The sequence below is a fragment of the Anarhichas minor genome, unplaced genomic scaffold (assembly GCF_050575085.1).
Source record: "Anarhichas minor isolate MPS153535 unplaced genomic scaffold, ASM5057508v1 ptg000014l, whole genome shotgun sequence".
Classification (NCBI taxonomy): Eukaryota; Metazoa; Chordata; class Actinopteri; order Perciformes; family Anarhichadidae; genus Anarhichas; species Anarhichas minor.
In genome coordinates this window covers 7,398,677-7,538,356 of record NW_027466460.1, presented here as the reverse complement: position 1 = coordinate 7,538,356, position 139,680 = coordinate 7,398,677, and the positions used below count along the sequence as shown (strand labels likewise).

Sequence of the window (139,680 nt, the reverse complement as noted above, 5' to 3'; positions counted from 1 at the left end):
TAGTGTTATTAACTATACATTAGGTGTTTATATACTGCTTGTAAATGTAAATAAAGGGGTTTAAATTAATGCTTAATGCAAAAATTGATACAAAAACACAGATAATGTTTATGATGAGTTTGCATTATAGTGGATGGTTTGCAGAGATTGTACTGATAAATTGATGTTTAGGTTTTTACTCAAAAAAAGATCATTGTGTGTGAGCCTGTGTTGGGAGGAGCATTGCTGCATCCCAAACTGCCATGACGATGGCGTAGTGAACATTTCCGTTGTCGACCAGTGAAAGCCTGTGCAGCAGCTGTACAAACCTGAGCTTAAGTCCTGAGTCGCAGCTTCACTCTGGGAGGGGGGGGGGGGGAGAGGAAGGTTGGGTGGTGGAGGGGGTGTTTAACTGATGGCCGTAGAGAGGGTCACAGCAGAGGGTGGTCATCCGGCCCGGTCACTTAGCTAGGGCCCAGCGTGCCCCGAGCAGCCGTCGCTCATTAACTGACAGGAGCTGCGGACATCGAGCAGCTTCGCCCCACACAGAAAGGTCACGGGGTCAATCAGCCCTCTCTCCAGCCATCAAATCAAGATGGACGCACAAGCAGCGACTTATCCCCCAATCAAAGGGTCAGTGATGCATTGTCAGGCACACTAACACAAGCACAACACACACCCATGCACACACACACACTGACACAGAAACACACATCAAAACAAATTGATTTATCAAAGGTGTAAAGGCTTTTTAGACTAATCTGTTTATAAGTTTTTCAGATAATCTTAAACCGTGTTTCAACAGAGACAGCAGAATCATAAAGACATTACATTTGGCTAAACGTGTGTGACGTTTAGATGGTCACGAAGCTGAGGAAGTAAATGTGAAGGATGGAATGGAATAGAAATGTATTGCTGAAGTTTCCACTCACCTTTGGTGAAGTAAAAATGATCTGAAAAACAAAACAACACTGGTTTAGTATTTTATCAGTGATGATTAAATCATACAAGCACATGTAAATGTTTTGTCTCTTTGTGAAAGATAATCTGCAGGTAAAACACATCATTTTTATTAGCAAGTAAAATAGTTTTTTTTGATTATTTAATTAATAGATTAATAAAATGTCCTTCACTTCTCTTCTTCCCACACAGAAAAAGAGACATCTTCAAATTATTTAAATAACAGTCCAAAACCCACAGAACAATAACAGAAAACAGAAAATAGCAGCGGATCCTCACATTTGAGAAGCTGAAACCAGAGAATGTTAGATGTTTGTGCTTGATAGTTGATGTAAAAAGAATCTAACTGATAGACGATTCATTTTGTGATTTCTTGTTGTGTTGTATAGCAGAGACAGGCCACTTCGCCTGAAGCCCCTTCACTAAAATAATAAATATTAACACACGTTTATGAAATAAAAACATTGTCCTTCAGGATAAAAAAAGAAGTGCTGTTTCAAACAGCAAACTCAACACATGTATTGTTCGTTTAAGTCGTTATTCACTAAACGGATCATATCAATCTGGGGGCCTCACTTATTACCTGCTAAACTATTTCTCGGGGGAACTCTGAATTTTCTGATGATCAACTGATCAATTAACCGACAGTAGTGATTCAACTGTTTATTAATTGTTAAGGCTATTTTAAATTATATTCAAAAGATTTGTGAAGTACCATTGCACCTTAATGACGTGAATGATGGAAACTACAACACAGAATTTACCATTTCTAGAGCCGTCCTGTGTATAATTGGGCGAAGTCATCGTCTTTCTTCTTGTTTGAAAGTGTTTTATTTTGAATATAAGATGAACATAAAATATGCTCCCTCCACAAGGAAGAACAACCTCTCTGCAACATAATGTGCCTGATAAAACCATACATTTACATACCAGCACTACTACACAATAGAGACACTACAGGTTAAACTCTTGACAAGCTGTGTGACAAAGTCTTCCTCATTACACACTTTAATTCAGGATGAGATTATTTCACAGCTAAAATGACCCCACTAATTTGGGACTCAGGGCCGTTAAGAGGGTTTGAAATCTGTTTTAAATGGACTTGAGGTTTGAAGAGGTTGTTGTCTTTCTGAGTAGAAGGAAGAATGGATGAATGAATTCACACACTTAGATGAGAGGGACCATCATCTTGAGGGTGCTACAAATATATTACTCCTCTGAATTGATTAGCATCTCTTGAGCGATTACCGGTCCAAGTGGAATTCTTTTATTGTGAGTGAGAGATGAGTGCTGCTATTTTAAATGTTCTACACTTTGGTGTAAATACTACAAGGTGGAGGAAGGTAAAGAGGACTAAAACGCCACGGCAAAGAAACGAGAGTTTTTTGTTCAGGTTTAACGTTGTGTTGCGGGGGTTGTTTCTATATTCCTAAGGCTGCATTTACGTTCATACACAAGATGTATTTTGTATTAACAGGCTGCTTTATTTGATTATTAACGGAGAAGGCCAACAATTAAACTAAAAAGAAATACAAATTACAATAAAAAATGTCTGCATTTATTTGATCACAGAAACACACAGTCTCTCTCTCATCTATTGGACTAATCCAATTTACATTCTCGTCTAACGGACTTTGCAAACACTGAAATGGACTGTGAGCAAAGTTTACTTAGTCTAATGTATCCAATTAAAGGAAGATAATCTGTAAAGTAGCTGTCTGCACTGCTGCTTCTCAGTCCCAACATCACAGATTAAGAATAAACAGTGTGACACTTCTGAACCCTGGAAACTCCTGAACCGTAACATCGAAAGCAACTGCAACACTTAGTGTTGTATGTTATATCACATTATTTTCATACACACATCTAAAGTGTCCTAAATCACATGTAATGATAATGTAATGTAATGACTGTGTATAAATAAAAAATGTACAAAGATTTAATATGGGAAATAAGTCTCTTTAAAGGAACAGTGTTTAGCATTGAGGGGGATGTATTGGCAGAAAGGGAATATACTATTAATTAGTATGTTTTCTTCAGCGTATAATCACTATAATCACAATACTCACAGTCAGTTTTTGTTACATTAGAATGAGCCGACTATATCTACATACGGAGCAGGTCCTCTACATGGAGCCGGCACCTTTAAGGTACAAAGAATATACAAAGTATATGTACACTGTATATCTACTGAGGTGTTGGGTATAGATATGATGCCTCAAACTGACTAAAGCTGATACTGTCAGGATCTGTACGGAAATAAAATTGCACCAAAGGTATTGTAAATAGGAATTATTACAGCAACAAAGTAACGCAAGGTTCCCAAATGTATAGCTGATTTACATAGTACAACATGGTCACTAATACAGTAAATGCTCAGACAGAGTTTAAAAGAGTGAAATAGATCAGTTGGAGCAACATAAAATTAACACATACTTAAGAATGTTGTATTAGCAACACATTAGCGAGTTGCTCCTTTGTTCACTACTCACTACAAAATAGACACAGTCTAATCTACAATATGCAACACATTGGATGATGAACTGTGAGCAGAACGTTTACATGCCATGGACACTACTGTTCCATTCCATTGTGTCATTTTTGAGAGCACTATATGGAGAATAAATCTCCATATAGAATAAAATGGAGGATAGTGAATATAGGGCACTATAGCAAATAAAGAATGATTGAAGAGACAGTTTCTGAATGTTAGTGTTGTGTAGTTTATGTGCACTACAACTAAGACGAGCAAATATTCCATGAAAACCCTTTTTGTTCTTTGTTGCTATATAGGAACTGTGAAAATACATAATATGTTATTATTCATATTGATGTTGTTGTTATTATCATTATATGAACATTTTTGATTTCAGATTTACCACTCATCCTGGGGACTTACTGGTGTTTTTGAAACTGCACTGTGCCATGCCTTGCCCGACCACACAAACTGTTACTAGATATTTTTAGATGATAACCATAACAGGACATCTGTTGATGAGTTTTAAAATGATCACAGCCAAACGGCAAGAGACCACGAGTACAGTTTTGTTTAACTCCCCCCAACCTCAGACTTCCTTCTCTTAACACTCATCTTTCTCTCACAATCGTTCCACCTCGGCACTAGATCTGCTCTCATATTCTCCATGTATTCATTTTCACCCCACCCCTCTTTCTCATGAACCTCGCTCCCTCAGCCTCTGTCTCTCTCAGCCTCCACCCCCACTCCCGCCATGTCCATCCCTTCGTCCCCCACTGACTGTGTGTCTCCAGGTTTTCCTGATTTGTCATGGGGATTTCTCTTCGTTCTCCACAGCAGTGTGTTTATGTGTGTGGTTTTCCACCTTGCCCTGCCATGGGCACTGCCCTGACTGCGGGTGAGAAATGTCAGCTGCATGACACTGTCTCTCTCTCTCTCTTCCCACGTGCGCTTTTCACTAATATTGTCAGCCTCTAAAACGTTTGTGAAAACAGGCCAACAGCCAAAATGCACGATAGAGAAGAGGGGAAACACTTAAATAATCTCCTTCCCCCTGAGTCCTGGAGAGCTCTGTCTCTAAGTCTGCTCAGGGAGACTCAGTGTGTTGGGTTTGAGGCAAGATGATTGTATTATCATTATGACTTTAACCAGGAGACTCATTGAGAGGGAATAAACAGCCAACATGATCTTCTTTTAGGAGGGAACTGAGCTTTTGTTGACACATAGCCCTATTCTCTGCTGGTTAATTCTGCTTGTATTATTGTATATATATATTTTTAAAAAACACAAGTATGTAGGTACACGGAGTTAACGTGTATGTATTAAAACATCATCTAAATTACAAAACTGGTGAGGTTGTGTTAATTATTTTAAAGGGGTAGGGCTGGCATTATTCTATATTTTGTTTGTCAACAAATATATACCATAAAAAGCACAAAAGTATTGTTTATGTTGTCTCTGTGCCATGGAGCGCCATTGTCGGATTAAAACAATTGAAAACACACCAATGAGCCACATGTTGCATTGAGTGACATGTTACTTCAATATGATGGGAAATTTAGCCTATTAGTTTTGTTGTCAGTTCCACATTCACCATCCTGCTGCCTTAAATACTCACTGGAGTACCAAATGCGTATCAATCCGCAGCAGAAAATAGTCCCGCACTATTTACTACTGTCTGAGTAACTTTGCTAAAAACTAAAGTGACCAGCTGTTTAGGGGAAATTAGCCAGACTATTTAAAAAGTGAGACTGTAGTGCCATATTTGTGGGCCATATTCAAACATTTATGTCTTCAGTAGGAATCAACGGGCTTGGTTAGACACACTAACACTTTGTTGTTTTAGGTCTTTACAAGGGATTTGTTGACAATAAGACAAATATTGAACGACATTAACCTTTGTGAGCAGCAAAAAGATATCCAAATAAACAAGCAAATGTTTTTAAATAACTATTATAGTGTTCACATGTCCTTAGGATTTAAAGATTAAACTTTTATATAATAGTAACTTTTATTGTAAGGAATTATACAAACCTGTGCTGCATCTATGCAAACTTATACTAAACTGAACTAATCTATGTGTTAACACTAATATCTTTCAAATGTCTTTTTTTTTTTTCAAATTCATATTTTGAATTAGTTTGGACAAGAATTAAATCCTAACCAGAAATTCAGTCTGAATCACACGCTGGAGTCAGAAGTAACCAGTGCTCCTATGCTGGTGAGTTTTTACCCTAATATCTGTGGTTTTAACCCTGTCTGACACTCATACTCTCCATTATCTTTGAGTCTCTACTGGTCTAAGATCTAAGGTCTAAGACGGTAGGGGACCAGAAGAATAAAGAGATTCTCGTCACAGTTACTTCTTAACAGATAAAATCAGTGACTGTATTGGTGTTGGAGCTGTGCGTAACGGCTTTGCTTATGTGCATGTTTATGTGTGTGGCGGGGGGGGTCCAACTGTCTGACACCTGCAGCTCTTCATACTCAAAATGCAAATCCAAGCCCACACCCCCTCCACAACCCCTCCTTCAATCTCCAAGATCCAAGGTTACTGAGCAACGACTTTCGCAAATCTAGATCAGATTTAAATAAAATTATAAAAAGAGTTTCAACAGCACTAAACAAGTTACATTTGTTTCTGGAAATAACACGAGAAGAGAATTTGCTGATGTGCCGGCCAACCTACTCTGGCAAGGCTCCTCCAACCATCCAAATGGTTACTAGATATATTTTAGACGATCACATATGCAGCCGTTGGTGAGTTTTACAAACAAATTAATTATTTTTGGAAATAATAGAAGAGGCAAATTTGCTGATATCAAACTCCCCAAGTTTAAAATCATACAAACTATGATGACAATCCAGAGAATTTGAGAAGTAGTTTAATATCACGTTCCCAAAATAAGATTGATAGTGGTATTAATAATAACTGTAAACTTAAACAACATCATGAAACCATGTTGAAACCAGGCAATCACAAACAGCTCAGAATAAAGATGCTTTAAATGAGAAAATTGTGAATTGGTCTATGTGCTCAGAAACTGCAAAAACGATGACTTCTGCCTGCCAAAAAGCAGGTGCAAGCCCCTGTGTTAGCAAGCATCTGCCTAACTGAAGTGTCCACGTGAACAAGATGCTGAATCCCTAACCAGCTCTGAGGTTGTATGCCTTGCAGCTGGTCCTGACCTCTGACCTGGCTGGTGGGGGCTACTTAAGAACATTTCTCTGAGGGGAACCAGTAAAGTGGTGCATTATTTGTATTGTTGTGAGTGGAGTGTGGAGTAAATTAGGAAAAGCACCTGTTTCACTGGGTACCACATTCGCACTCTGGGGATGTCAGTGATGCCCTGTAATGTAAACCAGCTCTCTAGTGCCACCCACTGACTAGACAGCACAACACAGCAGCATGGGGATGGGAAAGCAGAACCACAACCAAAGAAAACTTCAGATAAGCCATTATACCAGTTTACTCTGTAAGTTTAAATCTATGCACAACAACACTATAGATCAAGGTTTTATGAAGAGAAGTCTCAATGTTGTTTTACTCATCCTGTTAGCATGAGGGTCTACTACCCCACTTACATCTCCCTCACTTTAAAAAAATGATCTATAAAAACAAGCTAGAGCGATTTCGTAAGAATTAGTGATATGATAATATCATTTTTATTGAGGATTTATGAGTGGTGTTAGTAATTTAATATTGTCCTGTTAGGAAACATCTTACACTTTGTAAGTTTGACAATGAATCAACACAGTCAAGCAGCGCCACCAAGTGGTCGTAAGGTGGGGTGGCAGTTACAGTCCTATAAGGAGGGTGAAACCCTTTAAAACGTAACTTATTCTATTGTATTATCAGGTTATTTCAATTGAATAAGTATTTAGTTATTGATATTTCTTTCAAATTCTTTTCAGAAAAATCTCGTGTTTGACACTGAGGGTGTTTGTAATTATAAAACCGATCTTGCCACCAGGGCATTTGTTATTGCAATAGTTTATGTATTGAAAGCCACACTTTTTCTAATCATATGAATGAAGCAGTCTTGGACCGAACCACACTGCTGGACTATAAACTGTAGTACATTGTGGCCAACGTCCCTTCAGCCAAGTTAACTTCGTTTTGGATCATATTGCTTGTTCGTGTCACACTGCGGGCACGAGGCACTTGTGATGTCCCATTTGTCAAGTCAGCCAGTATTAGATTTTCGGTACGATACTTCACAACAAAATTTACTAAAACAATGTTGTTGCTTTTATATGGGTATTGGTGGCATTTATTTTGAAAGAAAAAATGACATTTTCCGTTGTATCTCCTCGTCCCCAGCTGACTTGATTCGGGTTTCGGACAGGTGGCAAAAATGTATGTGCAGCAAAACGGTCAGTGAGTGAGCTGACAGTGAGCTGTTAGTGAGCTGACAGTTTTTCTGTTTCCCTTTTTCCTTATTTCCCTTTTAGTTCCTCATCCATCCGACCTCTGACCCAGAATCAACATTTGAACCTGAAGTTTCATCCCTCATGGTGTAATGAAAATAGGCTTTAATTTGTCATGGTCTTTATAGCCTAAAAGCACGTTTATGTGTGAAAATAATGGAATAAAGAAAACCACTGTGCCTGAGTCTCTTTATTTCCAGGGCCATACCACACATATGCTGTGAAACGTTAAAAATGATTTATGACTGTACGAAGTTCACCACAGATGGCACCATTTAAGACACATTTCCTAAAACTCCTATCTTTATTTTAATAAGGCTGCTGGAAACTCAAGTGACCACCAAGTGTATGTTTGGATTATGGATGAAGAGGCTTGGATCAGCAGGAATTAAGGCAACTACTTTACTATGGTTATGATTATTAGATTACAAATATATCTATGTTTTAATAATAATCAAATTACACATATTGTGTCCTTTAAACGTCCCTGGCTTGGCCTAGTCCTGACTTCAGGAACATGGCGCACGTCTTAACCTTCAACCTCGGATATTTATTCAGCCTCGTTTATCTGTTCGACGAAACGCAAATCCATCACTGAAATGTCTCGCGATACATGGCGCAGATATATTAGGACAGATGGGAGGGCTTGCACACTTCGATGAGCGTTTGAGGACCTTGGTGAAGTTTGGATCAGTCAGGGGTCTCAAATCTGCACAAGAAAGATCCAACCATGTCGGACGCGGTGATTAGTTTCATGAAGGACTTTTTGGCCGGTGGCATTGCCGCTGCCATCTCCAAAACAGCTGTCGCTCCCATTGAGAGAGTAAAGTTGTTGCTGCAGGTAAAATAATGGAACGATCTGATGCCAAAAGCATGGCCGCATGGTCATTATTTTGTGCGTAAAGTGTGCGTAAATGTTGGGTTAGTGATAAACCAAACGTTAAAATGTAAATCTTGAATGGATGTTGATAGAAAAAAGGTATGCACTGTGTAAGTTCCTATAGGTGTATAAAATCAAGGGGCACGTGAGAGGACCTGGGTCGATGTGGAGATGGTTTTACGCATTGGACTTTGCAATGTTGCTGCAATGATGGCAATGGTGACAAGGACTCCAAATATAAATCAAAAAATTGCCATAATAGTAGTTTGTGAGCTATTTGTACGTTTAACAAGCTACTTATTCTATACTTCAATATAACAGACGACCGCAGTAATATCTAGTGCAATTCAATTGCTAAATTTAACTTGAACTGTAATCTAATATACAGCTGATTCTCAAGTGACAGGAGTGTGCATGTAGACTGAATAAGGCCTACAACTACACACAGTAATGCCTGGCCGGAAAATTATATGTAGAAGTTATTACAATTGCAATACAAAACAATATTCTGTTGCAAATAGAAACTTGTGCATGACAAAGTTCCATTGCGCAGCGTTTTACAAGATAATTAACCACAGTTTGAGGAAGTTATACGAGTATTTTTGAATGCCCTTTTATTGTCTTTACTTGTAGGTCCAGCATGCCAGCAAACAGATCACCGTAGATATGCAGTACAAGGGAATAATGGACTGTGTGGTAAGGATCCCAAAAGAACAGGGCTTTATTTCCTTTTGGAGAGGCAACCTGGCCAACGTGATCCGTTACTTTCCCACCCAAGCCCTCAACTTTGCCTTCAAAGACAAGTACAAGAAGGTCTTCCTCGGTGGTGTGGATCAAAAAACACAATTCTGGCGTTACTTCGCTGGTAATCTCGCATCTGGCGGTGCCGCTGGGGCGACTTCGCTCTGCTTCGTCTACCCTCTCGACTTCGCCAGAACAAGACTCGCTGCCGACATCGGCAAGGGCGCATCTGGGAGAGAGTTCAGCGGTCTTGGAAACTGCCTCTCAACGACCTACAAAGCCGCTGGCCTCAAGGGTCTTTACCTCGGATTTAACGTGTCAGTGCAGGGTATTATCATCTACAGAGCGGCCTACTTTGGATGCTTCGACACAGCTAAAGGTGCGCACATCTGGTCGATCGAAACATGTTCTTAAAGTAGTATGTTTATTTTGTATTTCGTGTCGAGCTTGTGACTTAATTCCTCCATCATGCAGGTATGCTGCCAGATCCCAAGAACACGCACATCGTCGTCACCTGGATGATCGCCCAGACTGTCACCGCTGCAGCTGGTATAATCTCATACCCCTTCGACACCGTCAGACGTCGTATGATGATGCAGTCTGGACGCAAAGGAGGTGAGCGTCACTCATGCTTGTGCAATCTAGTGATTCATTTGATTGTTTTTTGCCCAATTACGCATTTTACGCATGCATCCATGGGCATTATGGTTCACTATCCATGTCTCCGTGTCCACAGCTGACATCATGTACAAAGGCACAATTGACTGCTGGAAGAAGATCCTTAAGGACGAGGGAGGAAAAGCCTTCTTCAAGGGTGCCTGGTCTAACGTGATCAGAGGCATGGGTGGTGCCTTTGTGTTGGTGCTGTACGACGAGATCAAGAAGTACACATAAACTTTCTAATCTCCCAGTCCCCAAAGAAACCCTTCACTTTAATAAGTCTTAATTCTTGTGATAGAGTGATAACAGCTTGTGGTGAATTACAATGTGGGCATGTACTGTAAAGGTAGCTATACTTGACCTGGGTTAACAAAGCCTCCTCAGGAATCTGTATATATCCCATCTACGAGGTACAAACAGTTATTTCAACGTGACAAAGTCAAGCCGGTGTTTCATTGGAGATATTGTGATGATGCAAGATATGACGTAACTACTCCTCATATGTCAGTCAGTTGGTAAAGCAGTTGCTGAAGCTCATGTTTCGTTATGTTGTGACCAATCTGAGCCATGTATCCCACCTCACACATTATTTTATAAAGAATAAAGATTTATTAGTCCATTAATCCAGTGTTTTTGATGCATGCTCTGTTGTCGGGGCACCCTGTCATCTGCAGTTAAATGTACCTTTTTCACAGTAGACCTTCTGACTTATATTAACACAAACAAAATCTGTCACTTATGGCAATAAGGATGGCTCTGCATATTGAAGTGTTTCAGAGCCAGCATGCACAATACCAGGACCCTGAAACTAAAGCAGCTAAATGGAAGACAGCAATCATTGACTTTATTACTCACGTCTGTGCTGTTACATGTCAACAGCCTTCAGTGAAAAAGCTATAGAACACAATGCAGTTAAAACACAGTAATAAGGATTCTATTAACATTTTCCACAATCTTTACATTGGAAAGTGACATTCAGTAAGTGCACCTTGATTTTCATTTATGGTAGACGTCTTGGCAAAAAAATCTGTTCATATATGTGAATTTATCAATTTTGCAGTGACACCTGATGAACAATATCCACCATAAAGCTGAGAGGTTTTTGGTTTTGTATAGAACCTTTTCATAATGTTATGAGTACCACATACATATATTGAGTATGTACAACCACTCCCCTAACCAACAACCTATTATAACCAATTGTGGTATATGTGCTCCATTGGTTTAAGGAGAGAAGAGATTAGACAAAGACGTTCTGTTCAACATTATGCTATTGAGCTTGTTATAAAATAAAAAAAATAGCACACCACTACCTGCTGGAACAGGCAGCTTTATTTTATAAGGAACAGAAATACGTAACACCAAAATAATATTTCAAGTATCTTTTTTATTGTTTAAAGCGATGTATTTCTTTGTAGATTAGATATCTGAAAATGGCAATGTTCTCAGCACCAGGCTGCACTGGGCTGTTTCTTTGACCTGGGTAAGGGTGTTATGCTGAAGTTAGTAGTGTAAACTGCTCTGGAGCTGTGGTGGGTGGAAGTGGCTGGCCTGGGACCTGCTGGTGTGAACGACAAAGAGATATGTTCTGATTACAGATTAACCGTTTCATCATCAAATGAATGGAAACCTAATGTACCTTTTGAATTTCTAATCCAAATTTCTATTGAGAAGACAATATATCACTTACATTTAATATTTGACCATTTCAACCATAACAGGCCATAATAAACAGGTACAGTACAGGTAAACACACAACTACTATCAGAGTTTAAAAAACTACTATCTACTGTTGGCAAATTATTTAAAGTTTGATTTTTGAACCCAGCAACGACATAAGGTTTACACAATTTGACAAAATGTAACGAGATAATATTCAAAACTCTTCAACCATGTTAAATATATGGCAAGGGGAAAATCATTAAATCAGTCATAACTGATGTAATGGGGGATTCTTACCAGTATCAGTCATCCAAAGCAGCCTTTGAATGTCTGAAATTCTTCTTCTGTTAATTGAATCTCTGCAGCATCTGAAGGCAGCAGCTCAGACACGTGTGCTAAATCTGCAGCCTTCAATTTGAGAGGAGCAGCGCAGCGTAGTGCGACATGCTGATCTATTCTGTTTACTTTGATTTTGAAATAGATAAGTGTTTGGAGAGACGGTCTTAATATGACCAAGAAAGCACATCCTTGTTATTTAAACAGTCTGCTAATCTGTTTGTATGAGCAGGTACTCAATCACCATGTTGTTATGCTGTTTAGGTTATACAGCACATTTTGAACACAGCAAAAGCTGGCAGATCCAGACCCAAGGTACCTACCTGAGGGTGCCTTGCTGGTCGACCGCTGTGACTTTGTGGTGGACATACAGACGGGGTACAAAGCAGCTCCTAAGATTCTGGTGTTTCGCTGGTAGTCCTTCAGTTGTTCTGAACGAATTAGGCCGGGTGTTAGCTTGACGGACTCCAGCCTCTTCAAGAGAGTCTGAAAGAAAGAAACACAATGACATTATTTACAGAGTAAGTAATGATTCAAAACAATCTATGTTCTATAAATGCTAATTGTCTTGGCAAAAAATCAGGCATATGTAGGCATATATAAATATATGCCTACATATTTATATATATATATATTATATATGTATAAAAAATAATATATTGAGCCATAAAACCTCAAAATGCAGCAGGAGTTTTACGTGAACTATAAAGCTTCTTCTAGCATTTGATTCATTGAGCCATTTGTTGAATGTCGATCACATTTGTTCTGGCTTTTAAGCCACAACATACAAAACACCATATCACATTCATAAAGACTCTGTATATTTCACAAAATAAATAGTATTTCACTCAGAAACGCTGAACAAATAGTCCCCATTCTACAGGTCCCAATTACATTTTGTAAATAGAAAAATACCTGGTACTTCAAAGCAAACACAACCAAACTGCATGAGGCAAAACAGTGTAGGCAAGTGGTTGAATGTCATACATGCAGTCACACTCCCACATGCATGCTGTGCAGAAATCCCTCAGTGAGCAAAAACTCCACATGAAGCCATGCAGCTAACAAAAAGCTCAACAGTCAAGAGACTTTTTCTAAGTCCACCAGAGGTCATAAAAAGGCTCTGAAGACTGGACCTACTGCATTTCCGATGTATGAACAATTTCAGAATTTATCATTTTAGAGATAATTTGACATATAATGTGTAATTGACCAATCTTGAAATACATATAACTAGTTCTACTTGTGCATGACTGAGAGGGTGTCTTACATGTGTGATGTGTGGGGTGGATAAACTGACCACACGGCAGATTCAGTTACTTCCCTCTAAGAATAGAGAAGGGGAAAAGCACTCCTGACAACGCAGAGAGATGGTTGCAAGAGAGAGAACAGTCTGTCCTGAAAATGAGTGGAACACATTTCCTAATAAAAACCTCAATCAGCGTTAATGTAACATCTATAATCAGCAATAGTGACAAGTGAAAATATGAATGAAGAAAACAATACAAGTTTTGCCTTTTCACTTTTCAGAGGAGACAATAAAGCTCTGCTGGGCTACTAGTCTTAATTTTAAGAAACATTTTGAAACACTGCTTTTTGTTTGCTTCTATCACAAAGTGGTCAAGCAGAGTTGATCCATGGGGTGAGAGGCCAAAGCTACAGAGGCTGAACTGTCTTATAACGTCACTCTGTGGCGTTGCTAGTTTGCCACCTGCTGCCATCTGTTCAAGTCCATCCGTGTCTGCTTTCAGGGGAGGCACTCTTAACTCAACTTACTAGTATCCTTAAATGAATGTAAACTAAAGTACAGTAAAGTATAAAGTAATATTGCGCAGAAAACCACACAGGCTAAAGTTACAAAAACATGTTTATCTATTGTATCACTAATTACTTACTTAATTTGCAAATTGTCCGAGAAAATGTTTTTCTGTCTGCTTCTACAATTGCTGATTAAAACAAATTACAAGGACACTTAATCAAAAATCAAGTCAGCTAAAAGCATCCTGTCCAGTCCTTTCTGGAAAAGTTGATGAATACGTCTATTTTTTAAAGTAATATTTGAGAATGAAAGCAATGGATGAATATATATTTTATAAAAACATGTAAGGCTTTAATTAAGATGAAAGCATGGTGTGATGGAAATTAAACAACAGACATTATTTTATTTCTTTAACTGGCACACAGTATATTCTCAGTGACATAAAATGACCAAGAGATGAGGAAATATCAGCTACGCATTTCAGTAGCAGTATTGATTGACGTGATCACACAAATTAGAAATGTGAAATTATTTTCTAGAGACACAGCAGCACCAGTATAACCTACTACCTGAGGCTTAACTACTTTAGATGGTTTTTTTATGTTGCCGTTTTAAAATTAACCAACACAGATTTGTTCCAATGTTATTTGGCAATTTTCCTTTGCTAATAGGTCAATGTAGAGACAGACAGGAATAAATGCCGTGTGACAAAGGTCTCAGCTGAAGGATTGACTTGGACTCCATGGACAGATGGTACACTGTTTGGGAACAACAGTCACTTAGACACTCCGAAACACACTTTTCACTGTGGCCCCAGAATTGACACCAGTACTACAATGTATACAGCAAATAATAATCAACTTCCTAAGATCTTATGCAACTTAACTGTTACCTGTGAATCTAAGCCAATTTTGATGTAGATTTGAAGAGGCGCAGTTTGTGTGCATGAGCTAAATATCAATAACATTGAGCTGCAGCTAAAAAAATCTAAAACTTTCTGTAAAATCCAACTTTATTTTAAAGAGCACTGAACAAAGTGTCTTGAAAAGCCAAAAGAAAGGAAAAACCGAAGAACTAGAGTGACAGGAATGTCTATACCGGTACTACTGTTTAGAGTTTAGTTTTTATATTAAATTGAGTATCATTGCACACAGGAGGATAAACTCACCAAGTTTTCCTTCTCGATGCGTCGCTGTTCCCGCTGCCTGTTGAGTGCGCTGTGAGAGAACCGAATCTGAGGCAACTTGCTGGCCGTGTGGGTTTTCTTCCTCGCTGTACTTCCTGGTCTGGGCCCTGGAGAATGGCCTGGAATAAACACAAGCCCATGCTTACTCTCACATGCACACACTCAACACAATTACATTCTCTTTTTCTTTTGTTGTTTATGCCATGTTGAAATTATTTTGTTTTGTTTATGGTGTACTACTAAAACATGTGAAAAACTAAATTTTAAACATTTCTATACCTTGTAATTCCATCATTTACATTTTGCAAGGACATTCTGGTATAAGTGAAGTAGCATCGTCTGTTGATGTTTAGTGCAAATCTAAATTACGAATCTATTCAGGAACTACAGTATACAGCCTTATATGAATTCAACTAAAAGCTCAAAACCTCTGTGTGCCGTAGTTCAGTTAAATTATCATTTGCTTAGAAACAGGCAGGTTTAATGGTCTCCTGAAGAGAAGAGGCTTTGTTGTGCAATTTAGGTGACATTATAAAATAAAGTCCATTTCACGTTTTACTGCTTATTATATGATTATTTTAGGAGTTTTTCTGGACAGATGATGTAAAAAACAACTTGAGCTGCTTTAGCAAGATAACCTTTTTTGTGGGAGTTTATATTTGTTAAGTTTGGGACAGAGGACAAAGCTTGTTGTTTGCAATGTGTTGTTACATGTAAGAAGTTATGTTCTTGTCTAAGAGCTGAGTGGTCACAAACAGACATTGCTTAATTTTTCTAGGTAAGGGTGTTATGCTGAAGTTAGTAGTGTAAACTGCTCTGGAGCTGTAATGGGTGGAAGTGGCTGGCCTGGGACCTGCTGGTGTGAACGACAAAGAGATATGTTCTGATTACAGATTAACCGTTTCATCATCAAATCAGAAACCTAATGTACCTTTTGAATTTCTAATCCAAATTTCTACTGAGAAGACAATATATCACTTACATTTAATATTTGACCATTTCAACCATAACAGGCCATAATAAACAGGTACAGTACAGGTAAACACACACAAACTATCAGAGTTAAAAAATTATCTACTGTTGGCAAATTATTTAAAGTTTGATTTTTGAACCCAGCAACGACATAAGGTTTACACAATTTGACTAAATGTAACTAGAAAATATTCGAAACTCTTCAACCATGTTAAATATATGGCATGGGGAACATCAGTAAATCAGTCATAACTGATGTAATGGGAGATTCCAGTATCAGTCATCCATAGCAACGTTTTAAGTCTGAAATTCTTCTTCTGTTAATTGAATCTCTGCAGCATCTGAAGGCAGCAGCTCAGACACGTGTGCTGAATCTGCAGCCTTCAATTTGAGAGGAGCAGCGGAGCGTAGTGCGACATGCTGATCTATTCTGTTTACTTTGATGAAGTCAACACATGCAATCAACAGCAGGCTCCTACAAAATAACTAAATACGGCTGGTAGCTGCTCTTGTGGGATCTAAGCACTCAGGAGCACAGGTACTTTTATCGTGTGCAGCTACCTCACTAGTGGGTTTGTCTTAAAGTGATAACCCAAATCCCCTGGCCCCCATGGTTTAGTCAGACTTTTGAAATACGTAAATGGTTGGAGAGACGGTCTTAATATGACCAAGAAAGCACATCCTTGTTATTTAAACAGTCTGCTAATCTGTTTGTATGAGCAGGTACTCAATCACCATGTTGTTATGCTGTTTAGGTTATACAGCACATTTTGAACACAGCAAAAGCTGGCAGATCCAGACCCAAGGTCCCTACCTGAGGGTGCCTTGCTGGTAGACCTCTCTGACTTTGTGGTGGACATACAGACGGGGTACAAAGCAGCTCCTAAGATTCTGGTGTTTCGCTGGTAGTCCTTCAGTTGTTCTGAACACTTTAGGACAGGTGTTAGCTTTACGCACTCCAGCCTCTTCAAGAAAGCCTGAAAGAAACACAATGACATTTTTTACCTAGTAAGTAATGATTCAAAACAATCTATGATCTATAAATGCTAATTGTCTTGTCAAAAAAGAATTAGGGTTAAAATGAATTTTCCGGATATCTGTGCATGTGCTAAATATCAATAACATTGAGCTGCAGCTAAATGTAGAGACAGACACAGGAATAAATGCTGTGTGACAAAGGTCTCAGCTGAAGGATTGACTTGGACTCCATGGACAGATGGTACACTGTTTGGGAACAACAGTCACTTAGGGCAACTGTGGCTAAATGGAGAGCAGGGCCTTCAATCAGAGGATCGGCGGTTCGATCTCCGGCTCCGCTAGTTGCATGTCGATGTGTCCTTGAGTGAGACACTTAACCCCAAAATTGCTCCCGTAGCTGTGCCTATGGTGTGATAGAATCTGAATTGTAAGTCGCTTTGGATAAAAGCGTCTGCTATAATGTCACTTAGACACTCTGAAACACACTTTTCACTATGGCCCCAGAATTGACACCAGTACTACAATGTATACAGCAAATAATAATCAACTTCTTAAGATCTTAACCAACTTAACTGTTACCTGTGAATCTAAGCCAATTTTGATGTAGATTTGAAGAGGCGCAGTTTGTGTGCATGAGCTAAATATCAATAACATTGAGCTGCAGCTAAAAACTTTCTGTAAAATCCAACTTTATTTTAAAGAGCACTGAACAAAGTGTCTTGAAAAGCCAAAAGAAAGGAAAAAAAACAAAGAATTAGACCGACAGGATTGCCTATACCGGTACTAATGTTTAGAGTTTAGTTTTTATATTAAATTGAGTATCATTCCAGGAGGCAAAACTCACCAAGTTTTCCTTCTCGATGCGTTGCTGTTCCCAGGCAGCGGGCCTGTTGAGTGCGCTGTGAGAGAACCGAATCTGAGGCAACTTGCTGGCCATGTGGGTTTTCTTCCTCGCTGTACTTCCTGGTCTGGGCCCTGGAGAATGGCCCGGAATAAACACAAGCCATATCTTACGCATATTCATTTTATGTTCTCTGTGATATTGAAAAATTGTAATATTATAAATGTGGAGGCTTCAAATGGTGGCTTTTTGCCTCTTCCTGCACTGTGATATTTATTTATCTCTGTTATGTTTGTTTATTTTTATTTTATTGTTTAAATTGTGCAAAATAAATAAACTAAGATAAGAAGTTATGTTCTTGCCTAAGAGCTGAGTGGTCACAAACAGACATTGCTTAGTTTTAAGGGGCCAGAAACCAAAAAGAGCATCGAAAACATAACTGACAGACAAGGACGGCAGTTTTACTCACACTCATCTACATCCCGATCTGAGTCCTCATCCTGATGCATGTCGCTAAGGCCACTGGAGGGCACACTCTCCAACTGCTGCTGCTCTTTAGGGCTTCCCTCTTCAGCCTCCGTGTGGTTCAGGTCCAATGACTGGAGAGGGCTGATGTCAGGAGAGGAGAGGGGGCTCACATCTGTCACTGTATCCTCCGACTCCTCTGTACAGCTGATAAGCACGTCCCGGGATGCTGCTGAGCCCGCGCTTCTCACTCCAGGGGATAAAGAAGGCTTGTTGGGCCTGGGAAGGGTGGGGGAATATACACTGCTTCTCCCACTTCTGCTGCTAGAGGAGCTCTCTGAGTCTGCATCTACGCTGCTCTCAGTTGAAGTGGGGGATGGTCTCCAGGTGTGAGAATTTCTTATCTGTTCTTTAGGAGATTGTTCATTTCTCCCTTTTGAGCCTGAGTTTTTGGATGGCAATGCATCTTCTTCATACTCATTTGGTCTCTGGCTATCCACATCATCACAATCTACCTCCCTGGTCACATCCAATAACGCCATAAATGTTCCATTGTGCCTTTCAGACTGCAAATCAGAGTCTGCCTCACCATCACTGCTAATATGGATGGCTTTATCTGATGTGCAGGCAACAGATGATTCGCTGGACGCCCTGCTACTCTCTTCTTTCTTTGATTGACAGCTGCTTTCTTTCCTTTCTGCTCTGCTGCCACTGTTGTCGACTAGCTTCAGGTGTTTTTTAGTCTCATCTGTCCTCGGAGACAAACCACCTTCTGTTTTTTCCGTCTGTTTTGCATGTAGCCTCTCAGGTGCTGGTGGGCTCTCCTTTTCAGCCCTCAAGCCTTTCTCCATCTTTTCCACTCCATCTCTGCTGCTATCATCACAGTCACTGTCAAAAAACGAATGATCCACTTCTCCTTCTAGTTCACTGGGGTTGAACATGGCAGACTTCTCCCAACACACTGAACCTATAAAGTAGTGTATGATTGAGATGTTAAAGTTGAGTTAAAGTCAAAGAACTGTGACTATGGTTTGTCATGTTTAAAACCAAGCAGCTGTGTTTTTGCACTTGTTGCCATGCAGTGTCCAGAATGAATGAATAGGTCAATAGGTGACCTATTGAATGAATAGGTCAATGAATAAATCAATAGGTTTTACTGGTTGTCATCATTTGAAACAGTACAATGCTTCAGAACACTGAAGTGTGTATTATTGCCCTGGCAACAAGTGCAAACTGATGTCAGCCTATATTAGCGTAGTTTAATTGAAACAAGTTGCCATAATATTACAATTCAGCATTTGTTTACTAAACCAATTACCAACTACCAACAGTCATACTTTCAAGGACCTCAATGTATTGTCACATATTGTCAAATTATGAAAAAATAAAGGCTAAACTCGTCGTGGAAGCTGCCTCACACAGTGGTAACTGCCACATCTTGCCACACAAAGTGCCTCTGCTAGCTGCCACTGCCACAATTTGACCCAGCTATGAGATATGGACAAACAATATATGGTAAAGGTACTGTCACTAAAGACACTTTTCAACGGTTACATTCTTCTTCTTCTTCTTCTTCTTCTTCTTCTTCTGCGGTGTTTAACGGCAGCTTGCATCCTTTTTGTTGCATCACTGCCATCTTCCGGTTTCAGTCCCCATCAGTCCCGTTGCTTTGCAAGAAGTTTGTAAAGCACCTTCTTCCTAGATTACTAGATCCCCACTCCAGTATGTTATTCAGCTCTCTTCCTCTCATCCCTAGTCTTTGCATTTGTTCCAGCATGCCCCTCCTTTCTAAACTACGTATAATACAGGTGGTGATAACATGTTGTACAGTTTCTGGTGCCATAGCAGTGCTCATAGAGACTGGATGGATGCTTCCCTATCATGTGTAGTGTGCTGCGTAGATTGCTGTGCCCTATTCTTAATCTTGATATTGTAACCTCTTCTCTCCTGTTTCCTCCCCTTTATCTTACACTGCTCTCTTTACTCTGAATTGAATGTAGGTGTCTCCCCCTCGTCTCCTGGTCCCAATGTTGTTGCTATACTCTGTTGATATTTTTCCTGATGATGCCCTTTCCCTCTGCTTTGGATAACTTGATACAGATGTCTACTTTGTTTTTCTTTAGTGCTTGTTTGGCTAGTTTGTCCACTTTTTCACTTCCTCTGATACCTATATGGGCCGGTATCCATATAAATATAGCGAGTATTGGATATACCTGACTTCAGACTAACGAGTGCAGACATGGACTAGTAGACAATAAATGAATTCCTTCACCTTTCATATTCATATAGAGCAACGACTAAATATGTATTTAGTTACAAAAATTGTGTGTGTTTTTAAAAGTAAAATGTGCTCATATTTGAGGATTAGTAAGTGTAACAGTTACTGGCCTTCTTGACATATTTGAGGCTAGAGTAGCCTTGTTTAAAAGGAACAGTGTGTGAGATTTAGTGGTGAGAACATACCCCTGCATTCACCTCTCCCTTTCTAAGCGTGTCGGAGAACTAATATCTCTGTTATTATTGTGTAACGTTAACTTTATAATTGTAGCTCGTACTCCAAAATCTATATCCTCACCATTATATACACCTACAACTCTACAATAACACACCTAAATCTTATTAAGCTAATTATATAGGATATTTAATATTAATAATTAATTCCCCCCAGCCTGCAAAGAAATCCCATTTAGAAGCCGTTATCCCTCTAATTACACAACCTATTGTTATAACCAATTGTGGTATATGTGCTCCATTGGTTTAAGGAGAGAAGAGATTAGACAAAGACGTTCTGTTCACCATTATGCTATTGAGCTTGTTGTAAAATAGCACACCTGCTGGAACGAGCAGCTTTATTTTATAAGGAACAGAATATACGTAACACCAAAATAATATTTCAAGTATCTTTTTTATTTTTTTAAAAACATAACTCTTGGATCAACAAGAACATTATAAATATGAGAAAAGGGAGCAAACAATGCAGATGTAATGGAAACATCACTCTCTGAAACAGTTATCTCAACACAGCTAAGTATAGGACATTCTTCACTAAATTAAAGCTAGCTTACTGTCTTGAAGAGTAACTGCAGTACTCTGAAGCCACAGCTGAAGTATTCAAATGCGTTACAATATCTCTGAGCTCAGATCACCACTTGCTATATTTTAGCATCAAAGAGTGGAAAAACAGTCCATCTTCTTAATGATTGATAAGAATGACAACACAAACCACTGAATAGTTATTTGAGTCAACTAACAGTAAGATGAACACATGCATGTAAAAAAAGATGCTTTAAGCTCAGTACCTTGGCAATGTAAACGTTTGTGATGAGCGTACACCAGCGATGTATTTCTTTGTAGATTAGATATCTGAAAATGGCAATGTTCTCAGCACCAGGCTGCACTGGGCTGTTTCTTTGACCTGGGTAAGGGTGTTTTGCTGAAGTTAGTAGTGGAAACTGCTCTGGAGCTGTGGTGGGTGGAACTGGCTGGCCTGGGACCTGCTGGTGTGAACAACAAAGAGATATGTTCTGATTACAGATTAACTGTTTCATCATCAAATCAGAAACCTAATGTACCTTTTGAATTTCTAATCCAAATTTCTATTGAGAAGACAATATATCACTTACATTTAATATTTGACCATTTCAACCATAACAGGCCATAATAAACAGGTACAGTACAGGTAAACACACACAAACTATCAGAGTTTAAAAAACTACTATCTACTGTTGGCAAAATATTTAAAGTTTGACTCTTGAACCCAGCAATGACATTAATTTTACACAATTCGACATAATGTAACTAGAAACTCTTCAATCATGTTAAATATATGGCATGGGGAACATCAGTAAGTCTACTAATCTGTTTGGCTTGTATGAGCAGGTACTCAATCACCATGTTGTTATGCTGTTTAGGTTATACAGCACATTTTAAACACAGCAAAAGCTGGCAGATCCAGACCCAAGGTACCTACCTGAGGGCGTCTTGCTGGTCGACCGCTCTGACATTGTGGTGGACATACAGACGGGGTATGAAGCAGCTCCCACGATTCTGGTGTTTCTCTGGTAGTCCTTCAGTTGTTCTGAACACTTTAGGCCGGGTGTTGGCTTGACGGACTCCAGCCTCTTCAAAAAAGCCTGAAAGAAACACAATGACATTTTTTACAGAGTAAGTAATGATTCAAAACAATCTATGTTCTATGAATGCTAATTGGCTTGGCAAAAGGAAATCAGGGTTGAAGTACATTTTCAGGATATCGGTCAGGTTCAACTTGAAAAGATGTAGGCATGTATAAATATACAGTGTATAGATAAATATATAGAATTAATATATTGAGCAATAAAACCTCAAAATGCAGCAGGAGTTCTACGTGAACTATAAAGCTTCTTCTAGCATTTGATTCATTGAGCCATTTACTGAATGTCGATCACATTTGTTCTGGCTTTTAAGCCACAACATACAAAACACCATATCACATTCATAAAGACTCTGTATATTTCACAAAATGAATAGTATTTCACTCAGAAACGCTGAACAAATAGTCCCCATTCTATAGGTCCCAATTACATTTTGTAAATCGGAAATTATCTGGGACTTCAAAGCAAACACAACCAAACTGCATGAGGCAAAACAGTGTAGGCAAGTGGTTGAATGTCATACATGCAGTCACACTCCCACATGCATGCTGTGCAGAAAGACACCATAGCACGACAGGACACTTACAAGCTACGCTGCTTTTGAAAACTGTTTGCTTCCATCACAAAGTGGTCAAGCAGAGTTGATCCATGGGGTGAGAGGCCAAAGCTACAGAGGCTGAACTGTCTTATAATGTCACTCTGTGACGTTGCTAGTTTGCCACCTGCTGCCATCTGTTCAAGTCCATCCATGTCTGCTTTCAGGGGAGGCACTCTTAACTCAACTTACTAGCATCCTTAAATAAATGTAAAATAAAGTACAGTTAAGTTACAAAAACATGTTTATCTATTGTATCACTAATTACTTAAACTACTACGACTTAAATTGCAAGGACACTTAATCAAAAATCAAGTCAGCTTAAGGCATTGTTTCCAGTCCTTCCTGGAAAAGTTGATGAATAAATCTATTTTTTTAAAGTAATAATTGAGAATGAGCACAATGGATAAATATATAGCATGGTGCTATGGAAATTAAAAAATGTTAAATGGCACACAGTATATTCACAGTGACGAACAATGACCAAGAGATGAGGAAATATCAGCTACGCATTTCAGTAGCAGTATTGATTGACATGATCACACAAATTAGAAATGTGAAATTATGTTCTAGAGACACAGCAGCACCAGTATAACCTACTACCTGAGGCTTAACTACTTTAGATGGTTTTTTTATGTTGCTGTCCTATTATAAAAATCACAAACTTTCTGTAAAATGATCTCTTTCTGTATAAGTTTGTGTCTCATTAATGCACATTACTAACTTTGCTTCTTCACCGGAGTCTTTGTGCTTTCTCGCCTCGCAGGTTTCCATGGATCCTGGTTTTATCTGGACCCTGGTCCAGCCTCCTGCCGTGGCCCCGCTGACACCCACTGCTACTTTCTTTGTTATTATTAGTCACATTGTTGCTATTGCCGATTCCATTACTTATTTTATTATCATTGTTATTCTACTGTATCCACTTCTGCGGTTATTACTAGTAGTCGTAATGTTTCCATCATTATTATACTTACTACTCTCATTATATGAATCATTTCTGTCACATGCATTGAATGTGTTGTAACTCTGTTATGTTGTTCATTCTGTACACATGACATCTGTCACACTTCTGTCCATCCTGTTAGAGGGATCCCTCCTCTGTTGCTCTCTCTAAGGTTTCTTCTTTTTCTCCCCATTAAAAGAGTTTTCTTTGGGGAGTTTTTCCTGTTCTGATGCGAGGGTCCCGGGACAGAGGATGTCGCACGTGTACAGATTGTAAAGCCCTCTGAGGCAAATTTGTGATTTTGGGCTGTACAAAATAAATTGAATGGAATGTAGAGACTACTAATGTTTAGAGTTTAGTTTTTATATTAAATTGAGTATCATTCCACACAGGAGGATAAACTCACCAAGTTTTCCTTCTCGATGCGTTGCTGTTCCCGCTGCCTGTTGAGTGCGCTGTGAGAGAACCGAATCTGAGGCAACTTGCTGGCCGTGTGGGTTTTCTTCCTCGCTGTACTTCCTGGTCTGGGCCCTGGAGATTGGTGCGAAAGCTCACGAAGAAGACGCTGGTTCTCGCGATCTATGCGTCGGACCTCATCGTTGGTGAACGAGTAGTTCTTCCTGTTTCTTGGCCCAGTACAGCAGAAAACCAGTTTACCTCCAAGCTGACTCTCTGACCTGAGGGAGCCTGATTGGTGAAAAGGACGTTTATTACAATGTCTTCATCTGCATTTTAAAAAAGGAGTTATTGTGTTTTATGCCATGTTGAAATTATTTTGTTTTGTTTATGGTGTACTACTAAAACATGTGGAAAACTAAATTTTAAACATTTCTATACCTTGTAATTCCATCATTTACATTTTGCAAGGACATTCTGGTATAAGTGAGGTAGCATCTTAATTTAATGTTATCCATTTCAGTATAATATTCAACATGCTCAGCGGGAATTGTTCCTGATGTACGGTGTAGGGAAAGATCGTCTGTTGATGTTTAGTACAAATCTAAATTACGAATATATTCAGGAACTACAGTATACAGCCTTATATGAATTCAACTAAAAGCTCAAAACCTCTGTGTGCTGTAGTTCAGTTAAATTATCATTTGCTTAGAAACAGGCAGGTTTAATGGTCTCCTGAAGAGAAGAGGCTTTGTTGTGCAATTTAGGTGACATTATAAAATAAAGTCCATTTCACATTTTACTGCCTATTATATGATTATTTTAGGAGTTTTTCTGGATGGATGATGTAAAAAAACAACTTGAGCTGCTTTAGCAAGATAATCCTTTTTTTGTGGGAGTTTATATTTGTTAAGTTTGGGACAGAGGACAAAGCTTGTTGTTTGCAATGTGTTGTTACATGTAAGAAGTTATGTTCTTGCCTAAGAGCTGAGTGGTCACAAACAGACATTGCTTAGTTTTAAGGGGCCAGAAACCAAAAAGAGCATCGAAAACATAACTGACAGACAAGGACGGCAGTTTTACTCACACTCATCTACATCCCGATCTGAGTCCTCATCCTGATGCATGTCGCTAAGGCCACTGGAGGGCACACTCTCCAACTGCTGCTGCTCTTTAGGGCTTCCCTCTTCAGCCTCCGTGTGGTTCAGGTCCAATGACTGGAGAGGGCTGATGTCAGGAGAGGAGAGGGGGCTCACATCTGTCACTGTATCCTCCGACTCCTCTGTACAGCTGATAAGCACGTCCCGGGATGCTGCTGAGCCCGCGCTTCTCACTCCAGGGGATAAAGAAGGCTTGTTGGGCCTGGGAAGGGTGGGGGAATATACACTGCTTCTCCCACTTCTGCTGCTAGAGGAGCTCTCTGAGTCTGCATCTACACTGCTCTCAGTTGAAGTGGGGGATGGACTCCGGGTGCGGCAATTTATTATCTGTTCTTTAGGAGATTGTTCATTTCTCCCTTTTGAGCCTGAGTTTTTGGATGGCAATGCATCTTCTTCATACTCATTTGGTCTCTGGCTATCCACATCCTCACAATCTACCTCCCTGGTCACATCCAATACCGCCATAAATGTTCCATTGTGCCTTTCAGACTGCAAATCAGAGTCTGCCTCACCATCACTGCTAATATGGATGGCTTTATCTGATGTGCAGGCAACAGATGATTCGCTGGACGCCCTGCTACTCTCTTCTTTCTTTGATTGACAGCTGCTTTCTTTCCTTTCTGCTCTGCTGCCACTGTTGTCGACTAGCTTCAGGTGTTTTTTAGTCTCATCTGTCCTCGGAGACAAACCACCTTCTGTTTTTTCCGTCTGTTTTGCATGTAGCCTCTCAGGTGCTGGTGGGCTCTCCTTTTCAGCCCTCAAGCCTTTCTCCATCTTTTCCACTCCATCTCTGCTGCTATCATCACAGTCACTGTCAAAAAACGAATGATCCACTTCACCTTCTAGTTCACTGGGGTTGAACATGGCAGACTTCTCCCAACACACTGAACCTATAAAGTAGTGTAAGATTGAGATGTTAGAGTCGAGTTAAAGTCAAAGAACTGTGACTATGGTTTGTCATGTTTAAACCAAATTAACTAAAAATGAATTTAGAAGATATTCAATACAAACCAAATGTATATATAGCGTTACAATAAAATGTAGAATGAGATATGGACAAACAATATATGGTAAAGGTCTCTAAAGACACTTTTCACCGTGTAGTATGGTAATACGTCATGGAGGCTAAGCATGATTTAAACATACTACTTTCATCTTGATAACGGTTAACTAGAGTATGTTGGCTAACTTAGTCCAACTATGTTATAGTTGCTTAGGTTAGCTAACTTTAGCTGAAAGACAACGAAATCTTACCTGGCTACAAGCTACAGCTAGCTGCCGACAGCGTGAAGGTGCCTGGTAACTACGCAACGTCACATCCTGGCAACGGTTACGTTTGTGTTGCGAGCATAGGGGCAGAGCCGTATAAAGAGAGAGTCGCGTTAACGGAAGTTCAACAATTCTGGTCGTCACGTGATTCACATAGACTAAAGTGAGTTTCAGGAAATACTTGGCGGGTGATTCGAATGCGTAGATAGACAGAACTGCGATTTGCGCTAATTAGTAGATAATAAATTAATTCCTTCACCTTTAATATTCATATCGATCAACGACTAAATATGTATTTAGTCACATCAATTGTGTGTGTTTTTAAAAGTAATATATCAATATTATCAAAATAATATTTCAGGAAGTAACAGTTAGAGTTACTGGCCTTTTTGACATATTTGAGGATAAAGTAGCCTTGTTTAAAAGGAACAGTGTGTGAGATTTAGTGGCGAGGTTGTAGATTGCAAGCAACAACATACCCCTGCATTCACCCCTCCCTTTCTAAGCGTGTCGGAGAACTAATATCTCTGTTATTATTGTGTAACGTTAACTTTATAATTGTAGCTCGTACTCCAAAATCTATATCCTCACCATTATATACACCTACAACTCTACAATAACACACCTAAATCTTATTAAGCTAATTATATAGGATATTTAATATTAATAATTAATTCCCCCCAGCCTGCAAAAAAAAATCCTGTTTAGAAGCCGTTATCCCTCTAATTACACAATGTTTGATAAAATGAGAACTGAATTTACATTTTATTGGCTGTTCGTGCTGTGGTTCAATTATGTGTTGCTAACTTTATCCATTAAAAACTGTTACTGAGCAGCTTGTCAGAAGCACCATATACACAGTACATGATCTTACAGAGAAAGCAAATGAAAAAAAATCACATTGTAGTGATTTGTCTTTTTCAGCTAAAGGTTTAAACACTTCAATAGTCAGAATTGATAGAGGAATAGACAAGAGTCCATTTAGTTTTTCTTTTGGGATCTATTATGCCAAAGTAACTGCTCCCCCTAGTGCATACCCATTAACAAGAAAGGGGATTATCTGAAGGCGCGTCCCTTGACATTATAATTTGTCACGGGTTTTCTGGTAATAACATTGTTAGACCTAGAAGTGACACACACTAACGAAATGCCAATGTCCTAGGACAATAGGTCTTGGGTGAATCTATCGTATAAACCTGTGTCTGGTCACTGTCATAGAATTTACATGCCTATGCAGGATGGGTAGAGATGGGGATTGAGTGGGGGTTATTTCTGTGGCAGTCCCATAGCTACACAATCGGCCCATGGAGACACAAAGAGTGACAATAAGTTTCTGGAAAATGAACTGGCCCGTCTAAACTCTACAGACTTTTAAGAAAATTATATGTTTTTATTATGCCTAGTAAGAAGAGAAAAGCATCCATTTGACTCTGACAACTGACTGGTTGTCAAAACTCAATTACAAGGAGTGATTGTTTACCATTAATCTGCTGACAGACAGGCTGCATTCAGGCACAAACACAAATAGTTCTTAGAGTAGGACAAGCCCCTGGGGGTCCTTTAAATGTGTCCAGGGGCTACACAGCTAAATGAGGATTTAATTACAATGTATTCACCAGCAAATCTCTCTCTCTCTCTCATATATATATATATATATATTTTAAAAAAATGTATATATATATATATATATATATATATATATATACCCAAAGACATTCCATTTACTGTCATGTATGACAAAGTATCAAATCCTTATACTTTGAGAAGCTAGAATCAGGGAATATTTGGCATTTTTGCTTGAAAAAAAAAGGCCAAAACCAAATATTTTTATTTGATCGGCTGATAATTCCAGTTCTAGTCTGTAACTTAAAAGAAAGTTTAATTATTTGTAAGATCAGCAATTTGTCTACTGGTAACAAAGCAATAATAAAACATATTTCTGAATTAAATGAGCCTTTTTATACATATTTCACCAGCCATTTGTATTATTCAATAATGGTAATAAAGTACAGTACAGGATAAGATCAATTTCTATTTTTAATAACAAATTACATCCATCTCTTGTTGTGCCTTTGTTGCTAAGCCAATGATTTATGTAGCACATGACCAAATTTTACATCATTATAGAAATTACTCAAATTTGAAATGACACTCCTACATTTTGTGAATGTTTTACCAATGTCAGAGGATGTCTGTCTGAAAGGTTGTGAGAGCTCAGATGATCTTCGGCCTCTGAGGAAGACACAGATTATAATACGCAGTTTGATCCCAAAAGTCTGCTCCTTTCCAGCCACACCAGCCCTGGGAAAGATAACATTCATGTCACATTCAACACGACGCAGTACGAGAAAATGTGTACTTTACAGAGAGAAATGCAGCCAGTGTAGATGATTGTAACAGTTACCTTGTCTGTGATAACCTGCGAGTCCTCTGCTCCTGTGTAATGTGGATCGAGGATGAGATAGCGGATCTGCCCGCTGGTCTCACTCCATGCCACACCTAGAATAGTGTGAGCTAAAACTCCCCCTCCTGCAACACAGGGAAAGAGTAACATGAAAAGATAGTTTGTATTCATCTTAGGAAAAACATTTACCAAGGTTTTACCCAGGCTGTGTTAGTGCTAGGGAATTAAGATGTGTATGTCTTTGTATGATTTAGATACAATTACTACTTTTTTTCTTAACCAGATACTAATTAGATGTTGCTATAGTTTATGTATTATTATTGTTTGTCTTAAGATTATGTACTATAGGAAAATATGTACACACATTTTTGGTTTTAAAGTTTGTTAGAGCTGTTACAGTAGAATTAAATGCTTGTAGCATAATTTAGGAACCGTATCGAAACTCTTCAGACATCAACCATACCAATCATGATGGGAGTCCCTTCAGTAAGGAAGTGGTTGGTCAGTTCTCTGCCTTTGGATGCCAGCTCAGAACCTTGACTAAAGAGAAGCATTCAACGTCAGATGAATCCAAATAATATGTACATCGTCACACAAGTTGCTATTCATAGGCGTCTTACAACACACCTCACAAACATGATCTTGGAAGTGACCCCAAGCAGCTGGTTCAGAACAGCCTGAACCTCAATGGATCCGATCCACTGGCGTGATCCAACAAAGGATCCCGGTTTGTCTCCAACATCCGCTAAAGCCTGGAAAGGTGAGAGCCCATTGAAAGGAGCCATTTGGACATTTCCATGGTATTGTGATAGTCATGTTTACAGGACCACTACTGTACCTGTTGGATCTCTTTGTGTGTGGGCACGGCCCGCTCTACGTAGCCTTGCTGCTGGAACCAGGAGCAGATAGTCTGTAGGGAGCGATAAGCACAGCCCCAGCCATTGTCATCCATATGGTCCTGCATGTAGTGGTGATAGCTGTAGATCCCCTGGACCAAGTACACCTTGAGAAAATACACACATCAGAGAAGCCAAGATTACGATTCCATGCAGAGTACATCTCAGTATCCATCTATAAAAGAGGAGATAGAGCGTGACAGACTTTAATCTGGTGATAAGATGCACCTTTCCATTGTCCAGCGTGGGATGTGTGAGGACCAGATGAGGGTTTCGGAGGTAACCATCTTTGTAGGGCTCATTGGGAAAGTGGTAAGCATTGGCTCTTCTAAAATAGGGCCAGTCATCTGGTAGCTCAAGCTGTTGATGCAGTTCCTACTTAGACAGATTTTGTGTACAATAAGATGAAAAAAAGATGTTAAAAAAGAACATAAATCAGGAGTTAAAGAATGACTATTCCATGCTTTAATTACGGCAGTGTTTCATGCAAGTACAATGAGTTAGATCCACTGCCCGAACCTGAGGATTCATCTCTATGGTATCTCTATTGGGAATTTAAAGACTCTCAGTAAGTGAGTCTTACCTTACGTTGTGTCTCCAGTTGGCTGTCAGGCACTCCTGCAGGGTAAACCACGGTCACTAGCCCTTTTGGCTCTGGAAGGAGGAAGTGGAGCGGTTCAGGTACCAGCAGCGTGGTACCCTTCATGTGTTGCAAGGTCACTTTCTCCATCTCACACAGCTGATGAGTTAGCGCCTCCAACAGGCGCTCAAAGGCACTGCAAGGCCAGAAGAAACATATTTCACAGTGAGCAGAACTATTCACGCTAGCGGCTGGTGATGGTGAGTCCATGTTTACTCACACTGATGCAGTGAGGTTTCAGAGCTTGGCTAGTAATATAACATATTTTTAAGGTAAGACAAACTCTTTGATTGTTTCATTGACGGTGGTATGGACGACGCAGTCCACAGGCAGAGTTGTAGACAGGAAGTGGGATTTCTGGACTGTTCTGCTGAGGATCGGGGCTGAAAGGGGCCCTGTCTTTGTCGTCTCCATCATCAGGCGAAGGTTAATGACACTCTGAATGACAAGGGTACACAGGCACACAGACACATTGTATTATTATTATTAATTAATTGTATTATCAAAAAAAAAGCTAAAATAATAACTGGTTCTAGCATCTCATATATGAGTATTTGCTGTTTTTCCTTTGTCTTCTGTGATAGTAATCTGAATATATTGGGGTTTGGGACTGTTGGTCGGACAAAACAAGACATCACCTTGAACTTTTGAGAAACTGCACCCTGATCGAGGCTACAAGTGGGAATATTGTATAAACTATACAATTCATCTGCAGTGTAGGCTAACAACATCAGGCAGGTGCTGAACATGATTCCTTGATTGTACTTTACTAAAAGACTGCTATCCCTGTCCACAGAAAATTAAACCTAGAAAGAATAATAGTGTCAGTGTTAATAACACAAAAGAGCAGTGGCTACCCGGCAGTAGTAGCAGCTCCAGTGGCCTAATGGAAGAGACACTGGCGTCCTGAGACAGGAATTGTGGGTTTATGTCCCATCTGGGAGGGAATAGCAAAACCACGCTGGGCTCATAACCCAGAGTTTGATGCACACAAACCATCCTCTGCCGTGTTACATTATCGCAAACAAAACTGAATATCTTTGGGTTTTGGACTATTGGTTGAATAAAAGAAGACATGTGAAGGCCTCAACTTTGGCTCTGGTGTTTTTCACTTTTTCCGACACTTTACAAGCCAAGCGATTAGTCAATTAACTGAAAAAAGAACCAGAAGATTATTTAATTATGAAAATAAATGCTGCAGCCCAACTAAGGTTACATCTATAATACACAGCACTGCTAAGCTGTTGCGGCAGATACCTATTGGTTCATATGGGGACTACTTTTGGTACAAAAAACATCTCAATAAACTTAACGTGTACATACTGCTGCTGAACTTTTTTTGCTTTTCTTTTTTGCAGATCTCTTGCCAGCAGCCTCTTGTTTATCTGACCTGAAATAAATAAAAACGTAATTAGAATTCAGACAAAGAAACAAAAAGTTGAGGACAAAAAAAGAAAGTGAACTTACTGAATCCATTGATGTATATCTTCACATAGTGTGTTTGGAGTTATTTCTTCAGGTGTTGCGTAAACACCTCTGTTTGGCCAAACAATAACAGGACTGTCACAGACTGTTAGAACACATGATTCAGATTTCACCTGAGATTGAAGCATCTCGAATGTTCTTGAGATGACTTTGTGCATGAGCCGTGCTGAAAGAAGACAGGGAATATCAGTCCATCACCAATTACTACATTGTATTATACTTTTTTTGTATTCTTTATGCATTTTATCTTTTAGTCAATGTTAAAATAACTGACACTGTACTTTATGAACGTTTATTAATCTTTATCTAATTAGCACAACTTGAATATTACCATTAGCATTTTACTTTGGTTTACTGTTTTCTTTTACCCGCTTCTTATAATACATATATGATACAGCATGTAAGGAGGACACAGCAGGAAGGCACTATAGGCACTGAAATCATGCTAGTACGACTTAAACTGCTCCATATTAAACCGTATAGTATGAAACTATACAATATCTAGTAGCATGACAATGTGTACGAACATACCATCTGTGCTGTCCAGGTGACATTTGAACTCCAGCGGCCCTCTGACACGAAGGATGGTACCTGTGTCGGAGGAATGCGAGTCCGCAACAACCTGAGATAACACAAGACAAGTAAATAACCTGAGAGAGAACCTAGCAGTGTTTATATAACGTTAATGTAGACTGCCAACAAGGAAGCGAGGAGCCGCTGTCAAGGGACATGAACGTCCCGTTAAGCAAATATATCGGTAAACTTACCATAGTTGAGTCCAGTAATATAGGATCACTAAACTAGCAGCTGTTCTCTACGCAGTGGAGGCTGACATGTCTGTTCAACGTGTCTCTGGCTGCTGCATTCTATTGGTCCATACTGGCCCCGCCCATTTATGTTGCATTCATGGTGACTCGTGATTTGTAGTTTTACTGGATTACACCGTGGTGCCATCCTTTTCCTAGGAGAGATGCGTCGTTTTTTTCCCCAACATTCTGTTTTTGCAACTAAATCGTGTGTCATGGTAGTTTTCAGTTTAATTGAACTAAGAAAAAATGATTTTCAACATTCAATGGTCTAATGAGAAAGATATACAGATAATTATAACAAAGTGTTTGTGTTAAAATACTGTGTTTACATAGAATGCACAGACTGAATACACATAAGGCCTGTGGAGCATCATAAATTATGTGAGCAAACAAGAGGCAATTCTTTATTGGGATGGCACAATGCAGAGCACTTGAAAGTGGGAATAGGTTAAACCTACATTTGGGGCACATATATAATAAAATGTAATAATAATAATACTTATACTACTTCTAATAATCATAATAATACAAATGTTCTATTGGCGCTGTAGCTTCAACAAATTCTATAGACAATCATGCTCACTGCGGATGAGTGCATTATAAAATGTCCTGTAGTGATGCTGTTTTTGCATGTGTATCACAATGCAGGTTCTGCTCTCCTAGGCTTGAGTGAGGCATCTGATTATTCCAGCATCAATGCCTGTGTCACCCGACTCAAAAACATGCATCAACATTCTTATATTTTTATCCTATGGTTAGGCTATTTATATGGATTTTAAATTTACTTTGTTTAATACAAGGATAAATAATGCAAGGAGAGTGCAAAGAGTAACAAGTAACATAACAGAACCCTGTTTCTTAGTGCATTGTCTGTTTGCCTCAGGCTATTAGATGGCAGCCATGCGTGCTAGGCCAGGCAGTGTGAGCAGACACTGGGTTAGAGATGCTGTAGCTCTTGCGCATGTCGAAGTGGGAGCTTTCAAACTATTATGCTTGCAGCAAACCTCACCACCAAAACTCATTGACCTTAACAACTGAAAAATAAAATCATCATGAGACGCCACACTTGTAGATAAATCAGATAACAGTACATAATGTACTGCTTTTTACCAAACGTTGAGAATTTGAATTATGGGTCAACTTTATGGATATCTGAAGATGAAAGGACCTGCTGAAACATATTCACATTACAGCCCTGTTATACTTGTTCAATATGTTCAAACGTATTAACTATTCTTCTTCTTCATTACAAAGTCAAATAAAGCACATGCCCAGAAGCAGAGTTGAAAATGAGGTCAGTTTTAGGTCAGTCGTGTTCTGTTCTGATATTGTTTCTGTAGCTTCTGTATAAAATCATTAGTAGTTTGTTAGGGGAACTGGGAACTCAAATGGCCCATCTCACACAAGCATTTAAAATCAATCTTCTGAATGTAAATTGTCAGTATTTGAATAAACACACTTAACAGGTTCAGTGCACATGGCTTGTTTGTAGTATTAGCAGGTATGAGTACAGACGAAAGTGCCTCATTGTGTAGTATTCACTTTATTTTGAAAATGTGGAGAAGAAAACACGAGTTTGTCTTTTGTGCTCATTAGTTTGGTGGACCAGTTTTGACCCATAGCGCTCAAAAAAGGTCCACTGTTAAATCTGCCGGAGTGCATAAATGCAACATTACCAAAGGTTTACTGTAAGTATCTATTAAAGTGCTTTATGTGTCTGTCTGAATACAGTATTTACTAAGTGCAGCTCAAGTATATACATTGTAACTGTCTGAGTTCATGGCTGTTGAGTTCCTGTGGATTTAGTGTGCTTGGCTTGATTTGTGATGAGATTAGCTATCTCTCTCTTCTTACCATAAACAGAGTATTAGGATCTTTGGACGAGTATGTGTAGTGACTGAATATATGGCAAGCACCATGGAAACTCACATTACAAATGTACATTCATCACTGATTCTGTGAACGCGTTCAGAAAATCAGCTCAAAACTCACCTCTTTAGACTGGCGTTTGGGTAAAACCCATGTCCTAGACCTGCTTTTAAATTTTAATTTCTTCTAATTTTGTATTTTATAATTATTGGCCTTATGGTCACATTGTGTTTTTTATGTTTGTAATTCTGCCCTGTTAAGCACTTTGTGACTTATGTCTGTAAAAAGCGCTTTATAAATAAATGTTACTTACTTACTTACATATGGAAATAAGCAAAGTTAATATTTGGATTAATTTTCTTATAGATTCAAACAGGGAAGGTGACATTATTATATTGCTTTCAGTCTTTTTCCATCTCATGACCTCAACATTGGTGGTTGTTGTTCCATTAATAACTAAATAAAAAAGTCAGCATGTAGGGGAAGAGAGAGAGCAAAAAAAGGAATTGAAAAATAGTGTTCATTATTAACAATAATAACAGTTACTTCATACAATATGACTACTGTTGGTGTTTGGTTACTTAAAAAAAAAAAAATATATATATATATATATATAAATTATAAAAAGTGGAACAGAGCTTCTGATGGAAATATACACATCTTTTGCTTTTGGAAAGTGCTTTAGCCTCACATCATTGGTCTCGTACTGATCATCACTAACAGGTTCAATCTATGACAACCTCTGAGAGACAAATAGATGAAGGAATGACTGAAGAGAAAAGCAATTCAATACTGTGCCCGATTCCACTGCCATAATTAACCTGAGTATCATTTACTCAAGTACTGTGCTTAAGACTTAAGTACAGTTTTGAGGTTGAGTATTTCCACTTTATGCTACTATATACTTGCTCTCCATTACATTTCAGATTGAAATATTGTTCTTCTACATTTACCTAAGTTACTAGTTACATAAAAGAGTACATTTTTACTTACAATATAATCACTTTATAAAATATTCTTATAGAATAAACTTCCAAATAGTAGCGTATATAAAGCAGCAAATAGCTTCAGTAATCCACACTTAGGTGCAATTATGTTGAATGTGTTTTTACTTTTGATACTTTTATATTTTGCTGATATTTGTGTACTTTAACTTGTAAGATATTGTTTGAATGCATTCGTTTAGTTGTAGCTGAGTATTTTTAGATTGTGGTACAGCTACTTTTTCTCTTCTTTTTCATTTAATCCAGCAGCTCTTTGTGCTCCCTTATAGCCCCGAATGAGAGCTTGACATTCAGACCTCAGCAGCACAGTCAAGCAAAAGCAACCTCTGATGGGATTGACTTCAGCGCAATTATGTGTTCAGTAAGGCGATGTAGATGTTGTGTCGTCACATTGTGTCACAATAGTTGGATTATTATGGTTAAAATATTGTTGTTGTTGCCCTGGAAAAATAAATATATGCATAACTTCTGATCGGCTGCCACCTGTTTGCTCAGGTAAAACATTTAAAACAATGGAGTCAAAACTGTGTTTGAAGTTCAGGAGATATTTTGAATATATGTTGTTATAGATTTAATTTCAGCACCTTACGTTGCACTGTTCAAACGCTAATGCTAATGCAGAATGTACTGTCGCACAGAAGCCTCAGTGGGCATGCCTCTCTTTATGTAGGGCATTCATTATTATTATTAGATGTAACAGTGTCATATTTACATAAGCTTGTATTCACACAACAACACATAAAACAGATACATGAAAAATCATGTACAAAAAAAATAGGAATGGAAAACTTCATTCAGCCAAATTTTGTTTGAGGGACAGATTTGGCTGTTTGCCTACCACAGACCTAAAGCTTCCCTATTCAGACTTTGATGACCACACACCCATCATTTAACATAAAGAACCATTAGTGTCTGTGATGAAATAACTTGCACATCTCAAAATGGGCAGTTTAATGAATTGCATTGAGGGTGGCCACTCTGGAGCAGAATGAAAGGATTCCCCCTTTAATCTCTGACCTATAAACCTTTTGTTGTGGTAGAAACATCCTGCATGGGCCTTGCTGTAAGACTGCCAATGTAAGCAGCATGCTCATCCAGAGTTATCCTGCGAGAAATGAGAAAACTCCCAAAGGACAAAGCTGTTCATTATTTAAGCATTAAAATGGATTTATTATGTTAGATTACGAAAATGCTCTTTTCAGACCAAACAAGGCCAACAACCAGTGCTCTAGCCTCATCTCGGCCAATGAAATCTATTTTTGATATGAGTTTTATAAATGATCACGAAACATGTAGTCCATCACTGACTAATTTCCTTAACGGTCTTAAATAAAACAAATCGACTCCACTTCACGTCAGACTTAAACTCATACAATGTTTTCTGTGACATGTAATAACCCAACAGACATATTAGTGAGGATAATGGCCTGTAAACAGATTTTGATGGGTGAAATTGGTGAAATTCCCCTTTAAGTCTTAAAGGAAAAATGACCTCTATAATTAGCTGGTTCTGGCTTTATGGTTTTATGCAATTGTAAACGTAATATCTTTGAGTTTAACAAGTAGGCTAATTTGAAGACGTTCCTGCAGGCTCTGGGATAAAGTATTCAGTAAATTAATTGACAGTGAAATGGTTAGTTGCAGCCCTGCAAAATAACAATAATGTTATTAATGATGATGAATAGCAAATGTTTTGTGGATTAGGAGTGTTCACGTGGCTGACTTTTAATTAAGAAGCACTCACGAAGCCATGCCTTGTGATACCTCATTTAAGAGGCTAACAGAAGCTACAGGCTGAAGGAGCTGCTCCTGTAGGGGATTGTACAATATACAGTCCCCTTGTGGACCGGTTATTTGAGCTTTAATAAAAGCACCAAGCGGCGGGGGAACCTTGCTATTTATAATCTTAAACATCGGACAGTTCAGTTGTCAATTTACAGATATTTCACGAAATACAGCAGGGAAGTTGTAATGCAGGGATACGTGTTGTGATAAGTGTGTGTGTGCGCGTGTGTGTGTGCGTGTGTGTCTGAGAGAGAAGGGCAGACATAAAGTAACCCATTTACAATATTATTTAAATGATCAGATAAAATCCTGTCAAATACAGATTTTAAACTTTTAGTAAACAGTTCTGCAGAAATGTGGGGGAAACAATATCACCAAAAATCTACAAACAAACCATTGAGCAGCACAGGCACACGCACTATAAAACCCATGTGAATACAACATGATTGTTCGTTAGGGGGAGCAGTCTGGTATGATGGGTACCAGAATATACTCATCTAAAAAAAGTCCACTGCATGCGAGCAGTCGCCTGGAAATAAGTTCTTATTGCTGATAGGTTGTTCAGCTAAACCAGCCCCATGTGCGCATGGATTGGCCTACTGCTCTTTTTTCTTCAGTTTCTCATTGGCTTTTGGCAATCCCCTGCCATCATTTGCCCGTGCAGATTTCAATGAATATTGTATGTGGTAGCTGGCTTTGGTGCTGATCATTTGAATCAGCGAGTCGCGAGGAGGAAGGTATCTTGGATGAGCACACCAGATGATGGAATTTCTCCCAGACACCGCAGCTGCTCGACCAGGACTGTCTCCCTCCGAAATTAGATAAGAAGAGCCGAGCCAGGAGATTATACAGCGGGGGAGATGTTCTGCGCGAAGCTGAAAGAGCTGAAGATATCTGGAGACTGTCCATTCTCCAGCAGCACCAAAAATAATGAGCTCGGAGACTTTCAGGAGCGCTCAACTGACGCCGCGGATTTATTGCCTATTTCTAAGGACGTGCACGGAAAAATAGGCGAGGATCTACCTCAACAGAAGACAAGCAGAGCCAAAGTTAACCTGCATACACTTGGGGAGAGCATCCGAAAATTGGCATGTCCCGAGGTGAGTTTGATTTAGTGATATTCAAACCATGCGAGAACTACAGTATGACTTATATGTATTTATGATGAAAAACCCCAGCTCGACTGCAGTTGTGTGTTTGTCGCATATCTGCCTCAACGTATAGACATCATTACTGATATAAAGATAGTCCTGCTTTTAAAAACAATATTATTTGCGGGCGTTTTTTGCATTTCAAGCTGCTGTTCAGTCTTTGTCAAACGATGACCTTTAACTCGCTGAACACTTTGTCATACAGTTTCAAAGCCTGCACACTGCCCTCCAACGAATGATGACACTCTCAGATCAAACCAGGGACTCGGAAAGGTAACACCTCTATTTTAAATACAGCTGCCACCGTAATAACTACACTACTCCTCTTAGATTGCTTTCATTACTGCTGCTGCGGATATCTTGCATCCATAATAACAAAAAAGATGAGACTGCATTATTTGGCCCTCTGTTTACATCAATATCCCTTACAAATTTATTTTGACTGACAATAATGTGTAATGCATGCTGCTATGGATACCCGGAGGTAGAGAGTCCCTTACAAATCTGCTGAAAAACACAGTATTATCAAAAATGCCAAGAAGATAATTAAATGATCCAAAAATGTCCAAAATGTCAAACATCAAGCTGATTGCAGATTCTCAAATGAGAGAAATTGCAGCTCTGTCTTTGTTCATAGTAAACATAATATCTTTGTGTTTTGGGCTGTTGGTCAGACAAATAAAACATTGAAAGTCTTAAGATTTGGAAATTATAACAATTTTTTCAAGGCAAAACAAAGCATGAATTAATTGAAATTAATTAAGTGTTTGACGGATTATCTGATAATGCAAATTATAGGTAGATGGGACTTTAGTCAGATATTTTGAAAATAAATATTGTCCACTGAGTGATATAAGTGTCTGACTTTGATATTTGTGTCTCGCAGTCCAATCATTTGTTGTAAAGACTATCACAGTTGCACTGATGAGCCGGAACATTTAGTGGAAATGATGAACATTTACTCAACCAAGACAGGTAATGTCACATCTGTCATCACATCTGTCAAATCGTGCAAAATAATAAAATATGTTATTTTTAATTTCAGAATTCTGAATATAAAATTTAGTTTTGTGGGCTTCACATCTTTACCCGTTTCCTTTCATTTGTCTGTCAGCAATCCATATGGAAGCTTTGAAAGTTGCTCTTGGCGAGGAGCTCTTCAACATGTGTTATGAGGAGGACGGACACATTTTGAGGGTGGTGGGGGGAGCTCTCCACGACTTCCTCAACAGCTTCAATGTCTTATTGAAACAGAGCAGCACGCCGCCCAACCCGGACAGAAAGGATTGTGTAAACCAACCTTCGGTGCTGTGCTTAGACAAGGATGCAGGTCTGCTTACTGTCTATTTCTTCAACCCCGGCCCGACCACTGAGCTCTTCTTCCCTGGAGTCATCAAAGCAGCTGCCCGCCTGCTGTATCACACCACTGTGGATGTGTTGATGGACCATGCCGGTGCTAAAGACAGCATCTTGCAGTCCAGCCCGCAGCCCAGTCTTCTGTACACAGTTGTAGTTAAGGATGCTAAAAATCGGAGCCCCAGTCCGCTGCGGGCTACCTCAGCTGGAACCCTTCCTACCTCTCTGTTCTCCACCATTTTCCCTTTCCATCTGATCCTGGACCAGGACTTGGTTCTGTTACAAATAGGACACGGGCTCAGGAAGAGACTGCTCAGGAAGGATGGACTGAGGAGGTCCTCTACCTTCCAAGAACAATTCTCTATTGTCTCTCCCCAGATCAAATGTACCTTTCAAGGTATTCTGACCATGCTAAACACACAGTTTATCATTCGGATCAAGCATGGAGTCTCCATTGCAGATAACACAGGGAAGGTATGTCAACATGTCTGCGAGATATAACTTGAAAAGTGACGTCACTGACTAATGAGGCGGAAAATGTCCTCCGGTCATTGTCTTGATAGTAAAATAGAGAGAAAAAATGATGCTATTTATAAGCAGCAGAGCTTATTAGTGTTGTACTCGGGTGCACTTGGCCTGAGGTAGAGATAAACATTATACCCCCAACGGAGATCAGAAGCAAATGTCAAACCATTTCATCCATCAAAGGCACAGCCATGCTCCTGCTATTTATGTGAGGTTGCACAGCAATTGGTCGTCATGATGAGATAAATTATACATCAGTGAGTAAACATGGCAGTGGTATAATAACATTCAGCCAGTGATGCTTCCACTTACTATAACACTAGTCTTCCAGCGGTAGATTTACTGTACAGAGTGCAATTAAAACAGGTAAATATCAGTAAGGGTCTCAGTCTCTTGCATCATGGGGTTCGTGATGCATTACTCAGCTGACACGTTCAGCACTCACAAACATAATGTTCAACATTAATTATGTGACATATTTCAAAATACTCCGGCATGAATGTGGCTCTGTGAGGCTGTAATAAGAAAACAACGTGATAAAAGTTAAGGTCCAAAAATATCGCTCATCTTTTGCAGTCGTGCTAAAGTAAATGTAATAACTGGCACAAGGGTGGTGTCAGAATAATAATAATAAAAAGATGAAAGGTAGGAAGTATTTGCTTCAAAATAGATTCTTTGGTTTCATTACTGAATCATTAAATACTTCCAGTTAATACATGAGGAATTATTAGGTTTGTAATTGCTCATGTATTGTTTATCATTAAAGTCAGTACTAAACACTGATGATGATGTTTGCCATGTTAACCTTCTTAGTATAAGGTATTGGCATGCCAATGTTAAAATTAGCTGTAGACAGTTGATGTTGATGGGAATGTAATTCATTTCGAGCCAAAGTACTGCAGAAATTAAAATTTGGCCTCATGATGGCGCTAGATGAAAGGTCAGGAGATCTCCAAGGTTCACAAAGAAATGTCTGCACCAAATTCCCAAAAAGTTGTCAAGACATTTCCCTTTGAACCACAAATGTCACCTAATGGTGGCCCTAAAGGAAAAGTCAGAGGATCCCCTAAGTCAGTAGGTTTCATTCTCTGGGAATCATGAATGTCTGTACAAAATTGAATGGCAATCCTTCCAATAGTTGTCCAATATTTCAACCGTGGCTAGTAAAAGATTTACTTAGGTTAGATGGGATTTATTTTGATCCACTGGAACATAAATAAACCTTTTGACATTGTTTATTGTTGTGGCTGACAGCTGGTGGAAAAATGAACATTACTCATCATCTGATCTTTCGTTTCAGCTCATGGACCTCAAAGGTCAGATGATCTATGCTTCAGAGTCCAACGCCGTCTTGTTCTTGGGCTCACCATGTGTGGACAAGCTGGAGGAGCTAACAGGCCGCGGCCTCTACCTGTCAGACATCCCTATTCATAACGCATTGCGTGACGTAGTGCTGGTGGGTGAACAGGCCAAAGCCCAGGACGGTCTGAAGAAGCGTCTGGGGAAGGCCAAGGCAGCCTTGGAGCACGCTCACCAGGCACTGGAGGAGGAGAAGAAGAAGACAGTTGACCTCCTCTTCTCCATCTTCCCTGGCACTGTAGCACAGCAGCTGTGGCAGGGCCAAACAGTGCAGGCCAAGAAGTTTGACCGAGTCACAATGCTCTTCTCTGACATAGTAGGCTTCACTGCTGTTTGCTCAAGCTGTACCCCGATGCAAGTGATAACCATGCTCAGTGAGTTGTACACCAGGTTTGATCACGAGTGTGGGGAGCTTGATATTTATAAGGTAGGTTAATGGAATAAAGGAGTATACTGCTGAGCATTATTTTGATTTGCAAGAGCTGATGACAATGTTAACCCTTTAACCTATGCTTTTTTTATCTATTGCAACTGCTGTGTTGAGAATATATGAGACATTTCAGAAGTAGCTGACATTAGACAGATACGTTTATACAGTTTTGTCACAAAATGTTAAAATGTAATTGAGGTTTTAGTATCAAAAGGTTCAAGAAATAAGCACCATCAGCCAGTGAACATTCTTGGCTATATGTCAAACTATTATGCTTCTTTTGGCAAAGTGTGAATGACATGGTACAATACTAAGTCACATTTAACATCCAAGTATATTTGTTTAATACAATCTAAGATGCGACAATACTTATAGGCAATTTACCACATTGAATTTGAACATACACCCTTACAAATATTATTTTCTGCTAAATGTTTTACCAAATAACAGTTTTTATCTAATTCTGTAGGTACCCTGTAGCCAGTGTATTTAAATAAATCACATTTCAGATTTTACTCATTAATTAACAGTTGACGGTCAATTATATTCTTTGTAAATGTAACCTCCCTAAATATTTTTCTAATGACGTCCCTGCACTGCCAGGTACAGTATGTAATTGTGGTGAAGGATACAAATATAATAACTTCTGATATTGTGATATTTCTGTTCTCATAGATTTTGATATTTGGCTTAAATATGATCAGAATCAGCTTCAAACCTTAAATTCCCAGACACATCATAAAGGACACAACCTCAGTGTCCATAATGGTACAGTAGCTATGGCCCTGCCTACAGCTCGCTAAAAATACATAAACTGTCTTTTAATGCTCGTTTTTCTAAGGTAACTGTATAGCTGTGACAAAAACCTATATCAAAATGTTAAGAATTAAAAAACTACAGTAGCTCACAGATTTAAAAAAACAGATTAACGTTTCTGTCTTTTGACAAAAAAATGATTTACTACATCAGGTACTATTATAGGGTGTATGAAGTTAAATAATTTGCCTACACAATTTTTTTTTAAACAAAATAATACACTATTCCACAACAGGTTGAAAAAACAGAGACTAAAGCTCAACCAACTCCTCTGGTGTCTACCAAAGGCTGCTAATCTACAGGGAGGTTGGATAATGTAATCAAGGTGTCACGGAAGCATAACAGAGAGAGCAGCATGTTTGACAAATATCTCGTAAAACGCAAGGAAGTCAGAGGTTCCTTCAGGACCCTGTTTCCACTCCACATGTATTAGCCTAAAAATAGTCTCACTTTGTATCTGTCACATAGCTGTTGAGTGCTCTCCGGTCCAGATTTAGAGGTACAAAGTAGAGGAAGAAGAAGACGAAAACCCTTTTGGACTTTTTAATATGACCAGGGATAAAGTACTGTTAGAATTTAAGTTTTATTTCCCCTCAGTTTTTAGCCCTTTGTCTTCTGCTGCACGATGTAGAGCGAGTCAGATTGTAAAGAGATTTTGATGAATGTCTTCTTCACACTTGTGATTTCTTTCACAGGTTTATTGTATTCATGGAAAAGTAGATTTTTGATCAAGTTTATACTTCCAGGACTAGAGCATTGTGTAGATTCCCTGATAAGGAAGGAGGGGGGCACACGCAGCATCTGAAATCTTCTGTCTCAGTTGCTAGGTTAGAAATCATGTTTAATGACCATCTTCTGTATTCAGGTGGAGACTATTGGTGATGCATACTGTGTAGCTGGTGGCCTACACAAGGAGAGCGAGACTCACGCTGTCCAAATTGCACTCATGGCCTTAAAGATGATGGAGCTTTCAGACGAAGTTATGACACCGAATGGAGAACCAATACAGGTATGGGTCAAGAATTGATTAGCATAATACTCATTTATCCATTTTATGTAACTTCTAACAACACCAGAGAGTTTTCATATAGTCTAAGTCTAAAAAGAAAAGCCTTCCATTTTAAAAGTAATTAACCCTTCTCCAGCAGAGTAGTTACTGTCAGTGAACATGTTTTCATGTCTTGGAATTATCTTCTATGTCTGTAGAGAATTTAACACAACATGCCATGAAGTAAATCAGGAAATCAACTCTCTACATTATGCTTCAGTATGTTACTGTACTGTTACAAATTCTTTATGTAAAGCTACTAAATGAAAGAACTAAAAGTAACAAATGTAAACTAAAAAGATCTGTTGACTAAATCAATCGAGGTAAACAAAAAAATGGCAAATTACATGAAATTGTTTTTAAAAAAAGTTGCCAAAAACATCATTACAGTTTGGAAATCAGTTTCCCATTCGATGCAAGCGCAGCCATCAATAAGTATGGTGTCTTGAGTTTAGATGTTTTGTTCTAAAAAAATGCATGTATGGTAGATAATATGTTTGTAGCATTTTATGTTGTTCGCCTAAAAACAGTTACATTTTAAAATGTTTTTTTTTCTAAAAATATCAATCTCATCTTTATGTCATGAAACCTCTATGGTACTTGGCACCAAAATTGCCCTTTTAATTAATGATTATTCTGTGGTAACTGTAACCTCTTACACCACTGGAAACAATTAACATATATCAAAACAGTTGATTTTCAAAAACATGCATCTGCAGTATCTGATGGATTCAGAAAGTTGTTTACACTAAGCATATTTTCTGTATCCTAACAAATGTTTCGAGTGCATTTCCTTCCTTATAAAACATTGACAAATGTTTATTAAAAGTAGTCCATCCATGTTTACCTTCTGGTTCATTGCCTTTGTTGGTGCTTTGCTACATTTGTTTGCCCATTTCTCCCACCAACTGTTGATGAGCATAATAGCGTGAAAGTGAAGGCAGGATGTGCGTCATGTGCATGCATGATCTAAACAAAACTGGGACCCACTCATAAAAAGCATAACTCCGTAGCTCTACTGGTGGTCAAAAACTCTGCAGGGTACCTTTTAAAAAGGAGTACATTTGCAGGGGAATATTTTTTCTGTCAGAATTTGTGCTCTAGTGAGTATTTACAGCAGCAGGGCGGTGATTTTTAGGAGCCTGAATTATGTTGAATTATGCATTTTCCCTCAGATACGTATTGGCCTCCACACTGGTTCTGTACTGGCTGGTGTAGTTGGGGTGAGGATGCCTCGCTACTGCCTTTTCGGGAACAATGTCTCACTGGCCAACAAGTTTGAATCCTGCAGCCTGCCAAGTAAAATCAACATCAGCCCTTCAACCCACAGGTGAAGTAACACAGCCAATCCAGGTTACAAATAATTCCTGCATAACTCTCCTCTAAAACATTTTCTTTGACTGAAAGATGCAAAAAACAAGTAAATGTCAGATTAGAACCAATACTGTATGATAGCGTATGCTTCCAGAAGTGGTTGCTGCAGCGATACAAAAATAAAAAATGCTTTAGACAGGAATTTTAACTTTTAGAACAGTACTGTGTTTCTTCTTGTGTCAAATAACTTGCCACATTGTTTTTAGAGTCATGTTTTATTTGTGTGCTCTTTGTCCCAGATTGCTAAAGGATCGGCCAGAGTTTGTCTTTGTCCCCAGGTGCAGACAAGAGCTTCCGGCCAACTTCCCAGAAGACATCCCTGGTGTTTGTTACTTTTTGGAGGCCACCTTCAAAACTGACTCTGAAAGGAAGTCAAGCTGCTGCGCAGCCCACAAACCTTAGATATGTCAAAATGTAAATGTATCCAGTGAACACAGTGCGAACACCTTGTATATTTTGGTTGAGGTTGTTTAGATATTGATATTTTCAAGCCTATAAGTCAAACTCTTGCAGCTGCTTAGTTACAGACATGTCCGTTTGCTGTCAAACATGAGTCTCGTCTCTGTACAATTATCCATTTGTACAGTTGTAGCGCAGAAAAATACTCACTTCCTTAATTTTTCTTCCAGAATGAGTCATCTCTGCAAGTAGATATGATGTAAAAAGTGGCTTTCTTCGACTGTTTTGTCAATTTTAACATTTAAGAAGTACAACATACATAAAACATGTGCAAAATGTGGCCAAAAAGGGCATACCATTTTTCATGAAATGTCAATAGATGCTTCTGGTTTGCTGTAAATAATTAAATATGTTGTCTTGTTTATTATGATATAGAAATACATTTTGTATGTTGATCCTCAAAGTGATGTTGCTAAACAAACTGGTTTATTTTATCAAGATTGTTTTCTGTAAATATCTTACTGGTCCATTCACACCTGTCCAGACCTGCTGAAAGCCCCTTGGACTGTTTGTACGGCAGAAGAAATCAAGATTGAAACTCAGATGGCTTTGTGTTTCAGTGGAACACTTCATGACAAATTATTTGGAAAAGCTGAAGCAAATGATAAAGTTAATCAAAGATTAAGGAGACGTCCAGTCGTCTTAAACTGAGATTCATTCCTCTCATCAAATGATGTGATGCAGAACAGATTTAGGTGCCTTATGGGAAGTATACAGGTGGGATCACATATGTTTCATGTTAGTTCTACGTGCTTTGTTTTCTCTACTAAATTTATTCCACAAGATCGGGGCTCAAACTCCATATATATTTGTAATAACATGTAACTGAGACTTCCATTTATTAGACCTATTTATTCAAAGATCGCGTTTTCCTAATACAAGTAAAATACATGTATTTTTTACTTTTCCCCCCCATTGTACACATGTTTATACATTGGGTTTATTGCACTCCTTTCCTATTCAGCGAGAACACTACACAACAAGAATACAATGTATGTTCTACTATCCCTCATAATGATGTGCTTTACTAATTATTGTAATGTAATCAAAGCGCAATAAATATTGACATGAACATACTTAAGCGACTCTTTAAAATATTGTAATATGTAACTAAAGATTTGCAATGTTAATTTATGTTATTGACAAAAAACATCTGACACAATATGCAATGATGGAAACTAGTACATTTACTCAAGTCAGGTACTTGTATCGTTAATTACAATTTTCAGGTATTTTCACATTACTTTAGCACTTTTACACTATGCAAAACAACTGTATGTAGTTAGCAGTATATTTTGAGATTCAGTTTTTACCTAAAATAACAACATGATCAGCTCATTAGACTGTTGTTAGCGATTTAACATATAAAGTTGTTTGAATTAGCTCCCCTTTGACCTGCAACATTACATTATTTAGATGTCAAATCATCAAAAATAGTAATACAATTATGAAATAGGCCTCTATGTGTATATATATATATATATATATATATATTAGAATTTTCTTCTGAAACCAGTCATTGTGCATTATGTGTTCTTTTACTTTTGAAGTAAATTCAGCTGATAATACACATTTACTTTTACCCAATAGATTTTTTTTTACCCTTTTCTCCTTTATCTACATTTTGAATGCATGACTCTTATTTGTAAAAACAAAATACATTGTGGTATTGCTCCTGTTACTAAAGCAAGACACAAAAGTAGGCTACTCCTTCCAAAGGATAAGATATTTTTGAAGAATGTTTGCCATACGACTTTTTAGAAAAATATCAAATACATGTATGTGTTACAGTACGCCGTTAACATTACTTGTAAAGTTCATAGCGTAAAACATGTTAAATATTAGACACTATGTTGCTGCTTGTAGAGATTCCAGGTTCAACAGCATCAGTTGGACAACGCAGCTGTGTTCTCATTGGTCAAGGACATCTTACGTAAGACCCTTTCTGATCTGCTATTGGACAGACTCCCTGTCAGTTACCGGCTGAGGGAACGAAGGCGGAATGGACGCAGAGACACTCAGCATCTGTACCAAGCTGTGAAGGTTGAGTCAGATTCAACGGATTTTGGTTAAAAATAAGGATAAAGAACAGCGGCTGTCATCATGGTATGTTTATTAGTATTTTGTATGATGTTTTATTGCTGGTAAAATAGTTGTTTGTCGCGCGACGGGGGTGCGCTTGCGTTTGACATTTCCTGTAAGGAGACCGCGATGCAGCTAATATAATTTCCCTGATTATAGTGAACTGTGCATATTAACATGTATTTTAAGCGTTGCCTATATTTTAAAAACATTCATACATATGTATGTTTCATGAAAACTGTGTTCCCATGACATAATATTGACGTTGCTCCTGTTTTGTTTTTTTTTATTCTAAATTTACAGTATGGTTTTGTGAATCACGCCTTGGAGCTCCTCGTTTTAAGGAATTACGGTCCGGAAGTGTGGGAAGATATCAAGTGAGTTTGTGTATCTAGTGTTTACTATTCGGCCCTGGTGGTATCATAGGTTACACTGTGGCCAACCAGACATCAACAGGGACACAACACAGGGCTATTGTACAGTCAGCTCACCGACAGACATTTGCCTTTCCTGTAATGATTAACCTTCATCCTCTGCAGCCTAACACTGAAACTCAGTTATAGTTGGTAAATATTACATTTTAAATTGTGTCCAACAGAAACCTCACTTTTACACAATTTGGTTATTGCAGGCTGAAATGTAGGCCAGAAAACATTTGTTGGATGAAAAGTAGTATTACAACAATGTTCTCCTATACATTCAACATATTACGAAGTAAAAATATGCAAGTACGATCAACAAACTGAAAAGTATCCAAAGTCAAATATTATTATTTTTTCTCATTGATAGAAATGCTCCCTGTAAGTGATATATTATTTGATTATTATTATTAAAGCATTAATGTGGAGTATCAATTGTATTGTTGTAGCTGGCCGAGGTGGAATCTCTATGGCTTTATATCATTTTGGGTAGTTTAATTGAAAACAATGTATCATCTGCAAATCAAACTAATTATAGATGTCAATTAAATGCAGTAAGGTAAAAAAGTACAATTATTCCCTCTGAAATGTGCAGTAGAAAGTACAAAGCAAATTAGAAGCACTCAAGTATAGTACAAGTACAAGCCAGGGTTTTATAAATACTGAGGTCATGAGTCAAGGAACCTTAAAATTAAATCAAACATTCAAAATGATCAATCGCTAAGAAAAAAAAAGTTTTTCTTTTTTAAATTGGTGTATTAGAAGTAGAGTTTCCTCAACCCATAAAAGGTAATCCTTAAATGAATCTGAAGAAAATAAAAATCACCAAATTAGGAGGAGATACGTGGTTTTCACTGGACAGTGACTCTGCAGACTACCAATAATACAACTCTGGTGGGAGAATACATGTAAATATATAAATAAAGTAAACCCCCTGCCATCCAATGTAGCTTTTGGGAGAATGTGGTGCACCCCATTCCAACACATATCCGTAGGATCAATGTCTTCCACTATAATGTTAACATCATTTTTTCAGCATGTTAAAATGTTTGGCTCAAACTGCCCTGGACATGACCCTCTCTAAAAGAAATGTAGAAAAAACAACCAAACAGAAGAAAAAAAAGACGCAGCTGCTGCGTTGCGTAAATGTTTTCAGAGTGGTCATTCTTCAGCCACCACAAAAAGAACTAAAGCTCTCTACAGCGTCTTTTGTTATCTTTGCAAATGTAACACATTGTTATTTAATGCTCAATTGATCATATTTGGTCTGTTTTCAGATATTTGGTGAGCTGAATCATTTAAAAATAAATTCTTATTTTCTTTACAAAAGCTTTCAAGGCTTGGTATGTTTTTTCAGCTGTTACACATTCTGATAAAATGGCGGCTGCTGCTCGGGGTTGTACATCTTCACTGTTTTCTCAGCTAAACAGGACTAATCAGAACCTCATTAAGTCTTCTGACAATTTAAAAAGAAAAAAAAAAAAAGGTTGTCAAATGTATAAATAGAGCTCGGAGCTGTGCTTTTTGCAAATGACATACAGTAGATCAAAACCTGTTTTGTACTTGTTCAACAGTAGTTTTAAAACCCCTTCAAAGCAATATGGAAACCTTTTCTAATCAGAAATTAAGACAGCTCACACTGTCTGGCCACAAATAAGACAAAAACGTTTTATTATTCCTGTTTATAGACGTCCTTCTGTGATATAAACATCAATAGAAAACCAATTAAAAACAGGCAAAGCCATTGGTTGCCTATAATTACTTTTTATTCCTGCTGTGACATTTGCTCATAATTGGTGGCTTCACTTTGTTTTCAGGAAGGAGGCTCAGCTTGATATCGAGGGTCAGTTCCTCGTTCGAATCATATATGAAGATGGAAAAACATACGACCTCGTTGCTGCTGCAAGTAAAGTTCTCAGTAAGTGACAGCAGGCTTTTTCCAGTTGTTGGGAGAAAGATTTCTCTACATGTGATGTATTATAAACATAATAATTTGTATCAAATTACTGATGAGATCCTGTCTGTATTTCAGAGATCGATGCAGGAGACATCTTGCAGATGTTTGGGAAGATGTTTTTTGAATTTTGCCAGGAATCGGGATATGACACCATCTTGCGAGTGTTGGGATCAAATGTTCGTGAATTCCTGCAGGTAGGCTCACTCCTCTTTGGATGTTGATATTAACCAACATGTTTGAAGGGGATCTCTACACATGAATGTCAGTTTACTCATTACAAGGTGTCCTGCTCAGCCAGTGAAAACACAGAATCACAGAAAGCATGCTTTAATAACTGGGGCTATGGAGTTTGAAAGACGTGGACATTTACTGGGCAGGGAGGGTCTAATTAAAGATGCTATTGTTTTGCATTATGGGAATTGTAGGAGTCTACCCTTTTGACTTATACTTGGGACTAAAAGTCAGTCAAATCTCAGCCTCCACCGATCCAGTTTTGAATGTTAATTTTGTAATGTCTCTCACAAGTCCCGTACTTCTTTAATGATTGTTTAAACAGCATCATTGTACCTCTATACGAACCTCTTATACAAACCTATTATACCGTAGCCTTGTTTTAATTACTGGTGGTGTGTTTGGATGTTGCATATTTCATCTTTTATCTATATTTCCAGAATTTGGATGCTCTACATGACCACTTGGGTACCATTTATCCTGGGATGAGGGCTCCCTCGTTCCGCTGCACTGATGCAGAGAAGGGGAACAATCTGATTCTTCACTACTACTCGGAGAGAGAAGGCCTGCAAGACATCGTGATTGGCATCATCAAAACGGTCGCTCAACAAATCCATGGGACCGAGATAGAGATGAAGGTCTACTTTGCTGTTTTTGTTCCTTATTTGGTGCTCTATTGGCTCACTTTGCTTCTGATGATGCTTTTACGTTTTTCTGTGTTCCTCTCCTAATTTATTTTTCAATATTCAATGAAGCCTTTTAGTCCCTGAAATGTTTTGTTTCAGAATATAATTCAAGACGTAATAATGTGAAGATTAGATAAGTAGTTCCAAAACACCCAAACGGGAACAGTGCTGCGCTGTGACAACTGCAGTTCAGCAGAGAGTTTTTGGCTAATGTCTGTGAGTCAGAGGATATTTTTAGATCCAAGTTATAGAGTGTCTTGGGAGTCTTTCAGTGAGTTGTTTTCTTCCGCAGTTTTATTTTAACTTTGTCAAACTGTGGATGAATTGGCCGTTGACTGCATGTTTATTAGATAATTCATCCAAAGGAGATATCCATATTTTTGATCTTGGCTTATTTGCTCAACAACACAAATATGATTTTGTCTAAACTAGTATGACAAAACTCTATATCATAAACTGTCATTGATATTTGTATTTGTTTGTTAATGTGCACCCACATTTCACAGCCTGTACTCTGCACCAATACCTGCAGCCTGTTACTCTCATGACGTCCTCTGTACTTTGGCTGGAGTTCATTGTTCCTTTTAAAAAGGAGCGACATCTTTTCTGAAACCTACTGATATTGTACAGACGGGATCATATTTTTCAGCCATTGTGTCTATAATGCAAAAAAGGAAAATGGCAGACGCTCCAAATGTGACACCCAATTTCTGGAAATATTAGCCACTGTTGCTGTGGCAACAGGGTGCAGAGACAGTAGCTTGACGTCAGCAGGCCTTATGCCCATAAACCCACTGAATAATGTCATTTTACACCATCTTGGTTCTATAATAGACCCAATATCTTCATTAATGGAATAATATTAATGGAACTGATATTTCGTGGGTGAAATTAAAAACAGTATATTGCTGTAAACATGTGCAACAATAATATAGTCAAGTTTAATTCAATTTTATCAACCTCAATTTTTGATCTGTTATTCAACTTCACCCGATTCAGATGATCCAACCGAAAGGCAAGGATTGCGACCACATCAAGTTTCTGATTGAGGAGAAGGAATCAGAGGAAGAGGCTTTCTACGAGGACCTGGACGGCTTTGAGGAGAACGGTACACAGGAGACCCGGATCAGTCCGTACACGTTTTGCAAGGCCTTCCCGTTCCACCTGATGTTTGACAAAGACCTGATGCTCACACAGTGTGGGAACGCCATTTATCGAGTCCTGCCTCAGGTGTGGATTATGTAAAAAGTCTGTTTTACATGCAGCAAACACTTTCATAAAGTCAGCTCTTGATTATGTTTTAGTTTGACTTGTACTTGTCTCAGAGTCTGACTTAGTTTTGGATGCCCCGAATGCAGCAGTAATTAATTATATAGATAAAGCAAGAACATTCTAATCTCATTTGAAATATGTACATATTTTATTCCCCAGCTCCAGCCTGGCACCTGTATCCTCCCTTCAGTGTTTTCTTTGGTCCGCCCTCACATTGACTTCAGCTTTAACGGCATCCTTTCCCACATCAACACCGTGTTTGTTCTGCGCAGCAAGGTAGACATGCCATTTCAACTAAAAAGTTGATATTTTGTCTTTACACACATACAATCTGAAATTCTACTCTCAAATGGGGGATGATGCATGTGACACTTTAGGCAAAAAAACATACCGATTTAAAAATAAAGAGTGCGCTAAACAGGTGCCCATTTTTTAAGCAGATTTAGAGAAGAACATATAATGCAATATTCATAAGTGTGATGTAATCCTGACAGGAGGGCTTGCTGAATGTGGAGACTGTAGAGAACGAGGACGAGCTGACGGGGGTGGAGATCAGCTGTCTGAGATTGAAAGGACAGATGATTTACTTGCCAGAGGCGGAGAACATCCTTTTTCTTTGCTCACCCAGGTAAACTCACAGTCTGTCCTGACAGAAGCACAGAGTGAATATATACACATCAAAAACACAGATTATCTTTGACCCACTGAAGAAGAACGCACCAATTTCTGGCAAAGATTACCGTTCTGAAATTCTAAATTTCAATGTGTTTATTCATTTCGATGAAAGCCATTGCTGTTCTATGCAAATAGAAATAAAACCCTCTATTTACATAAACTAGAATTTAAGTTACAATTGAGAAGTTATTACAATTTGTAGGTAACTTCTCAATACTATTTATTCCTTACTGCTAATTAAAAACAAATGGCTATTGCTGAATACTTAAATGTTAAAAAAGGGGTCTCAAACCTAAAACATCTGGGCACTTTAGCTTTTAGTAAATCTTACTCGAACAGGAGTAAACAGTTGGGGACTATTTTCAGATGCAGATCAATATGTAACAGCAAGTATATTATGGCAGCAAGTTAGTAATAGTGAGATTGACCTAAAGTAAACTATCGTGCTCATGCTCACCTTAATAAAGGGATGTGTCACCCAGTGCAATGGTGTGCCTCATTTATGCATTTTTTAAAAAGGGTATTCCAGCAATTTAGGCGTCGATGAAGTTGGACGTTCAATAAGTATGGGTCAAGCTCCAACAACACTGGATCCTACATTTCCCATAATGCAACTTCTGTGACATCCAAGCCAATCAAACTACAGATTTACATGTTGTGCAATCTTTGTTTTACTTTCATTATAAGACATTATAAAACTGTCTGCACAGGATAAGTAGTACTAAACATGCTCATGTTGAAGGGAGACGCCACTGCAGTAATGCTATTAATTCCAATATAATCTCAGTAAGGGCAATACGATTATGTATTTCATGCAGTTAAACAAGCAAACAATTTATTTCAAGAGATCTTGTCCTCACAGATCAAAGATACTTTGCAGAGGACAAGATCCGTGTTTTCATAAAAGGTTACTGCCTGACAGGATATAACAGGGCAAGAAACATAAGAACATGCTTATTCACCTGACCAGATAACACTCATACAACATAGTGTCTGACCTCACACTTAACAGGAACCTTTATCTGGAGACAGTAGTCTTGGCCCTGAAAGGTCGACAGTGATCTCACAGAAAAAAAGGCTGCAGTTTTCCTTTTACCCACAGACACAAATCAAACAGTTTCTGCCATTTCCTTGTGAAAATAACTAAGATAAAGAATACCAAATGAGTATCTGTTTTCTCCTTTCTGTGTTTGTCTAGTGTCATGAACCTGGATGATCTCACACGAAGGGGGCTTTACCTGAGCGACATCCCGCTACATGACGCCACGCGTGACCTGGTGCTGCTTGGGGAGCAGTTTCGTGAGGAGTACAAGCTGACCCAGGAGCTGGAAATCCTGACAGATCGTCTGCAGCACACACTCAGGGCCCTGGAGGACGAAAAGAAAAAGACAGACAGGTTAGACTATTTATTACTCAGGTGTAAACTGCAGCTTTTAGTTTAAGAAAGGATCCTCAAACCTGCTAGATATTTTTTGATCCAACCTCAGCAATGCAAGAATCGCTCATACAGTATGTGTGGTATTTCAAAAGTGAGTCCTTTGCGCCAGTAGTTTCTAACCTTTGTTTGGCAAGTTGACCTGTGAACCCTCATCAAAGAGTTCAAGCAAATAATTATTTCTTACATTCTCAAATTGTAGAATATTCCCCAATCAGGACTGTAATAGTGGTAAGCGGATTACCAGGTACTGTGATTAACACTATGGATGTGCAGTCAGGCACAAGGAAGAGACCATTATTTATTGCAGACAATGGTAGGGCAGGTGAGGCTGACACAATCAATTCTGGTTTTATCTTAACAGACATTTTTTTTAACATGCATTATCATCATACACTTTAACACATAGGAAGCAAGTATCTGCTATAATTGACAAGAATTACACAATGTACAATCATTGTAACTTATCATACATAACTAAAGCATCAAGGTACAGCAAACATAAATGCACTAAGAGCATAGGAACTAACATTTTCACTCAAACAACTGTTGCCAGTAGAGAGCCCAGGTAAAGCAAAGAGCTCGCACCCTGAACTCAATCCCATATACTGTATATACATGTAGGCTCAAATCAAGCCAGGCTCCTCCCACTTCCTGCTCCTCCTCAGACAGCTCCGCCTCCAGACCTGCACAAATAGTTTAATTTAAATATTTTTTGACGCACGATGGAGGTAAAACGACATAATGTACCTAGTAAAAAGCAAAGACAAGACAAATCTCATAAAGTTATTTACCAGAAAAATATGTGTTCTCATTTGTCCTAATTTGTTAATTATGTAATAATCCCTTGAATTTATATTGTGATCCCCTTTAGTGTAGTTGCATATTAAAGTCATAATCATGTGTAATTTTACAGTATACGTAAGCCCTGTCATTATCTGTAGGTTGTGAGTCAACCTCAAACCCAAAACAAGAACAGTTTCCTCTGTTGGAGAAATAGGTGGCAAAGGGAGGTAAAAGAGTCGTGTCTTCAAGTATTCCCTTTTATGGACGGACTTGAGACAAGAAACACAAGATACAGATACAGCAGGACTCCAACAGGTGTCACTCCCGTACAGTTATGTTGAGGCTACGTAGGACAGTAGGACCACCTAGAGTCAGAATCTATTGTTATACTTAAAGTTGATGCTTGCCTTAGCTACTCTTCAGTCCCTGTTATGGTGAAGACAGTTGGGTTGGAGACAGAAAAGGGCCTGTCATAGTAATTTGGCACAGCAGTGTGTGACAGCTGGAGAGCAGCACAGAGGTGGAGCGTGGTCTTTATTAAGACTGCTCCCTGTCTTCTTATAGGAAAGGACTTTCCCTCTGCCTCTTGGATCTCTACATTATTATTCTCACCATTCTCCGTTCTCAATGTGCCTTGGGACTCGAACATGGATTGGAATTCATGGCTCCTCTCTAAATATTTAAAAGGAACGCTTTAAAACACAGTGTTTCATGATAATGAACATACATTTATTCTGTTTTTGCTGCTGTTCAGGTGTGTACCATACCAAGAGAAAAACATGCCCTTGTGTGTGTGGATTGTTAAAGATAATACAGATGAATATAGTCTGGTCTCCTGAGTAAATATACTTCCATGTGTAGATTTTGAGCGGTGACCGCTATCTGTTCTGTATGTATCATGTGTCTTCAAATTATGACGCATCATGGAAGGTATTTCACTTTAAACAGGCTGCCATGATCTAAGCAGTTACCATAGAAACACCACCCTCCCATCTGAGAGCAGCTTGTATAGCGAAATGACCAAAAGGTGGTGGGTGAGCAAATAAAATGCTGATCCAAAGGATGGACTTTAGTCTGGCAGCCCAAGCCCATCAATCTGCTGCTCGAGTACACCATAACTACGCTTTTACTTCAAATGTTCATTTCTCTTCCTCCCTTTTTAGATTGCTCTATTCCGTCCTGCCGCCGTCTGTTGCCAACGAGCTGCGACACAAGCGGCCTGTCCCAGCAAAACGCTACGACAACTTGACTATCCTCTTCAGTGGCATTGTGGGATTCAATGCCTTCTGCAGCAAGCACGCCTCGGCAGAGGGAGCCATCAAGATAGTCAATCTGCTCAATGATGTTTACACACGCTTCGACATCCTGACAGACTCTCGGAACAACCCTTATGTATACAAGGTTGGAAGCAAGAATTTTACCATGACAGTATATCATACATTTGTGTACATTTCTCTCAGTAAATAGAAGAGATGGACCTATGCAGCAAATGACACTAAAATTGAGAATATTAGGGCTTTTAACTGCTGTGTTCTGAGCTGGTTCTTCAGCTTAAATGCACCAGTGAAGCACACAGACCATATTGGTGAAGATTGTTACGCATTTATGCACATACAAGTCAGCAAGAGTTATTTAGTTGACGTATTTAGTCCCCATAAGAATAGTATTAACTTCTAAACACAGTGTAGTTTTACAGTGGGACTGGGCCATTTTATGGGCCTCATGCAGCAGATTTACACTCCCAGGCTTTCAGACAAGAATGCACTTTAAGAAGTCAAACAGACCTCGGCACTTCCAGGGGATCGGCTTCAGGCACTGGGTCACCAAAAGAAGTAATATTTACTCTACAAGCTGAATGGCTAGGTGGTCCTAGGGTTTTAGCAGGGCTCAAAGAGGCCCCCGAATGTCTTAAAGCTGATGTAAGTGTTTAAGTGTTTATTTCAGGGTGTTTCAGTTTATTTCTAGCTGCACTGTGCATACAATAAACCCTTTGTAGCACAGTGGGAACAGATGATTTCACACAAATTGAAAGTAATTACAAAAGATAAAATTGGTTATGATGAAATTCACATGAAGAATTACAAAATGTTTGTGTTCATACAGGTGGAAACGGTTGGTGATAAGTACATGACAGTGAGCGGCCTACCAGAGCCGTGCACACACCACGCCAAGTCCATCTGCCATCTCGCTCTTGATATGTTGGAGATTGCTGGACAAGTCAAAGTCGATGATCAACCAGTACAGGTGTGAAATGGTTCAGAAATGTTTTTTGGTATTATATTGGTTATGTACTTCTGTATGATAAACTGCCAAAACTGCCAAACTCTAAGTACTGTCGTTTGTATGTTTATACATCAGCTATACTGAGCAAACACCAAATTCGTTTTATAGTGTTTTATATTTTCAACGTCATATTTCTCTAATTCTTTTAAATTATCCAAATAACATGCTCGACTGCCATACTTTTGGCTACAAAAATCTCATAATGAATTTTTAGATTGGCAGATGGTTTGTGTGTGTGTGCACATTAGCAATATTTATTTATTTATTTATTGAATACTGTATGACTGTTTTACTTCACACGCAGCAGTTTGTTTTTAGCAATGCGTCTGTTATTTTGGCAGATATCATTTAGGCATTTTGGAGCGTAGTTTCTTAATATTGCTCAGAAAATTCATACATTAAAATACAGTGTCAGACCCGACGAATACTGCTGGCATTCAACCTAATATGACCAACACTTTACCCGCAAGGATTTTGAGATTGATTTTAGCACAATTGTTTCTGTGCAGGTGGAAATATTTCCATGCTGACGTAACGCACAGACAAAAGTTTGGATAAAAAACAGCAGACTTTTGTTTAACTGACTGTTGGAGATTGTTATTGTATCAATGACTGTTGAGACTTGACTCTGGAAAATGATGTCTTGTTAACAAAAGGCTGTTTATTTTGGGACATGGCACTGGCAGAAGTGAAGTCCGGTTTAGCAGCAGAAACGGACTCAAATCATCTCACAATCCTGTGTCTAAAAATAGATCATCATCCGTCTCAGACACTCTCAGCGTGTTCATGCTCTGAAGACAACAAGCACTCAAGTGCCTACAGGTTCAAGTGTAAATATTAGTCTGTAGATCGGCTGGGGCTACTTTTGGAATTGCCAGCTTTTTGCAACCTAAAATAGGTTTTGCAAAACATAAATATATATATATATATATAAAATGTTGTTCATGGAGTGATTCCTGGCAAAGTTAACCTTACATATCCACCCACCAAATGTTGCAGCTTTTCAGTCACTAGCTTTAATAATTTGTGCCAACAAACTAAGAGAAGCATTCAGCTGGACAGTTGCTTGCATTTGTTTTCTCTCTTTCTGTGGAGCACAACTCATTTACCTCCTTGATTTGACATTTACACAGGATTATTTGAATGCTTTTCTAATATTTCATTACCACCGTTTTGAAGATAAATCTGGTCTGTCATGTGCTGCTTTAAGTAATGAATTGACCGCAGATAACCACTGATCAGTGCTCTGTTTATGCTAGAATAAATATTTAAGCTTGTTGCAAGTATATCTTTGGCATATTTATTTACTTTGGTTATATTATAAACGGACAGACGGTGGAAGTCTCCTTTTTCATTCCCCTTTCTTTTCCAGATCACTATTGGGATCCACACCGGAGAAGTGGTGACTGGCGTGATTGGCCAGAGGATGCCCAGGTACTGCCTCTTTGGAAATGCCGTCAACCTCACAAGTCGTACAGAAACTACCGGCGAGAAGGGAAAAATAAACGTCTCAGAATATACGTACCGGTAAGTAGAAGTACAATTGCATATTGTCATCAGTTTTTTTCATTCATGTCAAGTGTTGTTTAGATTTTATCATTGTCTGTAGACTTGGTTAAACAGTAGTATAAGTCATTTCTCAAGCAAATATCAGTGTTAGACATGAAGGACAGGTTTTAATCAATTTCAAATATAAACCAGTATGTCTGTTTTAGTGAATTTGATGTTCTTTGTCGACTCAAAAGTGTTATCATGGCATTCATGAAAATAAGATACAGAATCCCCCCCGGACCATACAGTGATTTATGACGGTGTTGACGTTGTATTCCAGGTGTTTGCAGTCCGCGGAGAACGCTGACCCTCAGTTTAATTTGGAGTATCGTGGCCCCGTCACCATGAAAGGAATGAAGGAACCGATGAAGGTGTGGTTTCTGTCGAGGAAGCCCACAGACACACAGTCCACCACAGTTAGTTAGAGCTCAACACCACGATTTTCATCTAACAGAAGCTTCAGTAAATGTCACACATTCTGAGGCAGGGATGAACTGGATCAGGTAAAATAAAACAATGATAATCTATCCGTAGACATATAGATATTTATGATATGAGGAGCCTGTACCATTGCTCTTCCATGCTTGTTTCCGCTTGACCATGATCTGTTGTGACCTCACTATTTTTTTAGCGTAGACACAGTAGTGAAGTGTTTTATAAATTGTAGAGGTTAGTGATATTCAAGTTTAATACATTTTTGGACTAGGTACGCTCACATTGTTATTGTACATAAATTAACTAAAGGTTTTGATAAGCAAAACATTTTCAATCAATCTTAAATAATTTTAGTTTCTTATTTTGTCATATACTGTATTTGTTCTATATTGGGAATTTATAGTCTTCACTCTATCAGCCCAAATACATAATGAGTGTAATAAAAGAATATACTTTAGCTTGATATCATGTATGTGCCAAAACATTAATGTCACTATTCGAGGCACCCATTTTTTGTTCATTGGCTTGGAGAGTTTTACGCTGGCATCAAAACCAAAACCCAAAATTTTGAAATTATAGCTGTTGTATGTATACAGATTCATACTAGCAAGTTCTAACAGTTCTTTGGAACAAAAGCTACTGTGCCAAGTAGAGTTTATTCTGTATTTCTTTATTCTTTAAAAGTCCCAAATGATACATGTTGAGCCGTTACCGAATAATCAGATTATCTCGGTGATAATTGAAAATATACAAACTACTTTATTTGATATACTGATTGCACCTCTTTACTCACTTTTTGTCTACTTTCATGAAATAAGTAGCATTTTCAGTTTAACTAAACGTTGTTGAGATATTGTTAATGATCTACATATTCATGGTTAACATTGTGTTATTTGGTATTTATTATCATAAGAACTAGTAACTATGTACACTTTATTATGGGTGAAACTACTGTTTGTGCCTCTATAAGTTCAACTATGTGCTGTATGTGTTGGATACATTTTGCATTAGAAACTTTAACACCCTCTTTTTCACCTTATTTTTCCAAAGTCATTATTTAACGTCACATACTGTCCTTGTGATGAATCCTCTCCACCATGTAGCTTCCTGTGAAAGAACCAAACAGGTGCCTCTTGTACTGTACGAGTGCATGTCTGTGCTTGTAAGACATGGTTGTTTCTGCTGGGAGGTAACTAATAAAACAGTCTTAAGAAGGGTTGGTTACTTGATATTTCCTTTGTACAACACATGCTTTGCTGTCAACCTACTCATTGTGGCTCTTATCAAGACACAATTTTACAGATTAACAGAGAAAGTAATGCATTGTCGTTACTTTCACTGAAGGCAGTGTTTTAATACATAGAGACATCAGTGCAAGTTGATAACAATAATATAAAGCAGATTCTTTGGAAAGAGCTCTCTCTGGTGGCTAGTCAGGGGATTATAATCCTGAGGACAAAACAGCCATAAATGTGAAGTCTTCACCATGTCACTGTGCATTTCTGACACACCTGCTGCTGTTATTGCCACAGCAAGCTTTTCACTTTTATGCATAGCATATTTCTTAAATTAAAAGTAAATTTGTATTAGTTCGTTTTGCAAGGTGACGGTAGTTTAATTAAGCTTTGATCATTGGTGCTTTTTTCAAAATATTTACAAATTGAGATTTTAGATGAATAATAATAAGTGATGTGGGTATAAAGACCAAGTGGGTAAAAGCAAATAATAGAACAGTAAGTGTAGAAAATGACATCACTTTACTGCAACACATCCCAAATTAAGTTATCATGATCTAAGACAATAATTAGTCTCATATCACAATATTACAGTATATTGTTTATTAACTACTGTTCATCCCTAATAAGTCTTATTTAAAGCGTTATCATTGAGCACACCAGTTTATATACATTGACTCATTGGACTGAAATATGAAAAGGATCACTCAGTGAGGATGATCATCCAACTATTCTGCTTCCTTCAGCTTTTTATCTTTATCTTTTCATTTTCATTTACCTTTTTAAGCCTCTTTTAGCTCCTAATTATGGTTTTACAGACAAACATTTACTCTGTAGCTCAGAAGTTAGCGAGACAACCAGAAGTAAAAGAAGAGCTGGCCTTACCTTCATCAGGATGAATTCATGTTGTTTTGTGTAAGCTGGGTGGGTAAATTAGATGATTGTTTGCTAACCAGTTAGCTAGAACTACTTAGGCCTTTGTCACAGCAGGCAGGTTGACTGTGGTACTGGGAAAACTGCAGGTGTTACTGATGGCTGCAGCCCATTGTCATGTCATTAATTACACATGTGTGTTTTCAGCCATGATGTGTGAAAATGTAAGCTGTGAAAAATCGTTTAATGTGTATTTTTTGGTCTGTTTTGACGTTTTCCTCCTTCTTGAAGCCCACAAACCAATGCTGCAAAAGCTTGTAATACTGCAGAGCGACGGACTATACACTGTATTAGTTAGCAGTTTTTTTGCCTGATGACCGGGCACAGGTCGGAAAGATAAAAAATGAACTCTAAAAACTTAACTTGGAGCCTAGCCAAGAAAAGCTGTAAAAGTAGTCAATAAAATGTTCAGTTCAACCACAATCTGATCTAATGTCCACAGAGCTCAAGGGTTCCTCAGCGCTGGTAATGAACAAGCATCCAGATTTATCTTCTCACCTTCGTGCCCAAAAACCTTAATGCTTGGATCAATGCTATAGAGAAACCTTCACAGTTTATAAAATGCTGTAACAACTTTTACACACACACACACAGCTTTGACTAAAACAGGTTTGAGTCACTGCAGTGACATACTGTCCTCTACCGCTCCTTTTTTAGGCCATGCTATTATGTTGCAGTGTTACATTTGATACTACAGCTAGGATAAAGTATTGTGGGGTGTGTTAAAGATAAGCTTTAACTTGGCTCAAGTAAGCTCATCAATTTCCTCACTGTAGTTATAGTAGAAAGGCCTTTTGTGTGATAAGAGGCGGATTAATTTAGGTGGAGGTGAAGGTCAGGCAAAGGTCTCATAGTAAGATGAGAAGAAGCTGAGATAAGAAAAGAAATTGACATGCTGTGCATGTTTTATTCATCTCTTTGTGAAACTTGCCGGGGATTTATATGAATTACTTTGCATTTTTGCTGCTTTACCTCTCTGCCCATTTAAGATAAATACTTTGTTAATGTAATTTTTTGACATTGCAGTTAGTTTGTAGTCGGTAAATTGTGTTTGCATCATTCTGTTGTTACATCTTACATACATTATTCAGAATATCCCCAAACTCAAAAACATAGACGCCCTATAGTCATTTTCTCATCTGCATAAGCTTCATGTTTTCCCAGAATAACTATAAAAAACATAATGTTTAGTTTAGTGTATCTCAATGACACGCATGAGTTTATTAACTTCAAATATCAAAGGTCACGTTTATGGTCACAATGGCCAGATTAAGGTCAAAGGTATCATTGGGAACACATTAACAACCACACCGTTTTGTACCAGGCAATTACATCAGAAATATATTGGTTTAAAGATAAGAGGTTTGGCAAAATGACATCAGAGACAGTCACATTTAAAGTAGTGGAATCATTGCATTCACATATGCTTCAACAGGTTTGTTTAGTTATTTTTTTTTTTGGTCAGCTGTACGTACAAGGGCCAAAAACTAGATATTCGAATCGTGATTGAGTTGCAAGTTAAATAAAAACATATATTTTAGTTGTATTTGCTGCATGCTTAGTCACTTCGTTTCCTCACTGAATTCATGGTGACCAACACCCTTTGCAAACAGAGATAGAGGTGAAACAGGATGTGTCAACCATTCTAATATTCAAAAAGTACACCATATGGTAAGATTGATTGGCTATGGTGCAGCTCTGTTAAGGACATTGGCATTGCCCAATCAACTGCAGCTGTGGATATTGCCTTGAGAAAATATGAGCTTTAAACGGCCACATCAGCACTGAGATTAGATGGCCAGATAAGAGGGAGTGTGGTTTAAAAGGAGTGGCAGACTCTGAGTGAGACACTCCTCACTGCAGAGTTGTCCAGCTCACCCTCACAGCCACCATGACCTACAACGGCAACTGGAAAATTGATCGCAATGATAACTACGAGAAATTCATGGAAAAGATGGGTGAGTGATATCAAACTGAGCTGATACAATGCTGAGGACGGAATGGCATGTTTCATATATGGAATATGGTTGAAAAATCACAGTGTGTCCCATTAACATGTTTACTCTTTGTGTAATAAGATGACAACAATATAACCAAGATCTGATAGCAGCTGTTGAAGCATTAATAAAGTTTTAATTTCATGAAAATAATTGTTTCTAAGACAAAATGTCAGTTAGGAAGCAAACTGAGAATCCTAAAAAAAATTATTCGATCAAATTCATTCATTCAGTTTTATTTTTATGTATGCAGTCAAGATATTAGTTAAAATCTTCGGTCTTTAAATGCTTAAGTCTCACATGAAAACACCTGGTGGAACAATGACCGACTGAACATGTTTGTGATTTGGCTTTTGTACCTACTAACCTCTACAAATACACAAACGAAGGAGCTATATGCGCATGGAAAGTGATTACATCCTGACAAACATCCTCTGATTGTTCAAAGCCTATACTGAACATATTCCAATGAATCTGTTGATAGGAATTAACATGGTGAAGAGGAAGCTGGCTGCTCACGACAACCTCAAGATGAGCATCGAACAGACCGGAGACAATTTTCATGTCAAGGAGAGCAGCAATTTCCGCAACCTGGAATTAGACTTCACCCTGGGGGTTACCTTTGAGTACAGCCTTGCAGATGGAACAGAACTATCAGTAAGTAAAAGTGCCATCTAGTGGATGTGCTTTTTTTCATCATTACACTTTCTAATAACTCAAAAACTGACTTTTACAAGAAAAGACTTGCGCTTGACTCAAATGATCTACATTTTTGTGATTTTGTGCAATTGTTTAGTTCTACATACTTTAAGATGAGCTGGGTATTTCAGCCACTTTAGACTTTGGACCCTTGAGTGGCAAGGAAAAAGTTAATCTGTTAGCTAAAGACTTTTATTGTGGTAACCATTGTGTCCAGTTGATTTTAACTCACTACCACAAACAGTCAAAGTTTTAAAACTTTACCCACCTAATATTCATGTTATGAATAAGTTTCATGTTTCACCCTGCAGGGCTCGTGGGCCATGGAGGGAGACATGATGAAGGGGATCTTCAATAGGAAGGACAACGGGAAGCAACTGACAACAACCAGAATTGTCCAAGGAGATGAACTTATACAGGTAGGGTGAATTTATATCCATGCAAATTGGGGCACGAAAAATCCACATTTTGTACCTCACACTTGGGAAGCCGTTAAAGAAGGTGCTGAGATACAGGTTATTTTATATTGTTAAGAGATACTGTGACATGTTTTGAATACACATATACACCAGTCAAAATCGGATACCTTATACCAAGTTACATATGTTAATACGTTATGGATAAGGAGCTCAAATACAGAATTTCATTTATAAGTCAAGTTATATATAATAACCATATCTGACATGATCTTTTATCAACAGACCTACAACTATGAAGGTGTGGACGCAAAGAGGATTTTCAAGAAGGATTAGACCAAACTGATCAGCAAAACTTTAAAAGGAAATTTTTGACTTGAAGATTACCAGCAACTTATACCAACATCACCTGTAAAATGTGCACTAGCCTACACCCATAAAGTATATGAAACAGATTTGAATTGCACAGGATTTTGATACCTTCAGTAATAAAAACACACTGTTACTGCCTGTTTTCTGTGTTTTGCTGTTTTATTCTTATCGAAATGATCATTTTCAGTGAGAACCTGTGGAGGTTTGTTGGAGGTCTTGAAAGCCATCAATCCCTGGTACTGGGGGCATTTGTTAACAATGAACATGCAATAACAACTCATTCTACATACTCATCAAACGGAAAGAAGCTCGGCTAAAAGCTCACAATAACCATTTTTACTGAGACAAAACACAATTCCAACACCAAGCAACTAAATAAGTACACAGCAAAAAACATGATAAAGGTGCATGGACGTTAGGGCTGCAAGTGATTTTGCCAACTTCATGCTACTTGCATAAACAATAAGGCACTAAGAAAGCCGAGACTCCACAGATTCCAACGGTACATGTTTGATCACTCTACGACCAAACCCCCCTGAACCAGCGGCAGAATAGAGGAGGACAAATAGACTGTTATATATTTATATATACTTTGTTGTTTTGTAAAATAAAAAATTGTGTTCGAGGGAATATCAACGCTACTTATGGCTACTACATTGTCTCTGGATGATTTTTGAGTCAATTCCAGCCGTGTCTATTCATTTGCATGAAGGAGAATTTGCACTCTACCTTCCTCCAGCAAGGAGCAGCCTATCCTCAGCCTTGCATGTGAAAACACAGTCTATGTCTCCTCCTGGTGGAAGAATTGTAGTACTGCACTCATTCTAGACCAATGGGTTATGGTTTTCTTTGAATGAGAACATGTATAGAGGTCTGGTTGATTGAGTTTTAAAAAAAGAGGAAAATAATAGCTATAGTGACATATTAATATAACTAAATGAGTTTTACAATTATCTGAGAACATTTCAAATTGCACAGATGGAAACTAAATGTACCCAAATGACCAATTTGGAGATTTCACCTTTACATGCCTCGACTAAAACCCCTCCAACGTTGCTCTGCCTCTGTTCAGCTGTTGTGATATGGTTTGCTATGGGCTGCACCTGCACCATCCAAACGGGGTATTCACTCTGTACAGTGTACAGTTTTGTTAGTTGCAAATGAAATCTTTCATTTATGCTGTGTTCCATCTTTATTTACGCTGACTCTGTTACATATACTGTAAATACTGATGCTTGCACCTCTGCAGAAATCCAACAAGTGTTACCTTTATGATGATACCAAATAGACTTTGCCGTTTCAGAGATACACTATTCATTTTGGGCATCTCATTTTCAAGCAGGGGCCGGAGCCAGAGGCCTCTAGGGTTTGAAAAAACATATGCAGTGAAAGGACTAATTTGAGAGTGATACAATAATTTAAACTTTATTCAACAATAAATAAAAATAAATATATATTATCTACAAAAATATAATGTGTAGACAGATTTTATATGTTTCTTTAAATTGATCTGTACTTACACAAGTCATGAAGCATTCACTGAAGCACCAAGAACTCAATTCAACAGTAATGTCAGGCCAAATCCTAACCACACACAGAGGTATGACAGTAGGATTCAGGGAGGCATACAGTTCCAACACATCAGGCCATATCAGCCAGTAACTTATCAGATAGAATCAGTGACATAACAGGGAAAGTTCTCCTTTGTTCTTGAGTGTTGATGCAATAAAGTGTAATTACGTTCTGTCCCCGCACAAGATAAATGATATGGATTGATGAAATGCCAACTGTGACGTTATGTGACGCAGGACATAAAGACCTTTTGTCAAATAGGCCCCTCTAGTATATAAAGCCTTACTGTGACTGAAGACTATGGATCTTGGATGCAATAGGAAACCCAATTATCAGCTCCCTTTCCCAGAGCTCGCACCTAAACAGACACACGGGCATGCATGCACATTTAATAACCCAACTCAATCTTTCAGTTATTGTAAATTAAGGCTCTTTCAAACTGGGAAGGTGAGAAGCACTTGCCACTTACTGTACAAGCACAGGTTTTCTCATTTTTCTGCCTCTGACATTTAAAGTATGGAAGTCAAACTTTTGCCAAGTGCAGCTGGATGCAGAGTGAAGAGAGACTCTGCTGCTGTTGTTGTAACTTCCAAGTGTCAAAGGGCTTTTATTAATATCGTACCTGGCACAAACCCATCCCCCATAACTCCAACACACCCATAGTACAATGGTGCGAGTCAGAGGAGTGTTATCAGATATGTCACGATTAGCATTGCATATTTAAAAAGTTTTGCATGACTTCCTCCATCCCTTTCATTCATCTCCTTCATTCCCCAAATGTGGTTTCACTCACAAATAACATGTCCCACTAAAAAATGTCAAGGCACTCTTGATACAACCAAAGACACAAAGTTCAGAATATAAATGACAACTTGTGTGAAAACAATTCATATTTTACAGATGAAGACAAAAGGTAAATAACATGATAATTATTGGAAATAAATGATATAAGCATTAGTCACATAAGAAAGCACAAAAAACAGTGAGACAACATTTAGTTCAATCTGGTTAATACACTCCAACTGAACGTCATCTAATCCAGTAGTTTAGAGAATTCTTTATCCTTTGAATATATTACATATCTTAAAATAACAGTAAAATGAATGATTTTAATTACAACAGCACAATCGTGTGTAAACGCATCCTTATATGATGTTATTTGAACGATTAGACTGCTTGAGCAAAGTGAATTTAAACAGTGTCAATAAATAAACAATGACAAACGCAAGTGGATGCTCAACATACAAGTTTAGGTGTGGTTGCGCACACAAACACACGCACACACACACACACACACATAAATCTCTAAACACCATCCTTTAGTGTCAGACGACACAAACACAACACACACACATAGGAGATTAGGTGACTGTGTGCGGTTGAACTAGTTGAGAAATACCTGGATGAAGGTTATTGTGGGTATACAGAAATACTAAGTGAAAAAATATGCATTAATGGCTGTATGTTTAGGAAAAGATTTAAATCCCACAAAAGAAAATTTATATCAATATTCTAAAATAGAACAACACTGATTTCCATGTGTTTTCGGGAATGTCGGCTGTACAGAATACAACATACGACAACATTCATACCAATGTTAAAAAAGCTTCCAAATTAACTGTAAATTTTCTATTTAATAAATTGGTTTTGTTCCAATTAAGTAAAATCTAATATAAGTTATGTTTGTTGGACTCAAAGTCCAGTACTATCATGCTCATGCGTATGCTGTACACACAGCTAGTAAGATTTTGTAAAGGCCACATGCAGGTTTGAGAACATTAGTCTTACAAACTAAAATAATTGTTGTGTTGTATGGTCAATATCAAATAGGCATATTAATTATATTGGCATCATTATGAAAATACCTGCAAATACAGACCTGTTAAAGCCAGTCTACTTCAAAAGGAAGACTGATAAAATACGATTTGACATCACTGTGAATTACAAAAAAAGATCACAAGACCCAACACAATCAAAGGTAGAATACAAATGGTGACATGGTGGTACAGTATATAATGACCTACTGAATAACATGAGGGCTACCCCAACTACAGAACATCATAGTCACCAAATTGAAGGATTTTTAGACTGCCAGAAACTGAACACAGTCATGCTCAATCACACTTTGAGAAAGATCTTTCCATATCAATGAATAATGGCAGAATAATCTTTGTCGACAGATTTTCTTTTACAGCCAAACAAGTTGACAAGTACAGGGCAGCCCCCAGTCATTCATGAACACAGACATGTTGTAAAATAACTGATAAATGATAACAGTCTGAAGAAAACAGTAACTGGAGTGTTGCAATGTCTGTTCCCTGGTGTCATAAAGCCCTCAAAGTGCATACAGTTTGAAGTTGCCCAGATATTACTCCTTTGACTAGTGCAAATAAGTAAGCCATTTTTATAACCTGCTGCTTTTAATTTGTTCTGTAGAATGACATCATATTCTTTTATAGTATCTGAAATATATATTTTCACGAGCAGTGATTTGCCTTCACACTTCCTTCTTTTATCTTTGTCTAATTACGGTACAGCTAGTCTCTCATGCCTTACTTGAAATATATTGGTATATCTTCAATTCTGCTGCACTTCTGTAGGACTACTGCACAAGTAACAAAAATACACATTTAAACTGGACATAAGGTGATTCAAAAGAATAATAAAGATTCAAGAACCCTTTGTGCAAACTAAAATCAGTCCAGATTCTGGTTAAAACTAAATCTTATCGCAGCAATACTGCGGGATGATGGAAGACAGTACAGTATGCGTGATGGTTGACTATCCGTCAAAATATACGCACAGCATTCAGAAATAGCTTTTACTTATGTGACAAGCTTGCATAAACAAATTCCACTCGATTTGGAGATTCTTCAACACGTGTTTCCATTCTTTAACTCTTTGGCATCCAGTTTGTACTCTACTGACCACTGTCCTTCCATGTAAACAAACCTTTCCAAGTAACACTCATAAAAAACCACGGCCATCCAGTCCTTTGGCTGTCACTGGGTTCCATTTTGCAGTGGGTTTATTGCTATTATGGCCTGTAAAGAAAAAGAGCCTTGTTTAAATGATATTTTATGATTTATGTGTACATTTACACCACTACAAAGAAAGAAACTGAATACTGTCATTTTGTCTTTTCCAATAACTGTCAGGTATGAGTGGGCATAAAACCTCCCGTGTATCATTTTATATTGTGGTTTATATATCGTGAAATAGTAAATTGTCTTAATAATTAATTGAGCAACTGTTAATGTATTCAAAATAACCAGACAGGAATTAACGCAAGGTACTTCATTACATTGATGCAGAAATTATCAAAAAATACAATAGATCTGCTGACTGATTTACCACATTGTCCTCAATGGCCTGAAACACCAGAAATGAAAGGAATATCTGCTAGAGCTGAATATATATATATATATATTTCTCAGTTCATACAGAATGTTTTCCGAATGGTCAGCCCTACATTCAGGTTTGCATATTAGAGAGGCTTACTTGTTTCAGGTCTGGCTTTTGGCACATCTTGTGAGTATGTGTCAGTGGGGAGTGTGTGGCTGGTATCTCTGCGCTCAGTCACAACCACTGTCCGCGGCACCGTGGCTGAGAGGACAAGAGGCCTCTGGTTGTGGTACTTGAGGCGGTACGTTTCCGTCATGCAGTTATCCACAGTGAAGTATGTTGTTAGAGAAACCTCTTGAGCTGGCGCTGCTTGTTCCACTCTGCATCCAGTCAGTCTTTCCTCACTTTCACATGATGATGGGGTACTCCTCTCTGGGTCAGAGCCCGACTTGGAACTTGCATCTGAGAAGGTTCTGAGGCCTGAAATGTCAGGCCTCCTGTGAGGACTAACATAGGACGTGGACGAAAGTCGAGGACTAGATGGAAAGGGTTCTTGAAGCATCCTCTGACGAAAGACCGCGTGGCTCGTTTCCCCCTGGTGAGGAGAGATCCGCTGGGGCGGTCGAAGGTGAGGCGACCCTGTCGTTCCGAGCTGACGCTGATTGTTCTGTTGGAGCAGTTCTGCAGTCACATTGCTGGGAGGGTGGTATGGCAGGGTTATATGAGGACACTGGGATTCAGAGGTGCCAGTGTTTTCTCTGTCCTCGGGCTCAGAGAGAGCGAGATCATCGGAGCTGTTCCATTCAGAGCTGCTGGTTTTTGTAATGTGCCTCAGAGCTGTACTTTCTCCTGTGTGCCCTCTGCAGTTGGTCTGCTCACTCGGCCTGTTGTCTGAACCAGTGGACTCCCTCTCTGAGGATACTGCTTTTCTGGAGGTATTACAAGTGTACTTTGATTTCCGTCTACAAGAAAGAATGATGGAAATTATAATTTAATATGAATGGAAATCCAATTTATGAGTCCTTATAGTGTCATACTAGAACAAGTTATATATAGTTTTTAATAAAGGGCACTACCTCGCACTTGGACTGCACTTTAGATGTGAATGTGAAACTTGGTCATTGTTCTTTCCCTGAGGTTTGGGTTGATGTTTACCTATGACAGATAAAAACAAAGGTGATCAAAATATAGTGAGCGAGGAAGAAAAATGAATTATATTTAAAAATGAAATATAAAGTTGTATTGCTCGCCTCCTTTTAAAGTAATTACAGTATTACATACTGTAATTAATATTTACATACTGTAATTAGTGCAAGAGGTAATATATTTGTATCTTCTGACCTTTCCTCTTCTTTAGAGTTCAATTGAACAAATTAAGAACAGAGAAAATCTTCTAAACTATGTCAGAAAATAAAAATCTTAAGAATACAACAAATGAGAAGGCGTTTGAGGAAGAAGATTAGAGACAAGTGGAACAAAAAGAGATTTAAGTGCAATGAGTGAGATTCATGACTTGCTTTCTCAGAATTTAGAGATCGAATGCAGAATCCTGAGAATTAAGTCATAATCTGCTAAATCGCAGATTTTAGACTTTAATCACATAATTCAGATTTATTTTTCTCCTAATCTTCTTTCCTAAATATTAACAAGGCATATCTGCACGCACTTACAATAAAACAAAATGAATCAAAAGTAGAGACCAAGTGGAGACAAAATTATCGACACATTCTACGATGAAACCGATGCTCTCTCTGGACACCAGGTGGCAGCAGAAGAGTATTAATCACACTCGACTTTCTCACAGCTGGATGAAGCAGCCAGCACGCTCACTCAGCATGGTGCTGAATTCCTTCCCTTTAAAAATAGATGTGTCATTTTTTTCTTTGCTGTTGCCCCGGAGAGGCCCATGCAAGGATAAAAGCGTTAGCTGTCTGCTGGTAACACTGGCTATAGATGCACATATAGCCTCGATAATGTATCATGTGCAGCACACTCAAAGTACTGCATGAAACAGAAAGATATTTACGACAATGCCGGCAGCCACGTCCAGCTGTGCTATCTGAATAAGCTTTGTGGGATTATCATCAGATTAATGCCTGTGCGGGGCTGAAGAGGTGAAGAAGCCAGTCCGAGCTCAGAAATCAATCTTCAATTACTCTCACATTACCAGCTCACACTTCATCTGTTAGACTAACAGAAACATAGAGAAAGAAAGACATGAATAACCTTTCTTCCTCTCTTTGAAATGAAGTTATGTAAGGTGTGCATAAATACCAAACGTATTTTGCAATGACAGAAAACTTGTAGATCTTGTATTTACAAATCTGATGCCGTAAGACTCATAGTTCTCAATTTCCCTGTAAATCTTTCTCTGGAAGTATAGCAGATTAGATGTAAAACATAACTTACCCTGACATGTTCTTCTATTCTCTTATCATGTTATGATTTTCACCTCATGCTATTTTCATTGTTGGTGTCTCATCCTGTCCTTATTTTTCCTCCTCTGCTTTTTAAAACACTGCCATTATATATTTTTAAAGATGACTTGATGTGGATTTGTTGCCACGGGTTGATTATTAATTTCACTCGTTGTGAAGTGACTATCAAAACCGTTTATTTAATTAACTTATTACAGTCTAAAGACTCAAAAAGGAAGCCTTTAACATCTTGGAACTTACCATTGTTTGAAGGAGAGGACATTATACTTGATTTGGCATCGCCTCCCTTTTGGTGCAGCTGACTGAAAATAAAACACTAAAATTATTTTCACAAGTTTTCAATCAATCCCGTTTTCATGATAAGTCAATTCGTTTTTTGAAAAAGCAGTAAGCACAGCAAGCAACAAACAAACCAACTTTCATGGTCATGGGCATCACATATTGCAAAGCACCAAGGGAAAAACACTGGCAGAGTCTGCTCATGTCCAACTTGATTTTAATGTCCAAATAAGTTTTATTACAAATAAGATTTATCTGATTCTATTTGTACTATAGTTGCTTAAAATGTCTTATATAACGCATTATGTATTGTTTGATACTGATTCAGTTTGTATTTGGTGACAGTAAGCCTTTAAAAGTTTGATCATTTCAAACCCTAATATATAAACAGTAGTTCCTGGTACCACTCACTCTTACAGTCACATTAAGTGCATTTTCTCCTTATAAATGCAGAGCTGTGAAGCACATTAACAAGAATATACAGCTGCAACACTAACCAACAACATCTTAACATTTATCATCAATTTATTATCACGATATCCTTCATTTAAAGAAAATCATGCCGTGGATACTTTTATACATATACAGTATATATCCCCAGTAATGTTCAGAACATTTCAGGAAAACATTTCTGTTTAGATGTTGCAATTTACATGAAGCATTCAATCCAATTCTCTGCCTACAGATGTTTATTGTCCACTAAAGTAAAACAACAGCAAGGTGTGATGTTTTCTGGAGAAGGATTGAACAGTCTGTGTAGATTATATGAACTTCACTCAGCTTTACTTCAATCGAGAAGTTTCAGCTTTCTTCCTGCTACATTCAGATTATATATAGCACAAGGTATTTGAAAGGCGATGTCATGTGCAGTTCAGTTTTAGTTTCCAAGGAAATCCAAAGTATTTCTGACTGATGAAGCAGACACTGTAGTGTTATCACCCATCACGACTCTCAGAATAACAAACTAGTGAAAGAATGTACTGAAGGAAGTGTACCGAGAAATGGTTGAAAAGCATGTGGTCCGTCAATATTCATCGCTAATTACATAATAATGTCACTATTTCCATGGTGGAGCCTAATTACTGAATGACAAAGATATTTATATAAACTAATATATAATATATAATATAAACCAACACGATTTTCTTCCATGAATTAAAGGGTTTCTAATTTCCATGTAAATATCCTGTTAAAGGATAGGTTTCCCATTTTTTAAAGTCATTCTTAAAACAAGTCAGGTGCCCATATGAACACTGAAACAGGTTGCGCGTCCTTTAATCATTCCTCCTGTTCATACTGGCCATTAAAACATTCCTTCCTAATCTACTTTCTATGCAAGTGATGGGGGACAGAATGTCCAGTCTTTGTTGGATGCAGAAATGTATTGCATGTGTATAATTAGGGCTGGCAATAATTGAATATAAGTTATCGTCTTTCAATGAAATCATATCGTGCTGAAAACTTAAATTGAGATATCGTGATACACAATAACGTCTTAAATTGATAATCACATGCGTATAAACTAACTCAAATTTATCAGATTTTGAAGTTCTTGAGAAAAAGTATTTTCATTATTTAATTTATTAACAGTATTTAATTTACAAAACCATGGAGTTATTTCATATATTTAGTTATTGAATTACCTTGAATAAGCTTCGTCGAATTTTGCTTTGATCAATACACCAAACTTTCCACCTTGGCCAAGCATAAAAACTTTTGTATGCGATGTTTCGAGGTTTTTGGAAGTTTGGAAGATATCCAGTTGATTTGTTTAACTCAGATTGCTGAAGGCCTATTATTATCTTCCAGTGGTGGGCCGTCAGGGCCAGCTAAGCCTTCTCTGCTGGCCTAAACAGAATCACAAAGTTATAGCTATTTTATGATTTAATAATTTTTCACAAATACACTACATGCATTTAATTTTTTTCCCATTAGCTTATTTTTTTCATTGTACAGCTCCTGTCTTCCTCTGTTGCTCTGCTTCCAGCCTGCAGCGCTGCTTCCAGCACAGCTTGTTTTAAGGAGAGCTTTTATCCAATCAGATTCAGCCCCTATTTCTCTATGTAAGGAGAGAGGCCGATGCCCGCTAGAGAGCCTTTGCAGTTTAAGTAAATGGGGACGATATTGTTGATTGTCATAGTCTTCAACCAATCAGATCTTCAGTTTGACATGTTGGGCGTATTCTTTGACGTGCCGATGCTACCCAGGTAGCCTGCTAAGTACGTCTGCATTAACGTGCGCCGTGATTGGTCAGTGGGCCAGCGTGACTTTTGTCAAACAGAAAGCTAGCTGGCAGATCTTAGTGTTCAGTAAGAGTTCAGGTTGAAACATATGTAAGAGAAGTTATGACATTTTTAGCATTTTGCTTGGTGTAGATTCTTTTTTTGTTTTACCTAGCTTTGTGTTTTTAACACTCAATGGCTGAAGGAGGAGGAGAAACGGATTTAGGAGTTACTGACTTTGTTAATAAAGAAAGGAGGATGGACTTTGTCTTTAAGTGAAGGCAGCTTTGGAAAGTCAACTGCTTTTGTTTTTCTTACATCTGCAGTAGCGTTACTACTGTGTTCATTTGTCTATCGTGTCGTTTTTATGAATAATATGAATGGCTCGTGCTCTAGCACTGCAGCATTGCTGGATTGATTTGTTCCTTTGTTGTCATATAAATATATGTGACTGGTTCTTGTCAATGTGTTAATTACATTGATTTAGACTATATGCATTGTCCGTGAATTACGAAGCATCCCGTCATGCGCGGGGTTATTGTCCGGACAATTGAATCCGTTCGGGCTGTTGTTTTCTTTTTACAAAGCAAGCATGATGGTCTGGAGAAATGGGGATTATGTGGCGATTGCTTTAGCCCTGTCTGAATCAGTGGGGAACAGCTAAACGCTGTGGGGAGAGTTCGTAGATTGTGTGCCGCTGTTGTTCCCCCGCTAAGCTAGTTTAGCTCAGCCTCCCTGAAGACACGTGCGGGGCCTCAGCTGTTTTTTGTTATTGTTCCGGGTTCAAAAGGTCACACAGCCCGTTGTCTGTTACGTGAGCGCAGTCCACCGAAAACATTATATTTCCCACAATTTGAGCTTCTGCATATTCCAAATGCACTAGTATTATTCAAACGTATTGCTCGGTTCGTAAGCCTCGTACCGAACGGTTTAATACGAATACGTGTATTATTACACCCCTAGAAACAAATAACCATAGCTGTGGCGTCATAATGAGCTTATTAGGAGATGGCTCAAGTGTAGTAGGACAGCACAGAAGGCCCAGATATAAAATGGACGGCCCGCCACTGTTATCTTCAGATAAACTTTAGAATGCACTCATACATAAAACATGTTTTCCCCATCACTTCCATTGAAAGCGCATTAGGAAGTAATCTTTTAATGGTCAACTTGAACTGGAAGAGGAATGATTACAACACCAAAAAAACAAGTTTCAACCTTAATATGGGCACCTGGCTATTATTTGAAGACAGACTTGAAACATTTTTAGCCTATCCTTTCAACTCACATACCACACTTGTAGTTCTTCAATAATCCAGTACTTATTTATTTACTTCCTTACTTACAGCTGTAACAACTAAGTGATTAATTGACCTTGTAATGTTCCCACTTCTTGAATGTGTAACCTCCATGTGTCCTTGTAAAAACTGTCCATTGAACAATGTTTCTTACCTTTGCAGCTGTGCCTCTGGTGTTGATCTCTGGTCTTTAACAACAAAGCCATCGACGCCAGGGGAGTCAGGATTGGTGGAGCCACTGCTGAGTCTATCGCTGCTCTCATAGCCGGACTCTGTCCTTTGGATGGTCCAGGTATCACTTCGCAGCAATGTCTTTGGCCCCCCCTTAAGTCTGCTGCCCCTCTGCTGGTTGGCCCTGCTCTCTGACTCTACAGAGCTGTGGCTCTCAGTCTCATGCCGCTGCTCGTCCTCATAAATTGTCATTAAACACTTCTGCTTCCTATCTTCTCTGGTTCGTACGTATTCCCGCTCGCGGTCTCGGCTTTGTTCAGTGTGCACTCTTTCCTGTGATGAAGGCTTACTGTGCCGGGGGCTGTCGTGTTGCTGTTGACGACGCTGCTCCAGTTCGTTCAGAACAGTGTCTACATTCAACACCTCCCGAATGGGTCTCCAAGTGGACTTCGATTTATTGCGGCTTCCTTCACCTCCACTTTTTTCCCATTGCTCCTGGCAGCTATCCTGATCAGGGCGACTTGGTGAGGTGTTGTTCCTCCGGCTGTGCCCACCACCAGGCGTACTGAAGGACTGCCCACGTGGCTCCTGAGATCCTCTGCTTGAATGGTTTGATGACTTCTCAGTGCGTGGATAGGTTTTTAATTTTTGGTCCACAGGAGTCCTCGGTCCATTCTCTGGAGGAGATGAAGATCTTGCATGTGCCATTTCTAGAGAGAGTGGACACGTATTATCGATCCACATGCTCTGACGTACGTTATTTTTCCACACTGGCTTGCCCCTGTATGCCTTTTGCCTCTCTATTATCAGTGTTTCCTATTATGCAGATACAATGCTCTACCTTTGTGTTGTGATTGGTCTGTTTTCCGATGTCCTCGATCCTTTTTTGATGTTTCACTTGGCCTCTGCAAATTCTCCATGAAAGGTTCCTGGAATTTGCTTGGACTGCCAAGGGGAAGTTTCACTGAGAAAAAGAAATATTGAAATGGCAGATGAATGGTTGCTCACGGATGTTTTTTAACTTTTGATATATTTTGGGCTCTTTTGGGTAACCTTTTCTGATTCTGACTGAAGACATCAGTGAAGCAAATAGAACATAATTGCTATTTGGCCCTAAATTCCCTTTACCTGCATAAAACATCATGGGGTATGAACAACCAATTAGGGTGTGACGCAACCATTTATGTAAGTACATTTTAACGGGTACAACATGATATATGAGGCTTACCATAGGTGTTAGAGCATAATGTGATAGCCGTTAGGTGCAACGGTCAGACAAATTCACACTGGAGGTATTTAGTTTGAGGTAACAAGGGCTACCCAGCCAGCTCATTCATTACATATTTCAATGTAGCTATAATTTCTGCACTGTGGCACTCTCACCTTGAATCTTTTCTACAAACGAGGCAAGAGACAAAACCACCCAAACAATCTCACTAAAAAACGGATGCGAGTACATCATTAGCAATGTTAAAATACATTAATGCTGCCACATTTGCCAACCCTGTGGTGTGTTTCTTTGGCTCTGTGGCAAGTCCCCGTGAGAAACAAGAGAGGCTGTGAACTGCTTCTAAGTCAGCACATTCACCCAATAGCAGTCTTTCACGTTTACATCTTAACTTCATCTTTCTGCATGTTTGCATTGTTTCCTTCTTAATCGTTGGGTTTTTATTCATCTAACACTTGGAGAAGATGCTCCATATTATTGTGAGGATCCACAGTAAAACACAATATTAAGAGTATAATAAATCCTCTCTGAAACATGAGGTAAAATAAGGAGAGCGTAATGCTGTGTGCATGTGCATGGCTGCTGGATGTTACAGCAGCGGTGAGTAACAGCAGTGAGTAAGCTTTAGTATTATGGAGGTCCAGATTTGTTCATGAAGCCTAATGCTGACATTTGGGTAGTTCCACTGAAAATATACTAGATACTAGATTCAGATGGAGTACTCCTTCCACAACTGCCAAGTAATTAACCAGTTCACACTCCATCATGTTGCCTGAAGTTATACAGGGACTCTCAAGCTTAGTAATGCAAGTAAAGTGTAACACTGCCGGGCAGTTGTCTTTGTTAGTTGTAGTTGAAAGAGTGGATGAGATGTACAGCAGGGCAAATTAACAGCAAAGTATCAGTTAACCTCAATACAAACCGATTAAATAAAAGACAAAACAGCAAGAAATGCATTCAATACATGTAATAGATATTTTTTAATTGAGCCATTTCTCACTCTAAAACAAAAAAAACAATCACTTACGCTTATTTTCATAAAAACAAGAATCCAGTCCCATGCCAGTCAAAGTGTCTGGGCTCCACACTAAAGCAAAACAATCCATCCAAATGGGCAAGGCGCCATTGCCAGAAAAACCAAGCAGATAAATTAATGGAGGCAAACATCGGAAATGTCTAGGGGAGGAGTGAGAACCGTGGAGCAGGAACAGGAGTGCGCTTGGCCACAGGAGCAGGGATTAGGGAGGGAGGCGTGGGTGGTAATCTGCGTGCAACAGAGGCATCATCCTCATGTCAAGTTCAAGCCAGCACACTGGGTCGGACAATCTTTCTGCCTACGGTTTAACAGCATTCTCTCAATCCTGATGCAAACCACAACTGTAATTTGCAGAGTGAAATGATTATTCCCATGGGTGCTGTCGATTTGATGTTGAATTTGGCTCAGTGATACATTCATAAAAATTGTTCAGACGCTCTAATAGACTGGGATTTATGGAAATTCAATTATCAGACAAATTTTAATTTACAGTTATTAATCGTCAATATTAAATACACTATAAATACACTGCTGTCTGGCAGCAACTACCCTCTTTTTCCAAATTATTTAGAAAATAAATTATTGTATTAATGTCAGTGGAAAGTTTAGTTAGATAACCTATATCACCTATGTATACAGCAATAATAAACATAGTAACTTCAGAATTTTTATATGAATATAATATGTGCACCTTTGCGAAAAACATTTGGGAAAATATGTACAGTTACATTCATTTTATTGGGCACATAAACTGAAGACTGACTGACTAGTATATTAGCTGCCTAATGTTACCTCACCATCATGTGTGTTAGGGTGAGACTCTCAAACATACTTTACTGCATGCATGCTTCACTTTTTGGATAATTCCATGGTACTTTACAAAGTTTCATCTTGATCATCTTGGGGTAATCTGGACCGAGTCATTATTAAAATCTGTTATGGTAGTGGTTTGTGATACCATGGTCTGGGTCTACACTTCTTGTAGAGTGCATTGATTGGCGTATATAAACTATACGATGCTGATGTAAAGGCCTTAAGTAATATGAAGTAATATGTATTCCAAGGTGGTCAAAGTAGACAAGGTTTTAATTGTCTTACCTGTCACGTCACCATTCATTTGGGCTTTGTACCGAGGACACATGGTGGTTTGTCTCGGTGCATCTTCATTAGACACTGGAGATCCCTCAGGATTGGTGTAAAATAAAAGAAGCGGCTGGTAATGTCCCCTGACACATTTAGAGGCAACATCTTTCCATTTGGATCCAATCTTGGTAAAAAAAAAAAAAAAGGAGAGTGCGATATAACAGCATGTAACACACAGTAACAGGGATAAAGCAGATTAATAGCACAGAGAGCCTAACCTCCTTTACAGTAGCATCATCGAAAAACATCCATTTTGAAGATTTGGTGTGATAAGCAAAGGCTGAGTAGTGTTTACTCGAAAAACAGATCATCCCCACCAGATGAAGCTCACTCCGTTTGGCATTTTCATCCGTGACACGGTTGAAAAGCTGAAATAGAGCAAATTGAGACAAGTTTGATCTCTACATGTTTCTCTTTGGCAGATGCTAAATCCTATGAAAATAAAATTGTTATGACTTCGAGCATCATAATGTATATATATATATCAGAAATGCTGTGTGCCTCCCTGCCTTAGGGTGGTGCTGTACATTGTGTCTGTGTTTTTCTTGTATCTGCTGAATTGCAGGTGATTGGACGGAGACTGATGAGGCCTGGTATAAGAGGGAACCTGTGGAGGCCAACTACCAACCGGACCGTGCTGCACAGCAAAGGGAATCGCTGTGATACGGATCGGGGCGACCACTTATCGTATATGTTAACAACAGTCCAAGTAGTGGTAGGGGTGAGCCGCTCTTTTGTTTACATTTGTTTTCTCCTGTTTTTGGTTAGGGAGTTAGGTAAGCTGCCTGTCTTTTCTTTTGTTCAGTTTGGAGTAGGTAAGGTAGTTGATTAATAAAGATTGTTTTGTTTATTGTTTTGGGCCAGGCTCACCCCGACGCAAATTGCTACAAACGGTGTAAAATAATAAATATTATGGACTATATCACAGCAGCAATGGTCGTTCTTGGGAGTGGGAGAAAGGGGGGGGGAGACCTTATATTATGCTGCGTCCAGGTTCCCCTAGTAACAAACATGTATGTATCTGTTTTTGATACTCTGTTGAGGTGTTGTTGTTTATTAGACATTACAGTACACGGACCTTCATCATTACTAGTTTATGGAAGAAAAAAAATCATACAATATCTGACAGCTGTGATTATTGTAATTTAGTACGAGTAAATGACAATTTTAGCGCAAAAAAAGACAAAAATTGAAATAAATAAAATATCTGTCTATAGCTAACTGATTTGTCATTTCATGAAGTTTGCGTCAGCTCTTACCCCACACAGGTTCAAACGTGGGCCAAGTGACCGAATGACATCGTCCGTGAGGTCAGACTGCTCAGCATCCCATACAAATCCAATCGTGACAATCTCTGGACAGTTCATGAGCACACGGCGGATCTTGATACTTTGACCACAGTTGCTCTGCAAAATATGAAGAAATACAAATGAAGGTTCATAATATTATCAACTGATAAACAAGAAAAACATTAAGTCCTAATACTACTTTGCAATTTAATAGTGCAAGAACTTTCTCCAAGCAGTTTCTTTAAAGAGACTGAATATGTGAAATTAAGATGCACAGTAATAGAAAATGAGACAAGGAGCAGCTGGTTTAAAGGTGCTTTATACGAGTTTGGAAGCATTTCTATTGCCGGTCAACGGCTCTCGACATTGCGACGTCTGAGCCGGCGGCTCGTAGCCAACGGTGCTAACTAACACTGCAAACTAAAGCAAAAGTGCTGGCAGAGCTAACCGTGTTTACCTGAAGGGGGAACCGGAAGATTGGTGCTACGCTTCCGCAATGACGCCGTTGGTCAGGACGGTGTTATCAGTTGTAACCGCTGTACGAAAGCAGTGCATGAGCTAATCAGTGGGGCACGCTCACATGCACGAACATGAAATAAAAGCACGCACGGCCGGCCCGACTGTGTCAACAAAGCAAGGAGAAGCTCGGATAACAACTCACACAGAGGGAGAACAACTTCATTCTCGGCTCAAGTAGACATTACTCCACCATATCTTTACATAACAAATAGTTGTTTACTGATATATTAATGCTCTGTTATGTATTGCACATTAAAGCATTTTTATTTCTGTTTCTTGACAAACAGCTTGGCCCAATGAAGTCAAAATTGCCAGGTTTTGTAATTCTGAACAAAATCGTGCAGACTCTTGGATGTGTTGATAAGTTTGTTAGCTAACACGATACAAAAATCTTATTTCAATAATGTTTACACACAGCAAACAATAAAAACAAAGATACGGGAATAAAATCAAAAGGCAAACCAGTAAGAACCAATGTAACAAGGAGCATTACTCAAAATGAGCAATACATCAAACATACAGGAATAAAACTAACAAGACAGAAACCAGTCAACCAGACACAAGATCTAAAATGTGCAGCGAGTGAAATTGATCTTTGTTTTTCAAATCTCAGAAATAAATAAATGAGCAAATTTCCCCAGATGTCAAAGTAATAGGTTGTGGCTTTGTCTCTGTATCTCTCTCTGTCACACACTGAAATAAAACTTGTAACTTATCACTTCAAAATGTCATAATAAGGACTATTGCGAGATGGGAAAAGTGCCAGACAGCCCGTATTATCTGCATGTCAGTATCACTAAGTCAGTACTGGGGCTCGGATTTTCTGTAAGAATCACGGGTTAAGGGAACAGAGCACTCGGCTTCACCCAACTGATGCACACTGAAGAGGAAGACAGCGGTAGCAAATACAGATGAGAGAACAGTGGATATATACCCCCTTACTGCTATTTATATCCTAACACTAGTCTGGCACCGTCTCCTTCCGGCCGCTTCAAGTGCAGAGTCGTAGCAGAAAGCACGGAATGTACTCTACTTAGCTGCAAGAATAATCTTTGTGTCCATGTTACAGAAACATATTCTAACTGTTCAGCAGAAAGGCTAAATTATTCATTAATGGCTGACAAATCAGCATTCACTTTAATTATGGTTTGATTCAGCCAGACGAACAGGGAAATGTATTTAGCCACGACTTAAAGATGTCTGATTTGTTAAAGAAAAACATCACAATGAAAATGAACAAGGACAATAATTCACATACCGGACAGCTTTGTTGGTCACCTGTGTTGTTTGCTGCCTGCAGCAATTCTCCAAACATGTCTGACCTGAGCCGTTCGTTCTTCCCCAACATGCGATCAACCTGTTGGCTGAGCATAAAAACAGAGACTGTATCAATATTTAGTTCCAAATATTATCTTTTTAAATGTATTTTCTAATTATTATTTATTTTTTAACTATCATAGTTAGCACTCAGTGGATATATTCCTGTGTATATGTGACAAACAGTAACTGTTTTCTTGTAATCCATGTGAAATGTTTTAAATTGGGACTTTATTAGGAACATAAGGAAGATTATAATGTTTAGTTTTTGTCGACATTGTCAGAGAGGTTAATGTCATAATGTATGAACTGGACTGCATTATATAAAAATGAATTTCTAATATTATTCCCCCCTCATGTTTGGAAATACAGGAAAACATTACAAACCCATCTGAATATCATGCAATCCAGTTGGACACCACTGCAAACTCCGACCTCAATAATAAGCAATAATATAAAATACAGTTATAATAATACCACCCTGGCAGTGTCAATCAAAACTGAACATTTGTATCATTGTGAATGTAGAATTTATGGTGGACACATACAATTTACAATATCTATAACATACAGTTATTTTGTGCAGTGTGCAGATTTGCCTTGTTTATCTAATCCTTGCTTTGACAGGACTCAAGTGAAAATGCATGCAGAAAGTGAGTTGAGGAGGAATTGTGCACTTTTTGCAAAAAATAGAAAAGATCTCATAAAACCACAAGACCAAACAATCCTTAGATTCGTTGATAATAATCAACACTTGCTTTTAAGGTGTGACTGCTGGAGGACAGGAAGGAAATTGATCTAAGATGCTTAAAATTGCAATAAAATAATTTTTTTTGTAATCTTATTTAATACTTTGACATTTAAATCAGGATTAGCACTCTGGCCTGAATTTTGTATCCCATTTTTTAAAGCCATGGCAGTAAATCAAGCACTCACCATAAAGCTGTGGTTGAGACATAATGTACGAATTCTGTGAATGGGTGTGGGTCTGAAGATGCACCACAGCTGCGACACACAAACTGCAAAAGAAAAAATTGTGCGTTATTTTACAGATTGCATTTTAGTAAAAGACCTGTGTATATTCCTGTGACCGGTCATTAACATTTACACGCAGTTAGAGCAGCTGTTGGAGTCTTACTTTATTGTTATTAGTATACTTAGTTTTTGTCCCTATGTACTTCACATGAATATACATCTAATTATTATGGGTTTTCTTAGCAGATAAAATGACAGTTACCTGCTCATACAGCATCATTGCAAACTTCTGATGGGTGATGCAGGATTTGGATGAACATGCGTCCGTCGCAGTGTCTGAAACGATGTGTAAGTGAATTCGCTCTAGGATGTTCTCCTATAAGAAATGAAAGCAGATATAGTGCAAATATTGAATACATGCAATTGCAGTGTTTCCTTACAAACTATGAACTGATCAGAACATGTTTGTGAAACACTTAAAACATCTATTGTATTGTAGATTATGAAATTGTATAGCTTCTGATGTGAAGTCAGACTGAACTATAGAAATAAGTGGATTTTAGATGATATAGGCACTATACAGACAAAGATCAAACACACAAATGTCATCCAGAAGGGAAACTTGATCAACTAAATCCAACACACTCTACTTCTTTCTACCTTCAGTGTTACAGAGAAGAAAGCACCATAACATAATACACAGTTACAGTGGAAAGGTCTTCCACTGGATGCTACTTTGAATAAAAGCCAAAGGCACAGCATCAACGTACAAAGCACTCAGCAGCATCATCCATCAGGCCAAGTTGGAAGCGTTGCTCATCCTTAAAGGTTTCAGCGAGGGCGTTACGCAGGCTGTCGGAGGGGAGCACGCGCTCTCTGCTCTGCTGAAACTGGCTGAAGATGCTCTGTGAAAGAAAAACTATAATTAGTTGCTGTCATGAAAATGAACAGCGATTGCAAATTTCTTTTTTCTTCACCGCTATCATAAAGTAATGACGGATGAAATTTGAAATATTCAACCATACTCCAAATAATGCCCGGTTTAGCCCAGAGTGCAGAAACAAACCTTCAAAGCACAGAAGATGCAGGCATCACCGAGACAGAAGTGACCTGAGAGCTGCCTCAGACTTCTTCTGAAGATGTCCAGCTGCCAAAGCACCTGTGACGGTTTAACGACAGCAAAAAAAAAACATTAAAATACAGACATGCACAGAAACCCATTTCAAGGATTTCAGAAGCTCAAATTGAAGAGAAGGATCTTAAAAACAAGATTTTTGATATTTGAATGAAATGATGCGGCCAAACACTGAAACAGTTTTGTCATTATTTCAGTGGAGTGAAGCAATTTAATTGAAGTATTTTTTCAGTATTTTCGAGCTGGTAGAAAATGATTCTTCACCTGAACAGCGCTGTTTAGGAAGCAGCTATTTTGCCCGGGTTCATTCAGCAGGCCTTTGGTGAGCGCGAGAGACAGCATGCTCCCAGGCTGGTAGGATTTCTTCAGGCCTCCTCCAGGTTTTTTGAACATCTTTACCCATGCCATGGAGTTAGAGCCTGCAGCTGATCAAAATAAATCCTCTGATTGACATGTATCTTCTACATGTCACGCTCTTGTTTCCCTAAAAGAGTGTGTGTCTGTGTCTTTATGTATTTAGTAAAGAGGTAAAAATGAATCATGAAAGTAAGGTTTACATTTTGTACTACCTTGTCATTTCTAAGTGCCATCATCATTTCAAGTGTTGATAGTAAAAAGCTAATTACACCTCATGGGTAACCTTAAAATCATCATGTGAAATTATATCATATATTGTGGATGTTAACCCACTCAAAACATACAAACATGTTAAATTCATCTTCAATGCATTTTCATTCAATATCTACACTAGTATACTAATGATTCAAAATGTGATTATTATTGCATGGCACTATGGAGGCATAATAGGCAACCCTGGATGACAAATGTGGTGCATCTTGGACACAGCTTTCATAACATCACTATTCCAAATGCCTGACGGTTGGTTGCCAGATGAATCATGTCTTACCTTCTCCAGAGTTGGGTGGAGACTTGCTGCGGCTGGACATGCTGGGAGGTGGGAGCTGGTGCACTGGTCTGGCCATGGGCTCCATCCATTTCATCCCCACACCCCTCCGGAGCGGTTAGTCGAAAGCATTGTCAGGATCAGCCACAGAGCAGCCTCAGCCATGTGCTACTGGACATTGAATGGTAACTGGACAATATCTGAGGACAGGTGGGAAAGGAGAGGGAAACCATTAAATGCTAATACAAGTCCACAGTGCAGAATAGCCAACGTATGCTCAACATGCAGTGCAGAAGTCGTTTCCTGCATTTCTTTACTTGTTCGGAAACACTAAGATCTGAGCTTTGAGATGTGTGCCACCTCTACAATCTGCAGACTTCACGACCTGCATTGTGACCACACCGGCTGATGCAAGGACATAGCAATATTTCAATACATTTACACATGCGTAAAGAGAAAAGACAATATAAATCTCATAACTTATAGACATTCAGATACCTTTAGGTCTGCTTTTTTTGTACTTGACCATCCCATTGCTTCATCACTGACAGACTGTTCCAGTAAACCCATTTATTTCTTCTTCTTAATTTACCTCTCTATTAGAGAGGTAAATTAAGAAGAAGAAATAGAATAACAGAACAATAATACAAGGGACAAAAAAACTATTAATTTAAATGCAATTTATTTTCATATAATTGTATTATAACTATATCAAAATAAAGCCTAAAATGGTGCTTTGCTCGGGAACACTTTATTTTCTTATGGATAATGTGCTATTACAATAATCAGCTGCTATAGGAAATTAATAATCAACAAAAATAGCCCATGTTACAGTTTAAACTGAATTACATGAAGCTTCAAGCTACAATCTTTAACATACATTTAAATAGGAGGTTCACTCCACCACCAAAACATCAAAACGACTGAAGCCTGTTACTGTCTGCCACAAGGTCCCACATGAGACAGCGACTAAATTATGATTTGTTTTCATCTTAATCTGGTGCTGCTCTGGTTTGTTTACATTTGTAATGTTTACACTGTAGGGGGGGGGGGGGGGGGGTAGATTTGTATTTATTCATGATTAGATGAGAAAGTCACGCAAATTTCTGTTAGTCTCATTTGTAAATGTACCTAAAATCTATATGCTAAATAAATTACTGATTGCAGGCATTTAATTCATTTTGGGGTAAAATAAACAACAACAAAAAAACATTTTTCATAAACATTCCAACGTTTTCACCATGTAAATTCCTGTTTAAAGCCAACATTTGGTCTCAGTGCACACATGTGTTTCTGCACCAGCCTCACTAACAACATGTGATGCCTGTATAAGGCCTATCTACGGTCTGACATAATGCACGTTTTTGCAATATTGTTCACAAAGAGTCCGCAAACCCTTCACCGAACGGTACTTTGGCCATCCTGAGCTTTCCCGGGTTCAAAAAAACAAAACCTAAAGCTGCGACGAGTGCGCGTTCCCACAGTAGGAAACGTGCTGCCAGCGTTGCAACAGACTCACGGTCAACTGTATGTGGGAACAGCGCGCTCGGTCAGCGACAGCAGCATAAATATGTCGCAACTCGCATTCATGCATTAACAAAACAAGACCAAGTGCCGACTCACCTTAAAGGAAAGCGGATACTTGCCTCCAGGGCGGTCCAGCTGTCAACACTCAAATCCCAACACTTCCCCCCGAATCCTCTAAACAAAACTGGCTAGAAAACACTGCAGATATGTCCCAGACGCATGTAACGCACTATCTGTCATACTGCAGCATTCCCAAGCCCTCCGACACGAACACAAGCGGCAGCTCGAGCCGCTGTTTGCAGCCACACAGACCCGGGCAGGACAGTGTTATTTCGGTAAAAAAAAAAACGTCCCTTCTTTCTGTACAAACGGGGCCAGTGATGGCCTGTGCATGTGCCAGAATGTCCGACGCGGATTAGTGATGTTTTGAGACTTGAGAGGTCAAACTCCGCCCCTAGTGTAGCTTCAAGTGCACTGCTGCTGTATTGCAATTTCCAATCCCTGCATGGCAAACTGTGTGCTGGCGGAAGGTCAGACTTCCAACTTGTCATGATGATGATGAGAGAAGACATCACATGACTGCACTGGTTTCATAATCATGCAGCACTGTGGGGACTAAACCCTGCCTGTATTTATTTATTTATTTTGAAAATGCACTCACTTAAATGTCAAACAACAGAACAGAATACAGTTTTATATTATGATTTAAAGTGAAATACTAAAAGTGTTAATATGCCATAATTACCATAACAAGCCACAGTGGACACAGACGTTGCCCTGCTTTAATTCTCTTGTGCATCATTTGTCCCACTGGTGCATATCACACATTATATTAAGCATTCATTTCCCTCAAATGGTAATATGAATATTCTAACTCTAACATTTCTGTCTCTGCTATTGCCATGCTGCAGTAAACAGGACATGGATCATAAAGATCGGAGCAGTGTTTTTCCACATACGTTTTAGTGGGTCTGTCCACAATGGTGTTTGGCTAAATAGTTTCATTATACAGTACACCAATACACTAAGAATATATATATATATATAAAGTCAAGTGTGTCAAGTTTACCCTCCTCATGCCTAATGCCAAGTGTTCATCATCTGCTGCTTCTCTCACTTCAAATACAATATGCACAGTGGCAGTGGATCATTCACACTACGTGTGTGTGTGTGTGTGTGTGTGTGTGTGTGTGTGTGTGTGTGTGTGTGTGTGTGTGTGTGTGTGTGTGTGTGTGTGTGTGTGTGTGTGTGGGCCCGGCTGTGAAAAATAATGTAATTCAATCTTTTTGAGTTGTTACACTGAGAAGATTTTGAGTCCAAGAATGAAATCTGTTTGAGAATATTAAACAGCATCTTCTGCAAGACACTGTGACTGCAACACGTTCACAGTTTACTAATATTTTCATACAGGTCCTAATATATATTAAATGCTATATACTGAACTAACTTATGGGAAAAGTGTGGACAATGTGCAGTATTTGGGGAGATAGTCTGACTGTATATAGCTTTTCTCTGATCCTATCTTGGCTCCAGCAATAGCACTGAAACCTCCCTTGAGACACATGAAGTGTTTTTAGTGTTATTTATTTTAGGCTTCATATTTCACCCTCTGAATGTTGCACAGCTGAGCTCTGTTCAGATAAGCTGTCAAACTCTACTGTTCTTTAGTTTATTTTTGGAGTCAGTTTTTTTTGTATCTGTTTTGTTCTTTCTTTTTTTCAGTTTACAGAGTGTAATAGTTCAGCCAAAAGTGACTTAAATAGACTCCCAGCAACTCAGTGGCTAAAAGGACAATTCGAGTTCATACAGCAGTTTTAATTCCGTTAATTCTATTATTATCAGGTTTTTAGACTTTCATCACAGAAAAACTGGCCCCAATCTAAATCTTCTATGTAAAACAGGATTTGCATGTTGAGGTCTGTGTCAGATCCTGTACCCGATAACACATACTCTACCATTAACATGAACCTGTATTGCTGTGATACCAGGTATAATACATGATAAAACTCAGTGACCTTTATCAACCTTGTCAACTTTCTCAGAGTTAAGTCTCAAAACAACATCTTTTTTGGGAGTGAGAAAAATTCAAAAAATGCAAAGCTCCTGTATTAATTCATTTAAAGTGATACAAATGGACACTTCTTATGACAGTAATGAATTGACCCACAAAACATTCTGTGTAAATGGAAATGCAAATTATTCGGACTGTTGAGGTTTTGGAGAAATGATAGTCATACATGAAGTTTGCTCATGAGCTCCTATACTTTGGCCTTGAATTTAATTTTGCCAGAGTTTTTTCTCCTGTATCTCCCCCGCTCTAAGTTTGTAAATTGTATGTCCAGTTACATTCAGAAGAATAAAAACGATGCATTTAAGTTAGTTATACAATGTAGAGTATGTACGAGAAAACAATACACTTAAACTGTAGAAGTAAAATCATGCACCTTGACTGTTTTCAGCTCAGTTCTTTAGAAAACACCAAACTATCACTCACAGACATTCAGTGTATTTTACACACTCATACACAGTATTGCTTCTAGGTTGAGATGCTGTAAAGTTACATGTTTTTAGTACATCTGTGACAAGACACAATACAGAACAAACATTTACATTTTCTCTCACTCCAAACAAGGCAGGCCAGACTATATCCATGTTGTACAATTATTAAATATAATTGCGTATAAAGTCACTGTTTTTGAGTCCATGCATTTGCTGTGTTTTTAAATAATCAGTTCCATCGTCCAAGTCCAGATTTCTCAGTCTTCCTAGATTGATGTGACATCTGTTATTTCCTCAAGATAAAATATTTCTTAGCTTTCTTTTTTTTCTTTTTCAGCAGCAGTCAACAATAAATCAGAGCTATAAAACAGACCTTTCACTATTGTTTTATTTCTACACATCCCTAATTGATTTTTTTTGTGTTGAATTTTAGATTAATTTAAATTATAGGCTAATTAATTTATATTTATGTATTCAGCATTTGCTTGCATGATGTTAATAGTTATTTATAATAGATATCTATATGATAAATAAATATAAATGAACACCTTATTTGTGTATTTGTCTGTAATATAATTCTTTACAATAGATATAAATGAAATACTGCTTACTCATCACAATAGCTAAATATAACTCACTGCATGTTCCAATTGTGTGCCATCAATAAATAAGTTGCATTCTTTATTTACATTACATATTAATCAATTCAACTGAACATTTATAAAATGTACAGTTTTGCTGTCTGTATCATTGGAAACCCTTCTTGAGTTATGCTATTTACATGATTTTCTTTGAATACAGTTTAAGTGTACACCAAACACACTAGTCAACAAAAGCATGAAACATTTTCTGTCCACTAAATGTAATTGTGAGTGTGTTATGGGGTGTTTTGCCTTAATCAGAGGTGGGCCAAAATACTACAGCTGACATCATGTGGCCAGACTACATACAGTTAGACCACCTACAGGTCATCAGACTCTGGGATTTGAATGGGCTCCAGGGTTACAGTGGGTATGATCAGATGGGTGCCCTCAGATATCCACCCTTGGGCCGACCTATTAAAGGTGGGTCGCTTCATTCCTGGCTCCTCCAGCTCTAGGTACCTGGGCGGGTTCAGGTCCACCTCTGGGAGCTTGAATGTGATTCCTCTGGGAGCTTTGTCAAAGCCACCAAAAGGAGTGGCCACCCTGTAATTGACATCAAGTGTGAATAGTTCCTCATTGTTGTACTGATGTAGTAATTGACTAAAACGTGCTCATCTTGTCGTTTTCTCACCGGTTAAAGCTTTTGTACTCAGGAAGGTCTGGTCGCGGATCAGGTCCTGACATTGTCAGTTTGAGTGTTTCGGCGAGGTCGGGGTCACTGAGGATTGCCTGATCCCATGGGGAGTGGTAGGACTTGGGCATAGCTGTGGCTGTTAACTTCTCTTCAGTCATGTCTGTCAAGGAGCAAACAAAAACAGAGAGACACGATTAGATTGTTCCAACATTGCAGCGGAATGATCTGATGGTTTAGTTTGCAGTTCATGGGTTAATGTTGAGCTTTTTTCTTCAACCTTTTTGAGGGGAGGCTAAAGTTTTAGAATGGATTATGAATAGAGTCTGTGCTTAGGGAACACTTATGGGCAGACTGAGTTGTCCGTTATTGAGTTCTGAGGCCTAAAAATAGCACATAGTTGAAGTGTGCACTCATCATATTATGTGTCAACATGGGATGACACCCTACTGGAGGGTTTTGGAATAAGTACTGGACTCTGTCGGCTTATTAAAGTACAATATCATAAAATAAAGCATTTAAAGTTTCTCAGGTTGTAATATCAATCATGGTATCAAACAACTTAAGTTAATGCCATAAAACAAGACCAGCAGTTATGACTGTATGCTGTATGATACATTATTATGATCATTATCATGACAGCATTTCATAATCAGTCACTGTTATTTGACTCTGCAGTATATGCAGTATTTATTTTTTACTGTTTTAAAGTGGATGACATAATAGATTTAAAGTAGGAATGATTTCCAAAGACCAAATCTAATGTTAAGGTTTGTATATTTATTTTTACATATGATTAAGATAATTTTTGTTAATGGTTATATGTTAATGCTTCATGTTGGCCTCAATGTAAACATACTGAAGAGCATAATTACCTGAAATAGTGATTTCTGGATTAGCAGTATTTCCATCGGCTGGTGCGTCCACTTTAATTTCCACAGTGTGTGTATTCTGAGTTAAAATATCATTCTGCAGAATGCAATTAAATTATAGTCAATATATTGGTTATCAACTGAGCAACAAAAAGTGAAGCTGGCACATCTACAGCTGCTCTTGTGTTCCATGCACTCAGGTACACGCGCACGTACACACACACACACACACACACACACACACACACACACTTATAACTACAGGGTGTGCACACACACAGAAACACATCAACAGGCACTGATAAAGAGGGGAGCAGCTCCTCAGCAAAGGGCCTGAGTAGCTCTCAGAAGATTTGGCTGCATGATGTACAGTAAAAGGCACTTGTCTTTGTTCTTCATCTGTGCTTTGTAACAGTTTTAGATACATTTGCTTAATGAGACCATTCAACACATTTTCAAGCAGACGCCACTTAATGCCAGAACTCCTGAACGCATTCAAACATATATGAAGTGACTTAATACAAGTTGACTTACATTCAGCTGTGTGTTTGCCTCATTTTGTATACTTTCAAATGTATATTTATCAGATCTCCTCTGGCGCATTTTGAAAAGCCGGGAACCTCTGTTGGAAAGCAATGATAACTCCTCCAACATAATGTCTTTAGGAGTGCTGAGCTTCTTTCCGAGATCGATTACGTCCCCTGTTGAGAAAAATAATATACATAAAGATGAAGATAAAGAGGAAAAAAATAATCTATATAATGTGCAGATTTAGACTGAAATGGTGAATGACTTTAATCTAATCCCTGTTTCTTAGAATGGTCCTGTGTCAAAAAGATCTTGTTTTAATACCGTTAATGCATCAGTTGATATTATACTTATGGACATATTCTTAAATAAATTGTATATAATCTAACTATGACAAACTAACTTGGGAAGGGGCTGGTTTTAGAGTTGGTTTTAGAGCTGGAACGTGGTGGATACACAATATAAATATACCCTGATATCATTTTGTCAGATGGAAAGGTTTGGGGGAGGGGTCCATAAATGACATCAAAGTTGTCACAAAATTAAATATTTTCCATTTTGTAAGCCCTGTCATGGAAAATGTGTTATCATTGTACTTGAGAATTAGTTTTGGATGGACATGATGCTTCCTCGTCTGCCACAACAGTCGGTATGTACCCCAGCTGTCACAAAGCTTCACTTTATCCAAATGGCTATACACAGTTGTCCCTCACTTCTTCCCTCCCCTCTCCAGAAATAGACTTTTGTAAAGGACAACGACAAAGGATTAGTCGCCATAGGTAGTAGATCATCCCATTATCTTATTTATGGCAAAGACTGGAGTGTAGCCCTGACATTTTTAACCCAGATCACAATGGATATTATCTTGCAGCAGTGTGTTTGTCTGCTGGTCCTCAGTTCTAACATCATACCATTGGTACCGTGGACCTCCTGGCAAATAGCTGCTGCACGCTTCTTCCTCTCTCCAGTTGGCATTGTACAGAATTGTGACATTGTAGCTTTGGCAAGTTTGGCAGAATTCAGGAGTACTGGAAACACATACAGGACACAGGATGTAGTTGTTCTGCCCGAGTCACAAAGTTTAAAGTCTATAAAAGTCTATAAAGTATATCTCCCATTCCCTGTCAGCATCTTTTAGAATTTCAAGATGATTTATAAGGCCCCCGTTAAATAAATCTGCCATATCAGTGTTTGCCATGTTATAATAATCTCTCTGTCGGGGTTAGATTTAATAGATTACAATGTATTGCAAAGCCCTATTGTACTAGGATCGGTTTCCACACACATAATTCTTAAATCTGGTCTCGTCACTGGACCGATATTTGAGTTTGAGTAAATGTTAGTGCTATCTCCCTTTCGGTTGTCACAAGATAAATCACCTGTGTAAAGGTCAAGGGTGACTATTGTGTCCTAAGTTTGTATGTGTGGCTGGACACAGTAAGTGTCCAGCAGTACAAAACATTAAACATAATATCCAAAATAACTTTCTTACATTGGCAGTGCCCGGTGAACCACATATTGTTAGCTTTGCTTTGTTGCCAAATGCAGAACATGATACTACATGGTACAACACTAAATATTACTTGTTTAGTACTCAATTGTGACCATCTGCTGAATTTTCAGCAATAATTTCCATGCAAACGACAGAGAGAGAGCAAAGCAATACAATTCTAAAACTAGGAAACATAACAGATAATTTGTCAAATGTTGCGTTTCCATAAAAAAGGGACTTCTATAATTCATAGAAAATCGAAGCCCAATTTTTTTTTTTGTTTAACGTAACTTCTACATAATTTGAATGAACCACATATTCACAAAATAAACCCTGACGACGCTTGTTCGTACCTGTAATGGTATCCCTAGGGTGCAACCTGTATCCTTGAAGGGGAGACACGGAGGCTCAGGGGTCAACCTACAGAAGGTAGTTTGATCTTCCCTGATCTTCACACTCACGGACACTAAAGCTAAACTGTGGCTGTGTCTCTGTGCCTGTTGTGAATGGAATGCAGCTTACATCAATAGGCTAAATTTAACCTGCCAAACACTCAAAACCACTCTCAAACACCATGGGGCAAGGATAGCTACCAGAGAGAGAGAGAGAGAGAGAGAGAGAGGGGATGGACAACACACACACACATGTCCACTGATGTTCTTTGAGGCAAGGACTCCCCTCCAGAGACACATGTCCTTCCTTGAGTTGAATCTTCAAAGTCAGCATGTCCCCATGGGTTGATGTAACCTCCGAGGCTCTACCTTCAAGTTAGGAAGGTCGTTAATGGTGGACACAGCTGCCACTTGTGTACGCCTCTCTTCCAACTGAGTCATTATGTGCAATTACTGACTCTGTGTAAAGATATACAGACCAGTGGAACGATCAGTGCGGTCTCATCCGAGATGGTGATCGGCCAAAACGATTGTTATAAAGCAGCATCAAGGTCATTACCCTGCCTGAACCTGTTGACATACTTCAGACATACTGGACATTTAATCTTTAAATCGTTAAAAAAATGTTGAGATATGAAAGTTACTGTCAATTTTTGAACCAGTGTAAACTGCATTGTGTTATTTTAAAACATTGGTATACAATTATTGAATAAAGAAATTATCAAAACCATCTGCACTACTTTTTAAATTATATCACAATGTGGATTAAAGCAACAACAAAAAAACAATGCGTGTTTTCTTGTCTTTTATTTTTTTCAGTTTGTGTTGAACAGGTGCAAAAACTTAACATTTTCTTCAAGAAAATCATCAAACACAGGGTAAAGCCCCCCCCCAAAATCAGCAAGAAACATGACTACATCATTCATATTGAAACCCTGAAGCTCAATGGCAAAATCTGTTGTTCTGTTTACATTTTAACACCACACAGTGTGTGATCAAAGGTGGGATACGTCATGTATGTATGCATGCAACTTTTATTCCTCTTGACTTAAAAACACATTAAATAGAAGCGAAATAGCTTAAATCCATTTTAAAATATCACATGTGGGTCATCAGTTTGAAAAAAGTCAATGTTAAGTTGCAACACTTATTAATTGTGTGTGTGTCATTTTGCGGTCGCTAGAAAGTGCTGCAGATGAAATGTTCACTCTTTAATATACTTGCCATCACCACTAGTAGTGAGAGAAAAAGCAGGATAAAACAAGATGAGTAACACCTGTAATTGTTATCGCTGTATGAAATGTTGACATGTGCAGAAGTGATAACAAAGTCACAGTGAGTTTTTAAGCAACAGTAAAGATACTTGACGGAAAAGCCACACAATCAGAGTGCCTTATTTCTCACAAAATATTTATAACCAATAATGTAAAAATGAGCAACACCGATCTACATTGAAAAAAAGCAATCTACCAAACATTTATTTAATCTACTACACGTTCACTTTGGCTCTCATAACACTGTTCTGATTCACTTCTGCCCTAGATCAGTCTGAAACAAATGGATACAACATAATGACTGAGAAATAACCAATTATCCACAATTGCAAAATCTCCCATCAATGCTCAGCAGGGTAATATCTCATCAGCAACACAACGCAATAGCTGCGGTAAGTCTTCTAAACAAGTGGCCACTCGTACCATGAAGATAGCAACATTTATCACTCCATCAGCAACTTCAAACAAACCTAGTAAATTGTGTAAAATATGCCTGAGTCTCAGACCTACTGGAGAAGCTTAAACCTGGTTCCATTACAATAGAACAAACATATTGTATCTCTTTAAGCCAAATTTACTTTTTTTGTGTTTCATGTCCGAGAAACCTTTTTTTTACCATAATTCATGTATATTGGTTTAAAAGTATACTTCTCTTCATCGGCTGTATGTCTGACCTCATCTTAGTGGTATTAACTCTTCTGGACTGCACTAGGCATTGGGGAGTACTTTGTTGGACCGGAGCCTTGTCCCATGTATCCAATACTGGCCCTGCTGACAGGCCTCAGAGGCTGAGCAGGTCTGAAGGGAGGCCCATAGAAGGCTGGTCTCTCAGGTGAAAATGTGCTCATGAACGGTGCCTGAAAAGCTGGGGCCGCATGATAATGACCCATGCTGACAGGTGCAGGATCAAGAGACACCCTACGCTTCCATTCATCCGGAGGCTCTGGCAGAGATCTACGGTGCCCTGCAGCTTTGACATTAGAGGCAACAGATGACGAGAGGCTCTTAAACACAAAGGCATCATCCACTGAACCAATTAGGCTTCTGGAAGCCGCCTCCCACGGGGACAGTGGCTTGTAGACCTTTTCTTGAAAGGACAATTGCCTCTGTGTTGGTAAAAATGACGATTGGATTCCAGGTGTGCTCACAGGTGACAAAAGTCTGGGAGAAGGCATCGAATTCAGTCGCTTGGGGAGGCTCAGGGAGCGGCTTCTTCCAAAGCCCTGAAAAGAAAATCACATATCAGTTGACTGGTGTGACTGCAGCATTACAGACTTTGCTGCCACCCACTGGATTAATTTAAGCCTCGACAATAAATTTGTAATTTATTTATGTTTCTTTTTTTAGATTAAATTACTAAAAGTTTTATTGAACAAAAGGGCAAAAAGAAATGAATGATAATCTTGCTAAAATAACAGTTTCATAGAAAAATGACCCTCGAAGAGGCTCTTAAGATGCAAAAATAATACATTTATTCAAAGAACGCACACCTTTTGTCACATTTAATCACATTATGTCACTTATTGCACATACTATTTTGCATCTTAAGAACCTCTTGTGCTTTTTCTGTTTTTGTAGTTTTATTATTAAATGGGACTTTGGAATTCTGGCTACACACACACCTGACAACATCTTTCCAAAATCCTGGATTCAACTGTGCAAACCCTTTCACAAGATTATCTAACTTAAAACATTTCAGATATATAGATCAACTAGAGGATTGAGTTTTTCGTTTAATACCAAAAAAGATTTGAGTGATATAAACGTAAGGATGAGATTTGAATTAAAGTCTTGAAGCATCATGAAACATTTGATAAATGTTGATTTAAGAACTTACCTGCTGTTGGTTAAATAAACTTGAAATGAGTACAGTGGCAATATTACTACTATCACAGATTTAAAAGATGATGAACCTTTGTTTGGAACCATATCTGTGCCCACTTTTCTTTGATTAATCTGCTTAAAGAGAAAATCCACTCTAAAATACAATTCACATGTTAGTTTCATTTCGTATTTCCATTATGGATCACTTCACCAATTTTGTAATAAAACGTTTTTAAACACCTAGAACACCCAGGACAACTTTAATTTGTCCCACATTGGCAAGTGCATTATACAACAGCAATATACCCATTGCTGTTCTCCTTTAAGTCGTATCTGACCTGTACTGCAACCTATACTTTCTCACTTCTTGTACATCACTGTTTTAATTATCAATATTCAGGGAAACTTGACTACTAACAACATCTTTCTTTTCTGCAGTTTGGCCACCTCATTATTAGCTCATCTAGCAGCCTTTACCAGCAGACGTATGAGACAAACATTTATCAACCATATCGCCACAGTAATATAGCCGCAGTCCTGTTTGTGATTGGTTGTTTATTTTGGTTTAAATCAGCTAAAGTAAAAGATGTCCAGGACACGAGTAGCTTAACATTAGCATTAACATTAGCCACTATTAATAGCTAGTGCTCAGAGCTAATAAGGATGTCTGACTGATACTCCTCCTCTGAGAAACCAGTTTTTGCATTGCTGTTTATCAATTCAATATTGTTTTTATTTCTCACACAAGCAGAGCAATATATATATGTATATATATATATTTCTCACACAAGCAGAGAAAAAAAAAGTATATATACAGTATATAGCTGAGCACTAAATATATTCAAAAATACTTCTGTTAAATGCAGGTAACATACTTTTTTTCGGTGACAGTACATACTTGCTCAATAAGTCATTGGAATAGCAAAATGTAAATCTTGCTTTAGGGTGGATTTCACTTCAGTAGTTTGTCATAGACGTCCGACAAAAGTGTGCAGAAAATCTTTTGAGGGCCGAGATCTTGGTTCCAAACCTTTCACATTTAGAGTTAAAGGTGGACTGATGGAAAAGTTGTGATAACAAACAAGCACAACGGTCCAGAAACATAAAGTCATACTAGTCAGTGACAGTGTTAACCTTCAGCAATTTACCATCTTACATTATTAAGAGCAAACAGTATTGAAAATAGTCAATGAATCTTAAAACTGATATTGCTGAAGGTGCAGTAAATATAAGTAAATGCTGTGTGAAAGCGTGAGGCAGTGAGAACGATGAAGGAGGAAATATAAATCATTCAGAAAAAAGTAGTGATACAGTAGTTCAGGAAAAAGAAGCTCATGACACACACACAGGAAGTTCACAAGTAGAGCGAAAGAGAAATTTAATAGCATGGTTGTGCTGAGAACAAGAAGTGCAAATATGTTTGAAAGACAGAGATATAAACACAAACAAGACAATTGTTTCCTTTTTTCATTTTGAGTTGCTACTGATAATGTGAATAAATCTCTAGATCTCAAATCTCTGTGATATCTCATGTTTTACAGGATTAGGATACAGAATGCCTGATGATTTTACCGACAGTTAAATAACTGGCCATAACCGACAACTGCAGAAAATACATCCACATAAAAAAATATTTAAAGTCATAAGGGTTTATAATCGCAACTAAAGCTAGTGCTTTTAGCTGATGCCATTGAAGTTTTGGAATGAGACTGAAGGAATTGCAAATTGCATGCATCCAAAAAGAGAAGTGCATTGACAGTTTCTCCCCAGACACGCTAAATGATCAAACATATTCAGTAAATATAATCGTGAGTTATTGTTTTCTCAGATGGCATGAAAAGTCGTTTTTAACTGATGTTTAAAACAAATGTATTAATAAATGATATTACTGGGTTGCTTTTGGGGTCAGTGATGACTACTACTAGACATAAGTGCACTAAATCTTAATCCTTACAAAAGAAAAACAACTAAAGAAAGAAAAACTCAAAAAGACATCAGCTGAACAAGGCTCTCTGCACACATTATTGCACATGTGATAGCACTTCCTGAGAATCACCCAACATTATCTAGTCTCACATTTCCTCTTTCAAGCACGCATGCACCTCCCGAGTTCGAGGAAGATATGTAATACTAAATTATTTATTTGTGTATTTATTTTAGTTTGTATTCTATTGATTTACAATATTAAGCTAGCTTTCCTGTACATTCAACATATTTCCTCACATTACCAGCTAAATATATCCTTATAGATGGATACTGTCAATTATTTTGGACGTGACATACATTTAACATGTACATGTCCACCTGTTGAGTAAGACATTTTAGATGATACCGCGTTGCATATGTAATTGTGTTCTATCGTCTCAGCGGTGACTACACCAAAGCATGACCATATACAGTATTAGAGCTAATAAAGCGCAGCAACAGGTCTCCACTGTTTGCCTGTCACCACTGGCTTCTTTGCAGAAAACTTTGGGCGAGGTGCCATTTGACGTGCGCCTCTAGCAATAAGAGATGCAGGAGAAAAAGCTGAAGCAATGCTGTCACCAATAGATGAATGCTGGGAGGATGCGCTTGCAGGTCGGGCACTTGGTGCTTGCTTGTCAGTTGTGTGATGGGCTGTATAGGTGACAGTGTGCTTTTTATCCAAGCGCTTGTCGGTTGCAAGAGGCTCAACAGATCTTGTGCTTTGGCGGGCAGAAGAATTTTGGGAACTTACCGATACAGGAGACTTAGCAGGAACTTCTGCCTTGCTTTGAACAACAAGCTCAGAGGCGTTATAAGGAGAATGAGAAGGGGCAGATCTATGTTTAAAGCTTTTGATGGCCTCAAACTTTGATGCCGGAGCTGGTTTAGGGCTGGGGCTTTTGGCCTCAGTTACTGCCTCATACTTAAATAGTGAAGAGTCCAACTGATAGGGCTGATGTTTCATAATATCTAAGGTGTTGAGGTGCTTTGGGGCTGCTTTAGGTTTCTCTTTGGTCTTAGGCTTGATTTGGGGGCTTGTGGAAGGGGGTTGCTTGGCTGCTGATGGAGGATAGAAAGGAGCAAGAAGGGGATTGTATGATGAAGGAGGTGGGGCACGAACGATGGAAGAATATCTCCAGGAGTTAGGGAGTGATGGGGCTGGGGAGAGGGATCTTATTTTGTTAGCGTGCACCGTTTCAGCATCAACAACAAACTTCTCCATACGGGACTGTCTTTTGGCAAACAACTCTGCACCTTTTCCCGCCATAGTTGGACCATCGCCAGCCCGATAAGTACCTCTGCCTGAGACTCGACCCTTTGGTGAAGCCTGTGATGACTTTGATCCATGGGCGTTTGACTTCCCTGCTTGTGGTGGGCAAGAGGCAACTGAGTTGTGAGCACTGTCTAACTTATTCCTTGAGGGTGAGGGTGGCTGATGTGGGCTGTAAGTAGGACTGCAGGCCTGCATACTCACTGGGGATCGTGATGGCTGCTGACTCCAGCTATTTGTTGTTGGCTGAAGATGAAGCTGAGAAGAGGAGTTGACAGGAGCCCAGGCATTGGCAGGTGTTTGAAGTGTTGCCCGAGGTTGATCTGGTGCCCAATGGTTGACCATCTGTTGAGTTTGAGCCCAATCTTGCTGCTGTAAGTAATGCTGACTATGAGGCCCCACATGACTGTGAGCGGGTTGTGAAAGTGGACTTCTTGGTTGAATATAGGGCTCACAAGAGGGGCTCCTACTCATCCAAGGTGGACAGGCTGGGTTGATGGTAGGTTTTGGGGCAACCGGTGGGGGATTCTTGAGTTTTATTGTTCTTGGTTGCATGAAGTTACAAGCTTCAGCACCTAGACTAAAACAGTCTTCCTCTGACTCAATAAAATACCTCCTTTCCCCTTTGTTTTGAAGGTGATGATCTTTATTAGTGGCTTTCCTTTTAGACTCTGGAAGGATGCCGGTCTTTATTGCTGGCACAGATATTCGCTCATCTCTTGAGGCTATGATTTCTCCAGTTGGGGACCAAACTTGCGGGCTAGTGTTAATAGGCACAGGTACTCTGAATCTTGGTTCTTGTCTCTTTCTCACTGGAACAACGCCGCCAGGCATGATAGGAGCAGTTGTGCTGGAGGGAAATCCTAGGAAAGGCTTCGCAGTTCTGTTTGGCACCAACGGTCTTGACACGTTGGATAGGTGGTTCATCTGTTGAATACTTTCTTGGTATTCTTCGTGCTGCCTACGTTTTGTATCCATGTAGGTGGCCTGATCAGTATGCATGTACATTTCCTCAGTGTCATAAACATTCTGTGCTTCTATACATTCGGGTTCTCGTAATATCTCCACAGGTAATCCTTTATTCCTCAGGTCTTCATGCTCTGACACTATTTCATCCATACGTTTGCGGCGTTGGGCAAACATCATAACACCCTTTCCTTTTGTTTCTTGTAGTGCTTCCATTTCTCTACCACTTTCCCAATTCAGACTTATATTGTGCTGGTGCTGATAAACAGAATAGTCGTCTTCTAACTCAGATTCACTTGTTGCCACAAAGTTATAACCAGCTGATCTGACTTCAGTTTCCTCCTCTATTTGGTCTTCGCTGTCAAGCTTTTTCTCCCCAGTCCCGTAACTCACAAGTGTATACTTCTTGACCCTCTGGCGGCGTTTTTTAAACAGCAAGGCTCCCTTATTTTGAGGGTTGGGTGCATCCGTTAGAAGCCGAGCGATACGCTTACATTTGGACTTGGTCTCCTTGACGTGTCTTTCTGATTGGCTCTCGTTGTGACTGAGCCCTGAGGCAAAAGAGAGAGAGGGACAGTGAGAACAAAAGAAGGGAGGTGAGGAAGATGTAAACATATACTCATTTCATTTTGATATTTTGTCAGTGGACATGTAAGAAGCTACAGTTTTTAACTGATCAATGCTCAGAAAAGTAAAACAATGAACTAATGCTTGATATTTGGGGATTTTAAAGCAAGCACACTAATAAGAAGTAAAGAAAATCTAAAATTGGCCCCTGCTGAAGCCAGCACACTAATAAAAGCATCATATTCACTTACAGCTAACTTGGGGGAGTCCATTAGGAAAGAAAAATGAGGAGCTCACTTTCCGTTGCCGTCAAGTCTTACGATTGGAAAAGGGATCGGGTGACAGGCCCGGGGTGACACATGCTGGTGTCTGTCAAATTTGTTTCTGTCAGCCTCATCGTATGGTCATATTTTATTCTTAACCCGCTCTGACTTTTATAGCCATGGGAATTCTCCCTGTAAGTCCACCTCAAATAGACCCCACGTTACAGCATGAAAATAGCCAGCACCCATAGGGCTTTGCACAAGTTATATATGAAATGAAGTCTTCATTTAACACCAACAATAATTACAGGCAGAGAAACGTAATTTAAGATAATTATCCCCAAAAAAACAAGCAAACACAAAATTATATCTTGTCTATTAATAAGTTGTACATTTTTTAAATTAAGAACAAAAATAATTTGGAATATGCTGTATAGCTTGCACTACTAGCTTCATGTGTCTAACAAGTGAGGGTAGAAGACAGATACTTACGTGTGGACCTTGCCCTCTGCCTGTCCGGTCTGCAGAGATCTGTGTCAGACTCTGAGTTCCACTTCCCTGCCTGCTCAGCAGCCTTGTCTGAAATTCCAAAGAAGAGAGAAGCAGGAGGTGCTTCACTACTCCCTCCTTCCTCTGAAGATTCAACCCTCCTGTTCACAGTCTCTAGGCTCTGCCTACCTCTGGCTCCCAGGGGCTGCTCTGTGGTCAGGGTCAAGGCCAGGGTCATGTCAGCTGCACGGCCAAGAGAGGACGAAGAAGAATGCGAATGCGGCTGTGATATCTGGCCGGCGTGAGGCTCGAAGTTGGGGCGCTCTGGGTGTGGGGACAGTGATGTTGGTGAGGGTTGGATTTGAGGAGACTCTGTAATGGACTCTCCAGATTCACTAAGGTAGATGTCATCCTCTTCTTGATATGAAGCCTCCTCTTCACTTCCGCAGAGTTCAGGCAGGGACTGTTGCTCTCCCGCAGATTCCCAGTCTTGTGACTGAAGGCGTGCTGGGGACTCGAGATCAGAATTCAGGATTTCAGCAGGTAGAGGGTCTAAAGGGTACTCTTCATCACTGGCATCATCACACTGTTCCCCAGAACCATCTGAACCTGACCAAGGGACCAAGTTATCATTGTTGTCTGGGTCTTCAGCTTCTGGTTCCATCTCTAATGTGGTTTCACAATGTCCTGGGTATCACCAATAATACCTTTATTAAGACAAAAACAAACAGGCCAAGGAGCCTTTTGAAAAATAGTTCACATTTTTGCACAGACATTTTTGTAGAACTATTCAAATTCTAACAATTATGATCATGAACTCCTTTTGATTTAAAGGTTATTGTTCAGATAAAGAGATGTCAGATTAGTACACTTTTTAGTATTTCGAACTACCATGTAATTGTCTGAATTATTCCTATCCCCAATAGGAAGTGCAGCTTTTCTTTGGCAGTTACATCGGGGCTGCCATCGCTCTACATGGAATGGTATGTAATATCAAGGGGGGAAACTGCATTCACATCCAAGAGGATAAGCAAAACAATTGGGAGGCTGTTTTCCGAACTCCTGTTTATACAGTGAGGTTTCTTCCATTTCGCTGCTCTCATCTATCACTGCAACAAACAGCACTGCAATCCGCATCTCCATTTAAGAACCGAATCTGAGAGACTATTTGTTTTATACATAGTAGAAATACTAGGCCTCCTACTCCCTCACTTAAAGCCGGTGTTTGTTTTGTTACTCAAGTTAAATCATATCAACAGTTAATCTATCAAAGAGGCTTCCAAAGTATTCCCTCAAATTATTCTGGTAATCAGTTATTGTATCAAAATCAATGGTAGAAAATTATTCGATTGATTAAATTATCCAGTGCAAAACAGCTGCTGTCAATGTTTTTCCATACAATCATTTTAGCTAAGACTGACATTAAAATCGGAAGTTTTGCTGCTTACACCTTTTTCAGGTTAGTATATGGATATGAACAGAAATAATAGCCTTCATAATATAAAAATGTAAAATTAATAATAGCCATCGTGCTGAAATTGTTCATGTTAGTTCTGACCCAATGTTTATCTACAGACCAGGGCTGAAAACTAAGAATGTTTCAGCAGTCTACCGGTTCGAAAACTGCAGGGAATCCAAAACATTTTTACTGCAAACACAAGCCCTTTATTGTCCAAACATATATACTGACATCCAACAGAGGGTGGCGCCATTGTAAAGAATGACTTGGATATATTCACCTCCTGATCACCAGATTAAAACTAAAAATACTGTAAAAACTTCTTTTTTTGGGGGGGGGGGGGGGGGGGGGTTTACACACACATAATTCACCTTTTCATAGTATTTATAATATACCAAATTCCAGCTGTTCAATAAACAGATTGTAGTGTGTAAGATAAAAAAGGTCAGAGGCTATAATGCACATGTGCATCAGTTCTTCAGTGTCAGAGTAACTTTGTGGAGATTGAGGCTGTTTGCTGTATGTTTGTATGCTGTATGTCACTGTGAAGACACCATTGTCCTTCCTTCAACAGATACCAGCCACAGTAGCAAACACTCAACCTAAACAATAAAGTGCCACAGTGTTCCAAAATGCTCAATAACTTTTTTTTCTACGCAGTTGCAGACGCACACATCCAACAGAATCAATAACTTAATTTGGTGAGCCAAAAACTGAAGGCACTCAGAAAATAAATATGCCCAAAGTCTAACCAGAAAATAAAACAATTTAATCAATATCACTATCAAGCATGCCTTTAGACGCTAATGAGACGCTAATGAGACGCTTTAGACGCAAGCATGCCTTTAGACGCTAATGAGACGCTAATGAGACGCTTTAGACGCTAATGAGACGCTTTAGACGCTAATGAGACGCTAACTTTAACCGCTAATGAGAAACATACACCTGTTAAGTCTAAAGGCATGCAAGCATCCTGTACTAATGTCACAAAACACAAGTGTCGGACACTACAAGCTGATGATTTGCTATTATTAGATTCTTGTCTAAAGAGTAGAGGTTTGTCCTGAAGGTGGCGCGAGAGGGAATGTAATTTCAAATCAAAAGTGTTTTTTCCATGGAGGTCTGGAAGTTCAATATCAATCTGCCAACTGCAAGATTATGAGTTGAGATTTTGGCTTAAAAAATAATGCTTGAAATGTCAATCTGCGACTTTAGATTTCAATAATAATTTGTACAAGAGGACATTGGCTCATGGTAGCACAAGAGGTGAAGTAAAGGTCGACACGAGGATTCATCCATTGTGGACCAATAAATATCCAAATAATCGTCACACCAATCTATAGATCTATAAAGAGCTTTATGAAACAAAGCATTTGGTAAGTGGTGAGACAGACTGACATCTATAGCAGAATCAGTTATGTAGATGATTTCATACTTCAGTACATCTGTATTTCACAAATTTACTTCTGTTCAGATTAGTCAATTTCTCTGATTTACACACTTAGAGAAGCATTGAGTCCACTGACAGAAAATCTTGAATCTTGAAGGTTTGATATGATTTGTAATCAATTGAAAACCAAATGTATCTTTGTTGATCACGCTCTGTCGTGAATAGGAATAAAACAATTTGTTTTGCAATATTAATTAACACATTTGAATTTCAATGTTAAACATTTAGTTTACAACAAATTTACAAAAAGGCATACTTATTACATACAGTGTCTCCCAGATTAGATATTGGCTGACTTTGTTTTTGTAATGGTAATTTACTGGCCCTCCTGTCACGCACTTATGAGCATTTGCTCTAAAAACAGATTGAATCTATAAAAACAGGAAAGTAGGACATTGTAGCTGTTGCTCAACTGCATCAGGAGTGACTGAACTTCGTTGATGACAAAAAGCAACAATCAACAATAAAACAAACAGTTCATGCACACATTTTATTATTTGCAGCATGTGGCATGGCTTTGGATAACCTTTGGATTGAAGGCTGTTGAAGGCTCAGGTGAATTGCACTCGCCATACATTTTCTTTCATCTATACTGCTATCAAGAGGCCCTATGACACATGCAGCTGCAGGATTATTTAAAGACACAGACTCTTGGACACTTTGTCTTCTGCCAACGCTTCTCTTCACACTTGGTTCCACTTCGTTTTAACACTCAACCATCATCAAGCCTTACTTTGGTGCTGAAGGAGTTTCTGTTTCCTAGTATGGCAGTAACTTCAGCATGTTGACTCATTGCCATGGAAACAGGGAGTCAGCATCCTTGACTAACGACTGAACTCTTGGTCTGGGGGATAACCCCCGCGAGGATTGAGCTTTAGCAGATTAGATGTTTCCACACAATTAGACTGCCTTACTTTAACCGCTAATGAGAAACATACACCTGTTAAACAGCCACAAATACATTTTTAGTACTCCCATCATGAGCCTTACAACAGAACAACAATCCGCTGAATACACAGCTTGGACCAGTATTCACCAACATAGATGTTGCAATCGGTAAGTACACAAAGACTGACTGAATTATATTGAAGCCATAATTAAATCGGTGCATCAGCAATTAGAGAGATATATCTTACTATTGAATCGTTTATCGTAGAGCAGAGAGCCATAGAATCTCAATGAACAGAATAAAACAGAACTGATATGAGACTAAATTTAGGCTGGTCCTCTTTTACTACACATATGTGTCCATCAAACCCAAAAGCAGGCAGACTATGAGATAATCTCACTAAATTAAATTCTCAACAGCAGGGTTCATGAAAGAGAGAGATATGGCTTATGGTACAAGAAAGCCGCTATCAAAAGATGGAAGGTTGATCAAGGAATTAGTCGTAAAACATCATCCATTACTCACAGTAATCATCCCTGAAGCAGCTGTAAAAGACAAAAAGTCTCTCCAAAAAATGAAAAGCCTCATCAGTCGAAGAATCTGAGCACTTGTTGTGGAGTCCAGATGTTCAGGTTCAGGTCCTGCCACCTTGCTCATAGTGTAGGATTGCTCATTCACGTATGCTACCGTATTTAAAGAGAGAGAAGAAAAAAGTATTCCTGCCCCCAACCTCCTTCAGACACAGCTCAGTTAGCATCGTTCTGCTGCAGCGCGTCAACATAATGAACTGGTCCTCAGAAAACATTGCTTATTTTCATATTTTAGAGTGATTTGAAATGTGCCTTTGCTTGTTATTAGTGCAGGAGTTATGCTTTTAATAATATATTAGCTGGTTAACTCCTGAAAGAAATACATAAATTAACAAACTGCCATTCGTATAATGAACACAGACTTACCGCATGTTGCTCTTCAACCACTACAGTTACATGTTGCCATAATGAGCATTTGCCCATAGCAGTCAATTAGGTTATGAAATAGGGTTGCATATTAAAAAGCTGCTGTACAGAAAATAGATGAGGTAAGACTGTCGTTCTTTGACAGGATGCCCGTACATGGAACTAAATCTGAGTTTTAAACCATGGTTTGCAGAAGTAATAGAGAATGGAGAAACTACTCTACAGCTGCAGTACAGACCCTGATGGTCACATTCAGTCATTATTTCCAGTCAGATTAAAATTGATAGTCTACTTATGTATTTATAAATAGTTGTTTTGTTTTCGGCAAAGTATACTGCTTATCAAGTGAAGATAAATCAATGGTTTGTTTATTTCCTTAGTGATTATTGCTTCCATGCATTTGTTTTTAACCTCATGGCCCTGTTTTGAAAATGATGATCTCCCTCAATATAAAAGTGTGTTGCAAATCTGAGTGGCTGCATTGCTATCGAGTGCTTGTATTTGTGTATTAAGCATTAAGCACATTCAATTTCCTCTCATTGAGCAGCTGCCCTCCTTTTTTTCTGGGTATATTGTAAACTAACATGAAGTGTTACAAACAAAAATGTATGTTAAATCAGGGCTGCCAAAATACTTATTGTGTCGTTAATATTTTTTCTATGTAATGTCAGAAAATTCAGGGAAATGCTGATGATAGTTTCAGAAATGAAGCATTATAGATAGAAGTGAAGTATTTAAGCAATAAGCCATGAGAGACAGTGATTTTACAACAGCTACGGGGCGTTGTTAACATCTGTCCTAAGGCTCGGTAGGTTTATTGGACATTCTGTGGTATTTAAATGTAAAATTACAGCAATGCCTGGCAGCGTAGATGCCATAAATCATACCACAGAATGTTGTCATTGTTTTAAAGAGTCTCTATACACCAAATGTCCACCCACACAATTGTTAGACCTCATCTCAGGACAGTGTGGGCATGTATTGATGGCATGTGTTTAATTTCCGTGACTCACCTGCTTGTTATACCGCATGTGTAATGGTCACTAAAGAATGAGTAAAGGAAAAGCAAAGGCATTACGATGGCTCCGTTCCATTCAGGTGTCCTAGTAATGACAACTTTAGTTTCACTTCACATTCTCTGGTGATGTCCATCCCCTCTGCATTGACTCTGTGAGACAGTGGACAATGTCATACACCAGGATTTTATTTACTTTAACAATCTGATGCAAAATCCACTCAAAGAAAGAAAGAAAGAAAAAAGAAATAATGCTTCCTCAACTGTTCTTCCTGTCCTATTAGTAGTCAAATTTTCCCTGCACTTTTAGTTACATAAATCTGGCAATGTTGATATATATTAGTGTGCCAGGTTGAATGTTTCCTTTATTAGGGATCTTTGCCACCATACAAAGTATTTAACACAGATTTATCAATCAACAATACTGACAGGCAGAATGCAAACACTGGCACACAAGTTTCCCAAAGACAAGAAAATGATTTAGATTATTTCGTTTTCTTCTTCTTTCAACCCCACTTCCTATCAGTCTCTGTCAGTCTCTTTCCCTGACAAGCACACACATGAACTAATCACACATAATCTAATCAATTAACTGTGTGATTCAGCTTAGCCCTTGGAGTTGAAAATGGACAGTTTATCCAGGTATGTGAGAGTCTTGCAGATCAACAGGCCAGTGTAGGTCTGTAACAGTGAGCATCTTCCCTTCTGCTCCAGTTCTGCCCACACTCTTTCTAGTTCATGGCTTTCCATCACTGCTGAGCTGAACAGATAAAGGTAACAGCAGGCGTTGTAGCGGATATGTTTCTCTCCTGAGAACCTGGAGCTGTGGATTGGTGTCACACCAGCCTTCTGAGCACAAAGGCCCACAAAAACATCAGCAGGCACGGGTGCACGGACTGCTGCAGATGCCACATACACTTTTCGGACCACATCCTGGGATAGAACATAGGCCGTCTCGTCACAGTATTCAGGCAGGTGCTTCTCAGGGTAAAGCGCTGGGGGCAGGTAGCCAAGACTGCGAGGGTCCCGGTCAGGGGAGTCTTGTTGGATCACCCTACCTAAATAAATGTCCTCAGGGTGCATGTGCAGCCCAAGTAGGTAGCCTCCGATGGCAGGGAGGTTCACAAACACAGAGTTCTTGGTCAGCAGAACAAAGCGAGCCACGGGGCAGAAGGCGATCACCCAGCGGAGTGCCAATACTGTCCTTTCTGTTGGGCCACGGAGGGACGAGTCAGCCACAGCATGACCCTGGACCATGTCCCCATGGCGGTCAGACTCTATCATGAGGGCCTTTTGTGCAGCGAAAGTCTCAGTTGATCCAAGGAAAAACAGTATCCGCACTGGGAAGCCTTGGATGAGCGTTTGGTTGGCCCATGTCTTCCTGACTGCATCTCTTTGGGTGATATTAGCTGTGGAGCTGAAGACCAGAGTGAGGAGGAAGAGGTCAGAGTTTCTGCAGGCGTTAGGGTTAGTTATTGGGTAGTCCTGGGAAATGTTCTCCCTAGCGTTGTTCAGATCTAGTTTCCTTGCTCTCTCCCTTACATCAACAACCATGCCATCAGTGTAGACCCCAGGCGTGGGCTGCAGGAGATACTCCTCGACAAAGTCTGCCCCAAACAACAGGGCATGGAAGAGGAGGACATTGAAAAGGAGGAAACACCACTGGTGGGTTCGCAGCTTGCACAGAGAGCACTAGAGCATGAGAGTAAAAAAGACAGAGTATGAATCACCATAAAGGTAGCCAATTGAACTTACATTATAATGTTTAAGCTGCAAATAAATAAAACTGTACCTGCATGACACCTGTCTTAACAGCCTTGTTGTTTCTCTGTGTGTATTAGCCGTCTGTGATCAGAGGACCTCCCGCTGTTGTCGCTTCAACAACAATAGCTGACCGACAGGGTTTCCACTTTCATGAAACTCTAGCAGCATGTAACCCTGCACCCCAAGTCACATGCTTCATCAAGAGTTGCCTGCATGATGCTTACAATATTAATGATACAGAGAAGAAACAGTTTGATCATACCACAAGGATATCAAGGACACCCCAAAACATGTTTTAAGTGCGTACAAAAGTGTGGTAAACTCTGATTTAAGGCGAAAAAAGAAAAACTTTGTCCCTTTCTGCAGAGGAATGTGAAAACACCCTTCTATAGTCAAATGCTGCTCATACAAAACCCACATCAAATATACAGTAAACTTTCCTAATTTGGGACAGTTTATTAATTGAACGAAATTAGTTTTGCAGTAGTGTACCACATTCAAGTTAAGGTTAAAGGTCATGCTCAAGTTCGGGATTAAGCTATAGCTCTTTAGTACAAAATAATTAAAGCAATTCACAAAGGACTACACAAAAAAGGACGTCTCATAAGCACAACTGAATGGATAGTAACATGACTTCTCATTCATGCATGTTCCCATAAATTAGCTGAACAGTATCAAGCACTGCGGTTGTAAAAATACATTATATTAAAAGTGCTGATATTGCACTTGTGGTTAATTTTTGTGTTTCCTCCAAGACAAACAATGAAATTATTAGGAGCAAGCAATGTGTTATTTGCGAAAATTGGTCTTAGGTTGAATATCAAAAAACAAAGTTGTGGAGAGTAGCTTGCATGTACTTGATCATACAGCACCTTCCTGCTTTGGGGGGAAAGAGGACATTTAATAGTTAACACAACATTTAGGGAGTGGTGGATGTCAAGAAATAGTAGTCATGTTTTACCATTATTTGTATTAGACTGAAGTGGACAGGTTGGAAGAATATCTATAAATCAAGTGGCGCCTCCTACTCAGCCCAGCAGGTGGCGGTAATGCGCCATGACGTCGGATATCAACCGCGTGAACTATGAAGAAGATAACGAGTTCTCCAAAACATTGAAAAGTCATGGCGGCTTCCATAGAGGGTTTACTGGCAGAAATCTCCGATATTGAAGATCCAATTGAGGAGTTACAGAGTTTAAAAACAGCTTTATTGTCGATTCCTCTCAGCACTTTGAAAGACACTCTGAGCGGACAACGTTTCAATGTGATATTCTCTCTGTTGCACTCAAATGAACGGTTGGTTTGACACAGTGCATCTGTTCACATTGTTTAGCAAACTGGTGACTGCTGAGTCACTCTCCTGGTTGTATTGAGTATTAATGTCATTAACAGTTACTTTAACAATGAGTTGATGTACCGATAGTGTACGTTATATAGCTAACGTTAGCTTACAAAGGTTGCCTTTTTACCTGTGCTAGTTGTTAGCAGGCTAACTGGCTACAATGCTACAAATACAGTGACACATTTACCCTCATAGAGCCTTTTGTTATTGAAACGAAAATCATATTCCGTACTTTGTCACGCGTGTTTGTCTTCTATGCACTAAAATAACTTTGTGCTTTGGTGCAATTTTAATGTGTGACGTGTGTGAGTAATTGTGATGAGTTTTCATTATTTTCTAACACTTTAAAGATCAAATGGTTAATGAATTAGTTACTAATGTGAGCTGTGTTCACAGGGAGCAGGTTGAGCTGTGTGTGGAAATCCTTGAACGCATCTTATTGGCCCTGAGCCCTGTGTCGCTGGCCCAGAACTACAGAGTGGAGCTGCAGGAAGGTCTGACCCATCCTAATGAAACGGTGAAGGTACTGGCCGTGACACAGGTAGGTTTCTCACAAACTACACACACACACACACACACACACATGCACTTGCTTTTTAAACCACTGACTTTGCCAAGTTTTTAATGTTTTTCTGAAAGATTGGTAGAATGGTGGCGCACCCAGACGCTGCCACTGAAATCCTCAACAACCATGACATTCTTGGAGCGGTGATCAACTGCATCGGAGAGGAAAACATGGCCGTGGCGAAGCAGGTTGATTTAAGCAAGCACTGAAATATCCTGCATCACATTGTAATGAATCTACGGCGGGTGCAGTGATTGTTTTGTTTCTTAGGCCATCAAGTCCCTGTCCAAACTGAGTCACTCCAAGCCTGGGTTAGACATGTTGTTCCAGAGCGACCTGCTGAAAGTTATGAAGGATGTGATGGCCACAAGTGACGTAGTCAGATACAGAATATATGAGGTACGTTCAACTTTGTGTGTTGTGTTGTTGTTCTTTTTAAAGTACATTTATTTTGATGGGATCGGTGGAAAAGATGACCAATGATAACAAGAGATCGTGCTAGAATGTGGGCACTTAGATTTAGTTCTATCAAAGTCTGTCTGTAATGCGTAGTAACATAGCCACATTAAACAGCTCTCATATTGAATCCCTAATAAAGACTTTTCTCGCTGTTTGCAGCTGGTGGTTGAAATCTCGTCTGTATCTCCCATTTCCCTTGGTTACTGTGCCAAAAGCGGCTTCATTTCTCAGCTGATTGGAGAATTGACAGGAGGTGATGTATTGATCAGGTAATAAGATTAGAAATTGAAATTGTGAGGAAAATTATAATGTAGTTACTGCAAATTAAGAGATGCTTTATTGTTATGCAATTGTCTCCACTCTTCTGTCATTATGTAAATGTGTATCTGTTGTTGTTTTCTTCTCCAGAGCCACAGCCATTGAGATGGTGACCACTTTAGCCCAAAGTCAGCATGGTCGGCAGTATTTGGCCCAGCAGGGTATAATGGACAAGTTTTCTAACATGATCAAGGGAGCAGAGACCGACCCTTTCTCCTCCCTCTACCTTCCTGGTGGGTCTCTTTTTAGAAATCACAGAAATATTATGTTTAGGTGGCAATTCAGTTCTACAGTTTGAATAATACTCCTTTTAGGTTTGGTGAAGTTCTTTGGAAACTTGGCCATTATGGACAGCCCACAGCAGGTTTGTGAAACCTACCCGGCCTTCCAGAACAAGGTGTTTGAGATGGCTCTGGACCCGGACGCTGCAATGATCGGTGTGGCTCTGGACACTTTAGGACTACTCGGAACTACTGTGGAGGGCAAGCAGGTCCTTCAAAAAGCAGGTTAGCTTGTTATCTTTGTAATTTTTCAAAGTTAGCTCCTCTCGAATGTAAATAGTTCTTGTAATTAGATGTGTTGGGATCTTTGAGACTGATTCTCTGTGTGTCCTCAGGAGAAAAGTTCAAGGCTGTGTTAACAAGGATGAGCCAGCTTGCCTGCGCTGGAGCTACAGAGCTCAGAGTGCGCAGCTTGGATGCGATATCACAACTTCTCACACTACAGGTATGTGTGTGCACACATGAGGAACAGTCATTGCTATGATTCTTTTCTTAAAAAGCCATCTTCAGAAACAAAGTTGATCAGTTTCTGAATGTTTAATGTTGTACTGCAGCCAGAGGAGCAGACAGAAGACCTCTTGGCCCTCACAGAGTCCTGGTTCCATCTTTTGTCTAACCAGCCCATGGACATGATCCGCAACATCAGCACTCAGCCGTTCCCAGAGCTGCACTGTGGGGCTCTGCAGATATTCACCGTGAGTGCTACGCTATTTCCAACTACCTTAATTTTCTCCCTGTTACTGACCTTTTTATATCCTGTATGATTACATAAAAGCATGACACCATCATCATTGCTCGAGTAATATTTCTGTCTTCATCAGTGGGTATCTGTGTGTGTTTTCCAGGCCATTGCCACTCAGCTGTGGGGCCAGAAGTTAATGATCAGCACTCCCAGTTTCATGGAGTTCGTTTTGGATCGGTCAATGGGTCTGACAAAGGATGCCAAAGATGCTAAGTTTGAGCTGGTGGGGTCCCTTGTTGGTTCATCGACAGCAGCAGACGTACTGGGCAGCCAGTATTACATTCGTCTGAAGACTTATCTCAGAGAGGGACCTTACTATGTAACAGCTGTGGCCACAGTCGCCACAGAAAGAGCAGAATGATTCAGAAACACTCGGATAAACTTCATGGGTCTAGTTGCTTAAGTAATGGGTAAGTGCCAGAATAATCTAGCTGTGGGTTAACGTATTAAAGTAATTCTCTGATAAATACATAAAATGTTCTAACAAATCGGGAAGTGGTGCACGGTCGGCTAAAACCCGATGAGGTTTTCAACTGAAATTGACCAAAATGCTTATGATTGTTCAACAGTATACGACTCAACTGCATCAAGTCTTAAAAGGTGATTTAACTGACAAAGTATTTAGAAAGAAATGAGTATAATTTGCTTTGCCTGCGCCTTAAGCTGCCCTTCATTTAGGTTATCTACACAAATGAATATATTTATCAGGCTTTTATTGGACATTTTTCTTTATTTGACGTCATGAGTAAATCAGTGGTTGTGAATGCATTTATCCTCTAACAAGGGGCAGTATTGTAACCTCAAATAACATTTGAGGTTAAGTTTCCAATCATAATTCTACCTTAAATTTTTTGGGAGAAATGAATGTGTGCGGAAAATTCAAACGCACAAAAGCATCAAACGTGAGGATAGAAGTCAGCACGGGTCACATGATATGTTAACACATGTTTAGCTACTGAGTCTTTACCAATTACTTAAGCACTAACTAAAGAGACTTACGAGATGCAAACATGTTCCCTCAAATGTTTACCATCCAGATTCACATCCTATAACGCTAAGTCCATCACACATTTTTTGAGTAAAAAAATATTTTTGTTTACTAAATAGAATGATTTTTTTTTTTTTTGTATTAAAGAGGATGTAGTCTGACAACAGCTGTGTTTGTTTACTTTCTGTATTTTGCACAAGAGTTTCAAAATGTTGCACCTAAAAAATGTGATTTGCAGTTTCAAACACCTTGAAGGTTGTCAAAACTTTGACTGAATATAAGAAGTGGACGTAGTCATCGTGACATCACACGTTGGTTTGTGGAGGAGTGATGTAGAGACACCGTATATGGTTCTGCTAGCAGCAGCAACCTGTCAATCACAGTAAGCCCGTCTGAAAGCATTTTTTGAAGTACGAAACAAACTCAGTTCTATGTTTATTATTTGAATCCAAGTGGTTCTTTGGAAGCTACATTTTATCAGCATAAATCCATATCAGTTAATAATAATAATAACAGTTAGTTTGAGATCCAACTGGTTTTCATCACCTCCACTAGAGAGCAGCAGTTCAGTTCCACTACTATCTATCAGATGTCAGACGAAGTCTCACAAATCCAGGTTGAGATTATTCTTACTTAGTAGAAGTAGTGCTCAGATCATTAACTTCAGTAAAGTGTTTTACCCCAAATTCTAAAGGTACAGAAGTGTTCTCAGTAATACAAAGTGCCACATTGGGCTCAATTAAAACCTTTAATATGTGTGTATTTTGGTTTTAAATGACTGCAGCATACAGAGCGTTTAGAAAGTTTTCAGTAACTTGTTCTTTTTTTAGGTTGCAGCCTTTTGATAGAAATCGTTTAAATTCATCGTTTCCCCCTCAATCCTCACTCAATATCCCATAATGACAGAGCAAAAACAATAATCTCGATTTTTGTTTTACATACTCTAAGAAATAAGTTCAAACTGTTCAATCTTGGTTTCATCAGACCGGAGAATCTGCTTTCTGGTTTGCAAGGAGAGGAGAATGAGAGACTTCTGGCTGGTCACTGCATAAAGCCCAGATCAGAGAGTTGATGGTTGTCCAAGTATCTCCACACAGGATCTCTGGGGCTTAGCCAGAGTGACCCTTTTCCTAAAATTGCTTAGTTTGGCCGGCTAGCCAGCTCCAGGAAGAGTCATGGATGTTCCAAGCTTCTACCATTTGAGAGTTATATCTTTGGAACCTTCAAAGCAACAGGGTTTTTGTGTAGCCTTTCCAGGATCAGTGCCTCAACACCATCATGTCTCTGAGATCTGCAGGACATTCCTTTGAGCTCATGGCTTCATTCTTGGTCTCATAAGGCATCAGCTGGGAGATCTTATATAGACAGGTGTGTGTGCCTTTCCAGTCATGTCCAATCAGGTGAATTTATAAATTAAGTATGTTTACTTTTGTCACATTTGATGCTAATGCTTTAACTTAATTTTTGAATGTAAAGATGATATTGCATCATTGCATTTTCTTGTCAAGAGTTCAGTCTAATCTAATCTAATAGTTTTATTATTTCGTTCCTTAAAAATTCCTATTATTTTAAATCAATTCATTTTGATTACATATAACATAAATGTGACTATATGAATATATTCATATTTAACATTATTTATTTAATCTGCTACCGTAGTGGGATAATCTCACAGTTATGACTTTTCTCCTCTCCAGCAGTAAAAAAAAAAAAGTCTTCCCACTCCAGCCACAGATACTGACTCAATCAACCCTTAAACTCTTCAACAACGTCTTATCACCGTCACTGAATCATATCAACTCTCCCATGTCTCCTCCATACTTGCCCCAGTTTGCGTCATCAAATAAGCAATGAAAGTGAATTAATACCATATCCAGTCAGTCAATCTTTTCTCTTGACATCTTATTTTCAGGGGCTGCACGGTGGTTTAGCTGGCACGGTCACCTCACATTAGGAGGGCCGATCCAGGGCTGGACGGCCCTTCTGTGAGGAGTTTGCATGTTCTCCCTGCGTCAGTGTGGGTTTTCTCCGGGTTCTCCGGCTTCCTCCCACAGTCCAAAGATATGCAGCAGGTTATTTGATGACTCTAAATTGACCGTATAAGGTGAAATGTCAATGGTCTGTGTTTAAGTGCCTTGCAATAGTCTGGTGACCTGTCCAGGGTGTACTCTGCCTTCGCCCAATGTCATCAGTTCTTCTTCTGCCACTTCTTGGAGTGTACTGGAAGTCATTTGGCTTCTCTTCCTTCTCACATTTTATGATTTTCATCACCGCCATTCAGTGTTAGTGTCCTCTCCTGACCAACAATTACAACACAGACTGAAAGCTATCTCATATTGCAAACATTTCTTAAACCGAGAGTGATCAATGTTCCAACACAGCAGAGCAAACACAATGATTAACGTGTTGCTGGTAAATGTATCTTGTTAAGCGTCTGCCACCTTACCGCACCTCACTTGTCTGAACATTTAGCTTCTTGACGACTGAAAGCACAGTAGGACAATGAAATTTGAAAGCATACTTTCAGAAATTGACGGATTTGGAAAATTCCAAATCCAGCTAGTGTTGATTCAGATCCTATCTCGTATTACTCTGCCATGTCACTTCCTGCTGAATAACTTCATGGCAGCTGTTCCTTCTCACCACTGCAACGTCGTTGCTCTGGATGATGGAGGCATCTTCGGGAATTTAACTCTGGAACAGAAACTGTCTGTTGGTGTACCAGCAGATCAGGATGGGACTCTGAGCTCCTGTCAGATGTTTTCAAAGCCCCAATATCAACATCTGTCAAGCTTGAACAGTAGTGAAGATGCAGCTACTGTTCAGTGTCAGAACGGATGGGTGTATGACAACAGCACATTTAAATCTACTTTGGCAACAGAAGTAAGTGTCTTCAATTGAACAGTATTCTTTCATGTTGTGTATGTTTTGATCAATATTATATTCCCTATATTTATTGTAATCAAATCTTTGTCAGCATTCAATGTGGTTGAATTCTTTTTTAATAAAATGCAAAAAGTCTGACAAATTTTGGTTTTGACCAAGTTCATCTTCCATGATGGAGAACTCCAAAATTACTAATTACCAGCAGCTGCAGTGACGCTGGTATTGTTTTCACATTGTGCATTTGTGTCTGTGGACAGATTTGTGTGGCTAAGAATGCATCGCAACTGTGCAAGACACAGTCACAGCATTTTAAAGATGTGTAGTTGACACCAAAATAAAGGTTGAGCTTTTAAAATGCTTTTAATGAATTCTTTGCAGTGGGATCTCGTGTGCAGCAGAAAAGGGATGAACAAGGCAACAGTCACCATTTTCTTCATTGGTGTTATGTGCGGAGCCCCGTTATTTGGGTATCTCAGCGATAGGTAAGATTGTTAAAGAAAAGACCCAGTATGTCCTCTATATTCCAAATAAGACACTGACACTCTAAAACATGTCAGATAAGATTAACTGCACCAATTTTACACTTGGAGTTTTATAGGTCTGATTCATTTTGTGGCTTTCCAAAATCAGAAAAATGAACCCTGGTGATGTCATCAGGGGTATTTCAGCTTGCATAAGCTGTGTGTCAAAAGACAAAGAAGAAGAAAATGTCAATAATGTAACGTATTTTACAGGCTTGACTTGCTTAAAAGTGTCGTTCAGCATGTTCATCTGAACAAAGAGAGCAATATAGCTTACATAAAAATGAAAAATACACAATGCGATAAGAGAAACATAAACAAGTCAAATAAACTAAAGTAGTGCAATTTAATCAAAGTAAAGAACCAGTTGCAAATGATGTCCGATCTCATGAGTTGAGAATAATATTTGGTTCATCTCTATCTCATTATTTTGAACACAATCATTGCTTTTAACATTTTCTTTTCATGACCAGGTTTGGCCGACGGCCGCTGCTATTGGCGTCTTATTTGTCGTCCTTGACATTTGCAGTCCTGAGTGCATTCTCCCCATCGTATGTGATGTTTGTCATCATGAGGTTTTTTACAGGAATGTCACTCGCAGGAATAATTATCATCTCTTTTGCTCTAAGTAAGTAGCCTTCTAAAACAATGAGATGAGGAAAATAGAATATAATAGAATAATAATGGTTTTAGTTTCAAGAAATTAAACGTGAAAACATTTCGATCTGACTTTTCATCTGTGCTGACATTCCTCCAGATGTTGAATGGTTTGGCATTGCACACAGAACCTTTTCTGGTATAATCATAAGCCTGGATTGGACACTTGGAACCATGCTTCTGGTTGGAATTGCATACTATGTAAATCATTGGAGGATGCTCATTGTGGCAGTGACCTCCCCCTTAATACTGTCCATCCTTACTTGGAGGTATTAAAGTTTAATATTTTTCACTTTGCAGCATAAAAAGCTGAATCCTATCAGAAGACTCTGAACTCACCACACTTATTTCTTCAGGTGGATTCCAGAGTCAGCGAGGTGGCTCCTGGCAAACGGGAAGACAGACGCTGCCCATCATTACTTAATGCAATGTGCCAAGATGAACAACAGAATTAAGTATATGACCACCATCACACAAACGGTACATTTTAACGTTGCTTAACTGACAATCTCACAGTGATAGAAGACTACGGTCATGTGCAGAAAATGTTGTGAAAAAACAGTTTGCTTTCTAATAGGAATTACTGGAATCTGCACAAGGTGACACCTTAGATAAGAAGTACACCGTTGTGGATCTTTTCAAGACCCCAAATATGAGGAAACTTTCTATATGCTCAGGAATAGTATGGTAAGTGTCAGTTTCATGAGATGGGTTAAAGGAATAGTTTAGTATTTTGGGAAACATGTTTGTTTGCTTTCTTTCTGAGGGTCAGTTGGGAAGCTCATTACCAATTTCCTGTTTGTGCATTAAGTACAGAGCTGGAGCCACGAGGCGATTAGCTTAGCGTAGTATAAAGACTGGAAGAAGAAGAATCAGCTAGCCTGGCTAAATATGCCTACAGCACCCTCTCTCACCTCCGTCTAAAACCACAGCTTGTTGCTCTTTCATTTCTGTTTGTGTATGGAAACTATGTGTATGGACTGCCAGGTCATTGTTTGTGTTGTACCCCCCCGTTTGTCTTGTCCTGTTCCCGGTTCCCACGTCTGCCTGCCCTGCCTCGTCCTGCTGGATTTGCCCCCTCGTCTCTTGTCTCGTCCCTGGATTCCCTGTGTGTTCGTATTTCATTAAAAGCCTTTTCTCACTGCATCTGACTGTCTGCGCTTGAGTCCTCATCATGCCCCGTGACAACGTCAGTAAGTTTCGATACTTTGTTCCATTTTCTAGGTTTGGCGTTGCATTAACATATTATGGGATAAATCTGAATATCACCGGGTTTGGACTAGACCCATACCTCACACAAATCATATTTGCATTAATCGAAGTGCCAATGAAGATCGGTGTGTATTTCTACCTGGAGAAAGCTGGTAGAAGGTCTGGTGAGATGGGAACTCTGCTGTTAACTGGCCTCTCTCTCTTCATCAACATTTTTGTTGCAAAAGGTTGTTTATTTAAATCTAAATTTAAAAAAAAATGTCAACATATCTGAGAATGTTTCTGATTAAATATCTAAACATCTTCCCTCAGATAAGTTGGCCATTCGTACTGTTGTGGCAGTCCTTGGAAAAGCCATGTCAGAAGCCTCATTCACGATCCTCTTCCTCTATACAACTGAACTCTTTCCTACAGTCATACGGTTAGTTAACAACAAACTTATGGAGCCTTTTTTCACCACAGACAAGGATCTTCTACTGCAGGTTTACATTAACCTCAATGCTTTCATTTTTCAGACAGAATGGTTTAGGCTACACTTCTTTTCTGGCGTGGCTGGGCGTGTCCGTCTCTCCACTCATCATGCTATTGGAGGATGTATGGCATCTCCTCCCTGCAATCATTTATTGTACAGTGGCAGTCGGATCCGGTTTAGTGTCTTGGCTCCTGCCTGAAACATTAAACGCCCGACTGCTAGAGAGCATCGAGGATATTGAGAAACCAAGGTAATAAGGAAAGGAAGATTACATGTATTTTAATATTAACCCTCCTGTTATGTTGCGGGTCAAATTGACCCGTTTCAAAGTTTGAAAATCTAGAAAAAATATTTGAAAGTACTTTTTTTGTATAAAACTTCTTCTGCTTGCCTTAATTAGTGTAATCAACGTGAAAAAAAAAAAGTATCATGTATTTGCAACCCCCCCCCCCCCCCTGCAGGTTTATATTACAGAGATGATGTTCGGGTCAATTTGACACGGCAGTGAAAGTGGAGGCTATAATGGGTCAGAAGGGTCAAGTTTAGACCATTTCTTTCTTTGAAAATGTGAGACAACATATTTCTACCTCACCCCATTTCACACACACACACACACACACACACACGCACACAATATTTCATCCCAATCTCACACGCACACACAGTCTCTTTCTCACTACCGCACCTGTGCGAGAAAAACATACTATTTTGGCGAGAACCTTTTATTTTCCCACCCACACTTAGCAGGGGAGGGGAGAAACATACGAAAGGGTTGCTTGGGGGTCCTGCCAACATTACACTCTGCAGATACACACAACACAGCAGCTTACTGTAGGACAGCATACACACACACAAACACACACTCACCTCGTTCATTGTGTTCATATCTTGTTATTTTTTGTAAATGTCTTTCTTAACACTATAAATAAACATAAATAGAGCTTACTTTTAATACAAATCCTTATGACTCATTTGGCTTGATTTTGAGTGAGCGGGTCAATATGACCCTGAACAGCAGAGGTGTCTCATCTCTATTTATCTACATCACCCCATGAAAAAAAGAAAGTTTCAAAATGTAAAAATTTAGAAAGAAATACATATTATGGTAGTCTAATGGAATTTATATCTAGGTTTTTCCAATGTACCTAAAAAATAGTTTTTCATGAAAATGAGTGAGTTATCCGAATTGAACTATGATCTATGGAGGGGTGAATAACTCCATTCCAATAAATACTGATTGAATTGTTAGTAATGGTGTTGGTGGTGATGAGGTACAAACTATATTTATTAGGAATTTTTGGTTTCTGACAACTTTTGGATGATTAAACATGCACCGGGTCACATTGACCCGGGAACATAATGGCTGTACCTAAGAAATGAACATAACAGGAGGGTTAAAGCTACTGTAAATGATTAGCCAGCTCACTGAACTTACTAAAGAATAATCCAACCAACCCCAAGAAGGCAAGTGGGTTATGCATAATTCTTGTACTTTTACAGTTTACACATCTTCCTAAAAAATTGACAGGATTTAATGATTTGCAGGTCTCAAAGATTGTTGTCTATGTCCTTTCCTGAACTCAAATTAATTCATGATATGACTAAATTAAGGTGTATCTATATTGCAGGGGACAATCCATGAGGAACAAGGAGATTCAATGAAAATCACATTCATTGATATTGACAGTGATACTCAGCCTGTCCACAGTATATTTGTTATGCAATGTATGAAGTCTGAATAATATTGTGAAAATCCCAATAAATACTTAAACCATATCCAAAGGTGTGCTGTCTAAATGATGTTCTGCACTGACGGAAGTCGAACAATATAGAAGAAGAAAAATGAAGCATGACTGTAAATGTACTTGTAGCTGTCAATGAGAACACCACGACAATATCTGTGGCAACAATCTGAGCAGCCTTGTAGCGTCCTTCATTTTATTTTTATGCTGTCTTTTGAGCAACAGAGAGTCCCAAAGTTATGGAAACATTCAACAATTGCCCCAGTTGCTAGGACTGAAACCCCTGCGACATTTAATGACTCCAGGCCTTCAGGTTGTTGCTTTAAAGTGCCTGACAGGAGGAACAAGAGGTACTGTCATTTTTTCTTTGTCCCTGCTTCATTCACATGCTAAATGCAGATAGTAGCTTATTATAATTATAAGGCAACAATGCTCATTCGTTGTATTATATCATTTCAATCAGGAGAGACGAGTAAGATGAAGAAAAAAAATATTAAGACAATAGTTTATTATAAACAGATGTGTGATGATAAAGTCTTGACAGAGTATTTGGAGCTTGGACTCGACAGGGAGATTTGTAATTGAGGGACGTCTGCTCTGAGCAGCACCAAGATAAATCCCCACTCGGAGTCCAGACAATGAATGATGGCTGACGAGGCTGATGAAATGATGAAGTTGATGATTATGCGATGACTGGGCGGTGATAGAGAGGTGGAGTAACAGTGACATGAATGTACTATTGGATAGAAGGGACCAGCTGATCAGACCAGCTGATATCCTGATTGACAGCAGCAAACTCCAGAATTCCACTCCAGGCGGATGGGACTCCAAACAACTGTCTCCTGAGATGTTCATCTTTAAAATCATGAAAAAATGTTTAATCTGTTCAGTCCACTGTTCAACTTTTTCTGAAAAAACAGACTCAAGACAAGACATGGGTATTATTGCAGTTATATCCACAATTGCAGTGTACGTGGACTTGTGCTTGTAATGTAACAGTACTGTTGCTACTGCAGCTACTTGCTCACTGATGTAGAGCAGTGGTTTAACTTTTGACCTGTTGCAAATACCTGCCAGTCAATCAGAAAGTAGTTTTTTCTGAAGAAAAAAAAATTGCCTTCTCTCTGTTGATAGGTTTGGCCATCAAGGTCCAAACTGAGTCACTCCAAGCCTGGGTTAGACATTTTGTTCCAGAGCGACCTGCTGAAGGTTATGAAGGATGTGATGGCCACAAGTGACGTAGTCAGATACAGAATATATGAGGTACGTTCAATTGTGTGTTACTTTGGGTTTCTTTGTGGCTGATAATCCACAAGTGGCACCTTTTTTTTGTGTTGTTCTTTTTAAAGTACATTTATTTTGATGGGATCGGTGGAAAAGATGACCAATGATAACAAGAGATCGTGCTAGAATGTGGGCACTTAGATTTAGTTCTATCAAAGTCTGTCTGTAATGAGTAACATACCCACATTAAACAGCTCTCATATTGAATCCCTAATAAAGACTTTTCTTGCTGTTTGCAGATGGTGGTTGAAATCTCGTCTGTATCTCCCATTTCCCACTGTGCCAAAAGCGGCTTCATTTCTCAACTGATTGGAGAATTGACAGGAGGTGATGTATTGATCAGGTAATAAGATTAGAAATTGAAATTGTGAGGAAAATTATTATGTAGTTACTGCAAATTAAGAGATGCTTTATTGTTATGCAATTGTCTCCACTCTTCTGTCATTATGTAAATGTGTATCTGTTGTTGTCTTTTTCTCCAGAGCCACAGCCATTGAGATGGTGACCACTTTAGCTCAAAGTCAGCATGGTCGGCAGTATTTGGCCCAGCAGGGTATAATGGACAAGTTTTCTAACATGATCAGGGGAGTAGAGACCGACCCTTTCTCCTCCCTCTACCTTCCTGGTGGGTCTCTTTTTAGAAATCACAGAAATATTATGTTTAGGTGGCAATTCAGTTCTACAGTTTGAATAATACTCCTTTTAGGTTTGGTGAAGTTCTTTGGAAACTTGGCCATTATGGACAGCCCACAGCAGGTTTGTGAAACTTACCCGGCCTTCCAGAACAAGGTGTTTGAGATGGCTCTGGACCCGGACGCTGCAATGATCGGTGTGGCTCTGGACACTTTAGGACTACTCGGAACTACTGTGGAGGGCAAGCAGGTCCTTCAAAAAGCAAGTTAGCTTGTCATCTTTGTAATTTTTCAAAGTTAGCCCCTCTCGAATGTAAATATTTATTTTAATTAGATGTGTTGGGCTCTTTGTGACTGATTCTCTGTGTGTCCTCAGGAGAAAAGTTCAAGGCTGTGTTAACAAGGATGAGCCAGCTTGCCTGCGCTGGAGCTACAGAGCTCAGAGTGCGCAGCTTGGATGCGATATCACAACTTCTCACACTACAGGTATGTGTGTGCACACACGAGGAACAGTCATTGCTATGATTCTTTTCTTAAAAAGCCATCTTCAGAAACAAAGTTGATCAGTTTCTGAATGTTTAATGTTGTACTGCAGCCAGAGGAGCAGACAGAAGACCTCTTGGCCCTCACAGAGTCCTGGTTCCGTCTTTTGTCTAACCAGCCCATGGACATGATCCGCAACATCAGCACTCAGCCGTTCCCAGAGCTGCACTGTGGGGCTCTGCAGATATTCACCGTGAGTGCTACGCTCTTTCCAACTACCTTCATTTTCTCCCTGTTACTGACCTTTTTATATCCTGTAAAAAAAACTATAGATAATGAAATATTGTTTCTTGTTTTTTTTATGATTACATAAAAGCATAATACTATCAACATTGCTCCAGTAATATTTCCGTCTTCATCAGTGGGTATCTGTGTGTGTTTTCCAGGCCATTGCCACTCAGCTGTGGGGCCAGAAGTTAATGATCAGCACTCCCAGTTTCATGGAGTTCGTTTTGGATCGGTCAATGGGTCTGACAAAGGATGCCAAAGATGCTAAGTTTGAGCTGGTGGGGTCCCTTGTTGGTTCATCGACAGCAGCAGACGTACTGGGCAGCCAGTATTACATTCGTCTGAAGACTTATCTCAGAGAGGGACCTTACTATGTAACAGCTGTGGCCACAGTCGCCACAGAAAGAGCAGAATGATTCAAAAACATTCGGATAAACCTCACATTAGGAGGGCCGATCCTGGGCTGGACGGCCCTTCTGTGAGGAGTTTGCATGTTCTCCCTGCGTCGGTGTGGGTTTTCTCCGGGTTCTCCGGCTTCCTCCCACAGTCCAAAGATATGCAGCAGGTTATTTGATGACTTTAAATTGACCGTATAAGGTGAAATGTCAATGGCCTGTCTTTATTAAGTGCCCTGCAATAGTCTGGTGACCTGTCCAGGGTATACCTTGCCTTCGCCCAATGACATCAGTTCTTCTTCTGCCTCTTCTTGGAGTGTACTGGAAGTCATTTGGCTTCTCTTCCTTCTCACATTTTATGATTTTCATCACCGCCATTCAGTGTTAGTGTCCTCTCCTGAAGGATACAATTACAACACAGACTGAAAGCTATCTCATATTGCAAACATTTTTTAAACCTAGAGTGATTAAATGCTCCAACACAGCAGAGCAAACATAACTAGAAAATGCATTTCCTGCTGAAAATGCGTTGGAATGCTGAAAGCTGAAATGAATTGTAAAATAATTGCTAAAAATTAAGAAATAGGAGACTACCCGTCTGACAAATGTTGAAGCCTGAAAGCATTTAAACTGCACTATGGTGTCTGTAGCTGAAAGTATGAGGAAGAAGAAGGCTTTGAAAGTTGAAGATGTTTAACAGGATTTGAAGATTTTCTCCATAGAGATCCCATTCAAAAACAATTGCAAATAGCTTAATATTTCAAAGGATTTAAAGATTACAAATATGAAAAGTCATATCACCCCTCTCCTGAAAGAGCTGAACATTTTGATATTTGAATGGTTTCTGTGGCTTAAAAAATGTCAGCAGTAGTGATATTTGTAGTAGTAGTACTAGAAGTTGTAGTTGTAGTAGAAGTATTATTAGTAGTAGAAGTATTAGTAGCATTAGAATAAGTACTAGTAGTAGCAGTAGTGATATTTTTAGTAGTAGTAGTAGTAGAAGTTGTAGTTGTAGTAGAAGTATCATTAGTAGTAGAAGTATTAGTAATTAGAAGAAGTAGTTGAAGTAGTAATATCAGTAGTCGTAGTAATAGCTGTAGTAGTGGTCATAGTATTTAATATAACATTAGTAGTAGTAGAAGTAGTAGTAATAGTAATGGCAGTATTTGAAGTAGCAGTAATAGCAGTGGTAGTAGTACTAGTAGCAGTCATACTAATAGCTGTAGTAGTATTAGTACTGGTAGTAGCATGAATAGCAGTAGTAGTAGTAGCAGTTGTAGTATAAGTAATAGTAGTAGTGGTAGTAGTAGTAATAGCAGTAGTGGTAGTAATAATATTGATGGTAGCAGTAATAGCAGTAGCAGTAGTAGTAGTAGTAATAGTAGCAACAGCAAAAGTTGCAGTAGAAGTGGTAGTAGTAGTAGCAGCAGTAGTAGTAATAATACTAGAAATATTAGCGGCGGTAGTAGTAGTTGTCGCAGCATTAGTAAGAGCATTCATTATTTCAACACAAAAGTCTAATTTTGAGCTTAATGTTTAAATACAGTTAATCCATGGGGCTTTTATTTTGAAAGGGTGGGGCTGGGTGGGGGGGAGAGGAGACAGAATCAGCAAGTATGAAACACACAAACAGAGGTTATTAAATGACAGGCTTCATCACAAGCATTCCAGTTAGATTTCACTCTGTGGGGCTTTTATTTTGAAAGGGTGGGACTGGGTGGGGGAGAGAGGGGGAGAGGAGACATAATAATAATGTTTGACACATAAACAGAGGTTATTAAATGACAGGCTTCATCACAAGCATTTCAGTTAGGATTCACTCTGTGGGGCTTTTATTTTTAAATGGGGTGTGGGGGGGGAGAGATGGACTCATATTGTTAGATAAACACAAAAAGGTTATTAAATGTCAGGCTTCATCATAAGCATCTCTAAGACCTGAATGACTGTATGAGAGAGACACACAGAGAGAGAGACACACACACAGAGAGAGAGGGAGAGGAGTGTGTGTGAGTCTGTGAGTCTGGGTGTTTATCAACATCACTAATTAACTAACTAGAACTAATTTTCCTCTCAATTAAAGGCTTTTGTGCCAAATGTATAAATCTGTGGGATTCCACAGTCATTTGTCTACGACAAGGACAAGATTAGCTACTTTTCAATCCAGAAATTATTCATGAAGAGTGAAGATTGTGGAGTCAGTGGCAAAAGACAAATATTTTTTTCACAAGATTTTGAAGCTGCTCTTCACTCTAGCGATGACATCACGCACTCTAAGCTGCGCAATACACACCCATTATAAAGTCAGAAAAGGACTGAAAAAATCATAAAAGTTAAATTGCTGCAGTTCAAAAAGTTTAAAAGATATCAAAAAGCTGAATCATGCGGCAATAGACCAGGGTTTTCTCAACATTTTAAAGTTTGAATGGTGTCTGTAGCTGAAAGTATGAGGAAAGTAGAAGGATTTGAAAGTTGTTGATTCAAAAAGTTTAAAGATTAGAAATATGAAGAGACAGAGCACCCCTCTCCTGAAATAGCTGAACATTTTAATAGTTGAACGGTTTCTGTAGCTTAAAAAATGAAGAAGAAGAAGAGTTTCAAAAAAAGGGGGACGGAAGAAATATAATTTTAAAAAAGACGATTAAAGAATAGGATAACAATAGTTGGAATGCTTAACAGTATTCCAACAATGATTAACGTGTTGCTGGTAAATGTATCTTGTTAAGCGTCTTCACCTTGTCTGAACATTTAGCTTCTTGGCGACTGAAAGCACAGTAGGACAATGAAATTTGACAGCATACTTTCAGAAATTGACGGATTTGGAAAATTCCAAATCAAGCTAGCGTTGATTCAGATCCTATCTCGTATTACTCTGCCATGTCACTTCCTGCTGAATAACTTCATGGCAGCTGTTCCTTCTCACCACTGCAACGTCGTTGCTCTGGATGATGGAGGCGTCTTCGGGAATTTAACTTGGGAACAGAAACTGTCTGTTGGTGTACCAGCAGATCAGGATGGGACTCTGAGCTCCTGTCAGATGTTTTCAAAGCCCCAATATCAACATCTGTCAGGCTTGAACAGTAGTGAAGATGCAGCTACTGTTCAGTGTCAGAACGGATGGGTGTATGACAACAGCACATTTAAATCTACTTTGGCAACAGAAGTAAGTGTTTCAATAAATGTAACAGTATTCTTTCATGTTGTGTATGTTTTGATCAATATTATATTCCCTATATTTCTTGTAATCAAATGTTTGTCAGCATTCGATGTCGTTGAATTTTTTTAAATAAAATGCAAAAAGTCTGACAAATTTTGGTTTTGACCAAGTTCATCTTCCATGATGGAGAACTCCAAAATTACTAATTACCAGCAGCTGCAGTGACGCTGGTATTGTTTTCACATTGTGCGTTTGTGTGTCTGTGGACAGATTTGTGTGGCTAACAACGCATCGCAACTGTGCAAGACACAGTCACAGCATTTTAAAGATGTGTAGTTGACACCAAAATAAAGGTTGAGCTTTTAAAATGCTTTTAATGAATTCTTTGCAGTGGGATCTCGTGTGCAGCAGAAAAGGGATGAACAAGGCAACAGTCACCATTTTCTTCATTGGTGTTATGTGCGGAGCCCCGTTATTTGGGTATCTCAGCGATAGGTAAGATTGTTAAAGAAAAGACTCAGTATGTCCTCTATATTCCTAAAAAGACACTGACACTCTAAAACATGTCAGATAAGATTAACTGCACCAATTTTACACTTGGAGTTTTATAGGTCTGATTCATTTTGTGGCTTTCCAAAATCAGAAAAATGAACCCTGGTGATGTCATCAGGGGTATTTCAGCTTGCATAAGCTGTGTGTGTAAAAGATAATAATGATAAGAAGAAGACGAAGAAGAAGAAAATGTCAATAATGTAATGTATTTTACAGGCTTGACTTGCTCAAAAGTGTCGTTCAGCATGTTCATCTGAACAAAGAGAGCAATATAGCTTACATAAAAATGAAACAAATACACAATGCCATAAGAGAAACATAAACAAGTCAAATAAACTAAAGTAATGCAATTTAATCAAAGTAAAGAACCAGTTGCAAATAAGGTCCGATCTCATGAGTTGAGAATGAGATTTGGTTCATCTCTATCTCATTATTTTGAACACAATCATTGCTTTTAACATTTTCTTTTCATGACCAGGTTTGGCCGACGGCCGCTGCTATTGGCGTCTTATTTGTCGTCCTTGACATTTGCAGTCCTGAGTGCATTCTCCCCATCGTATGTGACGTTTGTCATCATGAGGTTTTTTACAGGAATGTCACTCGCAGGAATAAGTATCATCTCTATTGCTCTAAGTAAGTAGCCTTCTAAAACAATGAGATGAGGAAAATAGAATATAATAGAATAATAATGGTTTTAGTTTCAAGAAATTAAACGTGAAAACATTTCGATCTGACTTTTCATCTGTGCTGACATTCCTCCAGATGTTGAATGGTTTGGCATTGCACACAGAACCTTTTCTGGTATAATCATAAGCCTGGATTGGACACTTGGAACCATGCTTCTGGTTGGAATTGCATACTATGTAAATCATTGGAGGATGCTCATTGTGGCAGTGACCTCCCCCTTAATACTGTCCATCCTTACTTGGAGGTATTAAAGTTTAATATTTTTCACTTTGCAGCATAAAAAGCTGAATCCTATCTGAAGACACTGAACTCACCACACTTATTTCTTCAGGTGGATTCCAGAGTCAGCGAGGTGGCTCCTGGCAAACGGGAAGACAGACGCTGCCCATCATTACTTAATGCAATGTGCCAAGATGAACAACAGAATTAAGTATATGACCACCATCACACAAACGGTACATTTTAACGTTGCTTAACTGACAATCTCACAGTGATAGAAGACTACGGTCATGTGCAGAAAATGTTGTGAAAAAACAGTTTGCTTTCTAATAGGAATTACTGGAATCTGCACAAGGTGACACCTTAGATAAGAAGTACACCGTTGTGGATCTTTTCAAGACCCCAAATATGAGGAAACTTTCTATATGCTCAGGAATAGTATGGTAAGTGTCAGTTTCATGAGATGGGTTAAAGGAATAGTTTAGTATTTTGGGAAACATGTTTGTTTGCTTTCTTTCTGAGGGTCAGTTGGGAAGCTCATTACCAATTTCCTGTTTGTGCATTAAGTACAGAGCTGGAGCCACGAGGCGATTAGCTTAGCGTAGTATAAAGACTGGAAGAAGAAGAATCAGCTAGCCTGGCTGAATATGTCTACCAGCACCCTCTCTCACCTCCGTCTAAAACCACAGCGTGTTCCTCTTTCATTTCTGTTTGTGTATGGAATAGACAAACCAGTTAAAACATTTTAGCAAGCTTTAGACGTGCTGGTACGTGGATTTTAAACATGAGGCAGAGCCGCGCTATATGTTTCCGCTTGTTTCCAGAGTTTATGCTAAGTTATGCTAATTATAACCAGGCTATAGCCCTCTAGTTGAATGGCATCAATCATCTCATCTAAGCCTGAGAGAGAAAGCAAATAAGCATATTTTCCAAAATGTTGAACTATTATTTGAACATACTGAGGACATTGATCAAACGCTAGTAAATGTTATTGACAATTATCCCTCTAATAATGATATCAATACGTACATGTTAATGTGATATAGTTCATAGAATATGCAATGTGGTAATTCATTAAAGGATGATTGAGGATACCAACATATTATAATGCATTGTAACTGAGAGGCTAAAATTACTGCTGTCTGTTTGCAATGCCACTGGAATCAGCCATGTTTTTAATTACAGTCAAGGTTAAAATGATCACGTCAGTAAGTACTTTGTTCCATTTTGTAGGTACGGAGTTGCATTAACATATTATGGGATAAGTCTGAATATCACCGGGTTTGGACTAGACCCATACCTCACACAAATCATATTCACATTAATCGAAGTGCCAATGAAGATCGGTGTGTATTTCTACCTGGAGAAAGCTGGTAGAAGGTCTGGTGAGATGGGAACTCTGCTGTTAACTGGCCTCTCTCTCTTCATCAACATTTTTGTTGCAAAAGGTTCTTTTTATTTAAATCTGAATTCAACAAAAAATTGTCAACATATCTGAGAATGTTTCTGATTAAATATCTAAACATCTTCCCTCAGATAAGTGGGCCATTCGTACTGTTGTGGCAGTCGTTGGAAGAGCCATGTCAGTAGGCTCATTCACGATCATCTTCCTCTACACAACTGAACTCTTTCCTACAGTCATACGGTTAGTTAACAACAAACTTATGGAGCCTTTTTTCACCACAGACAAGGATCTTCTACTGCAGGTTTACATTAACCTCAGTGCTTTCATTTTTCAGACAGAATGGTTTAGGCTACACTTCTTTTCTGGCGCGGCTGGGCGTGTCCATCTCTCCACTCATCATGCTATTGGAGGATGTATGGCATCTCCTCCCTGCAATCATTTATTGTACAGTGGCAGTCGGATCCGGTTTAGTGTCTTGGCTCCTGCCTGAAACATTAAACGCCCGACTGCCAGAGAGCATCGAGGATATTGAGAAACCAAGGTAATAAGGAAAGGAAGATTACATTAAAGCTACTGTAAATGATTAGCCAGCTCACTGAACTTACTAAAGAATAATCCAATCAACCCCATGAAGGCAAGTGGGTTATGGGTAATTCTTGTACTTTTACAGTTTACACATCTTCCTAAAAAATTGACAGGATTTAATGATTTGCAGGTCTCAAAGATTGTTGTCTATGTCCTTTCCTGAACTCAAATTAATTCATGATATGACTAAATTAAGGTGTATCTATATTGCAGGGGACAATCCATGAGGAACAAGGAGATTCAATGAAAATCACATTCATTGACATTGACAGTGATACTCAGCCTGTCCACAGGATATTTGTTATGCAATGTATGAAGTCTGAATAATATTGTGAAAATCCCAATAAATACTTAAACCATATCCAAAGGTGTGCTGTCTAAATGATGTTCTGCACTGACGGAAGTCGAACAATATAGAAGAAGAAAAATGAAGCATGACTGTAAATTTACTTGTAGCTGTCAATGAGAACACCACGACAATATCTGTGGCAACAACAACAATCTGAGCAGCCTTGTAGCGTCCTTCATTTTATTTTTATGCTGTCTTTTGAGCAACAGAGTCCCAAAGTTATGGAAACATTCAACAATTGCCCCAGTTGCTAGGACTGAAACCCCTGCGACATTTAATGACTCCAGGCCTTCAGGTTGTTGCTTTAAAGTGCCTGACAGGAGGAACAAGAGACACTGTCATTTTTTTCTTTGTCCCTGCTTCATTCACATGTTAAATGCAGATAGTAGCTTATTATTATAAGGTAACAATGCTCATTCGTTGTATTATATCATTTCAATCAGGAGAGACGAGTAAGATGAAGAAAAAATATATTATTAAGACAATAGTTTATTATAAACAGATGTTGTGTGATGATCAAGTCCTGACAGAGTATTTGGAGCTTGGACTCGACAGGGAGATTTGTAATTGAGGGACGTCTGCTCTGAGCAGCAGCAAGATAAATCCCCACTCGGAGTCCAGACAATGAATGATGGCTGACGAGGCTGATGAAATGATGAAGTTGATGATTATGCGATGACTGGGCGGTGATAGGGAGGTGAAGTAACAGTGACATGAATGTACTATTGGATAGAAGGGACCAGCTGATCAGAGCAGCTGATATCCTGATTGACAGCAGCAAACAATGAGAGAAAACAAATGAGCATGTGTGAGAGGAGTGAATGGCAGATGTATGAAAGGCTTGTTAGAATTCCACTCCAGGCGGATGGGACTCCAAACAACTGTCTCCTGAGATGTTCATCTTTAAAATCATGAAAAAATGTTTAATCTGTTCAGTCCACTGTTCAACGTTTTCTGAAAAAACAGACTCAAGACAAGACATGGGTATTATTGCAGTTATATCCACAATTGCAGTGTACGTGGACTTGTGCTTGTAATGTAACAGTACTGTTGCTACTGCAGCTATTTGCTCACTGATGTAGAGCAGTGGTTTAACTTTTGACCTGTTGCAAATACCTGCCAGTCAATCAGAAAGTAGTTTTTTCTGAAAAAAAAAAATTGCCTTCTCTCTGTTGATAGGTTTGGCCATCAAGGTCCAAACGGAGTCACTCCAAGCCTGGGTTAGACATTTTGTTCCAGAGCGACCTGCTGAAAGTTATGAAGGATGTGATGGCCACAAGTGACGTAGTCAGATACAGAATATATGAGGTACGTTCAACTGTGTGTTACTTTGGGTTTCTTTGTGGCTGATAATCCAAAAGTGGCACCTTTTTTTGTGTTGTTGTTCTTTTTAAAGTACATTTATTTTGATGGGATCGGTGGAAAAGATGACCAATGATAACAAGAGATCGTGCTAGAATGTGGGCACTTAGATTTAGTTCTATCAAAGTCTGTCTGTAATGCGTAGTAACATACCCACATTAAACAGCTCTCATATTGAATCCCTAATAAAGACTTTTCTCGCTGTTTGCAGCTGGTGGTTGAAATCTCGTCTGTATCTCCCATTTCCCTTGGTTACTGTGCCAAAAGCGGCTTCATTTCTCAACTGATTGGAGAATTGACAGGAGGTGATGTATTGATCAGGTAATAAGATTAATTATATAAATGAGAACTTAGAAATTGTGAGGAAAATTATAATTACTGCAAATTAAGGGATGCTATATTGTTATGCAATTGTCTCCACTCTTCTGTCATTATGTAAATGTGTATCTGTTGTTGTCTTTTTCTCCAGAGCCACAGCCATTGAGATGGTGACCACTTTAGCCCAAAGTCAGCATGGTCGGCAGTATTTGGCCCAGCAGGGTATAATGGACAAGTTTTCTAACATGATCAGGGGAGCAGAGACCGACCCTTTCTCCTCCCTCTACCTTCCTGGTGGGTCTCTTTTTAGAAATCACAGAAATATTATGTTTAGGTGGCAATTCAGTTCTACAGTTTGAATAATACTCCTTTTAGGTTTGGTGAAGTTCTTTGGAAACTTGGCCATTATGGACAGCCCACAGCAGGTTTGTGAAACCTACCCGGCCTTCCAGAACAAGGTGTTTGAGATGGCTCTGGACCCGGACGCTGCAATGATCGGTGTGGCTCTGGACACTTTAGGACTACTCGGGACTACTGTGGAGGGCAAGCAGGTCCTTCAAAAAGCAGGTTAGCTTGTCATCTTTGTAATTTTTCAAAGTTAGCTCCTCTCGAATGTAAATATTTATTTTAATTAGATGTGTTGGGCTCTTTGTGACTGATTCTCTGTGTGTCCTCAGGAGAAAAGTTCAAGGCTGTGTTAACAAGGATGAGCCAGCTTGCCTGCGCTGGAGCTACAGAGCTCAGAGTGCGCAGCTTGGATGCGATATCACAACTTCTCACACTACAGGTATGTGTGTGCACACATGAGGAACAGTCATTTTATTCATTTTTTAAAATATCTTAAAAAATTGATCAGTTTCTGAATGTTTAATGTTGTACTGCAGCCAGAGGAGCAGACAGAAGACCTCTTGGCCCTCACAGAGTCCTAGTTCCATCTTTTGTCTAACCAGCCCATGGACATGATCCGCAACATCAGCACTCAGCCGTTCCCAGAGCTGCACTGTGGGGCTCTGCAGATATTCACCGTGAGTGCTACACTCTTTCCAACTACCTTCATTTTCTCCCTGTTACTGACCTTTTTATATCCTGTATGATTACATAAAAGCATGACACCATCATCATTGCTCCAGTAATATTTCTGTCTTCATCAGTGGGTATCTGTGTGTGTTTTCCAGGCCATTGCCACTCAGCTGTGGGGCCAGAAGTTAATGATCAGCACTCCCAGTTTCATGGAGTTCGTTTTGGATCGGTCAATGGGTCTGACAAAGGATGCCAAAGATGCTAAGTTTGAGCTGGTGGGGTCCCTTGTTGGTTCATCGACAGCAGCAGACGTACTGGGCAGCCAGTAGTACATTCGTCTGAAGACTTATCTCAGAGAGGGACCTTACTATGTAACAGCTGTGGCCACAGTCGCCACAGAAAGAGCAGAATGATTCAGAAACACTCGGATAAACTTCATGGGTCTAGTTGCTTAAGTAACGGGTAAGTGCCAGAATAATCTAGCCGTGGGTTAACGTATAAAAGTGATTCTCAGATAAATACATAAAATGTGGTACACAGTTTACTAAAACCCGATGAGGTTTTCAGCTGAAATTGACCAAAATGCTTATGATTGTTCAACAGTATACGACTAAACTGCATCAAGTCTTAAAAGGTGATTTAACTGACAAAGTGTTTAGAAACAAATAAGTATAATTTGCTTTGCCTGCGCCTTAAGCTGCCCTTCATTTAGGTTATCTACACAAATGAATATATTTATTGGACATATTTATTGGACATTTTTCTTTATTTGACGTCATGAGTAAATCAGTGGTTGTGAATGCATGAATCCTCTAACAAGGGGCAGTAATAACATCTGAGGTTAAGTTTCCAATCATAATTCTACCTTAAATTTTTTGGGAGAAATGAATGTGTGCTGAAAATTCAAACGCACAAAAGCATCAAACGTGAGGATAGAAGTCAGCACGGGTCACATGATATGTTAACACATGTTTAGCTACTGAGTCTTTACCAATTACTTAAGCACTAACTAAAGAGACTTACGAGATGCAAACATGTTCCCTCAAATGTTTACCATCCAGATTCACATCATATAACGCTCTCCAAATCCATCACACATTTGTGTAAAAAAAATGTTTTGTTTACTAAATAGAATGACTTTTTTTTTTCTATTAAAGAGGATGTAGTCTGACAACAGCTGTGTTTGTTTACTTTCTGTATTTTGCACAAGAGTTTCAAAATGTTGCACCTAAAAAATGTGATTTGCAGTTTCAAACACCTTGAAGGTTGTCAAAACTTTGACTGAATATAAGAAGTGGACGTAGTCATCGTGACATCACACGTTGGTTTGTGGAGGAGTGACGTAGAGACACCGTATATGGTTCTGCTAGCAGCAGCAACCTGTCAATCACAGTAAGCTTGTCCGAAAGCATTTTTTGAGGTGCGAAACAAACTCAGTTCTATGTTTATTATTTGAACCTGAGTGGTTCTTTGGAAGCTACAGTGTCCTGTGAGGACAAAAATATTGAACATTTTATCAGCATAAATCCAGATCAGTTAATACTTTTGGGAGCATTATCAATGCAAGGCTTTTCTCAAGCATTTTTGATTCTCCTCAGCCATAGAGCATTCAACATTATTTAGTACGTTTCACTTGAATGTTAACATTTTATAGACAAATCATTTAAGAGGACATGAATTGTTTTAAGTAGTTTTGCTAGAAATCGTTTAAATTCATCGTTTCCCCCTCAATCCTCACTCAATATCCCATAATGACAGCAAAAACAATAATTTAGATTTTTTTTTTTTCAATTTATTTAAAGAAAACACATTGACATAAGTATTCAGACCCTTAAATCGCTACTCAGTTCAAGCAGCTTTGCGGCGATTACAGCCTCAAGTCTTCTTGGGTATGAAGCTTTGCACACGTGATTTGGGGATTCTTTGCAGATCCTCCCGTCTCTAGCTGAGCCGCAGGGCTTTCACGGAGTTGTTTTTAAGTCACTCTACATGGTATTGCGCGGTGCTCATTACCTCCAAACATATACTCTAAGAATTAAGGTCTTACTGTTCAATCTTGGTCAATCTTTGGAACCTTCAAAGCAACAGGATTTTTGTGTAGCCTTTCCAGGATCAGTGCCTCAACAAGATCATATCTCTGAGCTCTGCAGGACATTCCTTTGAGCTCATGGCTTCATTTCTGGTCTCATAAGGCATCAGCTGGGAGATCTTATATAGACAGGTGTGTGTGCCTCTCCAGTCATGTCCAATCAGGTGAATTTATAAATTAAGTATGTTTACTTTTGTCACTTTAAGCATATTTTGATGCTAATACTTTCACTTAATTTTTGAATGTAAAGATGACATTGCATCATTGCATTTTCTTGTCAAGAGTTCAGTCTAATCTAATGTTTTATTATTACTTTCCTTAAAAAACAAAGTTTTGCATTATTATTTTAAATCAATCAATTTTGATTACATATAATTTGTCACGGGGCATGATGGAGGACTCAAACGCAGACCAGGCAGAGTAGCGTGAAGCAAGTGTTTATTAACACAAATAGGAATGGTTACCATACACAACAGGGAGTCCAAGCACCAGACAAGACAAGACAAGACAGGAACTAGACAGGAACTAGACAAGACAGGAATTAGACAAGACAGGAACTAGACAGGAACTAGACAAGACAAGACAAGACAAGACAAGACAAGACAGGAACTAGACAAGACAGGAACTAGACAGGAACTAGACAAGCCAAGACAGGAACTAAACAGGAACTAGACAAGGACGGGACTAGACAAAACAAGCCAAGCCAAGCCAAGCCAAGCGGGCGGGTAGAACACAAACAATGATCTGGCAGTGGACGACTGGGAGGCAGGGGTATATATCGTGGCTAGAACAGGTGAGGAGAGTTGTGCTGATGAGGGAGTGCTTGATTAGTGATCAGAGGCAGGTGAAGGGAGTTAGACTGGTGCTGAGGGAGTGGCTGACATGTAGAGTGAGGAGCTACAGAAAGAAACACACAGAACACAGAAGGCAAAGCCTGATCGTGACATAATTACATAAATGGGACTATATGAATATATTCATATTCAACATTATTTATTTAATCTGCCAGTGTAGTGGGATAATCTCACAGTTATGACTTTTCTCCTCTCCAGCAGTAAAAAAAAAAAAGTCTTCCCACTCCAGCCACAGATACTGACTCAATCAACCCTTAAACTCTTCAACAACGTCTTATCACCGTCACTGAATCATATCAACTCTCCCATGTCTCCTCCATACTTGCCCCAGTTTGCGTCATCAAATAAACAATGAAAGTGAATTAATACCATATCCAGTCAGTCAATCTTTTCTCTTGACATCTTATTTTCAGGGGCTGCACGGTGGTTTAGCTGGCACGGTCACCTCACATTAGGAGGGCCGATCCAGGGCTGGACGGCCCTTCTGTGAGGAGTTTGCATGTTCTCCCTGCG

At 38.9% G+C, this 139,680-nt stretch overlaps 16 protein-coding genes across 22 annotated transcripts; 9 read left to right on the top strand and 7 right to left on the bottom strand.

Annotated features, from left to right (window-relative positions):
- The first annotated feature begins 8,525 nt into the window (after positions 1–8,525).
- Positions 8,526–10,702, top strand: slc25a4 (solute carrier family 25 member 4). Its single transcript, XM_076091904.1, has 4 exons — positions 8,526–8,687; positions 9,360–9,846; positions 9,942–10,082; positions 10,204–10,702. The coding sequence occupies exons 1-4, from the start codon at positions 8,577–8,579 to the stop codon at positions 10,359–10,361; spliced, it is 897 nt and encodes a 298-aa protein (XP_075948019.1). The 5' UTR covers positions 8,526–8,576; the 3' UTR covers positions 10,362–10,702.
- An 858-nt stretch (positions 10,703–11,560) lies between these two features.
- LOC142950093 (uncharacterized) lies at positions 11,561–19,275 on the bottom strand. The gene is made up of 6 exons (XM_076091992.1): positions 18,331–19,275; positions 17,865–17,995; positions 16,857–17,019; positions 15,053–15,189; positions 12,449–12,611; positions 11,561–11,688 (listed from the first exon to the last, which is right to left on the bottom strand). Exons 1-6 carry the CDS (start codon positions 19,265–19,267, stop codon positions 11,573–11,575), a joined length of 1,647 nt encoding a protein of 548 aa, XP_075948107.1. The 5' UTR covers positions 19,268–19,275; the 3' UTR covers positions 11,561–11,572.
- Positions 19,276–21,212: 1,937 nt separating this feature from the next.
- Positions 21,213–26,896, bottom strand: LOC142949563 (uncharacterized). 6 transcript variants are annotated; one of them, XR_012954046.1, is made up of 6 exons: positions 26,808–26,896; positions 25,481–26,443; positions 24,404–24,684; positions 23,779–23,897; positions 23,046–23,253; positions 22,329–22,459 (listed from the first exon to the last, which is right to left on the bottom strand). XR_012954046.1 is itself a non-coding variant. In XM_076091275.1 (5 exons), exons 2-5 carry the CDS (start codon positions 26,415–26,417, stop codon positions 21,708–21,710), a joined length of 1,497 nt encoding a protein of 498 aa, XP_075947390.1. In that variant the 5' UTR covers positions 26,418–26,443; positions 26,808–26,896; the 3' UTR covers positions 21,213–21,707. The 6 variants fall into 6 exon arrangements, 4 of the variants coding, with proteins under 4 accessions (XP_075947390.1, XP_075947391.1, XP_075947392.1 ...); XM_076091275.1 differs by lacking the exons at positions 23,046–23,253; positions 23,779–23,897 and adding an exon at positions 21,213–21,823 and having other exon boundaries at positions 22,297–22,459; XM_076091276.1 differs by lacking the exons at positions 23,046–23,253; positions 23,779–23,897 and adding an exon at positions 21,213–21,820 and having other exon boundaries at positions 22,297–22,459.
- A 1,950-nt stretch (positions 26,897–28,846) lies between these two features.
- Positions 28,847–33,103, bottom strand: ufsp2 (ufm1-specific peptidase 2). Its single transcript, XM_076091274.1, has 12 exons — positions 33,015–33,103; positions 32,779–32,869; positions 32,230–32,413; positions 32,086–32,152; positions 31,046–31,200; positions 30,706–30,898; positions 30,351–30,497; positions 30,065–30,229; positions 29,854–29,978; positions 29,690–29,766; positions 29,227–29,351; positions 28,847–29,123 (listed from the first exon to the last, which is right to left on the bottom strand). Exons 1-12 carry the CDS (start codon positions 33,015–33,017, stop codon positions 29,037–29,039), a joined length of 1,419 nt encoding a protein of 472 aa, XP_075947389.1. The 5' UTR covers positions 33,018–33,103; the 3' UTR covers positions 28,847–29,036.
- Positions 33,104–38,574: 5,471 nt separating this feature from the next.
- gucy1a1 (guanylate cyclase 1 soluble subunit alpha 1) lies at positions 38,575–45,733 on the top strand. Its single transcript, XM_076091991.1, has 7 exons — positions 38,575–38,814; positions 39,071–39,138; positions 39,752–39,840; positions 39,980–40,661; positions 42,001–42,532; positions 44,217–44,360; positions 45,575–45,733. Exons 1-7 carry the CDS (start codon positions 38,575–38,577, stop codon positions 45,731–45,733), a joined length of 1,914 nt encoding a protein of 637 aa, XP_075948106.1.
- Positions 45,734–50,776: 5,043 nt separating this feature from the next.
- On the top strand, positions 50,777–60,034 carry gucy1b1 (guanylate cyclase 1 soluble subunit beta 1). The gene is made up of 10 exons (XM_076091903.1): positions 50,777–50,884; positions 51,362–51,559; positions 52,607–52,837; positions 53,039–53,155; positions 53,374–53,507; positions 54,753–54,950; positions 56,939–57,176; positions 57,879–58,019; positions 59,431–59,585; positions 59,890–60,034. The coding sequence occupies exons 1-10, from the start codon at positions 50,792–50,794 to the stop codon at positions 60,032–60,034; spliced, it is 1,650 nt and encodes a 549-aa protein (XP_075948018.1). The 5' UTR covers positions 50,777–50,791.
- Positions 60,035–64,103: 4,069 nt separating this feature from the next.
- fabp2 (fatty acid binding protein 2, intestinal) lies at positions 64,104–65,660 on the top strand. The gene is made up of 4 exons (XM_076091902.1): positions 64,104–64,170; positions 64,694–64,866; positions 65,220–65,327; positions 65,610–65,660. The coding sequence occupies exons 1-4, from the start codon at positions 64,104–64,106 to the stop codon at positions 65,658–65,660; spliced, it is 399 nt and encodes a 132-aa protein (XP_075948017.1).
- A 4,575-nt stretch (positions 65,661–70,235) lies between these two features.
- Positions 70,236–86,664, bottom strand: usp53b (ubiquitin specific peptidase 53b). Its single transcript, XM_076091900.1, has 16 exons — positions 86,571–86,664; positions 85,928–86,088; positions 85,595–85,687; positions 85,299–85,433; positions 84,791–84,904; positions 84,490–84,572; positions 83,495–83,600; positions 81,688–81,834; positions 80,647–80,796; positions 80,384–80,552; positions 77,863–77,985; positions 77,005–77,731; positions 73,292–73,353; positions 71,690–71,768; positions 70,770–71,575; positions 70,236–70,312 (listed from the first exon to the last, which is right to left on the bottom strand). Exons 1-16 carry the CDS (start codon positions 86,662–86,664, stop codon positions 70,236–70,238), a joined length of 3,126 nt encoding a protein of 1,041 aa, XP_075948015.1.
- A 4,845-nt stretch (positions 86,665–91,509) lies between these two features.
- Positions 91,510–94,261, bottom strand: myoz2b (myozenin 2b). Its single transcript, XM_076091901.1, has 5 exons — positions 94,180–94,261; positions 93,275–93,441; positions 92,744–92,837; positions 91,869–92,031; positions 91,510–91,780 (listed from the first exon to the last, which is right to left on the bottom strand). Exons 1-5 carry the CDS (start codon positions 94,259–94,261, stop codon positions 91,555–91,557), a joined length of 732 nt encoding a protein of 243 aa, XP_075948016.1. The 3' UTR covers positions 91,510–91,554.
- Positions 94,262–100,657: 6,396 nt separating this feature from the next.
- synpo2b (synaptopodin 2b) lies at positions 100,658–104,437 on the bottom strand. Its single transcript, XM_076092044.1, has 2 exons — positions 103,777–104,437; positions 100,658–103,005 (listed from the first exon to the last, which is right to left on the bottom strand). Exons 1-2 carry the CDS (start codon positions 104,435–104,437, stop codon positions 100,658–100,660), a joined length of 3,009 nt encoding a protein of 1,002 aa, XP_075948159.1.
- Positions 104,438–110,148: 5,711 nt separating this feature from the next.
- Positions 110,149–111,243, bottom strand: b3galt9 (beta-1,3-galactosyltransferase 9). The gene is given in 1 exon segment (XM_076091989.1): positions 110,149–111,243. A coding segment is annotated over 1 exon segment (1,095 nt).
- A 1,164-nt stretch (positions 111,244–112,407) lies between these two features.
- LOC142949561 (26S proteasome non-ATPase regulatory subunit 5-like) lies at positions 112,408–116,167 on the top strand. Of its 2 annotated transcripts, XM_076091272.1 has the most exons (10): positions 112,408–112,602; positions 113,045–113,189; positions 113,288–113,401; positions 113,484–113,612; positions 113,832–113,941; positions 114,081–114,223; positions 114,305–114,496; positions 114,607–114,716; positions 114,826–114,966; positions 115,117–116,167. In XM_076091272.1, exons 1-10 carry the CDS (start codon positions 112,430–112,432, stop codon positions 115,372–115,374), a joined length of 1,515 nt encoding a protein of 504 aa, XP_075947387.1. In that variant the 5' UTR covers positions 112,408–112,429; the 3' UTR covers positions 115,375–116,167. The 2 variants fall into 2 exon arrangements, with proteins under 2 accessions (XP_075947387.1, XP_075947388.1); XM_076091273.1 differs by lacking the exon at positions 112,408–112,602 and having other exon boundaries at positions 113,051–113,189; positions 113,267–113,401.
- A 150-nt stretch (positions 116,168–116,317) lies between these two features.
- Positions 116,318–123,525, top strand: LOC142949560 (solute carrier family 22 member 7-like). The gene is made up of 10 exons (XM_076091271.1): positions 116,318–118,884; positions 119,266–119,369; positions 119,882–120,036; positions 120,166–120,334; positions 120,422–120,545; positions 120,643–120,752; positions 121,290–121,504; positions 121,590–121,698; positions 121,793–121,999; positions 123,378–123,525. The coding sequence occupies exons 1-10, from the start codon at positions 118,504–118,506 to the stop codon at positions 123,409–123,411; spliced, it is 1,608 nt and encodes a 535-aa protein (XP_075947386.1). The 5' UTR covers positions 116,318–118,503; the 3' UTR covers positions 123,412–123,525.
- Positions 123,526–125,765: 2,240 nt separating this feature from the next.
- LOC142949994 (26S proteasome non-ATPase regulatory subunit 5-like) lies at positions 125,766–126,613 on the top strand. The gene is made up of 3 exons (XM_076091899.1): positions 125,766–125,893; positions 126,003–126,143; positions 126,337–126,613. Exons 1-3 carry the CDS (start codon positions 125,813–125,815, stop codon positions 126,592–126,594), a joined length of 480 nt encoding a protein of 159 aa, XP_075948014.1. The 5' UTR covers positions 125,766–125,812; the 3' UTR covers positions 126,595–126,613.
- Positions 126,614–129,352: 2,739 nt separating this feature from the next.
- LOC142950101 (solute carrier family 22 member 7-like) lies at positions 129,353–133,422 on the top strand. Its single transcript, XM_076092001.1, has 10 exons — positions 129,353–129,733; positions 130,119–130,222; positions 130,758–130,912; positions 131,042–131,210; positions 131,298–131,421; positions 131,519–131,628; positions 132,419–132,633; positions 132,722–132,830; positions 132,925–133,131; positions 133,389–133,422. The coding sequence occupies exons 1-10, from the start codon at positions 129,353–129,355 to the stop codon at positions 133,420–133,422; spliced, it is 1,608 nt and encodes a 535-aa protein (XP_075948116.1).
- A 1,301-nt stretch (positions 133,423–134,723) lies between these two features.
- LOC142949993 (26S proteasome non-ATPase regulatory subunit 5-like) lies at positions 134,724–136,749 on the top strand. The gene is made up of 7 exons (XM_076091898.1): positions 134,724–134,832; positions 135,098–135,207; positions 135,356–135,498; positions 135,580–135,771; positions 135,882–135,991; positions 136,089–136,229; positions 136,380–136,749. Exons 1-6 carry the CDS (start codon positions 134,782–134,784, stop codon positions 136,131–136,133), a joined length of 651 nt encoding a protein of 216 aa, XP_075948013.1. The 5' UTR covers positions 134,724–134,781; the 3' UTR covers positions 136,134–136,229; positions 136,380–136,749.
- The last annotated feature ends 2,931 nt before the right edge of the window (positions 136,750–139,680 follow it).

What these genes read in the sequence shown, in the direction of transcription:
- ufsp2 (XM_076091274.1), bottom strand. An exon ending in GCAAAAAAAGTTCAGCAGCA is followed by an intron (nt 31,201 to 32,085) that starts GTATGTACACGT and finishes CTTGTCATTCAG; the next exon opens with AGTGTCATTAACCTTCGCCT. An exon ending in AGGGACTCCCATCATGATTG is followed by an intron (nt 29,352 to 29,689) that starts GTATGGTTGATG and finishes CCTGTGTTGCAG; the next exon opens with GAGGGGGAGTTTTAGCTCAC.
- synpo2b (XM_076092044.1), bottom strand. Translation starts at nt 104,437, where the DNA reads ATGGAACCAGAAGCTGAAGACCCAGACAACAATGATAACTTGGTCCCT. An exon ending in GCAGAGGGCAAGGTCCACAC is followed by an intron (nt 103,006 to 103,776) that starts GTAAGTATCTGT and finishes CTTTTGCCTCAG; the next exon opens with GGCTCAGTCACAACGAGAGC.
- LOC142949993 (XM_076091898.1), top strand. Translation starts at nt 134,782, where the DNA reads ATGAAGGATGTGATGGCCACAAGTGACGTAGTCAGATACAGAATATAT. An exon ending in GGAGGTGATGTATTGATCAG is followed by an intron (nt 135,208 to 135,355) that starts GTAATAAGATTA and finishes CTTTTTCTCCAG; the next exon opens with AGCCACAGCCATTGAGATGG. An exon ending in CACAACTTCTCACACTACAG is followed by an intron (nt 135,992 to 136,088) that starts GTATGTGTGTGC and finishes GTTGTACTGCAG; the next exon opens with CCAGAGGAGCAGACAGAAGA.
- gucy1b1 (XM_076091903.1), top strand. Translation starts at nt 50,792, where the DNA reads ATGTTTGGGAAGATGTTTTTTGAATTTTGCCAGGAATCGGGATATGAC. An exon ending in TTTATCGAGTCCTGCCTCAG is followed by an intron (nt 52,838 to 53,038) that starts GTGTGGATTATG and finishes TTTATTCCCCAG; the next exon opens with CTCCAGCCTGGCACCTGTAT. An exon ending in GTCTCAGAATATACGTACCG is followed by an intron (nt 59,586 to 59,889) that starts GTAAGTAGAAGT and finishes GTTGTATTCCAG; the next exon opens with GTGTTTGCAGTCCGCGGAGA.
- LOC142950101 (XM_076092001.1), top strand. Translation starts at nt 129,353, where the DNA reads ATGAAATTTGACAGCATACTTTCAGAAATTGACGGATTTGGAAAATTC. An exon ending in TGACCACCATCACACAAACG is followed by an intron (nt 131,422 to 131,518) that starts GTACATTTTAAC and finishes GCTTTCTAATAG; the next exon opens with GAATTACTGGAATCTGCACA. An exon ending in CAACATTTTTGTTGCAAAAG is followed by an intron (nt 132,634 to 132,721) that starts GTTCTTTTTATT and finishes ATCTTCCCTCAG; the next exon opens with ATAAGTGGGCCATTCGTACT.
- LOC142949560 (XM_076091271.1), top strand. Translation starts at nt 118,504, where the DNA reads ATGAAATTTGAAAGCATACTTTCAGAAATTGACGGATTTGGAAAATTC. An exon ending in TGACCACCATCACACAAACG is followed by an intron (nt 120,546 to 120,642) that starts GTACATTTTAAC and finishes GCTTTCTAATAG; the next exon opens with GAATTACTGGAATCTGCACA. An exon ending in ATATGCTCAGGAATAGTATG is followed by an intron (nt 120,753 to 121,289) that starts GTAAGTGTCAGT and finishes TCCATTTTCTAG; the next exon opens with GTTTGGCGTTGCATTAACAT.
- LOC142950093 (XM_076091992.1), bottom strand. Translation starts at nt 19,267, where the DNA reads ATGTTCAACCCCAGTGAACTAGAAGGAGAAGTGGATCATTCGTTTTTT. An exon ending in AGATCGGGATGTAGATGAGT is followed by an intron (nt 17,996 to 18,330) that starts GTGAGTAAAACT and finishes GCCATTCTCCAG; the next exon opens with GGCCCAGACCAGGAAGTACA. An exon ending in GACCAGCAAGGCACCCTCAG is followed by an intron (nt 11,689 to 12,448) that starts GTAGGTACCTTG and finishes CGTTCACACCAG; the next exon opens with CAGGTCCCAGGCCAGCCACT.
- LOC142949994 (XM_076091899.1), top strand. Translation starts at nt 125,813, where the DNA reads ATGAGCCAGCTTGCCTGCGCTGGAGCTACAGAGCTCAGAGTGCGCAGC. An exon ending in CACAACTTCTCACACTACAG is followed by an intron (nt 125,894 to 126,002) that starts GTATGTGTGTGC and finishes GTTGTACTGCAG; the next exon opens with CCAGAGGAGCAGACAGAAGA. An exon ending in GGGCTCTGCAGATATTCACC is followed by an intron (nt 126,144 to 126,336) that starts GTGAGTGCTACG and finishes TGTGTTTTCCAG; the next exon opens with GCCATTGCCACTCAGCTGTG.
- myoz2b (XM_076091901.1), bottom strand. Translation starts at nt 94,261, where the DNA reads ATGTCACAATTCTGTACAATGCCAACTGGAGAGAGGAAGAAGCGTGCA. An exon ending in GGAGGTCCACGGTACCAATG is followed by an intron (nt 93,442 to 94,179) that starts GTATGATGTTAG and finishes TTTTCTCAACAG; the next exon opens with GGGACGTAATCGATCTCGGA. An exon ending in TCCAGAAATCACTATTTCAG is followed by an intron (nt 92,032 to 92,743) that starts GTAATTATGCTC and finishes GCTCCTTGACAG; the next exon opens with ACATGACTGAAGAGAAGTTA.
- LOC142949563 (XM_076091275.1), bottom strand. Translation starts at nt 26,417, where the DNA reads ATGTTCAACCCCAGTGAACTAGAAGGTGAAGTGGATCATTCGTTTTTT. An exon ending in AGATCGGGATGTAGATGAGT is followed by an intron (nt 24,685 to 25,480) that starts GTGAGTAAAACT and finishes TTCACCAATCAG; the next exon opens with GCTCCCTCAGGTCAGAGAGT. An exon ending in GCATCGAGAAGGAAAACTTG is followed by an intron (nt 22,460 to 24,403) that starts GTGAGTTTATCC and finishes TGTTTCTTTCAG; the next exon opens with GCTTTTTTGAAGAGGCTGGA.
- slc25a4 (XM_076091904.1), top strand. Translation starts at nt 8,577, where the DNA reads ATGTCGGACGCGGTGATTAGTTTCATGAAGGACTTTTTGGCCGGTGGC. An exon ending in GAGTAAAGTTGTTGCTGCAG is followed by an intron (nt 8,688 to 9,359) that starts GTAAAATAATGG and finishes CTTTACTTGTAG; the next exon opens with GTCCAGCATGCCAGCAAACA. An exon ending in ATGCTTCGACACAGCTAAAG is followed by an intron (nt 9,847 to 9,941) that starts GTGCGCACATCT and finishes TCCATCATGCAG; the next exon opens with GTATGCTGCCAGATCCCAAG.
- LOC142949561 (XM_076091272.1), top strand. Translation starts at nt 112,430, where the DNA reads ATGGCGGCTTCCATAGAGGGTTTACTGGCAGAAATCTCCGATATTGAA. An exon ending in TCAGATACAGAATATATGAG is followed by an intron (nt 113,613 to 113,831) that starts GTACGTTCAACT and finishes CGCTGTTTGCAG; the next exon opens with CTGGTGGTTGAAATCTCGTC. An exon ending in CACAACTTCTCACACTACAG is followed by an intron (nt 114,717 to 114,825) that starts GTATGTGTGTGC and finishes GTTGTACTGCAG; the next exon opens with CCAGAGGAGCAGACAGAAGA.
- gucy1a1 (XM_076091991.1), top strand. Translation starts at nt 38,575, where the DNA reads ATGTTCTGCGCGAAGCTGAAAGAGCTGAAGATATCTGGAGACTGTCCA. An exon ending in GAAAATTGGCATGTCCCGAG is followed by an intron (nt 38,815 to 39,070) that starts GTGAGTTTGATT and finishes TTTGTCATACAG; the next exon opens with TTTCAAAGCCTGCACACTGC. An exon ending in CGAATGGAGAACCAATACAG is followed by an intron (nt 44,361 to 45,574) that starts GTATGGGTCAAG and finishes ATTTTCCCTCAG; the next exon opens with ATACGTATTGGCCTCCACAC.
- fabp2 (XM_076091902.1), top strand. Translation starts at nt 64,104, where the DNA reads ATGACCTACAACGGCAACTGGAAAATTGATCGCAATGATAACTACGAG. An exon ending in GAAATTCATGGAAAAGATGG is followed by an intron (nt 64,171 to 64,693) that starts GTGAGTGATATC and finishes ATCTGTTGATAG; the next exon opens with GAATTAACATGGTGAAGAGG. An exon ending in AAGGAGATGAACTTATACAG is followed by an intron (nt 65,328 to 65,609) that starts GTAGGGTGAATT and finishes TTTTATCAACAG; the next exon opens with ACCTACAACTATGAAGGTGT.
- usp53b (XM_076091900.1), bottom strand. Translation starts at nt 86,664, where the DNA reads ATGAAATGGATGGAGCCCATGGCCAGACCAGTGCACCAGCTCCCACCT. An exon ending in TCCACCCAACTCTGGAGAAG is followed by an intron (nt 86,089 to 86,570) that starts GTAAGACATGAT and finishes TATTTTGATCAG; the next exon opens with CTGCAGGCTCTAACTCCATG. An exon ending in CAATGATGCTGTATGAGCAG is followed by an intron (nt 84,573 to 84,790) that starts GTAACTGTCATT and finishes TTTCTTTTGCAG; the next exon opens with TTTGTGTGTCGCAGCTGTGG.